This window comes from Dromaius novaehollandiae, chromosome 2, assembly GCF_036370855.1.
Source record: "Dromaius novaehollandiae isolate bDroNov1 chromosome 2, bDroNov1.hap1, whole genome shotgun sequence".
In the NCBI taxonomy this organism is placed as follows: domain Eukaryota; kingdom Metazoa; phylum Chordata; class Aves; order Casuariiformes; family Dromaiidae; genus Dromaius; species Dromaius novaehollandiae.
This window is the reverse complement of record NC_088099.1, coordinates 56,904,003-57,048,181: the sequence shown is the minus strand read 5'-3', so window position 1 is coordinate 57,048,181 and position 144,179 is coordinate 56,904,003. Positions and strand designations below refer to the sequence as shown.

Genomic DNA, 144,179 nt, shown 5'->3' with positions numbered 1-144,179 from the left:
TCCCAGGTGCCACATTTCACAGCATAGACGTGCCTGTAAAAAGTCTCCTGTAAATTTAGACCTTTGTGGTAAGAGAAATGAACTGTTCCATAAAGACTTCAGTAATCATAATAAAGAATCTCAGTGCATGAATCCACGAGTAGATTTAGCTAGAGGACTTTTATTGCACACTCTAAACTTTGAGTTTCTGTTGGGGGCAAGAGATTGGTTGTTGCCTTTTCTTCTTTAGACTCCATTTTTAAGAGAAATACAATGCTCTTGAGGTTCATGACACTACTGTCGTCTTTGAGATTAAAATCTTAAGTGACCTTGTAAAATCTCTCATCAGGAAGTCCAAAAGACAGTTAACATTTACTTTAAAGTTATGTTTAATGTTTAATGTTATGTCATTAGTATTCTGTACTCATTTTTGTGCTTGTAGATTTTCATTTTCCAACATGGACAGAAAGCCCTGGAGGAAAAACATAGCTTAAGATCTGTTTTTCAAAGTGGCTCATTTACCTTTATGTGGCCAATACTTCACTAAGCTTTCTTTCCATAGACACTTGCCTACTTCTAAATTTTATGCAAACAATTTGTTGAAATTCTTGAATATAGTCACCTCTTAAAATTAATACAGAAGTAATGTTTCCCTTTCTAGAATGAACAGGAGTTAGTGAAACAGTAGCTAGTAGTGGTGATGGGTTGAACATGGTTCCAGAACATACAAAATCTTGCAAAATGGTACAGTTGTGATTTCTGGATCTCTGTGCATCCATGAGCAGCTAAAATCACATCCATTGAAATAAGCTGAAAAAGGGAGTGATTTTTTCCCATTTTCAAGGGAAAATTACCACTTCACTAACACGTTAATGAACAGACACAGAAGGCAATTCCTTTCCTACTGTTTAGAAAGATCTGCTGTCTGGAAAAATATTTTTTTGTGTTGTTTTGAGAGTAGGTTGACTTTTTTTTTTTTTTTTAAGGAAAAGTTAATCATGACAGGCCATTGGCACCAGCAGAGATTTGGACCAACACTAGTGACAGTAAAATATAAAGTTTTTATTTGTTTTTATAACATGTATTTGGCACCAAAAGGTTTTTCTTGCACAAAATGGTGTTACTTGCACAGGTAGGATTTTGTTTCCTTTCTCCACGGGCCTATAATGTAATTACACACCTTTTATTTTTTTCTTAAAAAGCATATAATGACTAGTGTTCTGAATCAAGAAATTAATATCACATGCTTAAATTTAACACTAATTGAAGGCAGTCGGTCTTGAGTTACATAGTAATACATTTCCTATGTTTCAAACACGCAAATGGATCAGCGTTTCTGATGCCCTGCATTACTACTGTAGTGAAATTTAATATTGTAAAATAAATCCATCCAAAATAATCTTACCATTGAATTATTTTGTTCTCTCACTGGATACTGCAAATCCAGTTACGTCAGGTTGGCTTTCTTCTGAGTACTGCAAACTGGACGTAACATGAAAAAAACTTCACATGCAAACTGTCTTACAATATAGAATTTACAGGGTTTCTATAAACATGGTGTTTTAATGAGTTAATTTTTGATTTTAAAGATATAATGCACTGTGTAGTAGAGTGCTTTACTAAATGTGAGTGCTTACAGGACATTAATGTAACTTTTACTAGTGCATACTGACTTGCTCTAGGAGCTCATTGTCCCTTGGAAAGTTTTTAGATGTATTCTGAGGTGATTCTCTGGTCTTTTGTCCTTCATTTAGATACAATACTTCAGAGTACTTCTCTACCTTTTAGTTATTTCTCTCGTTTGAGACTGTCATCTTAGTGGCATTATCTAACTGCACTACGAAAGACTAAATCAGATGCCCTGTAAATTAGACTTGGATATTCCTGTGTTTGGCTGTGTACTCATTATCATCAGCATTTAGGAGTTTTAGAAAAGTACTTACTGGGACCATATAAGTAGGCTGTTCCTGCTGCAGCGTATTTTCAGAAACTGGTTCAAGAGTAAGTAGTTTCTAAAGAATTCTGTCCTGGCTAAGCATAAGGGCCTTAACTATATGGTGCCATTTCTCAGTTTTAGGGCTTATTAGTCACGTTCAAACACTGTCCCCTCTGGTCCCAAAGGTAGAAAAATTAAGCCTTTAATCAGTGTTTTTACCATCCCTTACAAAGGCAGATGCTGATTATCTGCCTCAGGGAATCCTGTTCTTCTAATCATTCAGAATGCAATAGGCTTGTCAAGTAACCTTTGTGTATCTGTAGGATTAGGTTATTTAACTCAGTCTGGTTGATACAAACCAGTTTAAATGAATGCAACTTCATCTTGTAGAGAAAACCTGACTTTTTTAGGGAAGGATGCATCTCATGCTACTTTATATAATTAATTCATCTTTTTGTCTCAAAGTGTAATTGGTGTAGCCATGTGTTATGCTTAGCTTTCTTGCTTAGAAGAATAACTTCTCTGCATGGGTACATCCCTCATATATTGAAAGAATTCATGGCCTCCAAGAAATACCACTTTAGTGATCGAGGAGGGGTAGGAAGATTTTGGAATAACCAGCAAGGTTAGATTGGCCTGTGCAGGAGACTACAAGAATGATGAAAGAGATTTTACTTACTATATTTCCACGTGAAGATACCACTTAACTGGAGCTGTTTGGGAGCACTGACAGTGACTGCACATCATGCTTAGATAAATATTTAACCAAATTAGACTTTTCATGCACTGTGTATTTAGAGGCTGTCGGGGACATGGCTCGAAAAAGTGCTTTAAAAGGATAACTTTTAAACCTGCTCCTGTCCCCTTTTTGTGTTTGATTTTTAGGTATTTACAAATTTGTGGGGGTGGAGAAAGACACAAATCTGTTACTTTATGAAAGGATGAGATAACAAATCAGAGGAAAAGAATAATGGATGATACTTACAGGAGGAAAAGGTTATAGAATTTTCCTTTACATTGTGGCCCTCTTAACTTAATATCTGTAACAGGTTTGTAGACACAGTTGTGGCTGTCCTGGATCTTCTAAAAAAAATCAAATATCAAAGCTGCAGGGAAAAATTTTTTTCTTGTACGCAATTGCGGCTTAATCAGTGGTTACTATAGTAATGCCATCCAGATTTGCATATCAAAAGAAAGTCATCTGTTCTCAAATTTGACAAAATACTAATTTGGTTAAAACAGTATTTTTCACAGTAACTTCACCAATAAACCAGTAAGTTTGGGTCATTTGTAGCTATTGGCTTTATACAATGTTAGGTTCAATCTACAGGTACTTAGTATCTGGCTTTTGCTCTTGTAAACAGTATTAGCTTTCCCTCAGCCTCTGCTCTGTTTTATTGTTGAGCTTTTGAGTTAGACAGGTTGCTGACTTAGGCAGCTTATGAAAATGAGCATCAGGCCTTTTTTTGCAGTTATGTGCCAGTGTGAAGAAAGTGGGTATTTTGGAGAAGACTTAGTTTTTTTTTTTAATCTTGGTACATCACCATTCATAATTAAAAGTATAATAAAGCTAATATTTTCTGAGGAAGATGCAGTCAAGGAGTAGTAATTATCATTAATAGATCAACTTCAAAGCTCTGCTACATTAGAAGGAAACTTTTTTTAGTTTGAATTAGACTATTAAATGTTTCTTTACCTGATGGTTTTCTTCCAAAGGGATCACCCAGGACATCTACTCCATTTGGTACAGCGCATGGCAGAGAGAAAAGAGTGTCTAATGATGTGGAAAACTATTACAGACCTTCAATGCTTGAGGACCCATGGGCTGGCCTAGAGCCAGTTTCTGTTACAGACATAAACCAACAATACAGCAGTGAGCAAACAACATATACTGGTAAAAAAGGGAGGTATTTCAGTTAACACTTTTTAAGGCCAAATAACTCCATCTTGTCAGGAAAACTTTGGGACAAAATCTTTACACTTACACAAGCTGAACAGTATCAAGACCTTAGTTAATGCTTTTCTTTGATCAAATGTCCACCCTTTTATCCAACTTTTTTTTTTTTTTAACTGCATTGAATATTTTTATGGATGGGGAGGGAAAAGGAGTGGTAGGATAACTTACATTTCTGGCTACGTGGAAGTGCCTACCAGCTTTGAAGAACAAAGTGTTCTTTAATCACCAGCGACTGATTTGTGACTGTTAAAACAGGTTTTCATATATTTACCTCTTCCATGCCAGATTGTTAGCATTTTATTGTTAACTTCTTTAGGAAATGGTATTTTTTTATGTTTCAACATTTTTAGAATGAAATAACTTGGAAATACAATAAAGTTTTGTAAATCCTTGTTTTGTAATGTATAAAGATTATTTTAGGACTTTTGTTAAGGTGTACTTATTAAGAGAAATAGTACTAGTGAAATTAGGTGACTTCTGTAAATGTGTTTGTATGCTGTAGTTAACCTCTGATTTTTGTGTACAGTATTTTTTGTTAATTCTAGTGTAAAACAAGTGAAACATGACTTTAAGCCATCTCAGGAAACAAATGTATTGTCTTGGAAAGTTTAATTTGTTAAACCAGCTCTTGAATCGTAAGCATAATTCTGTAATTATTGACTTTTGTATTTTAAAAAATTCATATTTGGAACAGAATTAGACATTTCTTGATCGGAGTAAACAAGTCTGTTTAGCAACAATTTAAGTTTAACCAACACATAGAACATCAGATTTAAATAAATGCAACTGTACTTTCTGGATCTAACTTTTAGAATAGCATAGAATGAATCAAACTTTGTTAAACAGTTGATGTTGGTACATACATAGCATCTTACTTTTATTGATTTGTATCAAGAGTTTTCAATTTTGCTTTTAGTTTTTACCTGTGAGTAACATCTTTGCCTGGAGGAGTCTTGTTTTGTGTATATGTGTACGCACGAGCATGCTGTTTTTTTCATACTGAAGAGGAAAACAACAGGTTTTTCTTTTAGGGCTTATCTATATACATGTGAGATCCATTCTTACACCCACTAGTGGACACTTTAATCTAGAATAAATTAGAAATAGTTCCAACTGTAGGCATAGTCTTAATATGCTGTGTTAAGCCTGCAGTGGATACCTACTTTTTTCTGAAAGTACCGGTATTTTTTGATCTTAGATTTTGCACAGGAGATCAAGGGTGAAAGCTTACTTAAAAAAAAAAAATCCTAAAAACATTAATTCAGTTTTCAAACATACGTGTTTTCTCTTCAGCTTGTTCTGCGTTTCACAGAAAAAATATCTTTTGTGGTCCTAAACTATGGTTAGATAGAAAAGCACAGGGAATCATATTCAACTGTTTTTAGTAACTTGTCTTTTGCTGAGATACACTAGCCCTGTACTTATTCCAAGTCTGTTTCAGGATAAATGTATTAGCTTAATACTGCCTTCAGGAACAACTTTAAACTGAAAGGAGGAATAACTTGCTGAAGTTTGCTAGCTGAGTCTCTTGTACTTTTATGACCGTAATCTAAAGTTTGTCACTCATGTCATCCCTCAGTTGACTTTGTTTTAATACTATATACAAGCTATCTGCTCAGAGAAGTGAAACATAAATGACTTCATATTTTCAAGCTTTTTGGTACTACCTGCTTGATATCAAGAATGCTTAAATCTTCATCCCAGAACGAAAACTGGCAGCTATCAGTATTGCTATTTATCTCTAGCACATACCAGCAAAACTGAGATAACTTGACAGCAAATCGTAGATAGTCTAGAACTGATAAAGCAATTAAACATGTCATCAAGAAAAGTGAAGTATGAAGTCCCCCCTCCCCCCTTTTTCTTTTTTAACTTGGCAGGTGCTGTAAAGCTCACAAAAAGTTACAGGGTGCTTGGCTGAGTCATCTCTTTGTTACTGTTTCTTTTGTAATTTAATGCAGTTTACTTTTTTCGTTTGGTGATCTTGGGGAAACAGATCTATTGGTATCTGCAGTTATTTAAGAGACTAAAGCTATAACATGTTCCCAGTTAGACATGAGAAGAAACTGGGTTTGGAAAGGAGAAAGGAAAAAAGAAAAGGATTCATGACAGAAGAGAGACTGTTAGAGGTGGGACTGCTTATGCAATAGCCAATATCAGCTGCCCTTGCACAGTGCAAAGATGCATTTTTCCACTTTGGCTTTCCAGTTGACCCAGGGATCAAAGCCAACCACCTCTGGTAATAACTGATAACTCCTGGAACCGGGTGTCAAACATCAACGATGGTAAATGTTCCAGAAAGAATTGAGGAAATAATCTTGAAGCACTGTTTAATCAATGCAGGCCTTCCACAATGCCATCTGTTAAGTTGCTGCTCCTGGGTCATATCCTGAAGTGCACAACACTTATAAGTACATCATACTGCTAAAGACTCCAATAATTTGGTCAAGAATCAGCAAGAAATTAAAATATAGATGTAATAAGCTTACTAAACTCACCATAACGCACCAAAAACTTAAAAATAATTCATCTTTTTTACTTCTAGGAGAAATTCTACAATTGCAGTAAGCTGGTCAAAATTTCAAAAATGTCATTGTTGAATAGCTGTAAAATGCATGAACACATGTTCATAACTATAAATATAATGTACTTAAAGCCAATTTAAGCTTTGCCTTTTTTGCTATAATATCCAGGAAGCTTGAGCACTCACTCCTCACTGTTTGGTTTTTGTCCTTTTTCCCATATGGCAAACATTCTTTTCCCACATGTTTCTAATGGAGATAGGATATATCACTTCCTCATTTGTTTATGAAGTCTTTTTGTAACAACAGTGTGGATCTGGGAATAGTATTTAATAGTATAAAGTACAGTAAAAATGTATCCTTTCTTCATAAGCCCATGAAACAAAATGGTGCCTGTCTTGTTAATGAGTGGATTCTTCTTTACTGAACAGTAAGAATATGGGCATTATTCTTTCTCAGCAGACATCTTTGATTTTAAGGTAAGTCAATTAACTCTGCTTTTCAGATGTTTGGATTGGTACACTTTTTGTCTGTTCTGTTTTGTATACATTCTAATTTTGTTCATCAAGACTTTCTTCTCATTCACGTATTGTAAAGGATTTGCATAACTTGTGACTAACTCTTTCTAGCAAAAAAATTAATTTCTTGACTTTAAGTGATTAACCGTGAACTGCATTGTTACTACATTGTGCTCATATCACAGTAAGATAACTTACATCAGCTGAGTACAATTCTGTGTAATATGGCACACTCCAGGTAGGAAGCTATCCGAAGTTGTGTGCTGTAATATTTCAGAGAGAGTTCAGATTTGGGTTTTCACTGTTACTTTATAATATGGAATATTCATTCTTTAGCCTTTTAACTTTGGACACATTATTTCACGTTGAAACTGTAAAATGAAGAATTTAGAATATTAGAACTTCAATAATAGGATTTTTTTTTTTTGAAATAAACAATAAGGCATTGAGATTTAGCATTTTTCTTATGTCAAAACTGGGAACACTTTGCAGAGGAAATGCTCCTGGGAAACAAAATGAATAACTACTTTTGTGGTCAGGTTGTTTTTCTCTTCATGTAAGGTATCTTTATGTACTTTCACTCTGTTTACATCAATGCATTGATTAGACTTCTAGAGGAAACATTTGAAACATGCGTTATATGGATAGTGTACAAGTATCTGTCCTTTAGGAGCTCCCTCCTAAAGAAAAAGTTTTATAGTTTTATTTCTTAAAGAAAAAGAAAGTTCTGTTTGGGTTTCACTGAGTTACACCTATGAGTAATCTTACTGACACCACGGGCTATATACTCATGCAGTTAAGATACGTAAGTATCCAGGATTTAAGTTTGAACATTGTATCATCCACTTGTCTTTCAATGTTCTTCACCAACTCTGCAATAAACTATTATTGAGCAATTTTTCTGACTTCAAATTCATGCACTTGCTTTTATGCATGAGGCAAGACTGTCTTGAACTGAATTGAACTTTTTTAAACAATGTTTCCCTAAATCTACAAGAGTAAAGAGTTTGTTTTCCTTTCCCTAAATTTTGGTACTTGCCTTCTTGCAAACTTCCTTTTATCAGGGGCGAAAAGAGAGGATTGGTTCCCCTGCTTGCTGAAGAATCTCATAATGATTTTGATATCTTTAGTCATTCACAAGCTTGGATCGTAATTCTCATAGGTTAACTTTTATATTATTTGTCAAGGCTCAGACAAGTACTTCTCACCACAAATAGAGGAGGGAAATCACGAAGTTATATTAACACTTAACGTTAGTATAGTTCCAGCATTCGGCTGTTAGTTCACAATCAGTTTTTTGCCTACACTAACTTTTGCTTTCAGTTGAATGTCTTTAGTATGCACAAAGAACTGAATCAATTTCATTATCTGACCTTTTCACAAAAATGTGTGCTTTGCTGATTTAGAGTTTAAGAGCATTTTCTCAACCTGGAGTTCTAGTATTACCTACGCTAAACTTTCTCCTTAAAGCATTTTAGAGTTGGTTAGAAGAGCTTTATCTCATCCTCATTACTTCTTACATGGCACTAGGAAACCTTTGAGTACCAGGCTAGAAACAGTTGGGCAGATGCTCAATGCCAGGACAGAGTCAGCAAAATACCATTCTTCTCCAAGACATTACAACAAATTTCTTGCCGCTTAGGTGCATTTGGGTCCAGAAGGTATTTTAACCCAAACAATAATCATCTGTTCTGTTCCATCAATTCGACTGGATTATAAATTTTACCAGCTAATTCACCACCTAATTTACTAATTTTTAGATAAATTTATCATGTAATTTGTAGTTTAACCCCTAGACTGCAGGCACATTTTATTCATCTGCAGTAAAATCACTGGTGAATTCCAATGCCTTTCATTCACTGATCTTCATTATGCATTCCTTTCTGAACTATAAATGTAAGCATTTGTATACAAGAAAGTAACTTGTGCAGCTGATGTTTAAAAAAAGGGGGAACAACAATGTGCCAGTACAGTCTGAGTGGATTTCTTAATAATGCTAACACTATTGCTATTAAATAGGAGCTTCTCCAGCCCCCTTTAACAGGAAAAGAATTAGGCCAGTGCTGATCATGTTGAAAAAAACGCCATCCCACTCCCCAACAAAAGAGGAAAGGGTATTTCTCAGAAGTAATTTCACAACCAAAAGAAGTATTCTTACGCAGCTACAAAACGAAGAGAACTGATTCATTCTTATTTTTCTGCTGGAAGAGCGCTCTTGTTACTAATAGCTTCAGGGCTGCTCATGCTATCTCCTTCAGTTAAAGCCATCAAATCACCATTTAATCTGTTTTCTGACACATGCCAAGTTTGTTTTATATAGAATATTGTATCATACTTAATTTCACAAAACTAAGCTGTAATAGGCACAGGGTGTGGAAAGCTTTTGACACCAGAATTGTTATGTATTTCTTACCTGTTTATAGTATTCTTGCATTCAGATTTCAAATATCAACATTTTTACATTTTTTGATACGGAACTTAAAAATTAAACCTTTCAAGATCCAGCAGGGAAGTAATTTTTGAGTGTTTAAATTAAAATCAATTCCCAAAATTGCTTAATTCTCAGTATTAAGTTTTTCCAGTTAACAACAGCAAGCTTGTGGAAGATGTATTAAATTTATACAAAACTAAGAAAAAAACTGTAGAGGTTTGATTTCATTCAGATATTAGTCTTAATTCAAGTAACAGTGGCAGTTGCATAATTCAGTTCAGAAGAATTTGAGCCTACTTCATTCCTTGCTTGGAAGAGCTTCCATTTTCCAAAATACACTAATATAACTCACGAAGGTGTGCCAGGTTAGAACTTTTGAAGTTGAAATACTTGCTTGAACATTACCGTATGCACAGTATGTGATGGAATATATGAGGAGGGATGTCATTTTGGTTTAGTTTAACCTTATTAACCATATTAACCCATTTCCCCCTCTCATTTTTTCTAAGCCTGCAGTGAGCCACAGCATTATTGGGGTCAAGGATAAAAGGATCAACATTTTTCTTTTATCTATTCTTTAGTGACAGTGTCTTAGGAGGCAAAGAGTTCAACATCATTTCAAGCTGAAATTTTTAGCATGATTATTTTAAGAGAGGTTGCATTTATTAAAAAACCCTGCCTCTATTACCCTACTTTTATGGGCAGCTGAGATCGTGCTGCTCGATGCTATATTAAAATACATTTACCCTTTCTGGTAGCCATATGTATTTTGCCCCAGTCTAATTGCTGTGTAGTCAAGATGATAGTTAAAAAGCTGTTAGCATAGATTCAACAAGTATTTGCTTTGGGTTTAAATCTTTGTAGTTTTCATGGGGAAATTCCTAGAGTACAAACTGCTGAACATGATGTTGATACTATTAGTATAAATACTAGAAAAAGGGAAGAACAAAAGCTTTTTCACAGTGATGCAAATCGTTTCTTTTTCAAGCATCACACTTAAGCTAAGTAATGCTGAAGCAACGGAAGAGGAATTAAGCTAATTGACAACTTCTGTGGCTGACTACACTGCATAAACCACAAATAACACAGAGCAAACATGAAATTTAGAAAGACTGATTGCCAACTGGGGAGTAGTATCAGCAGTAATTGGATTATAAACAGTAGTTGCACAGCACTTTGAAAATCAAACCACTACCTCCTGTGGCTTAATGAAGATTTTTAGATCAGTGTAAAATAAGGCTTTGAGTTACAGTCCCTTAACAAAAAGATGGGATTTAGGATGTTACAATTCCTACAGTTGAGTATGCAGAAGAGAATACGTATTTTCATCACTCCTCTGTGAACTCTACCATCTTCTCATAAGTCTCATTACATGAGTTTTAAAGCTAAGATAGATTTTGCATTTGAAGACCTCCATGGACAGGAAGGGAGAATTAACACCTGCAGATGGGCCAGGTGTACAGCTTGGGTTGGTAACTGCAGGAAGGTATCAAGAATCCATCTATTGATTCCTTGCAATTCTACTTTCCGACAGCTACTTCCCTTCTCTGTAAATTTTTAATAGTCTTCTGGTTGCTACAGCAATTCAGTGACACTACTAGGAAAATAACTTAGTTGTTCATTTCCAGATGTTAAGAAAGCAATATGTGCACTGTACAACAGGTTGAGAAACTCTGCTGTACCTGTTTTCAAATGAATGAACTGCCAAATTGTAGCTTTTAAATCTGAAGACAGCTTATACCATGAACAATACTCCTGTACTTGGAATACCTTCTTAATTAAAGTCCAGGTATGTAGAAAGCTTTGAAAAGAACCTTCAAATTGATGATTTCAGGATTTCTATTATGTTTGGTTATATTTTCTGACAGCATTTTATTTCCTCTTAGAATAATCACTGGATGTTTTATACAGCAACTTTTCTGTAGTATATCATCCTCACTCCTGTGAGGTGGGGAAGAAATAGCATGTATACTTTGCAAATGTGGAACTGGCGACATCCATGGTTTAATTTCTCTCTGCTGTCAGATGGCCCTAGTAAGCATGTGGCAGAACTCTGTTTTCATTAGTCAAATCTCTATCATTTATCTTCCTACGGTTTGAAGGTACTAGATTCTAGTACATGAATAAGCAGATCGGCAAGCTTTTGTGTACCTTTATATTTTAATCAAACAATTTGAAAGGACTTACTAAATATGGGTTGTTCTGTGGGGTTTTTTTTGGGGGGGGCGGGGGGGATTGACCCCCCGACTTTCCCCAGAGAAAATACTTACCTTACTCAGTCTTGCCTTTTCCCTTCTGCTGAGTCTTCTGTTGTCTTTTCTCCTCCGTGTTTTTCTCAGAACTGTCTGTGCACCAACTGTTTCGTAAGGTTTATTTCCATGAAAAACATATGGAGAAAAGTCTGCCTTTCCTACTTCTTTCCGTGGAATAGGCTTGATCCACCTTTCAACACTCTGCTAGTGGTAACTGTCTACTGAAGTGTTTGGTGGAATCAGTACTACTCAACCAGCCAGCATACCCAGTCCACTACAGAGTCTGTTGGTTTATGGTGCTGGAGATGGTGGAACTATGTCAACAGTAAAACACACACAAATGCCCCCAATTCCTCTACATGACCATTTGGTTGCTTGGTGGAGTTTGTTGTCAGATGCACAGTGGAAACTGCAAGGTAGGCATGCTTCTACTCTATTTGCCATCCTTTTCTCTCTAGATCAAGAGTAAGTACTCTTTTGAACATGCAGACAAGTGGTGTCAAATCTGTACTAAACATTGCAAAAAATAAAGGCAAAGTCATGCTGTGGGAAGACAGCAGAAAAAGTGTATATTAAAAAAGGGCATGGAAAAGCAGTGATGTCTTCATTCTATTTCTTCCTGTTAGCTTCATGACATACCTGTCTTAAATACTCTATTTTCAGTCAGCATATCCTCGTAGACATTAGACTAAGCATAGGGGTGGGGGGGAGGCAGAGAGAGAGGACTTTCACTACCTTGTGGAAGTGCAAGATCAGGTGGCATCCTTTCAGCAGCCATGAAACATTATTGCTTTTTAAGCCATGAATTACAAGAAAGCAGATGTGCATTTCAGAGAGAAGTGACTTTCATGAGCAACAAAAATAAAAAGTCTGTGTGCATAGGGATCTTTTTCTATTCAGTATATTTAATCATTTACCATCAGTTAAAGTTTAGCTTTGATCCAACTCCAATTACTTTAATGCTAAGGTCTACTTTGGAAGCTTTTAAACTGCCAGAAGATCTACTACAGAGCAACTTTTCTCAGTCTTGTAAACTTTCCAATAAGGAGAAGGAAAGAGGAACTTTCAGGTTTCGTTCTAGCCATATTGATGTAGCATAGAGAAAAACAGCAGAAACATCTAATCAAAGTCTTTGCTTTACTAATGCTTAGAATGTTGCTGTGCAGAATCCAAAATCTAAATCCAATTCCTGGTGTTACTTACGTACCTGGGAAGAGCATCAGCACAGCAGACCTCTCTCTCTCTCTCTCCCTCTCCCTCTCCCTCCCTCTCCCCCCTCTCTCTCCCCCCCCTCTCTCCCCCCTCCCTCTCTCCCCCTCCCTCTCTCCCCCTCCCTCTCTCCCCCTCCCTCTCTCCCCCTCCCTCTCTCCCCCTCCCTCTCTCTCCCCCTCCCTCTCTCCCCCTCCCTCTCTCCCCCTCCCTCTCTCCCCCTCCCTCTCTCTCCCCCTCCCTCTCTCCCCCTCCCTCTCTCCCCCTCCCTCTCTCCCCCTCCCTCTCTCCCCCCCCCTCTCCCCCCTCTCTCTACCCCCTCTCTCTACCCCCTCTCTCTACCCCCCTCTCTCTCCCCCCCTCTCTCTCTCCCCCCCTCTCTCTCCCCCTCTCTCTCTCCCCCTCTCTCTCTCCCCCTCTCTCTCTCTCCCCCTCTCTCTCTCTCCCCCTCTCTCTCTCTCCCCCTCTCTCTCTCCCCCTCTCTCTCTCCCCCTCTCTCTCTCTCCCCCTCTCTCTCTCTCCCCCTCTCTCTCTCTCCCCCTCTCTCTCTCTCCCCCTCTCTCTCTCTCCCCCCCCCCCCAACACCTCTTCGCCGGGAGGTTCTCCATTCATAGGGTCAAAACCTTCAAAATAATACTGTTTCTCTTGAACTTCATCATGAGCATTTTTTCAGTTGTTTGTGATTGCAGAACACTGGCACAGAATGTGTGTGGGAGTCTCGAATGTGCTGCACTTCTTCCCTTAAATGACTCAAAAGAGTAGAAATCTCAAGAAAAACACTAAGCCCTGCATTCACTTTTTTAATTCTGTTTATTTATGGGCTCTGCAACATTCCTTGTTGCTGAAGCCTGCATTAAGTGCCTTTGCTCCAGACTCCGTTTGTACCCACTGCTTTCATATTCTTTCTGACTTTGGTTGTTGCTACATTTGAACCAGATACCTCTCTGTCTTACTCCACTTCTTATGCTACTTCTGCTTTTATGTGGCTTAAGCCATCCATAAGGTATCTTCCTCAGAGCCATCTCTATCACTGGAAGATTTCACCATCCTGAACTGATTATCACTGTCCTTGTAGTTCAGCTGACAAAGCAGCTCTTGCAAGTGCTTAAAATTCAAAAGTTAGAGCTTGAACAGTTAAATGTTTTTCAGGCTAAACTTGCTGATTTCTGAAACAAGAAAAGCTCACTGAAGTGGGCTTTTCCAACAAGAAATGACAGGACAGGTACTGTCAGTAACCTCACATAGCAGTAATAATGTTATTGTTACAACTTTAACAGCAAAGTGATTTGCAAAATGTATCTCCATCTACAAGGGACCTGCATCTTCCTCCTTTCTTTTTCCTTCACGTTCTTTTCAGACTTCTGCTTTGTTACCTTTGTCTTGAGGACACATCCCATTGGATCTTTCTTTCTCCCTTTCAAACAAATTCCAAATTCTAAACATCTGGCAAAGAGGTAAGGAAAAAAAATAACTTTGTAAGTTCCAAGCGAAATCCGTACACACTGAGTCCCAAGGAGTGGGTGAAATGAATAGCTTCAGTTATTCTAGTTTATTAACAGGTATGAGATATAGATCTTTTCAGTAAAATGTATATTCCATAAAAGAAAACAGTATGTAAGAAATTTTTTTCCTAGTAAGCTGTATATAGATTTCCTCAAATCCCAAATCTCACTGTCTTTCAGTCAGTGCTAGAGAGAAGTGTATTTCTTGATGTCCTGCACAATGTTCGGTGTAAACCTCACCTGGCAACTTCCACATCAAATCGGCAACTTCCGCTTAAACCAGAACATACCAGAAAATCATTAGAAAGTTATTCAATATTCAGACATTTCAGATGGCAGACATTTCACCATCTATCTGTTGAAGTTGATCCCAAGCTTAATCACTGTTGCTTAAAAATCTGCTTTCTATCTAGACTGGCTTTATCTACCATTAGCTTCCAAACACTGGATTACATTTTACATTTTTATGCTCTGAAGAGTCATATATCAAATCCCTGTTCAAAGTGGGTGATCAAACCACATTTGAACTTCTCTAACAATCTAAATACAGCCATTAAAACCACATGAGGGCATTTTTTTTCTATGACTGGGATTGTTTCCATATCTGTTTTCTGAAGCTTTTCTAATGTTTTAAACTAATGATATCATTAAAATTATATACTAAAGTCCTGCTCTCACTAATATTCCTCTGCGTATGTATCTAAAGGTCATATTAACCATTAGTTTCAGCATCACACTGAAAGGCAACAATCCGTCCTTTTCACTGTCACTTTGTTCCATTTTTTGTGTCTTCTTGTTTTGTAAATGTGACTAACATCATTCATCTTACACGTGATCTTAATTTCACTATATTAAAATACTAAGGTGCATACCCAGTGTTCCGCTGTGCTGCCTATTTGGTCCCTTGTCTCTTAGTGTAATGAACAGCACCTAAAATAAAAGCTTCTGAAATATCTCAAATCTGAGCATAATAACCCTCCTTAATTTTAGACACTAGCTACCATATCTCTGGTGTCTTTATGTCTTGAAAAGCAGCTTCTGCAATAGTTGTCTCACAGGCATAAAGAGTTAAAACAGTTAACGACTTTTTCTTGAAATTATCCTTTCCTCTCAGTTCATTGACAAGACAGAGACCAGGTCAGTCGAGTTCTAGTTCTGTGCAGGTTACATAGACACAGAAATCTGCTTGTTTTCACTTTGTTCTTCCTTCTTTTAAATTTGTAAGAATAAAAAAGTCCAGCAGGGCCAGAGCAGTAACCATCTAGTTGAGTACTAGTCTCCCGCAGTGGCAGCGGCAGATGCTCCTTAAGCAGAGCATACAATCCTGGCCACTTTCGGTTGTCCCTTTGTACTCCCAGGCATCTGCTATTATATTGAGGATGCTGAAGTGTATATGTCTGTCTAATCCTTCTTAATATCCTTTTGTAGACCTGCTGACTATGAATTTGTCAATCCTTCTTTGAACCTATTGATAGTACTTTTCCTTTTAGACTATACTAGTATACTCAATTTGCTTCTCTTATAAAATACAAGAGCAAAATTGCCCAAGCTTTGTATACTTAAATGAACTAAATAGGTAAATAAAACTGAGACATAATATATGTCTACAGTATGAAGACCACTCAACTAGAGTTGCTACCTGAAAATAAAAAAAGAAAATCTGATTCAAGAACAAATGTGGTATTTCAATAGAAGTCTCAATTTCTCTATCTTTTGAGTGTCTGCTGGAGGTGCAAACAACCTCTTTTTAGCTTATTTAGTAATCAGTGCTCATCTCTCCAATTATTTTGCCACTTAGCTGCTCCAGGCAGGCCAACGTGAAAGATCTGCATAGATAAGAAAAAAATCACAGTTCTAGCAATAGCCCTGGATAGAAATTCACCTTATAAATGTTAACCTAACTTTTAATATGAAGTTATCGAGCACATTAATTACACTTAATTAAGCATGACATCAACTTTCCAAGAGGATAATACTATTTCACTCTCTCATTTTACCGATGGGGAAATTAAAGCATTGGAAGGGAAGGTGTCTTGGTTAAATCTTACTGCTATTTAATGACAGAAGAGAATCCAGTGGGGTTTTTTTTGGCATCTTCTATTCCAACAAAAGCTGGTTTATCAGTAAAACAAAGTTTTCAGAGCAAGTTTTAAATGTATTGCTTTCCTGGGAGGAAAGGATGCCACCAAAGAGCGAGCTGCACTTTTCAATACGTACTCACTGTAAGTGGTAGCTGTTTAATTCTGTGAACATCTCTCTGTGCTATAACTATTCATTAAAATGTTCTAGATTCTGATTTAAGCCTTCAAAGTTACTTTCAGTTGTTTTCCTAGGCACCTTCCAAATTTGATGTAAAGAATACAAATACATTCAGAAACATTACTTTTAACAAAGTAGATCCACTTCCTAGCTTGCTAGTATACAAGGACTTGGAACAATTGAGAATCCCCATGATTTCATCAATAGTCCACATGTTTGTGTGGTTCACTGGTTCAAGGAGAGCTGCATTTCAAGTCTTATGTGACCAAAATAAGTATGCCTGTATATAAAAATATATTTAATAAAAAGTAGCTTTACCAGAAAAGCAAATTTCTACTCAAAAGGGAAATTTGGTCACTGATGTATTAAATGGAAATCCCTACTGAAGTTAACAGGGGTTTTGATTACATCCTTTATCTGACTTAAAATCTGCAATGACAGCAGGAACAATTTCAAACTAATATAATATAACAGTCTAATTAAGTTTTCATGTACTGCACTATAGAAGTTAAGGCTGCAGTCTCAAAAAATAGACAGGAATACTTGTACTATTGAATTTCATTGCATATGGAAGTGATTTAGGCTATAATCAACAAAAATATAGCCATTTTCAGTGGAAGATTCTCAAGCAGTTATCAGAGAGTAAGCCAGTCATTACCTCTAGTTAGCTATTAATTTAAGGAGGCTTTCTCCCCTCCCTCCCCCCGCTTTTTATGACCAGTACCTTAATAACTGATAGATTCATAGTCTGGCCAAGCAGCTGCACGCTTGTCTCCCCGACACAAATATGGGCCTGCTTTACATTAATAAGAAAGCAAAACGTGACAGTATTCCAAAATGCACTGCAATAAAATTTCTGCACTTCATTTTACAAAACAGAAAAATAAAGCACAATTTCACTTACAGAGTTGAGGTTGCAGATCTTCAGGTTTGATGTTCTTGGTTATTTGTTTTTCATCTTGTACACCTGAACACACATTTCACAAATTTATGAGAAACAAATGTGGAATTTCACAAGGAAAACTTCATTTTTTTAAGACAGGAACTTTACTCTAAGCTGTTTAATCTCCTTCTAGAGCCTACGACTATTGACATAATTATTATGAGCTTTTTCATGCATTTTATTTTTTAAAAGGTACCGAAAATCAAGCCTGAAAGTGTTACTGCATCATTAGTATAGTTCAAGTTCTGGAAGTACAGAATTTAATACTGCAACAGCCTGTAATATATTGCATGATGTAAAAAATGTTTCACGAAACACAGGGTAGTACGACTGTTAGAAACCTAATTTCTTGCTTTTTGTGACTAACTGCAGAGCTTTTAATGTCAACTAGGCAGATTTTTTCTTCCCCCTTATGAACATTGTTAGAACTACTTTGAAGAAAAATAGTGACTGACAGCTCTTCCAGTACACGTTGAAGCACACACCTTAGAAAAATCCTAGTAATAAGAAATCTAATCCAAGTTGTTGAGTGTGATTATGTGCTTATTAATTTAATAATGTTGGTGTCCAGGGGAATAATTGCTCTTAATGTGAGACTTAGATGTGTCCTTTCCTGTCCTGTGAAGTCCTCCAGCAGAATCACACAACTTGTCGAAGCATCATGCAAACAGTTGATATTTTGTTGGAACATAAATTGAATAAGTGTCCTATTAAACTCTAGTCTACCAGCAGTAAAACGCATGGCTTTGTGTTGTTCGTGTGGATTCTGTCATATTAAATTGTTTTGTCAGTGCATTATATAGGAAGTTAGTCATTTATCAGTTTTTCCAATAGCTGGAGCCTTTTTCAATATTGATCTCACTTTAAAATACAACTATAAATGGATTTTGTCAAATTGAATTAGTGTCAGTGAAACATCTTAGCTTAACACTATATTCTGAGTATGAAATTTGGACCTTTTACTGTTATCTGCAGCCTCTCTTGTTGGGAAGTTTTAGAATTTTTGATTCCTGTACACTTGTACAATTGTGCACTAAATTGTATAGATGTAGGGATTTATCTAACAAGCAGTAAAGAATCCCATTCTTGATCACTACTTTTGTCTTCCTAATGTATCACTTCTGTGGAAACAATCACCTCATTTAAAGTTATTTACACTACCAGCTTTCTTATTTTGTTCTGGACTATATAGTGACTGTATTTCTGTTGGATGTTGTTTACCCCCCTTCTGCTCTTGCCAACACATAGATGTCATAGTGATGAAAATACTTAGACAAACATATTTTAATCAAGATAGGAGGATATGTTATATTGGGACTATATCTTAAGTGATCACATGTTTTTAGACTTCATGGAAATACAGATTCAAGTGGAACAAACATTTTAGGTAGTTATGCCAGTTTCACCAAATGATTTTGTTGAAAATTAATTTTTCTTTAAAATTGTGACATCTTCTAATTTAAACGTTTTGATTTTTTGATTGATTGTTTCAAAGAAAATAGCATATGCTTTTAAATAAACATTGCTTCAAAACAGTAATCAAAAAGAATCAGTTATTTGCCAGCCTACTAATTACTTCCTGTTACAAGATATGGCTTTTCTTAATTTTTTCAGATAAATTGTATACACATGAATTCATATTTAAATGAATTCTGTGAAATTATAATTTCATATAAATTGCATACATGAGTGCATATTGTAAGCACACTATAATAAGACAGTTAAAAATTAATTTCCTGTCATGGACTTCACATCAGGATATCCTTTCTGCATTTCACGTTTGTCCTCTACGCAAAGACAAGAACACCTTATTTTCATCATACTGTATCTAGCCATATATCTACAGTTTAAAGAAACCCAGAGAGCACTAGATTTCAAATCTGAGAAATTAGAAAGAGGCTACAAAGGAGAGATAATATTTGCTATTCACAACAAATGACACGTGCTTCAATAAATCATGCAAAAGGTTTATGTGAATATCAAAAATGGATTTGCGTTCTTAAGGTTAAGACTTGAATGTTGCATGTAGAGCAAAAAAGACTCCAAAAACCAAAAGTCTCGCATGAGATCAGTTGAAAGCAAAAGCCATCTTCTGTTTACTTATTTAAAAAATTCGAAATTGGGCTGCATTTCTGATACAAAAAGTCTGCAAAATTCTATGGGATTTTTTTGTTAATGTTCCCAAAAGGCAATATTGTAATTGCAAGTACAGTTTTGGAAATAAAAATCATTACTACTACCTGCATGTCTTCTTTCACTATCTTGCATAATTGTATGTGCCTGCTTGGAAGTTTCAGAGCAGGATCTGCAATCCAGAAGATTACTAGATACTTCTAATATACTAGATACTTCTAGTATACTGGAAGTAGTATTACTAGATACTTCTAGTATACTAGATACTAGATGCTTTTAGATACTAGAAGCAATCTGTAGAGGAAAATATACACAGTTTTTAATTATGTCTGTCAGTTTTAAAGTAATACTTTCCTGATGTGGAATCACCGGACCATCTGCAGATAAGTTCTTATTGTTATTATTTATTACCCCCTTCTCATACACATCATTAATAGATTTCTGTTCATTTACCATCTTGTCTGTAGTTCTTAGTCTGTGCTCATTCCTTTTTTTTTTTTTTTTTTTTTTTTTTTTTTTTTGAAAATAATGAACAGTATTCACAAAATAGATATTAAAATCAATGGTTACAGACGATCTTTGTTCTGCAGTAGCAGTGCAGCAAACAGGAAGGAGCTGGCACGGCCAGATGTGCCTGCTGCCTGCTCACCCGATCAGGTGCTGGAGTGAGGACAAGTGCTCCCGCCTGGAGGCGACCCAGGAGAGGAAATCGTCTCTTCTGCAATTTCATTTTCTCTATTGCAGCTCCTCTGAACCAAGAGAACGATTTTCACCAGAACCCCTGAAAATAAGACCAGAGTGATCCAGACATCACTTACTGCAGAGATTTTCCCTTGTCTACTTAGAGCAGCAAGCAGACTAGACAAAACTAGCTTTAAAGCGGCATTTTTCCACAGTGTGGGTGCCTTTAGCAGAATTATTTGAAACATTCAGGTTGGGTTAGGGATAACTACTGATCCAACAGGTTATATTCTAATAACTAAATACTGACATAGGTTAAGCTCAGTGTTCGAGCGAAACCTGAGTGTATTCATTGTGCATAGTTAAGTAGTATTTTCACTGTCAGAAGACATAAGTGTTTTGTTCTTTTTGGGGTGATTAGGTTACAAGACTGGTCAGTGATAATTTTGGTGGTTGTTTTTGTGCATTGCACACAGCATCCTTTGTCTCCCAATGGTAATGTTTTTATTTTAAACTCTCGGTGGGATTGAAGGGGGAAGGCCAGTCACTCTTTTATAACTTCCACGTATTTCGCACCAGTGGGTCACCTGCAAGGCAAAAGTCCCAATCTCTCAATCACATATCGTGGTAAAGCTCATAAAGAAGTTAACTGAAGGAAGTAACCTGAGCATAGGTACATGTTAACTATGAGAGGAACCCAAATGTGGGCTGAGGAAAAAAAAATCCACCTTTTTAAGTGAAAGGTCCAATTCATACTGTTATTAATGCAAGCCTGGAGCTAGAAGTTCAGCATTTTTCTGATGATTTTTGGTGCTTACCAGCATTTTTGAGGAATTCAGGCAATGCTTTTATTCTAACACTAGTCCTGCGAAACAGACTATAACTATTTTTTCATCTTTTGGCAAGCAACAAGGCAAAGAAAGGCTAAGCAACTTGTCCAGAACAGGAAACAATCTCGTCTAACCTAAGCATTGATTTCCTGTCTGCTGTTATTGGAACAACAAGCAACACCCATTGGTCTGACAAGGGGAACTGAGGAATAGCGAATGCCGAAGAATCCAAACACCATCTTTTTAGAAGGAATAATAAAAGCAACATAAAAAAATAGCATTGTTGGTAATGTTGACTTTGAAGTTGCAACACAGAAATATCTGCTACTTTACAACATAATCCAAACATCATTAGCATGGGAACATCAACATGCTGAGGGACTTGGTGCTTCCTTTGATTTTTTGGTGAACAGGACCTCCAGTGTATCTCATCTTGGACCTTACGATTTAGAGACAAGCATCAGTGCAGTATGGCAAAAGCTGGGACATCTGCAACTTCTTATCTCTGCGTTCAGGGTTTAACCCAGGCAAAACAAACATGAGACACCCATGCTTGGTTCCTTACTTTGCCATAGATTTCCTGTGTGACCTCAGACAAGCCTCTTTCTCGCAGCTTCCTATATGAAAAATAACAGCACTCTTCTAACCTCCTGCAAAGGTAATGTGAAAAGAAAGGTCACGGTATGTTTATACGCTATGCTGATGAGAGGCAGGTATTCCCATATTACACAGCAGTGAAGAATGATATATTCTGGCTTGCTGCCTCGTTTCACCCATTCCAGATGACCAGCAGGTTGCAGGAAATGATCATCTTGTTTGACCAGTTACACTGCTTCGATTATTCTAGGAGGCAAAAGATGCTTCCAACTGGGAATGAACTGATAAACACCTGGAACTTGGACCACAATACTTCACACATTAGGACTCCAAAAGGAAACTGAGGGGGGGGAAAAAATTGCAATTTAATGGGACACCACAGTCCCATGACTTCCTGAGACCTCTAATGCAGTGGTACACTGTCTCCTCCCTGTACCCTCACTCACATAACTGGAGCAGTTAAAACAACATAAGCCTTGTATTGGCAGGTAGCAAACATCAAAGCCCTGCTGTTACACCCAGAAGTATCTAAACCTCAATAAACTAACAAGATGCAGAGGAGGTAGCATCTATGCTGGAATATGCCAGAAAGCATGCCTGTCACACTTGCACATATAATGAAAAAGCATTGCAAGACTTGTGACTTGCAGTAGAAAGTAGAAAAAAAGTGCAAGAGTTGTGCTTGGTCAAGTTTTGTCATTTTACTGTCACTTTCCCCCCTCTCCCCCAGCGCTATGTTCAATGATGCTTACAGGATTAAATGCGCCAACACTTCTTGGCCCCATGACAGCCTCACGGCTTGCCACTGATGGGTCACAGCCAGCAGCAGGAGCTGCCTAAAGAGACTGAATTGCTGAGGATGGAAGAGAACAGGGAGGGTTTCTTTACATGCTGTTTTCACTTTGAGTAGTGAGATAGAAGTAGCACTGCTAAGAGAAATGTAAAGATAATGTCTGGCTGCTCAGGAAGACCATCTTTCAAATTCATTTCAAGTTCTCATCTAACTAATTGTCTTACACCGAAATACAAGATTTGCCTTTCTTCTCCCTACAAGACGGGATTTTTAAGGCAGGTTAGGGCTGAATCTGACAAGAAAGAAAACAATTAAGAAAATAGGAGAGATGTTCAAGTTGGATGAAGTCCCAGAGATGGTGCTTTGGCTGTGTAGGGGCCAAAGTGGGTCACAGTAAAAACAACATAGAAAAACATCTGGTAAATGATTTTAGCTTCCTTAAATTAAGAGCACAGGGTCTTTGGCTTCAGAAATGTGGAACTAAGATGCCCCCCTTGCATTTTACCTGAAAGATATTCTGAGCTTTTCAGTATTAAATACATCTCCCAGCTAGCAATAAAAGCAGATCTGTTAAGCCATGCCAGTGAGTGCATTGCCCAGTCAAGCTGAGTTCAGCAGGACAGATGAGATCCTTCACTTCTCTCATTCTTGTTGATTTGAACGTTGATCAAAGGAGAGAGTTTGCCATATGGCTCTACGACCTCTTATATACATTTTCTTTCCTATATCCTAGTACATCAAAGAATTTGAAACAATGGATGGAAAAAGTTGTCTGCAGTATTTCTAGAGCATCAACACATCTACTCACTTATCTTAGTGAAATGGAAAGGAATTAAACTTAAAAGAACAGATGTAGAGTGGCAGGAAACCTTACCACAGAGATCTGCCATTCGTAGTGATTTATTGAAGCCAAAGGCATTTTTTGGCACCAGTATTATTATTCTTCATTTACAGAAGCAGCCCAAGAGATGGCTTGACCAGTAAAATCTACAGTGTGTGAATTTTTGTCTCTTCCTTAAACAAACAAACAAACAAAAAACCTGTGTGGGAGCTGTTTTTCCGCCTGCTGTTAGGTTGCAGGCCACAATTCTTTGGAAGTAGATTAACTCCCCTGGGAAGTTCTAACATGAGCTATTAAAAGATCACTGGTGAGAGAAGACATGGGAGAAGCATGCTGTCCTAACCCCTGTAAGTTGTCCTGCATTTTGCCCTCATCAGCTGGACCCAAACGGGAGAGCTGCCAGGGGCAAGGGCACAGAGAGGGTCCTCGCAAGCCAAGAGGTGCAACACTTGGCAGTTCAGCAAACATGGGAAAGTTAAGTTAGGGAGGTATCTCAGCAATTTCTAAAGTCCAAAAGCTCCCAGAAGGATGATACTGGTAAGGAAGCTATCAAGGAAAACCAAAAAATAACCCCCAAACCAAAAAAAACCCACCGTCCTAAACCCACGGCCCACCTTGAAACTACTCCTGCAAAACCTTTTTGCAATTGGTGAAGATGAAGGAGAGAGAAGGTAAAGCAGCCTTGCTGGGCACAGAAGTGATGATTTCCCCCTTGCTCTCTGCTCAGGGACATCCCCTCCCTCCCCCAGTATATCAGGCTTCTCTCCAGCTCCTCACACAGCCCCTTCCCCTCCCAAACCCTCTCCCAAAATGGAGAAAGGATAACAGCATCGGCTCTTGGAAACTAACACCCAGAGAAACCTCCACAGCAGGGCAGGCACATTGGCATTTAAGCGGACGACAGTAAGCCCATACCACCACCACCTGGGGAAAAATAAAATCCACAGAAAACATGTAAAAGCCAGTATAAGTAGCATGTTCTGACATGGAGGAAAAAGCACTTCACATGTTTTACGGATTTGTAAAACAGTTCTAAAAGGTGTGTGGGAACGGGGCAAAAAAGGCCCCTTTCTGTAGCAGAGCCACACATGATGCACTCAGTTCTCACTCTCTCTAGCAAGCCACGCTGTATCTGAGCGCGCAGGCGAGCAGTATGGCAGACACAGACATCTGCAGAAGTCCAGTTCGACCCACAGAAACAATTAATACACCTCACTTACCTTCAGGGCAGAACGTAGCTTTCCGCTACTAAAGGTGCAGATCTCTGCTAGGTAGCGACTAGAAGCTCCCAGGCTGACTGCTGTAAAGCTCCCACTTCCATTTACAGTTTTCTGGCTAGTAATGTTTCTTTTACACTGTGTATTTTAAAATTGGGGAAAAAAAATCTTTACAAAGCCTCTTTGAAAGAAGTCCTATTAGAGAAGCATTCATCATGTTATGAGGATTTGCCACACCGATAGTACATCCAAAATACACACAGGAATTGTTTGAGCACAATCAAAGCCATTCTGTGAAAAATGATCAGAGGACTGCCTATTAGCAAGTGCTGTTATACCTGAAGAAAAGAAAACATTACAGTAGACTCAAACTCCCAAGCTCTCCTGGAGTTAAATCACACTAGCTGCAAGTTCCCAACATGGGCAATAAGAAAAAAAAAAAAAAAAAAAAAAACCCTGAAATAAGCAGCCAAAATGAGCAAGTGGCTTTTAAAAATAAAATCCTCAGGCTTCATGGAAGTGAATACAGTTGACCAAGAAAAGAAACAATTCTCCTCATTTATCAAATTCTCTCTCCGCTTATTTGTTGTGGCTGCCAAGAATCCTGAACTCTCACTTACACTCTTCCACGTAACGTGGGAGTTTGGTGAATACAATCCCTTTCTTCTGGATAGTTTGTCAAAAATGGAGCATAGACATTCCCTAGAAAGAGAGGCACCCTAATCCTGTTTGATCTAATTTAACAGAAGCAAAATTGCATTGTTCGTGGACGTTTCAAAGCTAACCCACAGTAACTCACAGCTCTAACGCTAAAGGGTTGGTTTCCTCTTTCGCCACTGTTCTCACAGACAGCCTAGCACCTTCGTTCTGTGTTGATACAGGGCTGCTGTACTGTAGTCTCCTTGATGTACTGCTATTTTTATTTGCAGCTGAGGATATCGATTCATGCACGGATTGAACTGGAATTATTTCCCTGCCTTGCTGACCCTACCCTTTTGCATAGCTTGGGGGCCAAGTGGCACTAACGGCTCAAAGAGCGAGACACAGCACAGCTCTCGAACCATTACATGCTCATACCCCAGCACAGCAGAATGAATTAGTGCCAACTGCAAGTTACGTTACTAGGTGCAATAGCAGTTTTGGGGAGAAAAGTGGAGCAGACAACTAGAAATTGTTGCACACATCTGCTATGTGTGCATCAACATCCTAGGTAATACAGCCTAAAACATTTATCCAAAAACAAACAAAGAAATCTAGACTTTCCTCGTAGCTGTTGCCAAAGTGTTTCTTCCAAAACAAGAAGATTCTTTGGGCTACAGCTGCGCATTTTGTCACCCGAATGCCAAAGAACAGCTACGTAACTGGTGCTGGCTTGCATAACTTCCTACTGCCCCTTCATCATTTACCTTCTAACTTAATCAGCAACAAATCCCCGAAGCGATGACAGCAGCGGTATTTCTGACTTGAGGTTTAATAGCACAGAGGATATGGCCAACAGCATGTTTTTGGATAATGTTTGTTGGAAGAGGTAATCTCTTTTGCTACATTAGCTGATACAGTCAGAAAAAAGCTGGCAAGCCTCTGGCATCTAAAGAGCAGTTGCTGGCAGTCACGTTTGATTTATGTTGCTTCAGCTGCAGCTTATGCACGTAGCCAGATACTGAAAATACTTGGCTCTTTGTTTTCCGAATTCCTATGCTTTAAAGGGGATGATGTGTGCGTTAAAGAGAGTGTTGGAGAACTGCATCTCTGCTTGGACAGCTCTACGGCAACACTGCTATCATACACACCCCACTGTCCTAAAAAGCTCAAGCGGTATGTGCCAGAAACAGCAGCAGCCTCTCACCAACTGAGGGGGCTGTCGCTCTTGCCCACACCCTCGCAGGCGGCCTCCCTTGCAGCACCGATGCTGCTAGCTCCTACGCTCTCCCTTGCTTCGAGCATCAACCAGAGGTCCTCTCAAGCACTGTAACAACAAGCGTTCCTACTGCTGCGTATCTGCGGTTTTCCTTTGGAAAAGTAGTGGAGCAGTAAATAATTCTTGAGCAACCTGCAAAATTTTAACGTACTGAAAGTTATGTTTATTTGGATATTGAAAAAAAAAAATTCCGTTCAACCCACAATCCTTTTGGAACGCCATTTGATATCCAGAGAGGGAAAACTATGATAAACTTTAAGTTTTCACAGTATTTTATTTACAGGCTGCACAATACATTTTATATACAAATGGCTTAAAATAACAAAGAGTAAGCAAGCTGAAGCATAACAGTTTGATTATTTTAAATTACGTTGTCTTCAAATAACTCCTGCAATAAAGTATTCTTCACCCTGATAAGCAAAAGTTAGTTTGACTTTAAGGTCAAGGTCATTTAATTTTTAAATACAGAATCAAATCAGTTTTCAGGTAATTCTTTTACTTAATGACACACCTCTGTGTATGAAGAACATTCCAAAACTATCAAGAAGTGAAATAGCCAATACTTCCCCATGTACAAAATGGTGAAATAGAGAACAGAATGGAGAAATGTATGTAACACACAAGTGTTTTATCAACTAAAAGAAGAACACAAGAAGTACATCTGAGATTTTCTCTATTACAAACAAAATTCATGGTCTGAGATCTAATTTGCCTGCAGAAAAGAGGTATCCTATGTTACTTCAATATTTTACTTCAGTTTTTACTGCACAATTGTCAATTCAACCGACCCAACTGCAACTTCATCAAAAGTGAAACTGGCTCCAGCCACAAGTACCAAGCAAAAGGAGAACACTCAAAACCTCAAGAACTTACATTACAGCACTTATCACCTCTGCTTATATAAAGCATCTTACACTACTGCGGTAAGAAGAAAATTTAATATAGACCATATTTTATGGAAAATAAGAAAATATAAAAGTTTGCCATTTTAAAATTATCTTTGAAGAAATTATATTAACATTTAAAGATACAGGTATTTTTTATACCCGCCTCCCACCGTTCCTTCTGTTCAAGGTAACAACAGCAATTAGTGATCCAGGATAAAAGCTCTTTCCTTTTCCTTTGGCTGAATTATAAGCATTATAATAGTTTAAGTGTTTTAAGTCATGGTCATACCAGTCCAGTTGTGTTCATTTTCTTCCTCTTGGTATGGCTAAAGACCACGTAATATAAATAATAAAATACTCACTACTCGATAGTCCATGATTACAGTATTTTGCTATGTTTAATTAGAAGTACAAACACACAACACTTACTTTTTGATGTAGTGTCCAGGTCTCTGTAGCACACTTTGGAATTGCTGCACAGACAGTGTAAAGCCAAAGGAATAGGGGGGAAAGAAACTAAAGCCACTGCTCCACAGAAATGTAATGCGCTGCTTAGGATGCCTGCTACTGGATCAAAAATGCAACAGCCACACGATGGAAAATGCCAGGCTAGCACAGATCCACTCTGCCGAGTGAAATTTGTTCAAAAGGGCAAAACTCTGAACTGACATAAGCACCTCATAATGCGATTTAATTCAAAAGACATTTTGGTAAGTAGCACACGGGTCCGGCACTAACAAACGCGGACCTACAGTCTAAGTCACTGCCAATGCACTGAGCCAGTGGGGGTCCGAATGGTCCCCGGGGAGCAGGTCCGAGCAGCTCCCGGGGCCCAGGAGTGAGCGTGCCGGGGTGCAGCCCCTGAGGGGCACCCTGCAGAGACAGGCAGAGACGCTGCCCGACGCAGCCCCCGCCTGCCCAGGAGGAAAGGCTGTCAGTGACAGAGCTGAGGAGATCCCCTTGGTCGCAGAGAAGGTCATCTCTTCAGAGTTACCGCATATGGAAAATTTAAGTCAACTTTCCCTCCAAATTATACCAACACTGTTGTCGCAGGCAAATAGTTTTCAAAGTCAAAGGCTAGTAGTAATCCTTAAACTAAATTTGGAAGAAAGTCTTTGTGCAATAGGCATCAGCAACAGCGTGTGAAAGTTTGTTTTTGACCCATCTGGAAGTCAACTGTCTACTCCATCTAATCCTTGCAGTTCTTCATAGTCGAGATTACTGCTGTTGGCTTTCTTCTAGTATCTGAAGACTATAATGTCAATGAAATGACACAACATCGCAGTTTTGTCAGTCAATAATAAAACTGCACTGTCTTTTCTTTCTTTTCTTTTCTTTTTTTTTTTAAAACATATTCAGAGGAGAAGACTGGCTTCTCTGCATGAAATGAGGTGACCTAAATGACTTGAAAATTTACCTCCAAAAGGGAAGCAGTAGAAGATATCGAATCTTCCTTATGTTTTGTATTGAAGGTCAAATCATTCAGTTCTCATTGTTCGGGATCTACTTTCTATCTGGACTTACCTGCTTTCTTTTTTTTTTTTTTTTTTTTTTTTAATGAAGTATCACCTGCATTTACCTTTGAAGTGCAGTAGAATAACACCAAACTGCATATTTTTAGTAATGACGACTGTCTAAGGGCTTTGAAAGTCTTCTGCTAGAATCTGAAAAACAATTTTTGTGTCCCTGAAACATTGTGGAATTTTATTTTTTCTAAGGTCCACAAACAAAAAGCCATAGCTGACACTGTCCATTCCTAAATGACACTAATGATATTGCCTTTATAATTATTTACCAGCAGAAAAGGTGTTCTTACTCAAGAAAAACTTTCCAGCACACTGTCATTCACATAAAGTTTTTGTTTTCTTAAATACAGGCTATTCAGGTCACAAGCTTTTGTTCTTGATTGATTTTATTTTCAGGTAGCAGGATTCTCTACTGCGCCTCGTGAGGGCAACCGTCAAATTTACAGGGACATCTTAAGCAACACGACTCTCCATTCCTCACTTGCTAGATGCTCGAACACTACCTAGTTAGCAAAGCGAGTTCTTCATATGCTACAATGTGGTAGTTAGCCATAAATGAGAACCAGGATTTTAAATCAAAACCAAAGAAAATCCCAACAACTTTGGCTTCTATTCTGAAAATCCAAAAAGTCACTGACAAGACTACATTTGTAATAGTGTAAGTAGAAATTTTACTTTTTAAAAAGTAATAATTAAACACTCAGTTACATAAGGTAACGATTTGTCAACTGGATAATCAGTTGGAAAATTGTTTCCAATATGGGCTTTAAAACATTCTTTTACTTACATGCAAAATATAACCATACCTCCTCTCTGCAGGAGAGAGACCACTTCTTGTCAAAGGAAAAAAACATGCTGGAAGTTATAATTAATACGAGGAGTGGTTCTTGGTAAGAGTTTTAAACTACAGTCATTTTATCTGCTGTTCAAAGAGACTCAGTTCCAAAATTAAAATGTTCTGTGGAATAGCAGATATAAAAATGATTAGTTGGCACAATCACAGTTTACAGAGAATTATAACAACTGCAAAACATTTTACTGTTGCTTTAAATACTGGTCATTTTTCCTTTGGTTACGTTCCATAACACAGTATTTGTGGTAAAAAGAAGACAGTGTCAGCTTTTCACACAAAGTAAAGTAACTACTGCTGTTGACATTTTAAGAGAAAACTTATTTCAACACTTGGTAAGGACATGTAAAGTATAGCTTATTTGGAACTAAAACAATTAATACAACTCCAAGAGGGAGCTGAGGGAAAAACTAGTCTCTTCATTCTTCTCCTCACTTTCATAGTTTCTTAGGAAGTTCGATTTGGAAATTGTCACTTCATCAAGACAAGATTAGGTCTCTAACTAACCGGCCCACCTGAAGTAAACAGCACAATGTTACGACCTATTTGAGTTGCCTATTATTATTTGAATTTTCATGTTAACTACCTAAATTCAGGTATTAATTTTCATATCAACCTATGAAGTACTTCCAAATTTTTGCAGACCTTAAGCTTACATGTTAAGGCACTTACCATTCAAGTAAAACAGTTTTTATATAAACAAGCCTGGGAGATGGAGAGAACATTTTACCAGAACATCCATTCTCTTTTTTTTCTTTTTGAAAGAAAAGGAAAATAACATTGACCAAATATTTATAAAATTTTGCATCAAGAGAAAGGTTGTGTTTTATTATCTGAAATGAGCACAAAGTACACCTTCCACAATAACACTGAAAGCAGTGCAAAGACTGACAGTGACCTTTGACTAAAGGTAGTTCTGTAAAAAGAAAAATACCAAATAAATCAGTGCCCTGCTTTGATTGTTGTAAAATTTTTTTTACATAAAAGTTGGTCCAAACTTACAAAAAAAGCACAAATGTGCATAGTTCAGAAGATCTGAAAGAGTGCCATAAAAAGCTGATGTCCCTAAATTTAGCATCCACTTAAAACTGCCAAAATACAAAATAAAATTCAGAACTAGAGTTTGTGAACATGTACAATCAATTTATCTAGTTTTCAGACAGCATGAGTTTTAAGCATTTTTAAATTTTCCTACTGTATGCAAGACCCTTTTCCACATAAAAATAAAGCTGTTGAATTAACATTATTCAAGTCTGTTGAAGTGCTGCTTTAAACTGCAGCTAGAAAACAAAAAGTTTTTCCAGATAAAAATGATGTGCCTGAGGAAAAACAGATACTCAATATGGTAATCCTCTGCCTCGCCCTCTCACTGCAGATGTGCTAACGTGTCCCCTGTATCCTTGGGAAAAGCCAGGTCCTTGGGCAGGAGAAGTCCAAGTTTGTCCATGCATGTGGCCGATACCACTAGGATTTTCCTGTAAATTACTTCCATAGCTATAGTTGTGCATCTTTGTGGGCAAAGAATGAGTACTCTCTGGCCCTGTGGAAGCGTCACCACTGTTTCCCAGGACTGGGATTGGGCCGTGGCTGTATTCAAACCTATGGTCTTTGTCTCCACTAAACAGCATGGGACCAGTGTTGAGGTAAATGTCTCCATAACCAGTTACTGAGCTGGGAAAGGATTCTGAAAAGGCAGACGGAGGAGGCGCACCACCAGAGTGAGATGAAGCAGTACTGTAGTTATCCAAAGGCTGAATATCTGAGTTTCCGAGGAAGCTCCTCCTTTCCAATGCTCCTGATGATCCACTTCCTATTCCATCGCTACTACCATAGTGGGCAGATGAGAAGGAAGATGATCCAAAGTTATCCTTGTAGTCTGGGCCTGTCACATAGGTGTCTCTAGCCTGATAATCCACACTCGTTTGTACCGGCTCCTCTGTTGTTGCCTGAGCTTGATGCTGAGCAAGCAGCTGGAGAAGAGCTGCTTTCACTCCTGCATGAGGATCTGTTCCTGAAGAGTTAGTTATAGGCAAATGCTGGTTCTCTGTCCGATAATCAAGGTCTTCATCAGTGAGAGGGGGAGGCTCTGGTGGCTCTGGGGGACGCTGGTCTGGAGGCAAGATGCGAGGGCGTTCTTGTTCGGGCGTTCGGTTCAGAAGCCTCATCTCAGACGGCCTAACCAAATCCTCTTGACCTACACAGACAAAAAAGAAAGGCTCTGGAATAAAAATCTGCGATAATGATACCAGAAAGGAAAGGACTCATTCTCCGCCATTACAGAGGTCTGTTGCTCAATTCTAATTAGCTAATTATTTCATCTTAGCGGTAGTTGGGCAAATTATTTTGGAGAAGGCAACAGCTTATTTGCCTCAGGAGAGTGATGCAAGCATCTCCTTCAAATAAAATGACTCAGCAATCAAAGCTGGAGAAAATGTTACAGTTCCTATAAAAAGATTACTAGAGTGACAGACACACTAGAAAGTTCAAAGAGGGAACAGAAAAGGTGTGGACAACAGCACCCACTTGGAAAAGTCTTGAGAAAGGGACAGAGGGCCACCCTACCAGGGAATGCCAAAAATTAAGGTTAAAAACAAAACAATCAAACAAAAACCCCACACCACACCCAAACACCACAACCCTCAAAAAAAATCCCAAAATACTTCAAAATATTTCTTTTAACAGCTACAAGCAATACAGAGCAATATATAAACTACAACATAATATGGCTGAAATAGCAAGCCAAGAAAATCAAAGGTCCAAACTTTGAGAAAACCAAAGAAGCCATTACTGTACCCAAAAGGAAATCTTCAACTATATGCTTTAGTAAGAGTTACAGTTAACCACTTACAGGATTTGACAGTAACAAATTGCTGTAGTCAGCATAAAAAGAGAAAAAATAAAATATCCCCGAAATGGGCTTTATCCAAAAGCAGAGTCAAAATTGGTAAATTCAATTGATGAACCTTCTAGAGAAATGAGGCTTTTCCAGCACCACCACCACCACTAAAGCAACAACAAAAACAACAATCCCAAACAAAAAACCCTTTTTCATCAGAAAAACTACAAGTACTTGTATCCCTCATACAGCAGGGGTTATCTTGTACTGTGTCTGCACTATACCCGTTATAATAAGACACAAATGCCAAGCAGGCATTTACACCCTACCAGAAATAAAACGCACAGTGGCTTGGACCTGAACAGAGTGATGGTTAAGTTTGAAAGTTATGCAGATGTGAAAGGCAACAAAAGAAGAATCAGTTTAACTATTACGTCCCCTATACTCACACGGACCCATATGGTTAGCATGTTAACTCTCTATCCCCAAACTGTTAAATCTCCACTGCTCGAGGTATTTGCTGGTGAGCAATAAAGGCTTTCAGTACCTGCAGATGTATATAGTGACTTGATCAGATGCGGGTAAATGGGGGCCGGAGATTCCACGTCGTCCCGGCTGACGGACGCAGGAGTGGTGGGCTCTGGAGGCTGCCTGAGTTGCAATGACATTTCGTTTCCTGATCCATTCTCCTTCTCCTCCAACACAAAATCTTTCTGTTTTGTTTGCTGAGCCTTTATTAACTGAGACAACAGAACAGCAAACGCACTCTGTACGGCTGCCTGGGCAGCATCAGTCTCAACTTTAGACTGACTCAGCTGAGTGGGTGGTACAGGAGGCTGCGTGACGGTCGGCTGTTTTAGAGGCTCCTGTTCTGGCGGCGGTGGTGGAGGCGGCGGCGGCTGCTGCTGCTGTTCTGACTGTTTTTCACCTGCTGACAAAATTCCAGCAGGAAGATTTATTTTATTTAGTTGCTGCTGAGTCTCTGGGTTTACCTTAATATTCAACACTTGGGCAAACTGTGCCAAATTAACACTTGTTTTAGACTGTAGCAGGTTTAGCAGGATTGCCACTTCATTCTGGTTTAACTGCTGTCCAGTGCTTGTTTTTGCTAAAGACAAAAAAGGTTTTTTTTAAGTATTATTTAGAACTGTCATATTTCAGAAACTCAAAATTAAGACTAATCTAGCATGGCTGACATAACCGGCAAAGCGTGGCTTTGGACAACATTGAAATGGAATGTTTTTACAGATTAATTGCCTTTGGGGGTGTATCTATAGGAAATGGAAAAGTAAGATCCAATACAAAGAAAATGACTTACAAGCGGTGCGCACACACACCTGGACAGATGAGAAACATCAAGCCAGAGCTCAGTTTTCCACAATACATCTAAGCTGGGGCTTAAGGCCACCTGCTTTAGGCAGCTCTAAGATTGGAATTCCTCACAAAATTTCCTATCTCGGACATATCGCATCTCTCTGTTAACATGTGGCCATCTGCAAAACACATTTCCAGTTATATTCCGGCCCAGTCGAACTCAGCATCTGGTTTCTAACACCTGCTCAACTGACCAGGCTCTAGGTGACCCAGAAGTTAGTGGCACAAATGCAAAAGAGTTGAAAAAGGTAACAAGTACTGAGTCTGGAGGACAAGAAGTCAACCATCAAGTAGCAGGAAAATGCAGGTTCGTGATCATACACAATTTCTTTAAAGAAAGGGAGTTTATTTGCCACAAAGAAGAGGAGATGATGGTGAGGAAGAAGAATATGAATAAGGAAGTCAGAATATCAAAGTGGTTTTTTTTATTATCAAACACGCATTGTGTTAGTTTATTTTAAAAGAAGAGAAGCAGCATGGATTTTAACATGCTCCACGAGTGGGTGACTTGGAGAAGAAAGGAAAATTAAAAAGCAAGTGAGTGCAACTGTGCTGGCAGAGCTCTGAACTTCTGAAAGCCTGATCCATATGAGTACATTCTGTCCTCTTCTACCCTGCCTTTCTGCTAGTATATCAATATATTCATTCATGCCAGATTCAAAGTCAAGTCTGAAAAAATGGTCACGCAGAAAATATCTGCTGTGTTACTGTTCTGAATATTGTTCTGAATATCTGAATACTGTTCTGAATACTGAAAATTCAACAAGAAAAAAAATCTTATGGCATTCAAATTTCAATTACACTTCTGCCAAATAAGAAAAAATAGTAAAATAAACCAATGTAATTAAAACAGAAAAAATAACAGAAACCTTGTATTTGGCAATACAGAAAAAATATAATTTCTAATATTTTATATTGCTGACTTTTAATCAGGTTTACAGTTGACTGTGTGACACCTATTGATGGTATGCCCAAAGTACAAGGAAGATAAAGATAAAGAATTCTCTCAGACTCTCAAAGTGAAAATTTAGCAGAAAAAGCCAAGATTTTTTTTTTTTTTTTTTTTAATCTACCTACTCCAAATTCTTTGATTAGTTTCATGACCATTCTGGAAGCAAACTGTATTCTGAGAAGCCTGGCAGTTTCTACCACAACAGAATTATTGAGCTCTACATAGCTCCTTATAAAACACAATATGATTATTATAATTGTAATTACAATTATTATAAAATACAATAACCAGAGGTCTCATTCATGGATCAGAACATTAGCAATTGGTCCAAGGCATTTTTAACCCCAAATTTTTGTTTTGGCTCAGAAACAAATGCAATGATTTTGATCAAAGCATGCACTTGTGCACTGACTTCTTTAGTGTGCATAATGAAGGATTTTAAATAAAGTATATTCAGGATTTCATGAAGTGCTTTGCTTAATACAGGAAACACCTCTATGCTAACTTGTCTGAACTCCACTGTAAATTGAAGTTCCTCCTTTTCTACCTGGATTATTTTTCCATGTACATATGTGCAATATATGTCTGGATGATTCATTCTCTATTTGGTTAGTTTGTTATGCCTGGATAGTATTAATGATTAATAAGGTTAGTAGTCTGTTAACAGGCCACCTGTTATAAAAGCACCAAGAAAATAACTGCTACCCTTCAGAGGTAAACTTCTATACAGTTTTCCATATAGAAGTTTCTCTAAGCTTCTATACAGTTTTCATTTGTGGGGGAAAATAATTCCAAGGGCTACCAAAAGCAATGTCTGAAAATGCTGCCAAAACTTTAGCGTAAATGTAAGGAGTGCCAGAGGCCCACAGCTGGGTTATAGTGAGAAACAGGAGGAAGAGGAGCAAGAGGTAATAAACTTCAGTGATCAGAAGAACATACTTTTACATCTTTGCACAGTGTTATTTGGAGCTCTGGTCTATTATTAAATGAAGAGTTGATACAAGGTGGTTAGTATCGAAGAATTTGCATGCCCAGAGAACTCATTCATTGTCTTTAGCTGGGCTCCTGAATCAGTGCCATTGGATTTAATGTCACTTTGCACAACCAAAAATGGTCTAAATTAAACTTATGAGGTATCCATTTGATGTTGTTACCCTGTACGCTCTACATACTAATGAGGAACAGTATAAATATGCTTCAGACTGCAAGTTAAAAAAACATGCCTGTTGAGAATACTCAGCAGTTTGGTGATGCCTGCATAAGAAAATGGCTACTTTACTCTTCATGTTGTATTTGTAAAATTGGTCTCCAAGCAAGACACTTGGGTTAAGTTTATGCTTAGCTGTGCAAGCTATAGAGGCAGCTACTTCTTGTTATAGCAGTATTTTTTAAGTTACAAGTTCAGCCCCAACAACTTGGCGAGCTGAAGACTAACACAACATGCTGCAGGCATCTATTTTATTTGGAGCAATGTTTGCTTTAAAAGCTGCTTTCTGGTCAATTTATCATTACCAATAAAATTCCTTCAGTCTATGGAGACTGAGATGACCTCGGTTAGAACAGCGGCTGACTTGTACAATTACAGAAAAACCGTAAATGAGAGGGAATAAAATTCCTTGAAAATACACAGCAAGGTAGTTAAGAGCTTTGACACTGTCCAGATCAAAAAATTAAGTAAAACTTAAAAGTAATTCCTGGTTTCCAAAAGCAAAGGCAAATCTTCTGAAACAAAGATTTTTTTTTTTTTTAACTTACAATATTGTTTCTCCCTCAAGAATCCAGAAGATGTCAGTACTCTGAAAATAACATCTAAAATTTCTAGATGTGCAATCCAAGTAGTAGATAATTATAAAAACCAAAAATATTACTGACCAAGTGCTACACTAGAGTTGCCCTGAGTTTTGAGTTGGGAAGAAGTTTGCATGCCTTGTGGGGTGTTGGTTCTGCTCTCATCCATGCCTAGAGACAGATCCTTCCTAGGGACTTTAGTTGCTGCTGTGTCATCAGTCATGCCCATCTGCTTCTGTCTTCTGCGTTTCTTACTCCACAGCTCATGGCAATCCTGCCACAAAGGAAGGCTGCAAAGAATGATTAGAGATTATTAGTTTGACCAGGGAAATTTATTTATGGTTTTTAACCACAGTAAAATAAATGCTGAAATTATACATAACATAAGGTTTGTAAAGGTGCGCCTACTGGAACTTGGAAATGCATCAAAAAATACCCAAGGCCAGAACAATCACACGAATGCTTTTCTAGGAGAAATCTCTTTGCCTGTTTCACAAGAACAAGGTCCCTCTGGCAGATAAAAGGAACATATATCTTGAAATGATAATCAATGTTACCTTCTTGCAACTTGCATTCTTATTTACAAAAGAGGAAATTGTGTAGCTTAAGGCTTCAAAACAACTTGTAATCCAACAAACAAAAGCTGCATGCTTGCCAGAAAACAGAACAGCCAAAGTTGCTATTTAAGCAAATGAAGAACAAGCTGCTGCATTAAGACCTCATGCATGATAGTATGATAATGTGAGGCCCAGAAACCAGTAATGAACTGGGCTTCATCTTCTGGCATTGACTGAAGCCCAAAGCCCAAATATATTATGTGACCTCATGTTGCTGAGATCTGAGACAGCTCATTTTTTCAATACTGTGAGAGCAAGCCATTAAAATAGATGATCAGAGGATCTTAAATAGACCCAATGCTTCCTGACTTCCAAGTCGCTGCTGATGTGTTCCAGCAGTTAAGTTCAACACTGACCCAGAAACAACTCAAACTTCCATGCATCTTTTTTTTTAATGCAACCAGGCTGAAAAACATAGGTCACGGTACAGCATTAATATCCTACAGTCCTTGCAATCAGCACTGTCACTTTCCTTAAAGGAACAGCTATATTTCTTTCCTGAAAGCAGGACAATATTCTTCCAAGAGAACAATCAACTTCTGAAATAGACACACTTTAAAGCCCCTGAAAACTAAATTTCTTCCCCTTCACTTACTCTACATTGCATATAAGCAGTATGCTGTATTAGTGATTCTGAGATTTCAATGAATAGCCTACTATTTAGATTGCTGATTAGTGATATTCAGCCAGTGATAACATATAGTGATACCAGGCAATGAAAAGTACCCTCTGGCAATGAAATCTCAGGCAATGAAAAAACCCTCTTAATCTTGTGTATTAGGACCATTAGGAAAAACCTTCTGTAACAGGTAAGTCCCAAGAGCTTTTAATAAAATTCTCAGATAAAACTCAAATAATTTTCCCTGTAGGTAACTAATTAAGAAGTCATCAGTTGTTTCATTCACCTTTACAGGATGCCTTGCAGGTCCAATTTATTCAAAGAATATTAAGTGTTCTATGTCTTGATAATCATATTGAGGGAAAATTAAACCTACAGATTCTGTAATGCTTATTTGTTTGTTTCTCAGGGCCTGTTTAAACACGATTTGCCCAGATTAAACTATTTAGCCACTGCAAACACCCTACGGCACATTGCAGTACACTGCACCTTAGAAAAAAACAAAAAATAAATTATCTTTTTCAACATGAGACACATTCATATACAGGATTTTTTTTCTTAAATGGTACCACAGCAAGGTCACTAATTCTGGTAAAAATAAATCCCAAGATAAATCCCAACTAGTCTCAGACAGACCCTCACAACCATTGCTATCATGATCCAAGAGCCACTGAACTGCATGATGCTTTCAGTGGAGAACTGTCATTATCCAATTAAATGCATTAACATTTTTGTTTTGCCACAAGCTACTTTAACTGAAACACAGTGAGTTTAATGAAATCAACATAGGTTCCCATTTTGTAGAGGTAAGTACCAACATTACCAAAGGAATTACTTACTCTGGGGGAGGCATTTTAGATGGTTCCACATCTCGCAAAAACTCACACTGAAGAGCTTGTTCAGCTGTGCACCGCTTGCTGGGATCCAAAGCAAGCATATAATCGAACAGATCTAGTGCAGCTGGTGGGATACTGCAAGAATAACAGAATTGGGAAAAGTGTCACATCTGTATTTTGGGTCACACACTTCCATACAAAGTTTTAATACATACCTCACCCACCTCCAAACTGGTGACTGAAAAATCACTCCTCAGATAGCCTGTATCTTAACAAAACCCACACAGCTTGAACTGGGTAGTAGGTGGGAATATGATAAAGCTGAGATAAACTTCACCTTTTATTACCTGTGCAAGCATTTTTGGAGGATGAGGGGAGTGGGGGGGAGGGGGGATGAGATCTTCCTGGGCAATCCTTATGAAAACATGATAGTAAACAATTGTTTAGCTTTGTTTTTATGTATGGTTTACTTGTTTAAAGCATCATCCTTAACAAAAAAAAAAAGAAAAGAAAAGAAAAAAAACAAAAAAACACCTTTTAAACCAAGACTATATTGTTACTGTATAGTATGGAATTTAGCAGAGAGGGAATTAAATTTTGATTGGTCTATAGATAATACTTCTATTGCTTTAGAAACATAAGGCCAATTAGTACAGACAGGATGATACATTTTCCTAAACCACAAAGTAGCTGAAGAAGGGGAAAAATCATTTTAAATAAACTTACAGCTGCTTTCCATAATTTTCATGTTTGATACTTGCACAAAACTAGTCCATTGGCACCTTTTTAGAATATATGGCGCAGATAACTCTTCTTTTGTGTTGAACGAATTTATGACCAAAAAGACTGTAATGTTTACCAGATTACATATTTAATTGGAGCCAGTTGTCCTAATAAAAAGCAATTAAGTAATCCAAGCTGGTTTTTGGACAAGGACAAAAAGCAGGTGTACCCGTCATGGAAAGCAAATGTTTGTTTAGGTGAAAGCTGACAGGTGACTGAAGTTTTAGGGCTTTCTTCCCCCTTCTTGAAGCTCCCATTAAATAGGGATTAATTAGAGCTCTGTGGGTAACATGGGAAAGGTAAGGACTTTAAGTCATTTTTCTTTACACTCAAACTAGATTCAGTCAGCCTCTAGAAAACAGCGAAAATCATAAGTGTTCCCGGAAAATTGAATGCTATTATAGTTGGCTAAACTAATTCTTCATCCTTACAAAGCAAACTCTTCTCTCAGTTTTCGACGATACTGCTTCTTTGGTTTCATTGTGTTGAAATAAGCTAATTTTATAACATCAGGCCACACTGCTGGACAGGGACTCCCGCAAATTCGGCTGTACCAAAAAGAGGGGAAAAAAGGATATGAGATCCAAAAACACAAGCGAGCACAGCTGTCATTTTAATTCTAACAGATACAGTGAATACAAAAACAAACGACAGTTTTCATGTTCAGGCTAATTTAGCTAAAATTTCTCTACAGTTCATTGAATAATCATGAATTGTGCAGGAAAGATCACCATTCTTCACAGACCAAACTTCCTTTTAGAAGTCCACTGTGTGTGTCTCTTTCTCCCCCTGCCTAGAGGAAGGCCTCTGCAATAACAAAAAAAATGACTGGATTTATAAAAATGGAAAACTTAACCAACTAGATCTGGACAGTACTCTAGACATTTGACTTGGAGAATTGCATATGCCAGGTTTAGAGCTCTGACTTACTTTTATGCTGTTAGCTCCCATGTCAAAGACAGACATATGCCAAATGCCTGAAGAGCACTTTTCACTGACAACTTTAAGAATAAAGAAAATTTAGCTGCCACAGAAGATGTACTGGGCAGGGGGGCAGAATCTCAATATGGCTTAAGGGTAGAAGTAAGATCTGACCATTAGCAAACTTGTATATTTTTACTTCAGTGATAAGTTCTATGTCCCAGGCCCAATCCATCTCCACAAATGGAGTTGCCTTAACCTCAGTCCTCTCATTTCCCTCCCAGCTGTTTTGCCCAACCCAGGATAGTTAGAATGGGTTGACCAACAGCACACCTCTGAGAAGAGCAGGCGCTGGAGTTCACCATACTACGTAAGGTTTAAGACTCTATGATTCAGCCAGTCATGAAGGCACCAGCTTGCAAATACAGTTCACCTCCTCCGTTAATTTCATTTAAATGGTTAGTGCAAGACACTTTATCATCTGTTAGTTATCTTCCTAACACTATGGAGACCAATCTACTTTTATGCTTGTTAGGGTATGTAACTTTTAGGAAGGGGGAAAAAAATAGCTTTTCCTACCAGAATTTAATTGCACTCCATCTTTGAACTTTAAAGTTAGGAAAGGATAAATGCAAAATTGTTGACTGTAACACAATGGCAGTAGAGATGCCAATAAAATAGAATTGATGTACTAAAAATCCAAAAACGCACAGTATCAACAAAGAGGATAAATCAGGTAGAAAGCTGCCAGTCTCCTTCCAGCAGGAGAAGGAAATCTCAAAATTTTAGTTTGCAGTACCAGACTTGCAATGCAAACACAGAAGACCCCAAATGACTAAACTCCTAAGTGCTTCAATGCCATCTAATGGTCAAAAGTAGAAAAACCTCAACACATAACACAAGTTTTATTCTTTTATAGAGAATGACCACAAATATGCTTTGCACCTCCTGAAAAACTTTGTTTTTCCAGACCAGCTAATAATACATTACATAGGAATATACTATTGTTTTAACTGTGTTAAAAACTATCTCAATATTTAGATTTAAATAATAAAATGAATAAAAAGGATTAGTAATTTTGACCATTTACTCTTCAGAGTCTGTAAATACTGTGGGACTCACCCTCTTCTCCCCTTGTTCTAGGAAGAGGACCTCTCCCCACTTACAAGGTCAATTATGATATCAGAATCAATAGCAAAATTTTTGCTTGCTGAATAAAGGAAAAAAAAAAAGGCTCTGGTTCCACTGAGTAATATAAGTATCATCCTAAGATTTACTGGGTTGAGGAAGGAAAGTTTACCTCCATAGAGTGCCTGGCAGTTTGTAAGGGAAGAGAAATATTCCCACCAAAAATAAAGCCCAGGTGCATGTATGTGAAAGAGTAGCAGCAAGAGCTGAAGGCCAGCAGCATGCAAAAAAACTATTCCTCCCAAACACCTACTTGTCTTTATTATTCTCCATATTCTCCTTTTGATTTGCTGCAAGGAAGCTGTTGTAACACCTTCTTAAAAAAGAATGGGCGTTTTGACTGCCCTGCTTTACAACTTCAGTAAAAGGCAACTCCAACTGCACTACAAAAACCTCGCTGTTCCACTGTACCTTGTTATGGCCACAGAAAACTTACAAAAAATCTTCCCCGCGTCTGATCAAAAGTCTCTTACTTTACATGCCCCTGAAAATCACTATCATCCTCACTTTGGGTAACAAATAACTGAGTGTTGCTAAATATTAGCAGGGCATTATCTCCGATTTAAATACTTATGGGGGGGGGGGGAGGGAAAAAGGTAGTTTATGAGGCACCTACCAGTTGGTAGTGCCTGCAAGTTACCTTATAAGTTCCAGTTGAGCAAGTTCTTGATTTGCTTGAAATATTGGCTTTTTTGTAAAAAGTTCACCCAGGATGCAGCTGTAAAACAGTTTTGCATAATTCCATCATTATGGCTTCAACACAGATTGACAGAAACATCTAAGATTTATTTTTAGCGTGTTGTTATGCTTGTTACACTTCTATACGAAATTCTTACCCACAGCTCCAGACATCAATAGCCGGCGTGTATCTTTCTTCTCCAAGCAGAAGTTCAGGAGGCCGATACCATAATGTAATAACTTTGTTGGTATATGGTCGGCTGTTGGGGGGAGGAAAAAAAAAAAAAAAAAAAGGACTATCATTTTACTATGATCTCACTGTTGAAAGATATTTTGAGGGCTTTACTTCTGTGGCGCTGTTTAAGAACATTACAATCTTCCATTCCCTTTTCCTAATTTGAGTCCTGCAATTGTACAAAAACAAAACACAACTGTCTGCCCAAGACGGTTCAAAAGACAGCCTGAAATAGACCTCGAAGATATAAATAATCACAGAGCCATCTTAATGCTCTGTGAAGCCTGTATGTTGATTATCATTTAAATACCAATACTATTCATTCGTTACACTGCTAATCAATTCAACAGAAGAACCTGATTGGGTAAAACCAGTAATTTCTCAGCACCTATTGATTACTAGAATAATAAACCCAGGATCTCTACAGGCATGTAAAAAAAGAGGAAAAAGTCACTCTCCTCTTGTAAGCAGGAACAAAAGAGACAGAGCCCGTCTCTTGAATTCCACTCTTCAACAACTTTGATTTCAAAGATTGAACACTTCCAATAGCTTCCTATATTTCAACATCTTTAAGTCTCTAACTGGAAGTTCTGGTAGCTGTGAATGATCCTTTCAATCTCAACACCAAAGCAGAGATTCCCCTATCTTAGGCAAAACTCTCATGGACAGGCCAAGAAACACCATCAACAGTTCAGGATGGAAGCCATAAAACAGACACTAGTTTATCTCTTCTTTCCAAACAGGATGTCTTAAAAGTGATCCAAAAACTCTTTCCGTTTTAATAATTCACTCTTATCAGTACAAAGTAAGTCCAAATAGAAAGCAAAGTAACCTGGAATGTGGTATTTGAATAATCTTAGCATAAAAGCCTAACAGGCTCTTACAATGTACTCAGTGTTATCATTTCCAAAAAAGCATTCAGGTCTTTTTTCAGGAAGAAACTCCCCAGTTCATTTTTGAAAATGTAGTATGCTTTTGGAAACAATCCCATCATTTACCATATTTCTGAAGCACACATTCCTCTACGAAATGTTTACATGGTATGGACTTTCTCTACAGGTACACCAACGGTATATATACTAGTTTGCAGTGCATTTTGTTTGAACAGATGTTTTCTTACACAATCTGTCATATCCCTTACTCCAAATGTACTAATTCCAAGGAATACTATTTAAAGGAGCACAACTATAAACAACTGGAACTTACTTTGCATTAAAACTTTATTTCCTACCCATTATGCTTGTACTAAATTCTGTACCCTTTTGAACAATATGCAGTTCTGAACAACAGTGAAACAAATGTAAAATACATAAACAGCAGCTATTACACAGTTGTTGGCGTACATTAAATTGTATCTGTAACTGCAGGTCGGAAGCTATTCAAAAGGAAACTGCATGACAAAGAAATTGTCAAAATCTACTAATCAGGTTCTAATTATCATCCCAAGTTCAACAAGCAGTTCTATTAGCCAGCGTAAGTACAGTTTAATCTTTGTTTCATTGATGTATAAATGGGGTAACCATATTGCTATTTTTATATATAGTAAAATCTGTTATTTACACTATAAAGACACTGAACTTTAAATCTTTCAACTTTTAAAGAACACTTACTTTTACAAACAAAATTGAAATAAATAAATGAATAAATAAGAACAGCCACAGTAAACCAAAGCAAAAAAGGGTCAGTTTGGTGCACGTTAAAATAGTGAGGTAGGATTGCATCCATCCATCTTACTACAAATATCTCTATAGAGAAACTGCATTGCCCACCAGCTGCTTAAGATGATCTTATCCTGCTACTATACTCAACAGTTTCTGTAAGTGTACTTAGGCATATGTTCCTGAAATAACAGCACAGAGGATGATGAAACTGCCATCACCATCAACAAGCTCAAAGCTCTGTGAGAAGACAATATACTCATAAACCCAACGTTGAGAGTACTGTTTTCCAATTCAGGCCCGCAGAAATCAAAATATTCTATGTATAATATTCTCTGTATGCAACCGCCTGACGTATGTATTAGCATAATAAATATACAGCCTGAACTTTGAAAATTCAGCTCTGTATATTACCACTTACACAAGCGACAAATATAAGACATTACAATGAACATTTAAGAAGTTCTTAATCATATCAACTATGCACCTGTTTCTTAATTACAAATATACTGAAGCCAATAACAACAGAAGCACAAGTCACAAGAAGTTTCAGAATTTTTTTTTATTTAAACTCATATCTGTTTCCAGTAAATTCAGCATGACTGACTGTCTAAAGAATAAAATCAATCTCTTCAAATTTAAGGTTAAATCTTACACAAAATTAATGCCTTTTAAAAAGAGATTGTACACTGATTCTTGTCAATATTAATCCCAGAAGCGTAAGAATTTCACTTTCCTCTTCCTAAATAAACCTTTCCCAGGTATAACAACAAAAAATACATGTTTTAGGTTTACAGGACCAGAAACTAATACTAAGTATAAACCTACATCCTAATGCAGCCTACTCAGAACTGCAACCTCTCATTTCCAATCTATTCATGTCTCTTCTCTAAAATTATTTATCCAGAGCACTTGGAAAGGCAATATATTTACACAAAGAGAAATTTGTGTCTTCATGCAGTACAAGGCATACACACTTCTTTCATTCTCTTAAGCAATCATGTATGTTGCAGTATCATATCTCCTCTTAAAAAAAAAAAAGCCGTCTTCTCTGGCCTTCGTAATACTCAGAATTACGTAAGAAATCAAGCTTCTAAACGTGTTTTCACATTATGGTATCATCTTACCTTTCTTCTGAGTTGTACAGCCGAGCAAGCCCAAAATCTGCAAGCTTAATCTGCCCTCTGGTGGAAAAAGCAGAGAGTCATTCAGTGGTTAATCCTGTTAGATTTCCTCCCCAAAACGAGGTTAAATTTCAGATTTTCAGACAGCTGCAACTGAACACTAACTCACATCAATGAGGAGAAAATATCTTACAATCTGTGCCTCTCTCCAGTTAACAAACACGCTAACTGACTTAATATTAAAGAAAGGTAAGCAAAATAAAAAAAATATTCAAATGGCATCTATATCACAGGATGTTAATTGCAATTCTGGGTGTATACTGTAAAGCATCCAAATCAGCAACACTGCAGTAAAAATCTGAGGGAAGAACCTGCCATTTTCTCATGCCTAGTAGATGAAATAATGCCAGCATAAGCACTTGTACAGCAAATGACAATCAGCAGTCATGCTTCCTTGTAAGAAGCTGTCAATGTCCTATTTTGCTCTTGAAAAACTGTAAATTTGGCCTTTAAATCAGGGTGACTGACCAGGTAAGTGCTTCTTTTTTTTGCAACCGTGGCCAACTTGTGAATGACACCGCTCCCAAGCCCTTCTTTAGCTTTCCTACAGTTGAGGAGGGGAAGAATGGAAGAAACACACAGAGCTCTTGCCTGGCCTCTTCCATAGCTGAAAGGCACTGCACAAAACACATACTATTGAACATGCCCCCACCATCCGTAAAGTTTGGATATTTTATACAGAAAGCTATCTGCACATTTCTAACACATGAAATGAATGTGGAAGTGGGTTTTGTTGTTGTTGTTGTTGTTGTTGTTGCTTTGTTAAGTTCTGAGCTTTTAAAACTCCTGTTAATTTCAAATAATGCAAGTTCAGGTTAGTTCATCAAATTAGGGTAAGACTTGCTGTTGTGTGTAAGAATTACTATTTTGTGATATAAAAACATACAGATTAGAGTTTCCATTGCATTTTCCCCTCAGATATGTGCTCAGAATTGCTATTACATTTCATAGAGATTTCCCAGAAGCAAAGAAGGTATCCCTCAAGCTCATAAGCTTGTTCCTCAGATAATGTATTTCTGGATTACCAATGAATTTCTGACCAAAGATATTTAAATTGCATAGCTAAAAAACAGATAATCCATGTGTTTGGCTTTAGGCTGTAACTGATAATGGGATTTAAGAGGCATTGGTTTAAAATTATTCAGACCAATTTTTTCTTCCTCCAATGGAAACCTCTAAGGATGCTCTGAAAGTATCCTGGGGAAAGCACTGTGTATCCTGAAGTGGGGAGATCATGGTACAACAGAAAATACTGCCTCTATTGTAATGAGCTCTTCTCTACCATCAAGTTATATCTCAGCTCCTGAGCTCCCAAAAGTGCACAGCATCAGCATCAACACTGAAGATTAGGCCATAAGTTAAAAAAAAAAAAAAAAAACAAAAAAACAAAAAACAAAAAACAAAACAAAACAAAACCAAAAAAAACGGGTAGAGCATGGGCAAGGTGAGAGATGTGGAGACACATACACGTCTGCAAGGGTCGGTGTCTCAGAAACTGGGAGGACTACCATGGGATCCAGAACTGAAGACAGTCTAACATTAGATCATTGTAAAAAAACAGGAGGAAGAAAGGAAAAACTGAAGTAGGGCAAAACTGGGGACAAAACTGGGCCCTGCTAAGTGATACCGATGATCCATCTTGTCCGGTATTCTGTTTCCAACAGCAGCAGGTGCAGATTAACAGGGAGAACATATGAATCTGCCCACTTAAGGCTCATCTTCCTTGTGCTTGACCGCTACCTGCAATCTTTGGATTAGGGGTGCTAGAGCACGTATCCCTATCTATTCCCTTTAGTATCTGTTAATGATGCTGTTCATTAACTTGTCTTGTCCCTTTTTGAATCTCCTGACACTGTCTGCCTTGACAGACTCCTGTGACAACAAATCCTAGAAGCCACCTGGTCTCTTAGGGTACTCTTATCTGTTTTAAACCTATCTCTTACCAGTCTCTACAATTGCTCCCTGATTTTAGAACTGCTGGATTTGGTGAATAACATTTCTGCACTAAAGCTATCCACAATCTTCATGATTTTGTAAGCCCCAATCATACCTCCTCTCCAAAATGAGGAAGAGCCCCTGCTTTTTTCTTGTGTCTCCTTCCATCCCCTCAGCTGTCCTTCTCTGCATTGCTCTAGTTCTACTTTGTCTACTTTGAAATACAGGGATCAGAACTGTACACAGAATTCAAGATACAGACACAAAACTTTACACAGTAGCAAAATTCTGTCTGCTTTGTTCTCAATGTCCTTCCTGATGGTGAACAGCAGTTTGGGGGATTTTTTTGCTGTCATTACGCACAGAACAAAAGTGTGTTTATCAATTTGGTTTGTAAACACGACTAGTTAAAAGAGTAAGAAATATTCTTAGCCTCATTTGATTGTTGGCTATAATTGCAAGCCAAAATTAATAGAATTTAGTTTGAACACGTCTGGTCAAATATTCTTTTAAAGCATTATGCAGACTGATGGCGATCTCAGAATTATGTTGTAAAGAACCAGCTTATCAATACTTCATTTTGAAATGAGATAGCAAAAAGAACACACATGAACACTTATTTCCTAAAATTCTGTTTTAATATATTTGTACTCAGATTTTTTTTAGTGTAACCTAATGCATTTCAGTTTTAATCCTGCTATTCCAACACAGATGAAGTTTAACAAATAATTGCAGGATCCAATGTTAAACTGTAAAATCAGATTAATATTTTACAATTGGTTTTAAAGAAACTAGGCAATCAAAAAAAAAAAGGGGGGGGGGGGGTTGCCAGTGACCTAAAGCAGCAGGTGAACTCTGAGGATTAAATGAAAGATTTAAGATGTTCTTAACATACAACTTTTTACATACATGAAATAATATTCATACCTATTATTTAGTAGAATATTTGAACATTTGATATCTCTGTGCAAAAAGTTCTTCTTATGGCAATAGGCCAAGCCCTCCATCAGCTGTCTCATAAATGATTTTATATGATTTTCATTAAAATGAACCAAACCAGATTCCAGCAGTCCCATCAAGTCATGGTCCATATATTCAAATACCAGATAAAAAGCACCTAAGAAAAGAAGCAGTAAGGGAAAGAGAGAGAAAGAGACTGGTTAAATGCAGTCCAAAGTGCTGCTGCTCTCTACTTTTGAAAGCAGGAAGTATTTTTCATGCATAATTATTTACATTTTTGCAGTATTTATTGCTACATTCCATTTCCAATAACAAAAATGAACTATAGTGCTATAAAATGTTTTCCTAATATAGTTTTTCCATGTAAACAATTATTCTAGGTTACAAATATTTGAGAAAACAAAATTCCACCACACAGTGCTTCAATCTAGGTAGACATGTACTCTCCATGTGCCTCTCCATCAAAATACCATTTTATTTAAGGAAAATTCAACTGGGTTAGTATTTCCTACCTAAAGTTTGTGGAAAAATCTAGAAACAAAATATACACAGCACTAGTTCATCTGTCATGATTTTTTGATTTTAAGCTTCCACTGCGAAACTGGGTCAGAAATAAGTTTGCCCTTCTCAGACTAGAAGCACCTATAAGGCGAGACAAAATGAGAACGCAGAGCTAACCTACTAGTCAGCAGCAACAGCTTTGCAAAGACAAGTCCATGTGCCAAGTTGCCACATACCTGTATTAAGCATAACAGAATCTGGTCTTATCTTGTTTTAGTGTGCTATTCCACAAACAAACCAACTGAAACCAAGACTCTGATATAAGTAAGTGTACTTAAAGAGGAAAAGTGCCGAGTACTTCAGAAGCAGCAATAACTAATCTCCAACAGAAACAGCTGCCCCCCCCCCAAGCACAATTCACTTTTTAGTGCTTAATTCTTCACCTTCTTCTTAAACTATGAGGCAAAGAAGCCAGTGCGGACCCTGCAGAAACCACATGCAGGGGGTCTGTCTACCTTCCATTTTCAAAAGCCTTCTCAAAAACAATTGCAAAGGCTTCCTTCTAGAAAATACAAATAGCTTCTGCCCAACAAGAACTTCTTACAGGCTCTAGTTCTTCTATCATAACAGCTCCAATTCAGGAGCCGGTGAAAGTCTTGCAGCAACAACTGGCAGTCAGCCTGCCAAAACGTACACATACACCGCCAAATTCTAACGCACTAACTTGACTTTTGCATAGTAGCTGAAAAGTGAGTAGTGCCAAATTGCCAAGTTTAAACTGTGTCCTCTAGTATTTAAGCAAATAAAGAAAATTACTCATATAGTGACTGTTAAATTTGAGACAATTGGTCAGCCAACAGCAACTGAACTACAAGCTGCCAGATAAAACACTTGGGGTTTGTGAGTTTTAATGCAGCTCCTTTTTTCCCTGCTGTATGTTACGTGGAGCAAGCAAAATAACCATTGGTGTGCATGGAGAAGGTGGAGCAGCATGTAAATTGCCCAGGTATAACCCAATCCTGATGCTTCCAGAAACGAAAAGAAGGAAGTGTTGAGAACTGTAGAGAACCAAAAGTTTGCCGTGTTGTACTATCTGCATAATGGGGTTGCACCAGTTCAGGATGGTAAAAGCACAGAGTTTCCTAGTCATGGCCTTTGGAAACAAGATAACTAGCTATTTGGTGTTAGGGCTATTTCATTGTCACTTGCCAAAGTACGAACCAAACCTTTTAAAATCCCTTCAAACACAACACCTGATCTAAATGCTGCAGTGCCAGACGTCCCTTTCTGTGGACAGCTCAACCAAACTGAATACCAATGATCTTGAGATCCTTCTCCTCTGGAACACAAGTGAAGTTCAACTATCATGCCAGCAGGCCACACTCTGGGTGCACGCAGCGAGGAGAAAGGCTGGGAAGGGTCAATGGGATTTCGGACCTGTTTGTTAGAACAGCTGAACCCAGACTTCCCTTTTATATGCAAAACAAGCTCCATGCCTTGAGCAATTTCCTGCTCGGGGGATTTTTCACCACTGTTCATAACCAACCACTACAGTTGGTACCCTCATACGAGAAGGAAAGCTGACAGCAATGGAGACGATTCATAAAATAAAACAGAGTAATACCCAGGTGACAACATCCAATTATTTATATTCTCCCCCACTCTCATTACAAAACATACACTAGAGCAGCAAGTATAAATGCCAAATGCTTCTTCTGTACCAGAGCAAAGGCAAACGCACAGTTCCATTAGACTTGTGCATTATTGCCTACATATTATACAATTTTGGAGGTGAAGGCTTTTTTTTCTTCTTTTAAACAAATTGTCAAAGCTGAGTCTTCATCCTTGCTTATGAGGAACTATTAAAACTAGCCTACTAGCCTTGACAGTCTAACCATTACGAATTTGATTTTTAGTATTACTTAAGCTATATGTGAATGTAAACATAGCTTCAGAAAAGGTATTAAGCAAACTGAAGTGAAACCTGTTGGTTTATTTTTGAATGAATGAATGAGGCCATCTTCTGATGGAAATCTGCAGTTTCAGTCAACGTAAGTTACCTTATTCCATCTGATCATTTCAAATCGCCATTAGCTTTCATTAGATCAGGGGATCTGAACCTTCCTAATATGGAAGGAAACTATAGATACTTGGGAAGAATAAAACAGAAGACTTCACAAACTATGCACAGGCAGAAGCCTGCTTATCAAAGCCCAGTTCTGAGTTCAGGTTTACCTTGAACTCATCACTTTTTAGTTTAATCTAAACAAATGCCAACAAATATTCATTTCTTCGAAAGGAAAAAGATAACAGACAAAAAAAATAATTATTTTCTTTATGAGGCCAAGATGCTTAATAACTTGGAGAATATGTTTTAAAATGACCCATGGTTCCATGCTAGCTTTTCCCAATATCCACATTTCTGAAAGGAGTGTCACAGAAACACCGAAAGCAGTATTACCATAAAATGCATGCAATTCAAATGAACTCAGAATTACTTATTTGATTTCTATCTTACTCATCTTACTGCTGCTATGTTAAAGACCTGCACTGCTTGATTAATAAGTACCTGTGGGGAAGGAGGCAGCCTAGAGTCCATTTCCATACGCAAGAGAGCACTGATAAGGGGGTTATGTCTTTGCCCAATTTTCTTTGCTAATACCACGTAGCTCATCTCTGTTCCTTCATCTACTGAGATAATAAGATTCCTCAATGTCACTGCATGTTGATGGAGCAGCAGCTGGAGCAGTTGAACAGCAGTAATATTGCCTAGTTTTGAATATGGGATAAGAGATAGCAGCTGAATCTATTAGGGAGGTACACAATAAATAAAGGAGACTCACGTGGCGGGCAGCAATTCTAGCCTTACCCCTTTTGTTTTCATTTACAAAAATTCATCCTTTGAACCATTTTGGCAGTCTATAAGGGTCAAAAAGTGAGAGAGTGGTTTAGAATAATTAAAGGATGAGCACATTCCCGTCTCCAGCTCACACATTTCCAGTCATAGAACTCTAACACTAGTGAAGTCACTGCAACACCAAATGAGTGGGCATAATGCTGTAAAGCCACGCATACAAAATGGGTACATCCACAAAACATGGTACAGACAATCTGCAATATACAAAGGATCTTCCAAGGGGCTGAAAAACCTGACAAAACATACTTCACATTTTTGTGATGTGGACAGGTTCTGCAGTTTTTTGTAGTGTCATCAAATCACACAGAAGAGCCAGCAAAGCAGGACACCAAGTTATGCATTTGTTCCCAAAGCAAGATACAAATGCTTGGGGTTGGAGGGTAGGAGAGGATCCAAGAGCTTAAACAGATGACAGTTTAAGTCAATACTTTCCAAATGTAACTTCATAAATTGTTTTTGCCTTCTCAAAATACCTGGTTAAATGCAGATCAGAGCAACTGGTTGACCAGAGAGACCATATTATCTGCAAACCTTAATCTGATCTTTGCATATATGCATTACAGTATCTCGAAATACAAAAGAGCTTAAAAAACCCCCCAAGGATCCTTGCCTCATTCGATGCACAGTATGTACAGCACTGAGTTGTTGAACAGCTGCTCAGTATTTTGTTCTATCCTCACCATTCAGAATGGAGCCCTATGCCTTACTTATTGCTATCTTTTAAAATCCTGTTTGGGTGATACAAGTGTCAATTTCCCCTTAATTTTTTTTTTAAGTAACATTTGCCACTGTAATATACAATGTTTCAAGCAATTTGTCTTTGCAATGTTAAGTGTGACATTATTATAGCCATCTTACAGAAGAGTGGTTACAGCAATGAAAGACAATGTTCAGATCCTCCAATAATTTAAGTTCCACCTGAGATGCTTAGTGTCTGATTTTTCAAATAATTTCACGATTTTAAACTCCATGCATTAATGCAAGTCTTACAAATATCAACTGCAGTAAGGGGCTCAGAACCTTAGCACACTGAAATGCAGCTCTAAGTCAGACATCCTGAAAACTGATGATCATGATTAACAAGCATCTCAGTAGCATCTGGCTAAAGTGGCTTCCCCAGCATTAAAGAACATATATATATTTAGTAGAGACGAGGAAGAAAATCTAGGCCCCCAAATTAGCATGCTGGTATCTTTTCTACCTTTTGCTGGAATCTCCTGCCTCACTCATTCAATACTTTCTAGCTCTGCACTAAATCACCTTCCTTCTTCCCACAATAAGTTAAGGTATGCCTACCAAATGAAGCAAAGTCCGGCAGAGAAACCCATATTTGCTCAGATTGTGTTTGCTCAGAGTGTGTTACAAATACATAAAGGGGCAGGTGAAAGATCAGCCACTGGGTTCTGGCATTTCTGATAACTAAGCATTTGACTTTGTAACCTTAACATCCATAACATAGTCATGGCTACAATATGTTTTTATTAAAACAAATGAACACACACACAACTTTGAGTCACCAGCCCAACAGCTGTGCTGGAACATCTAGAACCACAGCATTGAAAGGTTTCTCTCTACTACACAAAACACACTAAAGCACATGGCACTATGGCAGTGGGTTTCACAAATCTTTGATCGTCTACTGGGATTCCACTGCAGGCTCGGAGCAGTAAAAATTTTCCGACAGGCTACCGAGATATGACCCCATATTCTTGATGTCTTTTAGTCCCTTCCCTGTCCCGGCTTCTTCCTGGTTTCTGCTTCCTCATACCAATATCCTTCTCCATTCGAGAAAAAACATAAAACACATCCACCACACTCCCTGTGTTAATACCCGTTTTTGCCCTGCACGTCAACTCTCCCTCTCTCTCTATCCCTCCCTGCAGACCCCTTTTTCAATTTTAATGCAGTCACCCCAATTCCTCTTACAGAGTTCTTAAGATTTTCATTTTGCTAGTAAGTCTCCTCAGTTTCTTCTATGCAATATGTAGATAATTTCTTTTGCTTAACTGATTAGAAATAATTGCATTATATCTACTCTTCTACATCCTCAACTTTTCTCTTCCAGGACTCATGGCATACTGTCTTCCATGACGAAGTTTTCAAACACAGAATTCTAACAAACTCATAGCTTTAAAATTAAAAAGAGATTAACCAGCAATTCCTTAAGATTACTATGCTTTTGGGAAAACAGCTATTTTCTTCCTAATCAGCTCTAACAAACCTATTTTCTAATTTGAGAAACATCAAGACAAGACTCAGCCTCCAAATTAATCGCCTTAAGATCAAAGAAAGCAACAGTGCCATAATCATTTTTCATTGTAGCTACCGTAAGACAGAACAAATCTTGTTTAAGCCAAAAACTTCTCCTTTCTTTACATTTTCACTCAGCAGTAACACTGTCATCAAGGAAAATTTAAATGCCTCATTGCAAGTTCAATTGCATTCTCCTCTTGAAACAAATCCAATCCAAATTGCATGCACATAGATACTCATGTTCTGAAAAAGGTGTACCAGCCCAAGGGCATACTGAAACCCTCAAAGTAAATACTGTCCTTGTTCCATGAAATAGTACTGAAAAATGGAAAAGGAGGAGAGGGAAAAAACAACAACAAAAAAGACTTAAAGCAGAAGAAAAGCAAGCCAACAAGTCAGAAATCTTTGTTTAATAAACATGGATTTTTCCCTCATATTGTCCTAACATGGATCAAGTCAGGCAGTCACACAACTAGGCCTGCACTCATTCCAAACCAGAGTCCTGTAAAACACACAGAAAAGGTCAAGTACCATGCAATCAATCACACTATTCCTGATAATTTAGCTATAGTGAGAAGACTATTTACGTAAGTAGAGTCTACCAACTGTTTTCGGAACAGCAAGGCAAGCTGTATATTTATTAGAGTTTTCTGAAGTTCGGAACAGTCTGGTTCTGTAAGTGCTAGTTATAACAGAGACCAAGTGCTAACAGGCTGCTTTGCAGGCAACAGGATCTGAGAAGAGGGGACAGGGACAACTGGAAGTGGAGACTGCTTGAGCTGAAAGAGAAAGCAGCATGGAAACAGAGGACTTTGCACATCTAAAAAATATTATGCCAGCAAACCTATGGAAACACAGTGACAAATCCTTAAATTTAGCAATAAAAAAGATGCAAAATCCTGCATTCACCACAAGATGCTCTCCATCTTATAAAAGAACCACCACATCAAAATGTGGAGCCTCAAGCTAAGCATGATCCATCAGCTAAAGAAAAAGCATCACTTGCTATCTTGCCCAAGGACAGAGGTCTACGAGAAGGACCATCCTTTCTTCCAGAGCTCTCTCTTTATGCATTACATTATCAAGAGAGAGTTTCCACAGGTGGGTCAGTCAGCACTCACCTAATTTCAAAGAAGAAATCACAAACAAGAAAATAAAATGAAAAACATGATTATCTACCCAGATCCTTACTCCAGCTGCATCTGTTCTGTCATTCATTCCAACTATAAGTGCCATAGGAAATAAAAATGCTGATCTTTTCTTTTTTCCTCCTGAATGACTCCAAGCAGTGTGGATTCACTGAATTTTGCATTTCCTAGTAGACTTCTCAGGAAACCTGGATAAAGCCAGCTGCAATAGGAATAGAGAAGGAACCCTGGAGTGAAGCACTGACAACAGCATGATTGCCGCCACGGACTCCTTCGAAACCGCAAATTTTCAGACAGACTAAGAACTCTTTGATGGCTGTGGGAGAGTAACTAGCTAGTTGCACAACTATGCGCCACAGAGTCAGAGTCCTCGTGACAAGCGTACTACTGTACTGTCAGAATAGAGACTGACTTCATGCCTAAAAGGTTTTCTTTATTTTTGTTCTGCGAGTCAATTCAAAACTGAATCTACCTAAAGCAAATGTGGATCTTAAAATGAATTATAAACACATAAAAAAATCCCACAATCCAAAGAAAATCCACTCACACACACACATATTTAATTGTGATGTTAACCAGATCTTTCTTATTAAGTCTCCCATGCAGAGTTTTACATTCTCCCTTGGGTTAGCTGTTGAGAAGGAGTAAGCTGAAAGGAGTAAGACAAGTCAGTCAAGTACACCTACTGGTTTTATGTTCACAGCAGTGAAAGATATGTCAGGCACCAGTTTGGTTTTGTAGCAGTAATAAGCTAAGGACATAAAAGCAGGTCAAATCCCAAGTCTCCCTGTGTTTAGTAAAAAGAGATGATGGCAGTTCCACAGCTAGGCTGCTAAGCACTTGCCAACAGCTAGTAGCTATTAAATGGGCAACCGAGATCAAAGGAGCATCTCAAGCACCCAGAGAACAAGAAACAAAGTGATAAAAAACAAAAAGAGAGAGAGAAAGAAAACTGGCTTCTCACAATGAAAAACCCAAGACAGATACGTGACAGACAGAACAAACCAGAGCTGACAAAAGCACATGGGAATAAGGCACGCCTTTTTTCTTATGATTTTCTCTGTAACTGATAAAATGGCTTACCTTTGCTTACGAGGTGGATAAATTTGAATAGATCTAGTAAATAGCCCTTTGTTTTAAATTCCTTTCTGCTTTAAACCAAATCTTGTTTTCTTTAAGTACTGCTGTACTGCTAATCTCGCACAAAATTCCCAGACAAAAAATGCCATGAAGAGAAGGTGGCTTCCGCAAAGTACAGTCTTTCCTACACCAGACTCCACTACCCAGCTACTGAAGTTCATGAATGTGAACACCAATTAATTTGCACTACCATCAAGCAAACAAAAAGGAAAAGCAAAGGAAAGATTGCTGACAGCAGGCTTGGTGACAAGTACTAATTGTGTCCACTACAGTCAAACACAGACACCCACAATCGTTCCTGCACCAGCTCACAGAGATAAAACATTTTAAATAAAAATGTTGAGAGTTCTGAGATTTTAGAAGACATTGGGTGACGATAGCTCTCTGTGGCTAGCAAGTCAAATGAGGATTTATGTCCTGAGAGAAGCAGAGCAAGTTTTAATAGTATGTTCAAAAGAATTTTTTCCCCATTGACTGTTACGCAGATACATACACAAAACAGAATACAAAGTATGAGTCATTCATTCCCATCCCTAAGCTTATATGTTCATCTATCTTCCTTTGAAAGACAGGGAGGGGGAAAAGCCTACCTTCAGCTAACTGCTAGAGTAACATAATGGAGACTTTCCCTCCCACTTTCTGAAGCGCAGGCTTTACCGAGGAGATCCTGCCTTAGAATCAAGGTGTTAAAATACCAATTCGTGAAAGCAGAAAAAGGCAGCACGTGCCTTTATCCAACCTTATCATTAAGCATGGTCTCATACATACTGAGCACTGCAAAAGTAAAAAATTCAGATCTTTGGTATAGCAGACCATGTATAACATATTTAGCTGTGTGTGCACCACATCTACGCAAACAATTGTGCTGCCTGCAACATGGAAATACTCTTACATTTGTAACTCACTGCTTTGGTGTGTTGCATATGTTCTTCTAATGGTTGGCCTAGAAAGAATAAATCTGATCTTTTCTATTGGTGTAATTAGTATTTTTGAGCTTACATCCAAAATGGTCAGGGCAAAACACAGAAATACTTCTCTTCCATTTTCTTTAAAGTACTGTTAAAAATACTGAGATAAGTCAGACACTCAAAAGTGAGGAAGACACTAGATTATGTAATTAAAAAACATGTAATACAGCTCAGGGTATGGGGACAAAGTGGTACAGCAAGCCACTGTTGGTTTGTGTACCAATGTTACCATCTTAAAAAGCATCTTTAAAACAAGTACTACACAGAATGTTCCCAACATTTACTTGACTATCAGAATATTAAATTTGCTGCATTTTAAACCATTAAGATACCATCAATAAAACCTCAGAGCAAATGAGTAGATGAGTAATCGGTCTGGGTATGACAGGCAACCTTAGACACAAAATTAACTTTACCTGTATTAGCTAGAGGAACATACATGGGAAGAAGTGTTCTCACACCTGACTTTTACATACGGGATTTCAGCAGGGTTTTTAAGAGCTATATTCCAAAGTGAAATTAAGCATATAGCATAAATTAAGCAAAAACATATTCATGAGACAGCAAAACACTATGCTTTTACTGAAAACTCTGCTTGAATAAGACATACCACTATCACTTTTGTAGTTTTTCCTTCTTGACCGAAGCCTCTTACTATTGATCTTGCAATAGTTTACCATGAAAATGACTAAATTTACACAAGGAAGAATGCAAGTGGGAGACTACAAATCGGCCACAACTTCTTATCTAAAAATGCCCACCTTATAACGAGCTACTCTTGTTGGAGAAATACAGAATGCAGTAGCTGGGGGGGGGGAGGGGGGGGGGAAACCTGTCTTCTTGCAGCCAAACCACAATAGCACAGGCTTATTGCCTTGCTATTGTTTTCAAGAGACTACCAGAAACTAATTTTATTCTAGCATCTTCAGAGAAGTCCCCTCCCTTGCAAGGGTTACTAAGGACATATTTAATAAGCTGTTAAATACAAACATGAAAAAAAACTGAAAGCAATATCAAAAGCACAGAGTTGGACAAAAAGCACATTACATTTCAAAGTAATGAGACACACAGTTTGTAATACACCCCCCAAAAAACCTTTCAGTTCAATTCTAGACATGACAGCAAACAGAAAGGGAGAAAATTAATAAGACACTAAGTATTAACTCAAGGTTCAATGTGATCTCACTAGCCAGGCAGCTTAGGCCTAATGAAAACTCAGTACAAAGTGCGTGCTGACCACTGAACCTGCACATATGTAGAGAAACTGTTTTGACAGATGTTTCCTACTCTAAATGAACACAAAACAAAGCTCCCCCCCCCAGCATGTCAGCGCTGTATACCCTTCAGTGTTTTATTTTCTAAAGATGCTAGAAAAGGCATCCAATTCCTGCCTAATTTTGACTTCCATCTTCTGACTCACAGTGTCAGCTGATGCTTCCACCGACTATGCAGTACACACGCTGTTTTCTATCCACGTTTTTGCTGGGCAATCCCTATAGTAACTCCGGAAAGGGGAACAGGGAAGCAGCAGCAGAGCGAACACATTCCAAACACGCTCCTCAGCCAAACCACACATCCAATTGCCCACAGGACACCAAAATACCGCAAAATTATAGGTTTATAAGACTTGTACTTAAAAGGCAACAGCTCCCAAAGACAAAGTGACCGCTCAAATATCAAAAGAAGCAAGCAGCAACACTGCATAACTTCCATTCTGTTTGTTTGATATTCTAGGCTAAGGAAGCTCCTGTAACTCAAACAAGCCAGAGTTAACACTGAAGGAACAAAAAAAGAGTAGAAGTCTACTGTCCTTCTATTTGGGGGGGGGGGAGATGCAGGGAAATTTTGGAGGATAACAAAAACAAATCTTGCTTTCATTCATCCTTCTAGCCTTCAGGCCACACATAACCAATTCCGAAAAACCGAAACACAATTCAAACAAAAACAAGGCCTGTAATGAAAAATGTCTCTTCAAATGATAAGATAAAAGATTACAAGGGAAGTAAAAGGCTAAAAAACCTGCAGTGTAAGATCCTCCCTCCCTAATCCATATGTGACAAGGAGTCAAACATCTGCTCTTCTCCAACAAAACTGGAATGAAGAAATAGAAAGAAACCTTTTACTCCACAGAATGTTCATAAAAAAAAGTGTTTCTATGAGCAAAAGGCATTACTGAGTTAAGTAAAGGACTTTAAACAGTAACCAAGTCCCATTATAACCTCTTGTTAAAGGTCACAATTTGCGAATGTATTTTTAACGAAACTTCATTCAGGCCTTGCATAGCAGACCACTGCTACAAAGAACTATCCCCCATGGTAGTGTACATACCTTTGTCCTTCTTGAAGTCCAAAGCATCTTCCTTATCTGTCACTATTTCCTTCATATTGATAATGCTTTGGTGATTAAGCTGTCGAAGAATCTTAATCTCCCGAATAGCTGTGATTGGAAACCCTTCCTTTTCATTATCCAGACGTACTTTCTTTAGTGCCACCATTTCTCCTAAGAGGAAATGTAAATACAAAGCATTAAGACTAGTAAACAAACCATGGGGTTTTTTTTAACCCCCCCGCCCCCTTCACTCTTAGTCTATTTCTGAATAGAAGTAATACAATAAAATTTTAACATTTTGGTGCTTGCATCAATGCTCTGCTGAAGGGAAATAAAACTAGGCCAATTTTGGGAAACAGTCGCACGGAGAAGTGAAACTATATATGAGAGTTTTCAGCTAACGACTATTAAGCCCCTCTTCCTCCTTAACTGCATCACTTACCTGTGATCTGATCTGCCACACCAGGTCTGTCAATAAACCCAAATGTACAACTGCTTCTGAACAGTAGCTACATCTGCTATAGATTTCTCATTACTATATCATCACAGGTCAGAATGCAGAAAAAGATTCTTCTCAGCTTCCTATCCTTCAGTGAGGAATGTGTATTTTGTGAAGACCAGAAAGGTTATCGACTATTAACTGTACTTCTTAGGTACAGGCTATCTAACAAATCCATTTAAACCCAAGGTCTTCCCCTGCAAGCACTGAAAGTCAGAAGAATTTAAATGTTGTTAATGTTTTAATAAAAGCTTCATTTTAATGAAGTACTTGCAGAAGTGTAGGAAACTCCTCTTTTGGTCTACATGTCTCCCATACGGCTCTTAGAAGGGAAAAGCACATCTTTGCCTCAGAACTTCCAAAAGTCCTGCACAGACTTGCAAGAATAAGGTTTGCCAATGTACGTTTGTACAGACAAAACATGTTAAAGAACAGTTGCAGGTAGGTATCCTTTCTTTCAAGTGGCTATGAGTACATTCACATTACAAGCAACTCCAAACAATACTGCTCACAAAACACCAGAATGAAAAAGGGTACCAGAGTTCCTGACTGAGTAACAGTTAAGGACTGCTCTCTCAAGGGCTTGATGAGAAAGCATGAGAAAAGCTCCACAGGTTATCTTGGGAATGGAGATGATCTACAAGGAGGTCACCAACACCAGTACAAAGTCACAACCACCTTTGCTATCTCGTAACTGACTCAATTAGGAGTTAGCCTCTAAAAGAGTCTCTTGTTCATTTAACCAATTCCCCAAATAAGGCAAAAAGCCTTCCAGAATGCTCAATCTTTTGTTGACGAAAAGAGTACACCTCATATCCAGAGGAACAAGTACAGACTACTTTAAATACAAGAACAAAATTTCAGAAATAGGTTGCTAAGACAAAAAAATGCAAAAACTGATTTCTTGTCTCAGAATATTTCTGACAAAACGATGGTCCCCTAAAATAAGAGACCTCTGCTATAATAGTTCCTGAGAAAGTAACTACCTCTGGAAACTGTATTCATGAGAAATGAAGGAGGGAAAAGGCAGCCATCAGTTCAAATCACTTAGTTATCCAGAGCATGTGAACTGGTTTAGATCCTGTTGAGCAATGATCTTTGATACAGGAAAAGACTTGACAAGCTATTCAGAAAGTTATTCATTGCTCTAAGATGGCAGAACGTCACACATTTCTCATTCACTAGCAAGTTCAGGGAAGAAGCAGCAACCAAAACAGAGTGGATAGAAAGACAGTCCTCTTCAGCTACAGCCTCATGTGGAAGGAGCAGACACGTTCAAGTAACATACCTCCTTGTGTACAACATAAGCCTGTCCGTGAAGACAGGCAGAACTCTAGGACTTTTACCAAAAAGCACAGGTGATGCCAGTACCTAAAACCCTTTGGCAAAGCTGAGATCAAGAAGACTGCTGCTGACATTTTGGGACTTACCGCACAGATTAGTCTGAGCACAAAAGCCATAGAGGAAAGGCATATCCTTAACCTTCCTGACTGGACGAGTAAGCAGGGAGTGAGTGGTGTCTCAGGCCTATCTTCCTAAGGCCTGACTCAAACAGCAGGAGGTACAGTGCTGAAGAACGCTGGCCAAATGAGAGCACTGTATCTTTCAAAAGTTTCTCTTGCCAACAGAAAGACTAAGATACCAATAGCACCAGGACCGCTTAGGCTTTGGAAGAGACATGGTTTGTCTCCTTCTCCAAGTCACTGGAAAGACCTTCCAGAGGGTTTCCCTCTAAATGCAATGCCTGGATGGCACAAGCCCTGAAGGCATGATTTCCCTTAAAGGGAAGATCTTAGGCTGTAGGCTGACTCTCCTTGGTAAGGTGCAAGACTACAATTATGAGCAACTCCATAATCCAACAGTTGTTAGGAAGGTATGAGCACCTATACTGATTAAGTATGAACCATAACCTGCACTCCTGGTCCCATCTGACTCTACTAATAAAGCCTCAAAATTATTATGAAATCCTGAGGCAGGGAGCTGAAAAAAATGACAATTTTGTCAAAACATTTAGGTATGTATCTGGCCAGAAATGCTAGACAGTGATACGAGACAGACTCAAGATACGAGACAGACAACTAAAGAATTCTCAAATTCATCAGTATACTTATAACTCCTGCCAGCAGAAGTGTCACTGCCATATTTAACTCTGTTCCATATACACTGTGAGGAAAGATTTTCTTCATTTGTTTTATTGCCCGCTTGGCTGGATAAAGCTAGATTCTGCAAAATGGCAGCAGTATGATATACTCATGATGGAGGATATCTAAAAACTTTACATCAATTCTCCTTCAGTGAGAAGTTTAATGAAAGCACAGATATCTTTCTTAGCTCTAAAAAGGACTTATCTTAAAGTAGCATATATCATACATATACAATATATTGCACTGCAGTACGCCACACAGATTCAGCTGGAAACCAATGCTGAAGCAACAGAACAAGGGTCAGCTGGGATAATAAACTGTGACATCCCTAGAAGAAAGTAACGTAAATACACTAACACGTAGAGGTAAGCATTCAAGTTTACAGGGCTGTTACCAGGAGGAAATTTATGGAGAGGGTTCAAAGGCAATAAGCACACATAGCCAAGTCCTTCCCTTATGCCAGTGTTGGTCAAAAATAGATGGCTACCGTTGGAACTCAGGACGCTAAGATGTTGTTTTTGAGCTCCTGTAAGATTTAGGAGCTTTTATGGTGATCTGTCAGACAAAGCATAGCAAATTACCCATAAACCAGACATGACAAAAAGCAAAGGCTGCAATAAGAAGGAAGGAGGGAAGAAAAACCTAATGCTGCAGCTTATGTCTCTTTCAAATCAGCATGTCTTACTGATGTAGTGAGACCAGTTCTTAACCTCAGGTATGATCTGAGAGGCATTATCTTCTAAAAGATGACGTAGCAAACTATAAGGAAAACTGGGAACAACATAGGATTTAAAGAAATCTTTTGAATGTATAAAAGAACTATTGTGCGGTTTTCTAGGCACTCTTAACAACTGCTCCAGAGAAGGCAATGGTGCAGATACTAGAGAACCTGCTTCCGCTATAACATCAGAGGCTGCAAAAATGAGAAAAGCAGACTCTGACATGTCCTTCATTTTGAGCAGGCTACCTGTGCAAGAAGCAACTGCTGCAAGCACAGCAGACGTTCAAATGCTTTGACAAGGTTCATCAGTAGCTGTTACAGCCAAAGAGTCTCAAGATAGATGCCATTACATAGAAACGCGAATTCTCCTCCTCTAGTGTTGGAAGTACTAAGAACAGACCACAGATCTGAACAAACTCCATTCTCAAAAGCCACATTTGTAAGGTGTGGTTTTAGAGACCAGTCCAGAGCTGACACAACAGCTTTGCCTTCCCTCTTCAGTCCAATTGCTTTGAAAGCCCAATGCCGAGCCTGTTACAAGACAGCTCAAAGGGCACAATGGCACTTTTAGCACAAGATCCGAATCCCAAGCTAAAGGAACATTTGCTGTTCTGTATAGACCCCTTCAATACAGAGAGCAACAACTTCTACTGGAGGATAAGAAATGACTGCCACACACAAATACCATCACAGCTTACCAAGGAGGCCAACGTGGTTATGGAGGCATTAGAAAGTTGAACACACAAAGAACAGAATTGCAGGAGGGCAGAAAGAAGCTCCTGACAATGACTTGCAATGGCTCCAAGGTAAGAAGTAAAAATAAAATCTGTGACAGTTCTACTTAAGGTAAGAATTAAAGTTTGTGAACTCAGACAAGAAGAGGTAAAGAACTCGGAAAAAAGTAAAATCACAGCGCTCACTCTTCTGGAGATCAGAGAGCTGAAGCTGGTATGTGATCCTATGTGCTTCAGGTACTGCTAAAGCAGAAAATCATCCAGTACTCAAGGTATGCACAAATAAGCCAGAAGGGCAAGTAGTCACAGAGAGAACTACTAACTGAACATAAAATGATCAAGCCAAGGACAGCATATAACAAAAATCCATTTCAATGTATTTTCTATTCAGAAGCAGTGACAACGTTCTTATATACCGTAGTGGTGAATGCTTGCTCATTTGAGCAACAGTTTAACATAACATGGAATTTAAAAATATCACTGTTGTAAAGTTAGTTACATGATACACTGCAAGAAAAAACCTGACATCCAACTTTTCAGGGCCTCGTGGTACAGAGGGACATTCTCTCCCAGCTATCAGCTAGTGACTGTCAGAGTACGAAGAAGAAAAGCAGCTAAGTCTGGTGAAGAGCTTCTTTCATCCTTGCATCCCTTTACAAACTTCACTGATCTGTATCACCCTGTCGAGGGTGCCATTTTGTTTCCACACAGCTTTCCCCCCCACACACCTTCACTACTTTTGTTGTGCGCAGAACATCAAAGCTTAAAAACAAAAAAGAAAAAAAGGAGAAATTGCTCAGGACTATTCAACTTAAGCTTCCAGTCACAACTTTACGGGTAAATGATCTTCCAAGGCAGCAAAAGATAACTTCTGATTCAGACAAATACTACATTTAGAAAAAAAAAAAACACTTTCCAAACATTAGGGGGCAGAATACCACAAATTTTACTCACTATACAAAAAAATAAACAACTGTTGATTTTTCGAATTGCAGTATTACATTTATACTTCTGAACTTACCTGTGTCTTTATCTCTGGCTTTATAAACTTGCCCATAAGTGCCTTCACCAATAATCCCAATGATGTCAAATTTATCCACACAGCGCTTTCCCCAGTCTATTTCTTTTTCTTTCGTTTCACCATGTCGTGGTCCACATATTCTAGAAAACAATAAGCATATCTAAGAACATAGCCTTCAAGAAGGAAAAAAAACTTATTCCTCTAAACTTTGAAAATTTGTAAAAAATGAAGTCCTTTTCATGTCACAGCTTCTTCAAACATAAAAGGGTTTTAAAAACTTAAATAAAAGAGCTTTCAAAATTCAATTTGTTAGTGTTTGGTTTAGACAAAAATAATTCACTTTTTGTAAAATCTTGTAAATCAGTTGTCTTTGCCATGCAAATGTTGTAGTTCTGTTGTTACAAAACAAAGGAACTATAAACACTACAGAAGTGAAATATATTTTAAATAGCTTGCACTGGATTTTACAGCAAAGCCATGGATGGCCCAAGCAAGTTTTGACACTTGATATCCAAGATGGAATTGTATAATTTAATAACTGACTATTCTGCCTACTACTTCTATTCATCTGCTTATCACTGTGCAGCACAGAACTGAAAACAAACAACAACAAACCCCAAAGCAACATAAGCAGAGATATAAACAAGGGATGAGATTTTACCAGGGTTTGCACAAGTGATATAAATAAGAAAGAATTATCAATCCCCCAACCTCTAGCACTGCTAATAAACCTAAGGACAGTTTTAACACTGAAGAAAGCTAAAAACTGAGGCAGACATTATTAGATAACAAGCTTAATACATTAAGTGGCAATAAACCATGCACTTTGACTCACACCTCACGAACATTAAGTAACAAAAAAGTATAAACATTTTCAACAGAACACATTTGAAAGAAACTATTATTTTTACTGGAGCAATACCCTTAAAAATAAAAAAAAGTCTAGTAAACATACTTTGGTCTCCTCTTGCTGTGTAACTGAACTGTTGGTTTCTTTTCTTCAGGACTTTTGGATAAGTCAACTGCTCCAGGCAACTCAGGTGGGAGCGGCAAGTCTGCAAGCAGATGGCGAAGTTTCTTCTCTGCTTCTTTAACTGACTTCACTGAAAGATTCTCTCGTAAACTATTAAAAAACCCACAGATTTACTAGTATGTTGAACACAGTACAATGGTATTAAAATACATACATGAAAACCTATAGGAATTACTGTTTTCCTTAGTATACTCTAGGTTTGTTCATGCATAAACAACTGAAACTTCTGCTCCTAGAATTTGCAGGACTTTCATTTATGCTTTACAAATAGCTGGCAAACAGAGCTCTGACAGATGCACAGCTAACTATTGAAATTCTACAGAATTGTGAAATCAGATTTTAAGACCTCTCTCTTCTGGTGAAAGCTGAAGTCCGATGACACAGCAAGTCTTACCAGCCAGAGCAACAAAGCACATGTGGGTTCCACGCCAGATTTCTTCTGCATACAACTTTTTTCTTCAAGCACAGAGCCTAGATTATCAAGAATATCTAGGGCCCTGCTGCTGCTAGGTACCAGAAGAGCAGAGGTGGAATCTGTATTCTGACCAACTTCCCACACAAGAGAAGATTATCCTAATCCAATGCACTATAATGTTGCTCTCCAAAGATAACTAGCTTCGTGGTCACAAAAACTGCAGGTCGTTATGAGGTAACCCACACTATGTCATTCACAGACTCCAACAATCTCATATATTCACTGAAACACTTCAGATTCAATACTTTTAGTGATCAACATGTAAATCAAGTGGGGGGAAAAAAAAGTCAGGCGAAAAATTGATTCCATTTTTTTCTGCCACAGTTACTGATATCTTTGGCTGTCAGTACCTGTTGGCTAATTATGACTGATTATAAAAAATGATCAATCTCTGTCCCAAGAATCCCCTAAACATATGTACAGCAATGTATTTCCATAACAATTATTATAAACAATAATTCCAGAGATGCTCTTCCTATTCTAATGGGGAAATTCTGCAAATATCATACTGCTTGCAGTATGATCTTTTAAACATGTGGTTCCATTTTACCAGAAGTTCCTTTAGTTTAACTAGCTTTTTGCAGTATCCGATATCCAACAATTCTAAAACCATGACTATCTCTGAACTATATACAACTATGTAACTGTTTCCGCAGCACAGGACTCTGACAGTATTCTCTCTTTAAATTTCAAACTTTGTCACTGCGTGGAGAAAATTTTCTGTCATGCTTTGAGAGAATATTTTCCAAGATTGCTGCATTTGCAAAATGCAGCATTCTACTGTCATCTTCCTCCTCTGGGAACCTTTTATGGAGTTTTTTCTGCAACTTCATATCTACTTAGAAAGAACTCACTATAGTGCATCATGAAGAATGCACATATTTTTTCTTACATTTATTGCAATTAATAATCTACAGATATTTAAGTAAAGCATTCCAGTGTTTCCAGTGGCCTGTATCTATGTTTCATCAGGAAAACATAACACTTGAATGTCTTCTAGCATTTCTCAAGTTGCCACTGCCTGAATTCAAAGAGGAACTTCAAGGAAGCATATACTGTCCTTGTCACAGATATAATGGTTGGTGTGCTTTAAAAAAAAGCAAACCACCTTTAACAAAGCAAGTATTCATCATGATGAAGAAAAATTTTTAATTTTGAAGTTCGAATACCTTCTTTGGTCTAGCAATTCTGCACCCTAGCTTTCAGTATTAGTGAGTACAACATACAAGAGGTTCTGAAGCAGGTTTCAAAACAAGTACATGAAAACAGAGGCAGCCAAGAAAAGCCTTTTTGCAGCTCTGTTAACTCACACCCAGCTGACCACCAAAACAGTTTCCCCTTTCAGCTAACCTATGCAGTGGTTTTGCAACACTGCTGCTCCGACAGGCAGTTTATTTATGGGTTTATCAGATTCCTACTGAACTTCACAACTGACAGTATATTAGGAGCCAGCCAGTTCTGCAGAGCATTGAGCTTTCCTTGTTGGCACAATTTTCCCGTAGTAACTGTGAGTCCAAAGTAAACGTCGCTGCTGTCCCCCTTCCCCCCAAAAACAGATCATTTTTCTTTGATGACTTAAGGTTTATCGTAGCTTATAATCATAACCATTCTGATCCAAAGTCTAGAACATCGTACAGGCAAAACAAAGCAAAGCACTAATGACATTCTATACTCCTGCCATTAATCCTTCCAAAGCAGCTGTTTACAGTCATTAAGCTTCCCTGTCCCCCCCCACCTATTTTTTTTTTTGCAAAGGAGAACGAGCTTGAATACTGATCTACCTGTTTTAACTACAGTTACACTACACAAATAAACTATATAAACTTATATGTGTAGTTTAACAGTAGTTAAAACTGTTGTTAGATTTAAAAAAACCCTAATAATTAGAAGCAAACAGACATTTTTAAGAAGAAATCTCATTTCACACTACCACAACACTGCAAAGCCAGCCATGATACATGGTCTATATATGACTACCTAGCTTTTAGGCAGAACAGTGAATCTTGCTTTCAAATAATAGTGTCAGAAATCCCATTTATCTATAGAAGATGGTTTTGTAATGAATGCATCTGTACATCCACCGCACAGATGTAATTCTGAACACCTGGAATGATGTTTGCAAGAGGCAAGAAACAGTTTCTCTTTTACTACTAGAAAAACAAATTGTCTAATACCTTGTTAGGTTGTATTTACCCATCAAACCCTCTGCATCCTAATGTTTAACTCTCTGCATTAAGCTGCTAGTAAATACAAAGAGAAGCATTTACACTTTCAAAGAGCAGGAGATGAGAAACTAGTTTCATAGATATGAAATATGAAATAAAGTATTTCATAAGGTTTTGAATTTCTCTTTTAAAGCTTCAGTTTTTACACAGCTATATCACACTATGAGTTACTACTTCAGTGCTGAGAAACTTTTTTACATGTTGTGAGATGAGGATCTCTCATATACATGACACACACATAATATGAGTAATACCAAGAGCAACTTTTCTAAACATCAATACCAAAACCAAAAGACAAATGGTAAATTACAGCTCAATTGCCTAACTTTCCAATAAAAATAATAGCAAACCTTCTCCATTAGGACTACAAAGAGCCTTAATGCAGTCTAAACTCAGATGACACTTGGAATACAGATATGAATTTCTTCACTACAGACAAATTTTTAGGCTGTAAAAGTGGAAGATGAGTGACAAGCCATGAACCTCACTTCCATTATATATACACATTCAAAATAATACTGATCTCTGAAGTTACACTAAAATAATGCACAGCTATAAAAACAATTGCCATCCAAAGGGAAGAAAATCCTTGCCTGAAATCCTAATTAGAGAAAGTTTTTTCAGATATGGCTATTGAATTCATCTTATTTCTCACAAGCATGTACATTTGCACTTAACTTGAAATCTCGAATTTTGTGTGTGCAGCATTCCCAAAGTTATCATGTACCTGCAATTTTAAATCAACTCTTCAGTCTAATTGTAATGAAAGATTCCTGCTAGAATAAATCCTTTTTTCAACAAATTTTTCAATAAGTTATTTTCATTTTAACATTACACTCCTTCAATTCACTAATAATGAGCATCTTAAACAACTAAAGAGCACGAACAATCTACCTAATGCATCAGTCTGATCCAGCAAATGGGACTACATGCATCTGTTCTCTAAAGAAAGAAAGAAAGAAACAAACAAACAAACAACAAACAATCCCCCAAAACAAACCTATGTCACAACTCACCTATCAGTGTCTTTATCTTCAGGCAGTGTGGGAGGCAAAGGCAAAGGTGGCAGTGTGGAGGTTGGTAGTGCAACATTTCGATCCTTCTCCTTGGTTACTACGTTTGGTGCGCTCGGTTTGCTTTTCTCTTTTACAGTGGTCGATGGCTGTTTTACAACAGCTAATTTATTCTCTTTTACTGCTGTAGCTTTCTGCTTGGTAATTTTCTCTGCAATTAAATTATTCTCCCCTTTTGTTTCTGGAAGAGAGACCTTTGCTTTCACCTTATCATTTTTCAAATTTGCACCACTTGTAGGAGAAGGCGTATGCTCAATTTTTATTTTCTTCAGGTCCTTCACATTGTTCACTTGCGGCGCACTTACAGCAGTGTCAGTGTTTCCCTTAGTAGGTGTAGAAGTGTTTGAAGCTTTTGCACTGGCTTTGGCTGCCTCAGCAGCTCTTGCTTTTTTATTTTTGTTCAACTCAGCAGCCAGGCTGCTCTTCAGAGTCAGCGTACTCGGAGAAATACTTGAATGACGACTTCTGGATCTAGATAACCTGTGTCTGCTACGAGACCTCGAGTGCCTTGATGAATACGGACTTCTGCTTCGAGATTTTGCTGACCTCCTGATTCAAAAGAGTAAAGATTTATAGCCAGTTAAAAATAGTCTAGTTTCTTTCTCAGTGTATCTGCTTTTCTGGCAAAGGTTTTTTTTTTTTTTTTTAAACCGACCACCATCACCACACATATAGAATGAACAGAAGTCCATGAAATCAGAAAGATGAGGCCTAAAAATCAATCAATCAATCTATGGAGTTAAATTAAGATTCCACACACCTGAACAGGTTGTTAGAAAATGTTAAAGCTTTCTTAGATGTGAAAGTTTCTCCCATTAAAGAGCTGCAAAATACAGGAGAGAAGTGTTCCTTTTTCCTCACTACATGCCAGAAATACTTTTCTACTTTAAGGAATATCTGATGCTAAGCAACTTACAGAACCTCCTTTAATATATGCAACATTGATCTGTTAAAATTTAGAAATATTAAGTTGCCTACACAACCAAAATTCAGCAACAAAATGAAAATGTTCCAATGTGACAAAAAAACCTATTTACAATACTGAAGCAATAAGTACAGAAGCTTCTTAAGTTTTACTTTACAATTATCATTAGTTACCTGAGAAATAATACTGAATATTAAAAGCAACAGTGATAAACCTTAGCTTTCATTTTTCAAAATTTAACTGTACTCTTTTTTCATCTAAAAGAGTTCTCTGCACTTACTTTTATATCTACTGATAAGAAAACATAATCCACAAGTAGCACTCCACTACATTTGCATTAGAAGATGGATTAATAGAAAGGAAAAAAACAATTTATCTAAGCTGTCTACAGAATCCTACACAGTAGGAAAACAGCCTGGAACAAAGGGAGAGGGGAGAGAATCTTAACAGTGACAAAAAGCAAACTTTAACTGATTAAAAATACCATTAATACGAACTAATTTCTGTTCAATTTTTCAGAGGAATATCCTAATTTGCTGAGCAGTTTTGATGTAGTTCTTCATTAATAGCAAGTCAGAAGAAACTATAATTGAGATGAAGGGCAGGAAAAGCCCCAACTATCAGAGGAGAACAAATAGCCTAATTCACTATCATGCATAACCATATGAAATAATGATTTGTTTAAATCCATGTTGCTATATTAAAAATAGCAAGAATATTTACTAGATTTATAAGTATTATCTTGATTCAAGTGTGGTGAAAATCTGTTTTCTTGAGAAAAACCTATTTTTTCTTTTCTTGTCAATTGCAGGGGAAAAAAAAGTGACCTCAGCATAAAAAAAAGGTCAAACCACTAGCTGGACAACAAAAAAGAAAAAAAGACCCCAAGCAATTGGGAAAATAACATTTTCCCAAGATATAGGAACTTCAATGTTCACAAGATAGCACTAAGGTACAAAAACTGCCAAAAGTTTAAAGAAAAAAAAAAAGCCAACTACAATGATCTCTGTCAGGACTATCCACCATTATGTCACACTTAATGTTAGCAACAATTGAATTAATACAATTCTAACCATCAACATAAGAAATTACATTTCAGTTCTTTGACTGAATAACTATCTGTTCATACACTATAAAAAAATAAAACGTTTCTACTTTGGTGCACTATTTGCCAATTTCCAAGTTTAGAACTTTTTCTCCTGCATCCTAAAAAGTATTTTATTTTGCTCTAAAAAAAGTTAAGTCAAATTGAGATTATGTAGGACTGATTCAAAACAGTATGTGGGTGTGCATACCATATACTATACCATAAGTTTCAAAATACTATAAATAAAACTGAAATTGATCCAAATAGCTATAGAGACACCTAGAAGAAAAAAAACCCGTAAACCTCACACCAGGATAAATACTGGAAACTGATGCTCTAACACAGTTAAATTCTATGCCAGGAAGCAGGTTTTATAGAATTTTCTGGCAGAGCAGCATAACAAAGTCAGAAGATTAAAAAGAAAAGTTGCACAATTCTGTTTTTTTTTTAAACTTTCAACCAAAATAAAAGTTTTAGTTCAAAATTTAAAAAAAGAAAAAGAAAAAAGAATAAAGGGCTTGGTACAGGTTTTAGTGAAAGAATGGACTAGATAGCATTTAGATTCTGGATAACTGGACATTATGCTTTTGTTTTGTTCCTAATTCTAAATATTTAGTCAGTATTTAGGCCTTGTTAAGTAAATGACACCTCTATAAAGACAAACTTATGTCCCTGTCCATCAAAAGCCAAATAAAATATTGGCATGAAAAATTCCCTTGAAAATTTATTTCTACACCCTTATGAAACATATCACTTTTCTCACTGTTATTTTGGAAATCCAAACATTAAATCCCACATTTTCAACTTTCTTAGAAAAGTTTCAGAGGCTTAGCTAAACTGGAATAAAAGGCATACAAGCTTCCATAATACAGAGTTTTGATGGGGTAGTAGGAAGAAAGGGGAGGGCTGAGATCACCCCGATTATATATAAACTATAAATGCTAGACCAGAGCTCTCTTTGCACTGTCATCCTACTTTCTGAGAGGAATTATTATCTCAAGCAGAGATATATTGCTTACAGATCTGTACTGGGTGTAAAGTTGGTATAATTGTATTTCTCCAGCAGCAAGTAAAAGCTGATAAGCCCTGTTAGTCCCAAACAGACTTCTACAAACGGTGCATCGTTTGTGAGCATATCACCGAGTTGTCTTTGAAAACATCTGCTTGCATATTTTGATGTTGTGGATGAGCTATTTTAAACTGAAACAGTAAGCTGTCGAACAGAACCTCCATCTCAATGGCATCATTGCAACATGTCTTATCTATATTACATTTTTAAACTTAGAACATGCCCTAGAGGTTTCAAAAACAGGTTTATTTCATTTAGAAATCTGCTTTTCGAAAAGCTGCCTAATATAAAGAAAACTCATATATGTCACATACAGAAACAAGGGCATAATTCCACATTCACTTGAGAAGAACTGCAGCAGCTTAAAATACTACTGTCAGCTGAGACATGATGTCTGATCATGTGACTGATTATTTAAGATTTGATTTTATGTAAGCAAAAAGTATGCTTCATTAGATAACGTATGCCTGTGCTAATAAGACAGATTTTCCACAGGCATCCCAAAGACCCTTGCAAGAATCCATGCCATACTCTGCCCACAAGGCTAGGTGCAGGAGAGCTCCAGAAAACACATTAGTATCTGCAGCTGAACAGACAGATGCTGAATTTTACGTAAAAGGTGGTTTTGTCAAAATGCTAGTTATTCAAGTTACGATAATAAAAAAACAGTGTTTTCAGCAGTCTAACAGTCTTCTACTCTTTCAAATACTTAATTTTTACTTTCTGCTACCAGTGCTAGTTCAAAAGTCAAGAGAGAAACTTCCAGGCTAGACAAAACTTTCGTACAAGTACCCCTCTATAACAATGGCACAAAACCAAAGCTACTGCTATTTGTAAGCTTTCCTACAGCAGCGTGTGCTCTTGAATTCACATCAGACAGGGGAAATTTTGCCCTATATGTAAAGCCAGTCAAGTAACACTGTTCAGAGTTAACGCTCATTTGAAATAAAAGATGAAGCCACAACAGCACAGAAACGAGCTCACAGAACAGCCTATGTCTGCCAAGACAACAGGACACTAACTCTGAAAAAAATATTCTGAAAAATACCAGGACAAACATCTGAAATAGGCAATACTCTCTAAATTCTCCAACAGATTTCTATCAAACATATGTGCATGTGTTTACATGTGCACATACTACTTATTAGTTTACCTGACATTTATTTGCCCCCAACTATTTTGTCTTTAGTTAGGATAATTGGCTTTTAATACAGTAAATAAGACCGTAACAAAAGAATAGATACAAACACAAAGTTCTGTTGCAAACAGTACGTAAATAGAACAAAAATAAACAAACAACCCAAGTTTTTGTGCCCAAGTCTTAAGGGATTAGGGGGCATACTAAACGTAAAGGGCCGCATCCAAATCTCCCAAACAAAAGCGTTTGTGATAACTTCTGGAGATGCACGTGGGAACACAGAACCAAGAAGTCACTGTTTCAGATAAGTCTCTTCCAATGCTTCTTCCTATTTGCATCCAAAAATTCTGCCTCATTCACCAGCACCTCCTGCCATGCTTAGCTGTCAGCTGTCTTCTATGAGCACCATGACCGAAAAGTATTCTGCACTGCTATACTATTCACACAGGTTTGTATCTCTACATAGAGCATAATTTCCAAACTTCAGGAAATTTATAAAACCACTTCTGAACCATGAACAGATTTCAATATGTGTTATATGTGGAGAAAAACAAACAAACATAAGAAAACTGATTTGCCTAAAAAGCATAAGTATCAATAGGATTAGTCTGCATTAGAACTGAGTTCTGCTAACATAAAACCGCACTTTTTTCTTTCCTGGAGACAGCAACAAAAGAGACTAGAAGTACAACTAGATTAGCTGAAAAGAAACCTGAAATAATTACATAATATTTCATCTAGCTATTAAATGAAACCAGAAAAGAAAGTTTAAGACATTAACTACAAAACATATGAGAAGCAGATTAAAGAAACTGATAAAGGAAGAAAGCACTAGGAACAAGTAATTCATTCCGAAGTCAAATCTCAGCATTTCCCTCCCCCCATTTTTAGAACAACAAAAAGCAGGCAGATTTTTTTTTAAATAAAGAAAATTTTCATTGTTTTAGGTTGCAAAGTTTTTTCTTTATAATAATTTTTGCCTAACATGCTAGATTTCATAAAACAGACTACTATTCATTTTTCTCCACTTAATTTATGCAATGTTCTTACTCACTGAATAAAAGCCTACTCTAAGATACATTCTATCAGTTACAAGCTTCAAAAGTGTCACAAAAAGTTCCTCCTTCTCTCCATGCAACATTTTATTATATTTCATTTGTTAATGTATCAATTGTATCAATCAGTAGATTCTGTAATGAATTTAACAGTAAATGCCTATTACTATAACATCACTTACATTCTGAAGCACAGAATGAAAGAATTCCAAAAAGTAACTTTAGAGCACTGTATCTTACTATCTTGATATTTGAAAGTATAGAGAAAGGAAAAATAACCTTGTTAAACACGGATTTCCAGGAACACAGGTCTCAGCGTAAATGATTTTTCTTGCCACGCTATTCTGCCTGCTTTTCTTTCCTGTTTCCCCCATACACACTTTTAAAAAAAAGCAAATCAGAACAGTCATGCGTTACCTTCTCCTGTTTGTAAATTTGAAAACCTCTTTTCTTCTTAACTGCTTTAAGAGCAAGCTAAATCCAAAGTGCTAGCTGGCAGTTACGTGCGTTACCTAAGCGCAAACCATATTATGCTCAGAACATATCAGGGTCTAAAGAGCTCAGCGATGGAAGTGATTTGTCCTACTTCTACGTACTTTTAGACAAGACAGAGCACAAAGGAATTCATCAGAGTAAGAATGGAAAAAGAAGGAACCGAAAAAAAACAAAAGGAGGTTAAAACACACGCTATAGCCCAACACTGCCATTGGTAGTTACCAGTGAATGCTGTAATACTGGGTAAGCACTGCCATCTTGCAGTGCATGGTAAGGTCATAGCATATTTGAAAAGGCAGACCTAAATTTAATCAATTGGCTTTACCACAGATCTTCCAAGACATTTATAATCACTCAGTAACTGAAACCTTGACAAGACATTCTAGTTCATAATCGTAGTATAGTTTTTCCATGATGCACTAGCAGGCAAACGTACAATTCACTCCTTTAATCCACAACGGTAAGCGTTCTCTCACTTGATACCTTGTTAATTTATTTATTTTCTCTAGCCCCTAGTTCAGGGCTATATTCTAAGCAGTTGTGCAAGAAACCACCTATTTAGCTGCTTTGTGCATGAGGACTACATAACTTGTTTTACTGATTCAAAACATAAATCTTTAAAAGGTCCTCTAATACCCAATACTGTAGAAATACTGAGGAGTTATAAACATTAATTTTACTTGTCTCTTACGTCTACTTTATAACCCTGTATTCTTAACTGAGAACTCTGCCTAAGAATGATCAACCAGCAAGAACAGAAGTCAACTCAAATTCTGTGTTCTAAATACATTTAAGATTTTATTTTTAAATGAAGTGCCTTCCCACAATAAGGAAAGAAAAAGGGAAGAGGAAAGGGAAAGCCATGTCACAGTGGTTGGGCAAAAGGCAAAGTTCACTACCAACTAGCAAAACAAATTTCAATGAATTCAGAATACATACTAGAGCAAGAGCTTCAATATACACTGGATTTGTTTCTCAGTGATGAAAATGTATATTTTCACTTATAAAAATTTGCAAAACACAGTTTTACTAAACAAGAATAAAAGCTTTCTATAGAAAGTCTCTTTTCATCAAACAGAAAGAAAAAAAAGTCTCAAAAATCTCCCCTACCACTTTAAATCCAGAAGCGGAATTACTGGTCTCATCCCTATTTTTGTATCAGTGTATGAAGCCATAGCTTCTCCCACAAAGCCAGCATTTACTACTTGAATACATATTTTAACATTTTCCCTATGCTTACTTTGGTTTCACAACTGATATGTATTTCACAGAGCTGCACTGCTGTGGGCCAACTACAGCTACAGAATGAGATAGCTCTATAGCACCAATAAGAAAAGAAATCTCATATTTTTCCTAGAAACAACATCCACACATACAGTAGTACTATGCTAACAGTGCTCCACCTACTTACTTTTATCTAACCATATGGGTAGGTGTATCCGAGTTTAGAAAAATGTGATTACTTGCATATACAGCTAACTGAATTAAATGTGCAATCACAGAGCATATGACCAGACTGAATTTATGAGAAACAACTCTCTTCCTACAATTTCATCCTAAGCTAGTTTCCGAAGCAAGACTATGCCTGCTCATTTTGTCAGTCACGCTTAGACATCTATATCTTTCTCTGTGTGTGTGTGTGTGTGTGTGTGTGTGTGTGTGTGTGCATGCGCATGCATTTGTATCTACATATATTTTAAGCTTCATGAGCTTTTTTAAAATCCAGTCAGTTTATGGGTAGAGAAATAAGTACCTCATACTTTTTTGGTATTTTTGGCATTATGGTATTTTGGTATTATGGAAGAATTTCCATTTTGAAAATGTGCATCTGCTACTTTAGAACAACTGTGTTACTACTCACAAGAAAATACGAGTCACAATGTTCATCATAGACAGTACAGTCAGTTCTCATTCATAAAGTAATATTTAAACTGATTCTTAAAACGAAGGATTACAACTTCACCAGCAGCCAATGGAAAAGCTTTGTCCAATGAGTGGGAACAGCTTAAACAATCAGTTTTCACAAAAAATAGATGGCCATGGCTATCACAAAGGCAAAGGCAAGTAGTTTACCATTCAAGGATAACTTTCCAAGCACAAAATACATCTAGTGCCTTTGCTTCTATTCAGAACCTATCGCCAGGCAACACCACTGAAGGTCACTAATCAGAGGCACTATCGCGATTCAGAGCTCCAATTTGCATCGGTTTCACTTTGTTACTGCTGCTTGAGAAAAAAACAGATTCAAATGAGTGAAGCTGACTTACACTTGTTTCTCTTCTACTGTTTACTAGAAGCTTCTCACTGAGCAGTTCAGAGACCTAGATGAAAAAAGATCAGAATTCTAGACACATGGGTTTTCCAAGCTCGCTAAGACCCCTTCATTCTCATTTTCTACATACCAAAATAACTAGATAATTAATATATAATTACTGGAGATTCATATATGAAATACAGAATGAAAACAGCAGACAGACTTGCAGCCAGTGAACAGCTAGTAATATACAAAGTTCTTACTGTCTTGACACCATTATACCTGGATACGAGCCCGGAATTAAGTCTTTAAATCATCTAGATCAAGACAACAGGTGCTGCAAGAAGCTGTTGCCTTATGAAACCATTATATTCTATCAAGTCTAAGGCTGCTATACTATTACCTAAATTGCACAGCAAAAAATTTCAATTTTTGTGGTACACCACCACTGAGTCAAGCAACAAATAAACAATTGCAACACAATTTTGAACAACTAAAACAATCATACAATAATCTTCCATTTTTAAGCTATTTTCTCTCAAACACCACAAAAAACAATTAATGCATAATAGCTATACAGGAGTAAAAAAACAAAACCAAAAAACTTGCATTTCTTCACAATAGGCAAATATTAAGAATAACAAAGTTTGTCTTCACAGTTTTGATTTCCTTCTTTTCTGTAAAAAGAGACTTGCAGGACGATCAGACAAATGATCAAAATACCTGATTCAATTTTGAAATTAACGACACATTAGGACAGACTGACCTTGATTTCTACAGCAACCTCTTGTTTCACTCAGCCGTTCTCATCTCCCTCCAGTGAACCTGACAATCTGCACTAGTTAACAAAATAATTTATCTATATCCAGTAAGAGACTGGATGCAAATTACAGTTTAACTGGAGGAAGGAAGGACTGAAGTCACAAAGCTAACTCCTGGAAACAGATCTGCAACTCAAGAAAGGTTTAGACACTTATGACAAAAAAGGATTACAAAAAATAAATAAAGCTTCAAATCACAGCCCCACTACTGACAGGAAAGAAAACACTTCCTGCACTTTGTTCTGTAGCTAGCCACTACAAAATCCTCTGCACCTTCTGCTACAGCACTATTACTCACTGTTTAAGATAGGATCCTAGACTAACTGGACCACCAGTCTGACTAACATGGCTACTCTTAAGTGCAAACCTCACATATGTAATTTTGCTTGTCATTGTTAGCATTCCTATTCCAAGACAAAAGGTTTCTACAGAAGACATTCTGGAAATCAGATTATTTTGTCAAAATATTCCCATAACATTCCTGCTATTCTACTAGTCAAATCATCTTGAGAAAAGGACCCTTGGTCACTTGTAACAGGCTCTCATGGAACAACGACAACAAAAAAAGTGCCTTTTTTCAGACCACTCATAGTATTTTCTGCTTGAAACATTCTATTGTTTACAAAATAATTCCATACAACTGTACCTCAAAACAATCACCATTTTTTGCAAAGGCACCTTTGTTCTATCTCTCTGAACAAAGTAAGACGCAGTTTTGTTACTTCACTCTTTCAACAGCGTTTGATGCGCACCCAGAACAGCAGACCTTACTGACAGTCAGTGAAGCACAGAAACAGCTTCAACACTCTCACTGCATGACACCACAAATGGTAACTGATGCAAAATTAGAAACACCAGACAACAGTTCTCATACAACCTACCAGGTAATACCATTTAAATAAATTCTTGGCAATGGAATGGCAAAGCACCTTACACATTTAAAATCTAAGTTCACAAGTAACCCTGTAAACAATGAGGCAACAGTCAGATTCCAACAAGGGGAAACAGAAAGTTATAAACACAAATTGACCAAATACAGCAAAGCCACTAAAATATTTTACCTTTAAAATCTCAAAGTGCTTTAATTCTGCACCACTGTTTGTGTCTGATTATAGAGACACAGTCCATGTTATTTGTTTTCTCTATATAAAAAAGTCACAGCAACGCTGAACTTTACATTCTGAGTTCCCATTAACAGTAACAAAACTCTTTGCAAGCACGTGGCAAATACAACATGTGTAGTACATGCTATCATACCCTCTACTGGGAAAAGAGATTGAATATGCTTTTACAGGTTGGGTAAAGCATGAAGGTAATTTAAAAAAACTTGACATAAGCTCTTTTTCCTAATGAAATAGAAAGTCTAAATCTTTCTTTAGACCTCTGAAGAACAAGAAACACTAGTAATGTGAACTGCCTCTCAGTTTGGTTCCTCTTTAGATTAGAAGGGATTAAACCAAGCACAAAAGTGTTCAACATGCACCCTTTTCCACAGGGTTATGTAAAAACGTCCCTGGGAATCTCCACATTTTATAAACAAAAACTTTAAAACCAAAGTCAGTCCTTCAAAAGCCCTTGCCATCCAGGAGTCACCTTCCATTCAAGGTAACGTGCTCGTCTGAAAACGTTTCCATACTGTTTAATGCTTTTAAAAACATTTTTTGGAGCTACAGAGTCTCTCAGGGATGGAAATAGCTGCAGAAGAGCCTTGTCTCTCCCCTTCTCCCAGGCAGGACAGGAAGACCTCTGTATGTGTCCCGGCCCCCTTCACGCTCCCCCCCACCCCTCTGCTCTCTGGCTGTGAGAGGGCAAGACAGAGAGCTTTCCTTGTTGCTCCATGAGAGTCTCTCCTCCAGCCCAGCCCGGGGCTCCCCCTTGCCCTTCTCCTCACTGAGCCCCCCGCCCACCTCCACATCCCACACTCACCGGATGACGGGGCTGTAGGGGCTCCGTGACCGGCGCCAGCTGCTGTAGGGGCTGGGCGACACATCCCCGCCGCGCTCGTAGGAGCTGTGCCGGCTATAGCTGGGGGAGCGGCGGCGGCTGTAGGGGCTGAGGGGCGAGCGGCCGCCCACAGGGCTCAGTGACTTGCGGCTCCGCTGGCTCTGCGAGGAGCGGTGCAGCGGCGGGCTGTCGTCCCGGCCAGGGCTGGACGAGGAGCGCTGCCGCCGGTAGGCCTTGGGCTCAGGCTTGTCATCTCGGTAGGCCTTCGGCGGGTCCTTGTAGGCAGAGGGCGGCTCCTTGGCAGCTTTAGTCCGGCTGCGGTGCGCTTTGCTCTCCCGCTCTTTCCTGCCGCTGCCCGGGGAGGTGAGGGAGCCCTTCCTGCGGCTGTCGCTGCCGCCACTGCTGCTCTTGAGTCCCTCCCGGTCCTGGACCCCGGTGTGGTTGTGGCGGCTGCGGGACTTGGAGGAGGACGAGGAGGCCTCGGCGCACCCCCGGCCCGCCGCCCCCTCCTGCTGCGGCTTCTCCTCCCCGCGCCGGCGGTGCTCGCGGTGCCGCTCCTTGGAGCGGCCGCTGCTGCCGCGGTGCTCCCGGCGAGAGCGGCTGCTCCGCTCCGACTCACCCCGCTGGCGCTGGCTCCCGCCGCCGCCCGAGGAGGAGGCCGGGCTGCCGCCGCCGCTGCCCGCGCCGCCGGTGCCGGCCGCGCCGCCGCCCACCAGCCCTTCGGACTGGGAGCTCACGTCGTCGTACTCCTCCACCAGGGTGCTCAGCCCCCCGCTACCGCGCCGCTTCTCCGCCTCCTGGGTCCCGCCGCCGCCGCCGCCCCCGCGGCCCCGCCGCCGCTTGTGCCGGGAGCCCGAGCGCCGCTTGCCCCGCGGCCGCTTCCGCTCCCCCCCTTCCCCGCAGCAGGAGGAGGCGCCGGTGGCCGCCAGGAAGAGCAGGGACTGCGGCGGCAGCGGCGGCTGCAGGAGCGGCGGCTGCAGGAGCGGCGGCTGCAGGAGCGGGAAGAGCAGCGGGTGAGGGGCCGGCGGCGGGGGGGGAGGCTGCGGCTGGGCCGCGAAGCGCTTCCGTCTCCGGTGATGCAGCCGCTTCTTGTCGGCCGCCGCCGCCTCCACGGCCGAGCTGCTGCTGCTCCCGCCGCCGCCGCTCGCCCAGCCCCGGCTTCCCCCGCTCCCGCCAGCCGCCGCCTCCGAGGTGCTCGGCATCGAGATCACTCAGGGCCCAGGACAAGGACGCGGCCTAGGGAATCCGCCGCCGCCGCCGCCTTCAGGGCGATGCCGGCGCCATGGAGACACGGCGCCGCGCCGCCACACCGGGCCCCGCCGGCCGCGGGGTCTCGCTCGCTCGCTCCCCTCGCTCGCTCCGCCGGCGCCCGCCCGGCCGCGCCGCCTCACATGGGGCCGCGCCGCCCGCGCTCGGACCGGGGCCGCCGCCGCGGGAGAAGGGGCTCGCCGGGGCCGGGCCGCGGCGGCGGAGCGGCCGGACGGCGGGAGTCTGGCGCGGCCTCCCGCAATACGGAAGTGCCTACTGGCGGCGGCCTGCTCACTCCATCCCGCGCCGCGGCGGCCTCGTCGTGCGCCGGGTGGCGGCGCCGCCGCGCGGGGGAGGCGGCGACGGGAGCGGGGCGGCCGCCGGGCGCGGGCCGCGAGGCCGCCGCCTCCGCCTCCTCCTCCCGCAGCCGGGCCCCGGCCGGGCGGCGGAGTCTGGCCGTGTCAGGCCGCCTGCTGGCGAGGCGGCGCGCGGCCCTCCGCTCGCCCCCAGTCCCCTTACCCTGCCTGGCGGGGCCCCGCGGCCCGGTCCCGCGTCACCGGCCGCCGGGAGCGCTCGCGCGGCCTCCGCGCTTCCTGCGGCTGACACACGCATACACACACACCGGGGACACGGCCCGGCGGCGCGGGGCGCATGCGCGGGGCCGGCGGCGAGGGGGAGCCGCGCCTTCGCCAATCCCGCTCGGGGCCGGCGCTCGCGGAGCCGGGAGAGCGGCCCAAGTCTCGCGAGAGGTCCGCGCCGCTCCTCCCCTCCCCCCACCCCCACTCCCCGCGTCGCGTCACGTCTCGCGGTAATGGCGGTGCGTGCGCCCCACGGCGGGAGGAGGGAAGGGGGAAAGGGCGCAGTTCCTGGCGCTGAGGTCAAAGGTCGCGCGGCACTTCCGCTGGCGGCGTTGCCAGGGTGACGCGGCGCGGCCCTCCGCCTTCCCCGAGTCCCCTCACCCCGCCGCGGCCTCCCCCTAAGTCGCGGGAGTCGTGGCGGGTTAGCGCAGCGCCCCCTGCGAAGCGGAGTTCTCCTTCGCAGTGCTCCCCTCAGGCGGGCACAGTAACGCCGGAACCGAGGGGCCGAACGGGAGAATTCAGTTTAAAATTCAGGATGCTCAAGGCAGTCTCAGAGTTCAGCCCCACACCTGCCCCGCTAAGGGCGTATGCACCGTCTCTGTGGGTTTTTTGGTTTGTAGTATGTAATAATAATGGTATGCCAAAGCCATGGAAAATGCAAGTTGCCTAAAGAGACTATAGTAACACATCAGAGAAACGGGCATCGCTCAAGCTTTCCCACCTTCCCCAAATGGCAGTATTACCATCCTAGGCAGTTTTCATGGCTGAAAAAAGTTAAAAGTTAAAAAGTTAAAAGACTAAAAGGTGTCAGTATAAAGCTCCAAGAATCACCACTCTTTGGAAAACCTCTGAGCGAACGGTTGTGGATGGAATACCAATTTTGCAGGGGAATGTATTTATATAAAGAAGACAAAAACAGTCTAGGAGTTTTGTGCATATTTCTACACTGAAAGACATAAAACATATTACCCGAGAAAAACCAAAGTTCAGTAGAGGAGAGCTATTGAGGTCTCTTTTAAAGTGAATCGTACTATATGATAAAGCTTATTTCAGCTACAAAAAGACTCCCCCCACATGTAACAAGAAGCAGCTCTAAACTTTCTACTAGCTAGCTCAATCATAAATTCTGTCCAAATAAAAATTTTCATATAAAGAATGTCATTTAATAACCAAGTTTTAATCCAATCTGGGAGCAAATGTATTTCCTCTAAACAAGGGCAGCACAAGCAAAAATCCAGCTAACTGGTCCCTGGCCTTAGAGAAAACTCTGTAGTCACATAGCTGCTTCACCTTACATGCACCTTACATGCCACCAGACGGTGACAGCAGAAAGAGTACAGATCTCCAGGGAACAAGGTTAAAATCCAGGGCCCAGGTACAACTGCAGCAAGCAGAAATGCACATGCAGCCTTGAGGTCTACAGATGTGGAAGTGATCTATACACGTTTCAAGAAGATCCAAAGAAACTGATGACTGATGCAAGGATGGTGGGGCCACTAAAATGCCTTTTATATGTTTCTCCATGTAGTCAAATTGACTGTTAACCTGATATTGAAATTATTCCACTAAGATACTGCAACTTAAGCAATGGTTTGACTGAAAATTACAAATGTAATTAATGTATAGGCTAACAACCTACCAGAATGTACAGAATGACTAAGTGAGAGAGGAAGGAACAGTTACAGGCTTTCGAGTTCTTCCCTCAGATATTTAGAGTCTGAAAATGAAATAAAAAACAGCCAAACAAAAGAAAACTTTCAGGTGGTGGACTAAATATCTTTTGTCTTAGATGAGGCAGCAGGTTAGAGACAAGCTTTAGCGATGCATGCAAGAAGACGTTAACATACTGCAACGAAATGTTTCTTTCCTGTTAGCAAATTGCTTGGTCATTGCTACTGTTTGTGACCAGCAAAGTTGCTAAAGGCTTTCTGAAAGTGAGTTTGTGTTGGAGTATTTTGTTCTCTCAGCAATTCAGTTAAGAGTAGCAATAAGAGGAGACCTAATAAAATACTTGTGAGATACAAAGTTTGCTAAAGTTGTCCTGTGTGCAACCTTTTCATCATGCTTAGCCTCTGTATGAAAGCCTGCTTTGGTAGGAATTGCCCTAGCCATGTAAAGATGTTTCCAGGCTGCAAACACACGATTAGAGTTGATTCCCTGGGATATGCTCTTCTATAGATCTTGTGACTGTGTAGCACGACCACATTGCCTTTTCTAGAGGGAAAGAAAAATGCCTTTTGTTTGGTGTGCAGAACTGTTTAAAGAGAATGCAGGAATATAGGACTAGGGGGGTTGGGGGAAGAAGGCCACTGCAATATCTGTTTGAAGTTGTGCGCAGGGTCGAAGAATGTCAAAACCTAGTTGCTGACAAAGTGTGTGATGAACCATTATTATTTTTTCACTATAGAAACCAGTGCACTACTGTTACACAAACCTGCCGTAAGTCTAAGTGAATTTAAGTGGTGGTGCATCATGTTACTAAAGCAATTCAGAGTAGGTGAAAAGCAGTCAGGCCCAGGAAATACAATAAGAGGCATAAAGCAGATTTAAGATTATCATCTCTATGTTCTTTGTTTTACTTTAAAAGTCTATATACTGCAGAGACTCTCGTATGAGCCATTCTCCTTTCTCTGCATGTCATTTGTTCCACAAAGCGACACCAATAATTCTGCATCAAAACTAAGGACTTGAATAATGACAAATCAGGTAAAACCAGTCTCCTACACATCTAAAATGAAGATCTTTTTTTTCTTTAGCAAGATCATGGGATTGATGCATTTTGTTCATTTACAGTACTCATATAGAGTGGCCTAGTCACACTAGGGGAAAGTGATGCCCTTCACCCTTCCTGCTTTAACTGATACACTAAGTACTATTAGTTCCCTATGAGCGCAATCATCAAAGCAAATCCAGAGAATTCATCATGATCATGATTTAAACTGTTTTCACAAGTGAGTACTGAACTAAAGACAGATTTTTATAAGGTGAAAGCCTATTTCTACATGGGCAATCATCTTCTCTAGTGTGACAACTGAAAGCAAGAATAGAATAGAATAGAGTTCACTGTCTACTGTTGGCTGAAACACTTGGGAAATTCCATAATAATAAAGCTTTGGGTTGAGATCAAGCACATGCTTAACAGGGAAACAAAAGATCCTCATTTTAGAAACCCAACAAGGTATCCATCTGTCCCATATTTTTGCTGGGAAAAGACAGTAAACCCATGCAGATAAAAGCAATTTTACTTAGCCTTTCCGCTGCCCCCCCCCCCAACATTTTTAAGGCAGCTGTCTGCAGCAACTCAGTTAATTAAAGCCTACTTTTTCCCTGTTTCAGCACACTACAGTCTCTCCTATGGCTCAGCCAACACCTCGAACTGTAGTGCAAGCTACCCCTTGGAGGTTCGCTTTGTGTGCTTCCTTGAATTTGGAAAACATACAGAGAAGTCCAAAATGCAAGCAAATCCATGCAAGTATCAGCCTACAAGTAAACCTTTCCAATCAGCAGTATTGGGCTTGGCTCCTCCTTGCAACAGTGCAGAGGCTAGCAGAGACGCTGGGGAACTACTTAAATCCTTAGGCTAGAATAGCCTTAAATCCAATCTTGGCATGTTGCTCTTTCTTTACACCATGGAGCAGAACAGCACTGTGGCCTAACCCAGCCTTCAGGGTAGGGCTATCCTGCACTTTGCCCACCTTGTGCTTGGCATTGGCTTTGAGAGTGGAGAACAGCCACGCAAGGCATTAAAGATTCAGTCAAACCAATTATGTCTGCTGCAATAATGAATGCATACAATGTTTTTGTAATTCTTAATATTATGCAGGAGAGTTTTGCCAGGGTAAATGATTTTTCACCTACTATTCTGACTTGCTTAAGTGAGCATAGTCACTGGAGGGGAAAAAAAAAAAGCACAATACAATCAAGGCAGGGTAACCAGGCAAACTAAAAGAGAGCTCTGGAAAGCAGTTTACAAAAGTCCAGGAAAATTCGCTTGGACCTAGTTTTATGTAGGTCCTTATTATTAACTGGTAAGTATGTGAACTCTACCTGGGTTAGAGCCTTAGATGAAAACACTCCTACTGCAAGGTATGCTTAACTGAACACTAAAGCAATTTCATTACTTCCTGAAAAATAAACATTTTTCTGATGTTTTACACTATTGAAACTAGTTTAAATTTTGCATATTTCTATTTTTCCTCCAACCTGCTCAAATGCTGATTTCAGACTCCAATGAAGTCTCAAGTTTTCTCTTTTTTCTGCCCTCTTTACCTTTCACTTTCTCACGATTTTATTGGCTTTCACAGCAGCTTGAGCTGCCTCTCTGCTGCCTATACTTCAATGCTTGTTCTGCTTGGCACCGCTTCTCGACTGATTTTGTTTTGTTAGGTATATCTAACATACCACCCTGAATGTCATCCTAAGTGCTTTAAGAAGAATTTGATGTCTTTCCTTATAGACTTAATAGTCTTCTGGTCACCTTGCAGTCTAATTGTTGTTAGCTAGCCAACTACGTACTGTAAAATACATGACTAAAAAAACCAAAAAAACCAAAAAACCACAAACCTCTTTTCCACTATTGTACTTCAACTCCTTGAATCCCTCCAATGGATTCCTCCCTTTTCCCAGACCTAAGCAGCAGCATCCCTCCTTCAGTACATCATCAACTTCCAGCAAGCCTTCTTTTACAACTCTGCTATTTTACTCCACCCTTTATCTCTCTGTTCTGATTCACATTTCGTACAAAGACTATAATCAAAGCATTCATTACATGATTCTCTAATTATACACATGCATGCACACACACACTTTCATTCATGTTTTCTCTTAAAACCTATGCCTTGTTGAGAACACCTTCATTCATTTTTCTCTTCTTTAATAATCTCCCATAGCCTGGTGAAGGAAAGATCCTCCCATACTGGCCTGCCTGCTGGGTGATGTTAGAAATTTGGAAGGTAGTCACTACTGAATCACAAAGCGACGCAAGATTTGTAAAACTCAACCTGCATTTAAGGACAATGGGTGAAGCCATTTCAGGAGAGAAGGTTACTGGCCAAGAAGGATTACTGTGACCTAGCCCATGGTGCATTTATTTTTCTTTGAACTGCGTTTACTCATGAACATGCTGTGCATCACAAAACTTCGACGTAGCACAGGGGTCAGTAGCAGCATACCTCATATCCTCCTCGCTGTCCAAAGTGGAACGCTTCTCAGATTTAGTCTGTGTACATCGTCACATAGCTTTCTTTTTCCATAACATCAGCTTTGCTGATACCCTTTGCTGCTTATTGCATACGTGAATATTCAACAGCTATGAAGGGGTTCTCCAGCATGTGTTGTGTGGCACACAGAAGCACACTCACTGAAATAGATACACATCAGGCTTCTGGGATTAAAAACAAAAAAATAAAAAACCCAAACAACCAACTCCCAACCAAACACAGAAAACCCTTCAGTCTAGAAACAGCTCTAGACACCATGGATAGTTACACAGGATGGGCTTGGCCAATTCAATACAGGCTGCAATTTCCAGTTTACTCCCAGGCATTCCCTAACATGTCTGGAGCAAAAATATATTATTTGGAAGAGCTGTGTGATTAACAGTAGAGTTCTGGAGTCTTTGCATGTGGAACGAGCCTCATGGCTCGTAAGAGGAGTGCCTTCACTAGAAGCCAGGCTTCTAATGATGGCAAGTTTTCTCTGCCTGCAAGTTGGTTACTCCAGATTGTAGAGGGATTTGCCAACAGCAGTCATCTCAGTGTTGGCAGCTCTCAGGCTAACGGTGGCGGAGGCTCTGGATTCAGCAGGGAAAAGCTACAGAAATCCATAGCGTCCTGGCATTACAAAGCGTTATCTGAAACAGATGCCTTTCAGAGAACTGAATTCTTCAGAAGCACTGAAGCCATTGATGGCACTGTGCCGATTGCTTGCTTCCCCAAGAGCCAGAAGATGTAAGATACATGACAACTTGTTTCCACAGGACTTCATGGGGAAGAGTGCATAGGAGGGAAAGGAGCACAAAAATAAAATTAAAAGATATATTTTGGCAATTTCCTGTAATGTTGTGAGAATCAGTGTTCTGAAGAGGTCCACAGCTGGTTAGTCTGAAACAAGCTGAAACCTCATGCCTTAGGAACTACGTCTTTGCAGATATCTGCTATTTTGCAAGGTGCTGTCTTATGCACAATGGATGAAAACAGTGGTAAACACTACAGAAAAACACACTTGGAAAGCTGAGGCCCAAAATGGCACCACCTCTGAAAGTATTTGGATGCCAACTCTGGAAAAAGGGGCCAGTAGAAGAGAACTTCCCTAGCAGCTAGGGAGGGAACTTAGGCTAAACCTTACATAATTTTAAAATTACATATACATACTTTTAAACAAACACCTTAACTCATGCTCTGTTTTTACCCAAGTACTTTGTTAGATCTGGAAAAGCACACTAAGTCTGCCCAAGGTCTTTGTTCCAAGTGACTGTCCGCCTTCTTTAATATGATATTGTTAATACAAACTGATACTGACCTGTTCATGGACTAAGAAGGAGACTTTGCTACGTACTTCACAGGCAATGTTGCCACTTCTTTTTTGTTAAGGTTTTTGATGCATTTTCTTCCTTCCTTTTTTAAAGTCTCCATATCCTGTCTTTGTCACCATGATGTGTAAAGTCCCTAGCAGCAGCATCCTCATGCAGGACAGACTGGCAATCCCCCAAGAGAAAGATAGTTAAGAAAAGTTTTCAGCAGTTTGGGAATCTTTATTTTTGAGCAGAATTCCTCAGGGCTTGTTTGCTGACCTGCTAGATTTGTGTTGCATTTTTTGTTTGTTTATTTGTTTTTCCTCCAGAGCAGCAAGGATTATCCAGAGTTCTTTCTAGTTTTGTTTCCAGTCTTCTAGTGTCAACTTGCTTCATTTCTTAGATAAATATAGTTCCCCCTCCACACACACAGAACTAGAAATTAAAATTTCTGTAGTGTCTGTAATATCTGACCTGAATTCAGTCAGACCATCATCCTACAGAGCTTGGATCTTTTTTTTTGGCTAAGCATAGAAGATTTAGAAGACATCTTATTTTTACTCTCTGAAGTACTCCATGCATTCACATTTCTTGTAACCATTTTACAAAAATAGTCTGAGGTCTAAATGCATTGTCTTTCTCTGTTAATACCTCTGCCTTTTCTTGACTGCAGCTGTATCTTTGTTTTGTCCTGAGACTGTCTAGTGATTGAAGTACAATAATTCAAGTTTCCCAAGGCACTGTGGAAAAGCTAGCTAGATTAAATACTTTAGTGATTTTTCTTTCCAACCAGAATAAATGTTTCTGTGAACTCAGCTGTTAGAAAAGACAGAGAAGGATAAAAACTTGTATGTTCGTTGATCATGAGACAACGGGATTTAACAGTGATAATGGCCAAATACAGCCCATAATCTATAAAAGAGTTTTGAGAAAAATTAATGCCATCTTTAGGGCACTGAAAAATCGTTGAGTCTGTATCAGTTCTGGTCATTCTTACTCAGAGAAAGATTAAGTCAAATCACAACAGGTGTAGAATAGGCTACAAGGGTATCAGTGGCACGGAGATCGTATTTTTAGGAGGACATGAGCAGAGCGTGGTTAGTCTTGCATAACAAAGACTAGCAGGAAATCTCATTGTTCTGTAAAATTAGCTTGAGGGTAGAAAAGGAGATAAACACCTCGAAAGAAGAACTATTTGCACTAAAAGACTGAGTTAGTGCAAGTAGCTATAAACAAACCGTCCATAAACACAGGCTGGAAAAGCACGTTGCTTTCTCATTAAAAGAATGAGATTTTGGAGTCATCTGCTAGTAGAAGGAACCAAATTGTGGAACCCAGCAAGGCATGGAGCTTGATCAGTCTATCAAAGGGATTTCATCATTCATGAAAGACTGATGTGGCTGCCTGCAATAGTGGAAGCCTGAGCTTTGTGAAAAATAAGATCCTTTCCGATTCTACGTCATCATAACTAATGAATTTCTGTAAGGGTTTTGCCTCTTCTAATTTTGTATGGTAGTGAATTTTCCACACTGGAAATGTGGCAAATCCCACACATTAGAATGGTGCTCAGATCTTCTGCTTGAGAGAATAACTCAAGTAGGAGCCTGAATCATGCTACTTGAGAGATATAAACTTCACTGCTCTGGAATGGTCATTATTAGCCAGGAAGACTTATCTTCATCCTTTAGCACCAAGAAGAAAAAAATGTTCTTAATCTAAAATTGCCAGCAAATTACCCTGCTTGAATATTAGGAGAAGAAGAAACAAGATCTCCTAAGACTTTTCCTACAGAATATGCATCTCTCTATCATCTTGTCTTCTCTTTTAAATAGTCCTTTCAAAACAAATGAAAAAAATTATCTTCCATGCCTCTAGTCTTCTCTTTCCCTTCTTTGGGCTTTGTTGCTAACTGACACCAGTGTGAATAGAGCTTTCTAGATTTTCAGCTTCTGAAATATCCCTGCCAAGACAGACTCCTTGCCTCCTGATGGGAGAAACTTGCATAGTCACTGCATAGTCCCAGCTCCTTTGGGAAAACAATCTATTTATTCTTCCTAAAGCTGTCAGGATAGAACTTCATCTGTTGCTGAAGTGGTCTTAGCTTTGGGTGAAAAGATCTATGCTGCCCTGCTTCCACCCAGCCTCAGACTGCAGAGCCCTTTTCAATTTTTTTTTTTTTTTTAAATCTCCTTTGTCCACAAATACTGAGAACAAACATGTTGTTTCTTAGCGCAGCATGCATTTCCTTTGCTGGCGGAACTCTGCCCAAATGTGCTCAGATCTTGAGTAACGCAAGCGTGTTGGAACCAGTGGAGGGAGCAGCAAACCGCTTGCAACTTCACATGAAGGCCTGCTTCGGATTTGCCACCCAATGCCTGGCCACTATCGTGAAAAGGGCAGCAATGAGTTTTAAGCTACTAGATAGTTTCCTGTATGAATGCTTTGGCAAACCAGTTTGCAGAAAAGTTTCCCTAGAGGTCAGCATAGCAAAGAACATGAAGCTAGGAGACAGACTGCATCAATACAAGCACTTCAGTTGCAAAATCTTTGTTCATCCTCCAAGCACCCCTGTGGGGATGGTCTCTGATCAGTAGATCAGAGCTATTGGATAGTAGATCAGAGCTATAGTTGGGAGCTATTGGAATAGCTCCTAATTCTGAAAGTAAACCAATACCGTTCATGCCATTCTCCCTCCAGACTTAGGAGTGAAATGTAACTTTTTGAACAACTTGGTACTTCCTGGGAAGGTGATACGATGATCCTATAATTGAAGTATGAAATTCTGCGTCAGAAGCTAAGGGGGTTAACTTTCCAGAGGTGCTGAATATAGAGATCTATAAATGAAGAGAGTCATAGAATTATTTCTAGCTTTTGCATGCAGCTTCCCATGTGATGTGCGACAGGTCATCTCGCTAATTTGTCTCAGTTTTTCCAAAAGTAATTGAGAACAGCCTACATTTTCATATGACCAAAATTTTTTTTTTTTTTTTTTTTAATGTCCAAGCTTACAGGAGCCCTCAGAGGATAGGTGAATGAAATACTTTATGGATTAAAAATATGGACTTTTGCAGACACCATTTATCCAAGTTGCATTTCAAAGGCAGCCTGGAATCCAAGTCTGCAGCCAGAAGTGCAGCTCCAGTGAAAAGTTTTGACCACATTAGTCATGAATGAATTCAGAGCCACTTCTAGGACCCTCACATCTATTTAGCACTCACTGAATGCTTAGAATAATCACAGTTTACTCATCAAGAGGATAAAGATGCACAATAAGTTACAATAAAAAAAAAGAAAAGCAGGACATTAAGATAAAAGGTGTTTTTAGTTTCTCTTTTGCACACATCATGTCCCAAGAACCATTCTGCAGTGACTATAAACAGAAACTATGAGATAGTTCAGGAGAAACCTATTTTGTAAACTAGTGGAAATGAATCCCATGCTACACATCCTCAGAAAGGGTTAATGTAACGTGCTCTAAATACACTCCAGTCAGCCATGTATAACTTCCCCATGTGAACAAGTTCTCCAGAAGTCATTTTACATTGCTGTTCAACTTATCAGTCATCCAGATTCCTAGTTTCCACTTATATACAGTCACGTAAATTCAAAAGGCTTTTGTTACTTTGGAGTTATATCAGTGCGAATGAGAAGAGACCCTAATTTCCAGCTATATTTCTGTTCAGATGTGCGCTGAGAGAGTGAGTACTGTCTCATGCTCACAGAATAAAACCTACCCTGCAGAGTCCTGTGCCTTATTCCCAGGGTCCTAAGAGATCAATGATCTGACTTAAATCAGTTTCTTCTGTTCTAAAAAAGTACTCGCTGCAGTTTACCCACTTGCATTGTACAGTCACAGCTGATCTTCTATCTGAGAATTTTTACAGACATTACACTTTGAGATATTGTGAAAACACCAAATAGTTTACTCATGAAAACTTCCTTATCTCAGGCCACTGCTACAACATCCTTATCCATAATGTTACAGTGCTTCCTTTCTCTGAAAGCCTGGAATAAGTTAATACTACCTGGCCCTTGATAATGGCCTCTCCTTTCTGTGAAGCACATCAGCGTACTCTCGAACGCCAATTGACCAAACTTCAACCATCTCATTCCAGAAATGGACAAACAGGAGGCAAATAGTGAAAATAATGAATGATGAAATGACCCTGAACTGTAGTGCAATAGAAAAGCCAAGTCAGCCTCCCCCGTGAAGAGAGAAATCACACAAAAAGTTTCCTCTAACTTCCACTCTTCCTACTTGCTCAAATTGAAGATAATTTTTCATTTGTTCCCTGAAAAGCTCTGACCACATGTAGCAGTAGCATGTTTGCTTCTCTGTTCTTGCAGCTGGCATCCTTTCAACATTAGCTGGAAAATGTCTTATTTTATAGTTACACATTGTTATTGTTTCACATTTCTCTGTATTCCACTTCTGCAGTTGCAAAGAGCCTGGATGATAAATTGCCATTACACAAATAAACATGGTCTTTGGACACAGCCACTTTAAACCAAGACTACTAATTTTGCTTATTTGTATGTGTACCAGTACAAACTAATGCTTTGTTTCAAATACAAAATTAGAATTCTTCAGGAAAACTGGAACTGTGCAAGACATTTGATTTCTGCAGAAGAGTCATATCAATCAAGCTTGTGCCCAGAGAGACAGGTGTAGGGCTTTTCCGACTCTTCAGTTTTTGGACCTTTCCATAGAAGATTTAACCTCCAAAAGGTTATACTATCCTTAGCTACTTTTCACAGGCTCTTAGAAGTAGTTCGCAGATCAGAGATTAAAAGCCATCGAACTAGCATTTAAATGCGTGTCTCTGCCTCTGAACTCCTAAGATCCAGAAAGCAATCATTGTATCTCAGTGAAGGCAGGAGAGGCCCAAACCCACTCTGATTAGTGATAACATGACTAATCCAATCATTGGTCAGATCTAAGATCACAGGAAAATTTATGCAGGTCTTTCTTAAGTCCTGTCACTTTATGAAGGCAACAGTTGTAAATGTTTCAAAAGTATATGCATCATTTCAAGTCTCCTAAAAGACCTGAAAAGTCTTTTGCTCTGTTGACTTTCCTTCCCATTTCTGAGGGATGCCTGTTTTTTATTGTAACAAGGACACTGGATTTGCTACCTGGTGCTACCACAACATCTCTCTGTGGCCATAGAGCTCAGAAGTGAGCGACCTGGGGTAAATCAGAAATCTTCAGCAGAGTCTGTAGAGTTACCTGCTGCAACTAAAACCAGCATCCAGGCCACTATACCTTGAAATATCATAGACTGATAACCATAATAAGCTTCAAGGTAAACTCCGCTCTCTGCTGTTACAAATAATTTCCACAGAATAAATTCAGAGTCGTTACACAGATCTCAGCATTGCTCCTCCAGACACAGGCTGGGAAAAGGGAAGCAGCCAACTCAAGGAGCGTCATTAAGCTCTACATTCAAGTAAACAGCACCTGCCTTGAAATCCAAGCCAGACTACTGTTAACACTGCCTGGTGCGATCCATCTTTCTGAGCCATGTGGCAAGTGCAGGAGATGCTACTTTAAGCATCCAGAGAAAGTGAGAATGAAAGTAACTGGCAGAGAAAACTACCTTCATGATTTCTTCTTACTGCTTTTTTCCTGATTTTGTCAAAAAAAATAACTACAACCAACTGCGATAAGCATTTCTGAGTGGAAGAGGGATAGTCTAGTTCTAATATGAAAGAGGTAAATACTTGTGGGTTTTTTAAATCTCCCTTTACATCCAAAAAGATCAAGGTCTTAGCATCAGAAATGATATGCAACTATCCCAACCTTTTCTGCTGCACTCCCTAGTCACAAGACTACTCTTATGATGAGAGGCTTGTTAATGATAACAAGCTTGTAGCAAGTAGCTTGTTCTAAACATGGTTTCTTCCATCTGCTGATATTTCAGCAAGCAGCATCACCCCAAGGGCCCATAGCATTGTCCCATTTCAAATTGAGTATTACCCTGGTGACAACCACAGTTGTTCCTGAAGGAGGAAGCAATATGCGGGGATCTGTTTCTGATGCAACAAAAGCAACTGGCATTAGAACAGGTAGGTGTCTGTGAACCACTGTCCTTAGTGTAGGAGCATCTGGGCTAGTCATTAACAACCACATTGTAGATGCTACTACGCCAAGGGATAAGGATGTTTGTCATTTAGAAAGTTTTGGTAAGTCAGTGAAGAGTATCCTTGCTGCATTATGGGTTTAAACAGTGCTGCAACACAGAAGCACTTGCACTTTCCATTACCTCCTTTAGTTTCCTCCTATGTGAAAAATTGCTCCTCACCTAACAGCACATGGGCAGGCAAATTCTGCAAGCTTTCTTCATATGATTAGATGCAGCATAAGTCTGTCACAAGCAGCTAAGAGTAGCTAGCACCTACCTCCTCAAGTCAGTTCTTCTGACACTCACCAGCATTATACAGCCTACAGCCAACTGCTATCCATAGAAATGGTAGATTATTTTTAACTGCTCTTTTGACACTTCCCTAGGCTATTTCAGTAAGCATTTTGGCAGTTATCAGATGAAACAGAAGGATTACTGTTTTAGGATCATTCTTTAGAGATGACTAATATTTAACACATTAGTCTGGCAGCATTTCAGCCAACAGATCCCCTAGTTTGTTGCTTTGGGGGAAAAAAAAAAAACTATCTCACAGGTTTTTCTTCACAAAACAAGAGAAAGACAAAAATAACTGTAACAGAAACATACTAGAAAAGTTCAACTCAGGTGAAGACAAACAATTCATTATCTTTAGGACAGTAGTCAGTGTCCGGAAGGCAATACTATTAACCCCCTGGACATGGCTGTGCCTCCGCTCTCAGCCAGGACATCTGAGAGGCTCTGGCCCCATCCCACTGGGAGATTCCCCACCTCCTACCTGGGATATTGACAACCAGCAGACTGTCCTAAAGTCAGTCAAGAACAAGAAGAAGGTAAAAAACAGATAATTTCCAGCCTTCTCATGAGAAACATAGGAAAAAGAGCAAGCCTTTGCTACCTTGCAATCCCAGCTCTTTCTGAAGAGCTTCAGCAGAAAGAAGACATGACTGTTTTCACAGCAGCTGTGGTCTGCTGATGAGATTTCTGCTCCTAACCTTCCCCCTCCTCTTTGCTCTGTGCCTCACAGCAGGCAGCATTAACAACATCAGCAGCTCACAGGCCACAATCGTTTATCCCCTGCCCTGCTTTCAGGGAGAAATGAGATCTGTGTGAAGAGGAAGGCAGAGGAGTGGAGAAAACATAGGTGCTACTACAGCTTCCCCACAGCTGGTGTAAATATAGACTGTGCATTTTTTTACTACTGCCTTGCCTGCTACTCCTATAGTAAGGAAACATCTGAAAATCAGTACTGATGTTGCCAGGAGGAGGTAAAAAAGAGAGGGCATATATCTGGTTTGCAGCCTTATCCTGTGCTTACTTTGTGCTGCCTTGTACTTGTAGACCAATGCCCCACTTTGAGCCTTGTAGGGCTGAATCACAGCCATCAGCCCCTGTGGGCCTCTTCAGTGGTTTCTCCCATCTGTTGAGCAAAGGAGATGATCCCACCTTGCTTTTGGCTGCAGGAACACTTCAGTGTTTTGTTCCTATCGCTAGTGCACACAGCTTTGGTTCCCACTCTTTGTCTTAGTTCCTAACTCATTGAAAAGACTCCCTGATCTTTTGCCCGGGTGCTGTGCACTTCCCGATTTCTTCATTTTCCCGGGTGCTTTTCTCAGGTAGACCTTGAACTTGATACAGCCCCTGTTCTCTTCTTGATTTCTCCAAGTCTCCGTTCACCCTGACGTAGAGATGTCTCTGGTTCTAAACCTACTTCTGGCGTAACCAGTTGCCCATTGGTCCTGGCTGAGACCGAACGAGCACAGCTCTAACTCAACCGCTAACACCCCGTGCTCCCACAGCTGCTAATAGCTGGCAGCTTCCCAAGCAGATGGCTCCCCTATCCCCTCCTTGCCCTTAACATGGTAAAATCCAAATAAAAATGGATATGGAGAAAAAAATGTGATCACTACCAAGCTCAGCAGGTGAAGAAAGGTGTATTTTTAAATCCATATCCTAATGTGTCTTTCCCCCCCTTTGCAATGTAAGATACTGGTTCCTCAAGAATCTGTAAATAACCTTCCCTCCCACCCCAAATGATTTCCTCCAAATAGGAGGGAAGCAGATGAGGAACCTTTTTTAAAATTGGAGAGAATAATCTGGGCACAGAGAAGGGACAGACCTTAGGGTGGATAACAGCTGGTAAGGAATTTTAATGTGAAGTGGTGAAATTCTTCCTTTGCTGCCTCTCTTTCTATTCAGTGCTTGCATGTATCATGAAGGAAGGTCTAGGAGCTAGCTACTGGATTACCAATGACTAATTGCTCCTGAGGGACCTTAAACATCTCCTTGAGGATGAACTCTTCTAAAAAGCCACTTTGTATGTTACATTTTGCAGATCATTTCTGTATATTCAGGTCACCCACAACCTAAAGCCAGAAGTACTTTGTAAGCAGCTTTTGAAATAAATGCAGTTGTCTTTACTCCCAAGGAGTGAATCAAGCTGGGTCTTAGATTAACCCTACAATCTAGCTCAGATGCTGCAAGGTTGCAGACAAGTAGCCTGTGAATGAGATCAAATCCTTGACATACAGTTAGAGGCAAATGAGGAGAAAATAGCATTAATGTTTATGGAAATAACAAGCTGGCCATGGGAAGCAACTATAGATTAAGGTAGATGTGATCACCTTACCCAGAAGAACTGTTTTTAGTAGAAGTAAGGCACAAGTTAGCGCTATGGCACAAAGCCCAGGCAAAGCTGAAATAAATGGTAGCCTGTACCAGTCACCCACAATCCAGATGAACTGGAACAGGTTCAGCAAAGGGAAATGAGGATGATCAGGGGAGCAGAGGAGCTTCCAAAGGGTTCTCACCTTCCTGAAGCCTGTGCTGGCAGCAAAAGAGAAAACCACTCTTTAAGATGAAAGGGTGTTTCTTCTTCAAATACTATTTTTTATAGCTGTTCTGTGATTCAGCTTTGGTTTTCAGTGGTGAAGGGGGCAGGCACCACCATTACGATTGATCCGCACATGCGTGCCTGTTAAGCGTATGTAATTTGTTTCAAATTCTCGAAGAGGTAAAGATTTCTATGCTGGTGAAAGTGACTCACACAAGAAGGCTGAGGACTTTTCCCAAGGCCACACAGTGACAGGCACCCCACCAAAGAAAGAAAAGTGATATCTAGGCTTCTCCCAGAGTGATTAGAGAGTTACAGGGGTGACCAGAATGTCTACAGCTACGGTTAACTCAGGAAAAAAAAAATCACAAGGGAATCTGAAACTCCTCTCTAGGAGAATTAAGAATGAGATGATATTGGATACAGACTGGCAATATACCTGCTGTCTGCACCTTTTCCGCATCTGAAGTACCCAGAGTTGGTCACTGCTGGGCATGGCTAGCCAAACTGGCAAACCTTGCAAGTGGGTGACTCTGGCTGTTTCCATGTCCTTGCTTCTGTCCCAGCTGGAGAAAGGCAGTCCCTCCGCTTGCAGGACTTGCATGTCAGGACGTAGCAATATCCTCTTGTTGAATGCTAAACTACTGCCTATGCTTCCTCCTCTAGCAAGCCCCTCCTGATGAGTTGCTTTACCACTGTGCTCCTCTAAGAGACATTGGTATCTCTCTCATTTTCAAATTAGCCACATATACCTGATGTCTTGATGGCCATTAAACTTACCAGGCACTTCACATTGCCATTGCTTTAACAGTCTCAGATAATCACTGCTATTCTCTCCAGATGGAGGCCCTTGGCTACAATATTCAGTTTGTTAATTAAAGGCAACACGACTTTGGTATTACAGCTTTGATGGTTCAAAGAGGCAGCTCAGGGATGCTAATGGCCAGCAGGGGGCTGCGTGCGACAGGATTCTCGTGCAGTTTCAGGGAGCAGCTGTACCTGCAACCAGGAAAGTCAGCACCTTCTTTTCCTGCAAACGCTGCTAATAAATAATATGCTGTGATGCAAAACTCTCATGTGAAAGACTAAGCTGGCAAAAAAGGGCAGAGGGAAAAAGACAGAAAGCAGGGAATATACCATTAATGACAGTGCTTTGAAACATTCAGGTGTCCTATGCTGGTTCCCTTATTTTTCCATGGTGCTGATAATAGATGGGGCATAACACAAAAATTCAAGGTCTTGAAACTGTCTTCTCAGAGCTCTGTTTTTTATGCATGTGTTCAGTAGTGGTACTGAAAGGAACCAAGATTAGGTTACTGAGTATAAGGTTGCATCCTAGATGTGTGCTATAATATTTGAACTGTTCCAAATCATCTATCCATGGACACATAAACATGTCCCCACAATTATCTCAGTAGATCAATAAACACACCTTACTTGGCAGAGACAGCATCAGCACCGTGCTTTAATAGCAATCAACAGATTTTGTTCCCACCTCTGGCAGGCCCCTTGGTTTTCCTGTCTCAGTTACCTTCATCCATAAATGTTAAGACGGGTGACTATCCTCAGAGTATACCTTCAAATGAGTTGTGTATTGTCAGATTATTATGAGAAATGACCAACTTTTTCTTGAAATATCAGGGATTAAGGAAAATTAAGTTTGCAATTGATATCAAACCACTTAGGAAGTGAGATTGCTGAAACGACAGTTTCCAGCATAAGACAAACAAAAATGACTGACGCAATTACTGTAACAGACTATCTGCTACAGGCTTGTTTTTTCCAAGAAAATTTCCGAAGTGGTTTCCTGTAGCAATAACTTCAGTAGAACATTATTAAACATGTGTCCTCCTCCTTGCCTCTGTTTAGCTAAGTGCAAAGGAAACAGTGGAGTGATGAAGTATTTTCCAATATTTGGACATTTTAAGAGCCCTCTGGAGCCTGCTTACCTTTAGCATGTAGTTTCAGGTTTTAAGCTATTCTTCCCTCCGTTCCTTACTTTGCAATACCATGTTGTATTAATAAAGCAGAAAATGGGCATAAAACCAAGTGATGTCCTGAATATTGTAGGACAGTTTTACACACAGTGGAGCAGGGACCCAAACAGGGTTTAGTACTGCAAAACAGAAGTTCACAGTAAGGGCCTGAAATGCCACCAGCCTCACTTCTTTCATTCTTCTCACATTTATTTTACATTATTCAGCCCCAGAGCTTCCACAGTCCCTCAGAAATGTACATCATTCCAGCAATGATCTTTGCTTTATGTGCCTAAGTTATGCCTGCGTATACAGGAGCCTACAGCAAAAGCGTGGGTACACAGCTGCTTGATAGGAACTACAGAACTGGCAACTTCCATCACAAGACAAAATCTGTGATCTTGGCAAAAAAGCCATCCCTGGTTTGAATAGCAGAGTGATAGCTAACCACCTCAAGCAACTGTGGGAAGTGCAAGGGGAAGGAGAACAAAAATCGTGCGAGGAGCAGCACAACACAGTTACCTATTTTCAAAGAGACTCCAGTGTTTCCATTCTGTTGGGATACTGACAGATCCTCAAATTTTAACATTTCAGCCAGTCCATCTGTTGGGAATGTCCTTGCAAAATCTGAAAATCTTAACTGATTGCCATGGTTTGTAATCTAATGACTCAGGTTTTAAGATACTTCCATCTCAATTACTTTTTGGCACATTTAGTACACAGCCTTACCAGACCAGTGCATCATCAGAGTAAAACAGGACTGCTCAGCCTAACACTTACTGGTCAGTGGATCAGTTTCCTAAATTCTGCCTCTGTTGTTTGCATCTCTAAGACACAGAATATTCACTTGTGTCTCTAAAACTGTCCCACTGAGATCCATAAACAACTGACATTGTGTATTAAATGCCCTAGTAGTTAAATATTGGTGAGCGCAGTGTTAATCAAGAGGATGGGGGAAACAAACTTTTCAACAACTTAAGCTTTGATATTTTTCCATACCACATGGAAAAAATAAGGGTGTGTGGGGGGGGGGGGGGGGGGGGGGGGGAGGACCTCAGCACACACAAACCAAAACTATATCTTCTGAATATTTCCCCAAAATAGGATTGTACTGGTGGTTAGATCCACCCAGGATCTCCTTGAAAATGAGGAGAGTCTGCCCAGGCTCTCAAGTGATATCCATTTCAGTATTTTGCCAAAGAAGCCTCAGCCCCAAATATTCCAGTCTGGTCAATGTATTCAGATCAAAGATTAGCTTGCACTCCAGGACTAGCAACACTGGCACCTCTTCTCCATTCAGCATTAGTAACAAACTGAAGCTCTCACAAAAACATGCAACAAGAGGTTAAAGTTTTTTTCATGAGTCATCACTTAAAATCATACCCAGTCATCTGTTTAAGTTAAAGTGTTCCTGAGATTGAAAAGCCACTTTATTTGCACCAGAATTCTTACCTGAGTTTTAACAACCATCTAAAGTCCTTAAGTCAAACTGCATTCCCACACACACCCCTGTTCCCAATCCCAAAATAAAAATCGCTCTTCAGAATGCCTCAGTGACAGTAGCTTAGGTTTCATTAGAACTGATAGGATGAACAAAATTCAACTGCATTTCTTCTTTTAGGCAGATAGAGGGATTTTACATCCAGTCAAAAATCTGGTTCCTGGCATTTCAGTCATTAGATGGATTTATGAAATCAACAGCTGGAAGAGAGCTTTTCTGTCATTAGAGAATCCTTTACATGTATTTGGCAACCGTGGTGTCAGACATTAGTAATGGCAAAAAGTCTCCCCTATTCAATTCTCAGTTGTTATAGGCTGTCTTGTCTTCTGATGCAGTTTTGTGTACAGCTAGGTATTACATGCAGTCATGTAACACCAGCTGTGTATCTCCTGCTCCAGCTTTTGCATTAGACTGTTACCACACAGAGACCATCCACCCTCTCAGACTCTGGAAGCAAAGCTCATTGCAAAGCTTCCTGTTCCAAAAACGAACCCAAGATTTTCAGCCAGCTTATTTCACATGCTAACAGATAAAATATTTGGTTTCTAAAGATGCATATAATGAGCATAAGGCTCAAATATGGAGTGCATTTTATTGCATTATGATTGCCACTGGAATTGCCAGAGAGTTAGTTCTGCATGCTGCTCTGATGTTAACAACATCTGTATGAGTGGGAAAGCACTTCCTGCACACCAGGAGGCTGGTGTGCATAGTCAAACTGTTGAACACTACTGTTTTTAAGTTATGCTCATTAGGAGGCTACAGAAGCTACCAGGTAGACCACAGATTTTTTTAGCTGGCTTCTTCAAAAAGTTGATTTGAGTTTTTAAAGCTTTGGATAAAAAGGAATTAAGTACTAGTTGCATACATAATGGAAGACTGAACTTTATAGCTTGTTACAAAATTGAGGCATCTCTCTTGGGTCCAAAGTCTTCCAACACAATGCGTTTCACAAACGGTGGCAAGAACACTACCAGCCTGTTAGCCTAACTTGGAGTGAAATCCCATGGAGTGCTTTGATCCTGCCAATACAAGGAAATATACTTGACTTCTTGGAGGAGAAACAGGAGAGGAAAGGTGTTTGCAGGCACAGAAGCACTTCAGGCAGATTGATCTAGGAGTTTCAGACACAGAAGCACACTAACTGGTGGACTTCCTTATGATGCAAATTTGGATCACTCAGTTTGGATGACTCTTTCTGAAGATGTATCAAAATCCTATAGAAGCAGTTCAAGCTATTTTCTCTGCAGGCTGAGGAAGAACACTTAAGTTTTCCCTGAGTGTGCTAAAAGAAGATACAATTGGGATGCAATATTTTTTTTTTAAACTTATAAAGGTTCTCTCTTTAAAAAGATCTCACTTTCCATTCTTGTGGAAAAGTGTACTTCTGGAACAAGCTTACTGCAATTCATTTGCCTGTTTTCTGATACTCCTTGTTACAGTAAGTAGGGAATGAATTAGTACAGGACTAAGTGTGGCAGTTGCATAGTCTAAGTAAAACACACTTTGTAAAAGCTGAGATTAAGTTAAATCTACAGTTCTGTTCATATACACTAAAAAAACTTCTGGAATATTTGGAATTTTTAACTCCATGGTTAAATGGTGTCAGCTATAGCATAGTATCAGTAATATGGTTATCAATTAACACTGCACAAGTTTTTTTTTTTTTTTTTAAAAATGGAAGTTTATTTGTCTTTCAATGGCTCAAATTGCAAATAAAAGGACAGGTTAGGCATCAGCCAAGACCAGTTTCATGTGTCTGGTGGCTTCATAACACCTCAATTCCCAGTATACAGGTTCCAAAGCAAAGTCACAATGTTAGTGGTTAGACTCCCTGGCTAAATAGACCAAAATGAATACACAGTAAGATGAAGACTGGCTTATTTGCCATAGTTACATGAGTAACTTCAATTCTGCACTTGGCAGTCTACTAAATGCACATACAAAATTCCTATTGATAAATATTTAACATGACAAATATAACTTCTAAGAGTTGAGTCCCTAAAATGTCTGTTAGCTTGAAAGTTAAATATTTGTTACCTAGTTTGCTTGAGCACATTTCAAACTGTCAGTTATAGGCTTACACATGTATAAAAAGTATAACAGTTTGTGGCATTGATCTAGCCTGTCTTACCCCAAAGAAGTCCAAAACCCTCAAACATTCTGGCATATTTTTAGTTAAGATGCAGCATACTAACCGTGTGCTAGTATTCTTGCTGTTCTGAAGCAACTGAGGCAGTACATTTTGTCTGGGGATTTTGGATGCACATGGTAAATGTTTCTGTATTGCAAAGCATATTTGATTGTTTAATATCAACATTAACTAGAAAAAGTAGCTACAATGTTCCCCATTTTAAATCAACATAAACTAGACTAAACAGTACAAAACCTGCAAAGAGCTTCAGCATAACACACCGTGGTTCCCATAGCTGAGTATTAGGAACACAAAAGAAATTAACTGATGACACCTGAATTTCCCAGACAACATCTTAACTCAAAACACATTAGCGCTACTGAATCAGCTCCACTCCACCCAAATCCAGGGAGTTAAAACCCAAGGAACACCTAGACAAGAACTACTTGCAAAAGGGAAGTTTCAAGGTATCAGCACATTAAGATTTAAACATCCATTCCAGGCTTAAACTGTGCCATATGCTTATGACTCCAATCTTATATGTATTCTGACCTTTTAGTTTTAAGATACCATATTGTTTACTAAGATACAGATGACAGATTATGCTCTGTATTATTCACAAAACCAGAGTATGGCACACATTTAAAGAACAGACACTGCTAGCAGACAGCTAGTTAGCAAAATCATTCACATAACTGCACTCTACCAAGAGGGCAGTCTCGTACTGATGTACAGGGACAGTCTCCATGCAACAAGTTGAAAATACACCCTTGACTAAGCAACCTGCTATGTTTAGGTTTTAAAATTAAGGCATATTCAAATGTTTCAATGTAACAGATTACTTCACTCTTCTAGGTTAATCAGATAATGCGGAACCACATATGATTTCTCCCAACATAACTTTTCGCGTATACATTATTCTTTTCTAATTTGCATAACTCCATGGCAAAACAACTGCATACTGCTTTGTTAGGTATCATGTTCACAACTGTAATTTTCAAGGCAGCAGAAGACAAGATGAATTGACAATTATCAATGATAGAAAACATATGCTTTACAAGATCCACAAAGAAATACTTCCCCCCTCTATTAAAGAAAAGAATGCCTATGAAACACTACATTCAGAAGAAATGTGATAGGGTAGGCAATTATGAAATGGACTGAACTTTGCTTCTCTTGAAGCCACATCAATTTTTTTCAGTGAATTTGACTTTCAGTGCAGATCCAATTCATGCTCTTAGTGGTACATTACAATTTCCAACATGTTAGAGTAATTTCAGTCACTTGAGCCTTCAATGGCATGCTTATAAATTATGTTTTTTATTAGTATGGTCAGGGTAGGAAAGGAATTCAGGGTTTTGATTATAAAATGCAACATCTTTCTCTGATTCTCTTAGCTAGGCTTTTTCTTTTCTTCTTCCCATTCTTCTCTTTGCTGTCTTCCATTTTTCTGGCTCTAATTTCTCTCATTAAATCGAAAAACACCTAAAAAACAAAAAGATGCAAGACTGTAAATGCCAAAACACTCACAGGCACTTAAATTAATTTAAGCTATCACTGATGATACTCATTTCAGCTGGTTAAAATAAACTCACTTATACATAGCAAATTTGAACAAAGGAATATTAATCCAATAAATCTTTCACTGATTTTGAAGGCCAAGTCTATATGATGCAGAACTGCTTATTTTATGGTACCATAAAGTTCTCCAGTCTTCTGATATTTGCTTATGAATCCTGTCAGACACAGTTTTGCACACAGCTTTAAGCAGAGGAGTTATATTACTGTCCTTTTTTTTTTTTAAAAAAAACTGCATTATCTACTTCTTACTAAGGGCACTCAAGGAAATAAGTTTATATTTCAAGTATTTTCAGTGTTTAATTGTATAGGCTGAAAAAGTGTAACTTCCAATTCTAGAAGCATAGTACCTGCCACTGCTCTGTTAATAAGTGTTTCATAGTCTGTATACCCCATGATGCAAGTCTAAACACAAAGTGACTAGGAGATATCAGCATTTCCTTTGTACCAAAGTTAGCAATCATATGATTACATTAACTAGTTTTTAGACTAAGTAATATCAACAGCCACATTACAGTCTCAAAGTGGATATAAACTTCATATTCATCATCAAGTGGTTCAGTAGGAAACAAAAGTTTGAGACACATCAATGACTTGCCGAAGAGAGATCCTATTGTCAATTAAGGCTTTAGGATTGGACTGCATCCAGTTACTTTATTCATTAGAAAAGCAGACTGTTGAGCAAATCAGTTGAGCAATTCTGAGACTTCTCTCTCTCAGGAAGATGTTATCTAGATTTGTATTTTGGGGGACTTGATCTATTTCTGTGAAACATGGACAGTGCAGAGGGGCTGAAAAACTCATTTTCTACATAGTATAGCAGATTTTTTTTTATTTGCAGTGACTCTAATCTCATATTGATTGCAGCACAAGCATGAACCCTCATTACAGTGGCTGAAGAAAATCAATGTAACTAAACATTTCTGTCAACAAATAAGATTGCCTTTAGATTTCTAAATGTGGATTAAGTTACTTAATTGTATTTAAATCTGTGATGATGGTGTAATGAAACTGTCAACTTGCTTAAGCATTGATACAGTACTAAGCTATCTGGGATACTTAATTTACTGAGAAGGTACTCAGTTTCTCTCACCTTTACCAAACTGAGTGGAGGTCAACCACATTTTCCCCAAGTGAGCAAGCCACTATTTTGAAATTTGGAAAAGTCAGATTTCTTAGAGAATAGTAACTTCAATTCATGTAATAAGCCCCATAATTTCAGATGCTCCAAGGAAACATGCAAATAAGAACACCTGGTATTTACTATTGCCAACAATACCTCCTTTATGGCCTCATTATATGATACATGCTAATCACCTTGTGATCTGGATCCATAATACCACCAGCAACAAAAAAGAAACTTGGAACTAGATTAAATTGCAAGTTAATTTGAATAGAGTGCTACAATAGCCTGCTACATGTGCACAAGAGTTGTTGAAACTATAGTGCTATTAAAAATGTATATTGTTTTCCCAGGTGGTAAAGGATGGTGAAGTAGATTTTGAAGAGTTTCTAAATAGCTGTAATAGATAGATGCTAACTGCAATTCATGTACCCAAACTTTAAGATATACTATTTTTTAAAATAATAATAATAATAAAAAACCAGAGCTGAATTCAACAATGAGGATGAGTTCTGCTGTATTTAGCCGACCTAATATTCCATCCAGAGCAGCATGAAGTTCTTATTGTTCAATTGAACAATCCATTTTGTCAGGAAGGCAACTGACAGCATACAAGAGTCAGATTTTAGATATTCCAAAACAGCCAAACTCCCATTATAGCTCTCATGTTGCAACTGACAGCTCATATGCAAGACTTCGCATTAGAAAATTTTTTAAGTGTATGATCAAACCTGTCAATAGGTCTGAAAGCAAAGGTTAGCATGTTAAACTGCTTATTTCTTTGGCCATCCTTCTATTACTTTTGTAATCTACAGGGCTGAGAGATGGTTCTGAATTCTGTATTCCAAGAAGTCCTGTCTTTTAGAGCTATAACTGAAATTCTTACAGCTAATCAATAGTTTATCTTCTTGGAGACAAAGATGCTCCATCTGCTATATCTCACAACCTTCTGAACCAGATTCTCTCTATCCCTTAAAACTCATGACACTCTCCTAGGCTGTTGAAAGCTTAACAAGGTTCGTCCATTCCTCATTGAATTAACATATAACCAGGCATCTGTGCTACAGAGGGTTCCAATCCCACCCCCACATACTTTTGTAGTTTTATTCTGGCTGAGGACCAGCTAGTATTCTTTGCTGTTCAGAAGCAGCTTGCTTTCTAGTTATAGAAAACATAACAAGAAGTCTAGGCAAAAATAGCTGCCTCAAGAAATTTCTAATGAAATGTAACGCCTTGCCTAATAACCTACTCTCGGCAATTTAGGGTGGGATAAACTTGTTATACCTAACATTTTCACTGTTCTACATGAAATGACCTAGCCATATGCTCACCACAAGCTAAGGGAGAAAAGTATTCAATTTGAATTTCACAAACAATACTAAAAATAACTACAACATATAAAGTATGAATCCATGGAGGAGGGGTATGAAGTAAAAGCTGATGGATAGATTCTTTACTAAGAGGAGGCCAGTTATTACCTTGTCAACATTAGCTCGTGTTTTTGCAGAAGTTTCCACATAGTTAACATTCCACTGATCAGCTCTGTTTTTTGCTTCTTCTACAGAAACTTGCCTTTTATCTTCCAGATCTGATTTGTTACCAACTAGCAAAAAAGGGACATTCTCATCTTCTTTTACTCTTAAAATCTGCTCCCTGGAGAGAAAAAGAAAGGGAAAAAAAGAATTAAGTATTGCATGGAGTACTATTCTTGGAACACAAAGAGAAGAACTCCTCAGAATAAACACTCTTCCATCTTACAGTGAAAACCCACTTATTCCTTTTACGAAGCTTACATAAGTGAAATCTCAAACCTCATGACACTATATAGAATGAAGACCAAGACAGACAACCAGTCTTCCAGGAAGGAAGGGATGAATCAGTAAGAGATTAACACAGTAGAACAGGATTGTTTTAGGTGACGATTTAAAGTAATCTTTTCACTAAAGGTGTATTTTTAGATTATTTCCCGTTGTCTTTATATTACTATTTGTAATTGCAATTGTTGACCTAACCGGCAAACTTTTAACACTGAGTGTAGAAGTGTTTACAGTGAGCTTTAAACTCAATGTTTTTTTTTCTCCTAATAAAACGCACAAGCCATTTCTTAAAGCTGACAAAAATTATCTACTTAAGTAGCAATCTAATACAGCACACCAAGAGAAAAATCTCTTCCTTTCAGGAATCTTTCAAAAGTCAATTATATTCAGTCTCTGCAGAGATCTTGGTTCAGTTATAAGCCCATGTAGGGATGCAAGTTGCATGCACATCAACATTTGAAAGACAGATCCTTCCACTGATTACTGAACTGCTAGGATGAAGGGTTTAAAGTTGTAAATAAAACCAAGTACTACAAATACCTTGGTACAAAAAGTCTAAGATTAAAAAAAGTTTTCATCTAATTAGAAATATATTCAAAGCAATTTGCTCCAGGTGCTATTTCACAGGTTAGAGAAGTACAACACAATCCTTCATATGATGCAAGAACTAAAAACAACTCTGGAGGAAATGCAGTATTGTATCTACATTACACATAACCACACAGTCTATAAGCAATTTTTATTACGTCTTTTACTTTGGATAGCACTACGCCTACTCACAAATACTGCTTCTTTCACTGTAGCACAAGTGCCAAGCAGCACTGATTTACAAAGTGCAGCAGCTTTCCAAACGTTGCTAAGTATCTGCTCTGAGGCAATAGGCTTTTTGGCATTTAGAAACACGGCAAAGATACCTGAACCAGTACACAGACAGTGAAGGCATAGTGAGGCACTTATTCAAAACTTCCTGTGACTACAGTAAGAATTGTTGTTGTCTAATCTGGCTATCATAAGGATGTTAAAAAACAAAACAAAACAAAAGCAAAACACCTTTTATCCCATTATAATTAGAATAACTAACTTGCTTTATAACTTACCTGAAGTCTGCAGTAGCTGCGAAGGACTCCAGCTCTGTAATAGAGAAGACACAAAGAAAGCCTTCTCCACTTCGGAAGTAGTTATCTCTAATTGCAGCATAGTCCTCCTGCCCTGCTGTGTCCAATATATCAATTTGTACTTCTTCCCCATCCAGAACTACTTTTTTCCTGTAGCTGTCTGCTTTGGTGGGCTCATAATCTTCTACAAACTAGAAACAAAACCTTTATTGTATAAAAGCATGCCTGCACACCAAAATTAGGAAAAGAAATACAGATGCAAATGCTATTATTTGCATATAGGGATATAACAACATCTTATATGATTACACAGTAAGAAATAAGTAAGCATATGTATTTAGGCTATGTGATTCAAAAATGGTTATTTCCATAGTCAAAGCAGGTTCTCCACAGCCCAAACAATTTAGGGGTTTTCGCTTTTTTTTGCTTTCTTCAGCCATTACGAGGAAACTTTGCAAGTTACTTGGGCAACTGCAAATCACCAATGGTTGTGCACTAAGACTCTGCTTCTGGTCAAACACAAAATCTGTCTGGGCTCCATTACGCTATCAGGCAGTCCTGACTTAATATATTTAATAATTTTTTAAAGGACCCTGAAGTGATAACTTGTATCTTTTAGTCAAAAAGGATGCCTTTCACCAGCAAAAGAGTGAAAAGATATCCTGGGACAAAAAGAAAATGATTTCCTTTCCTCTTCACAACAGCATAAAAATGAAAAAAATCTGTCATCATTTCAGGAATATGCAACTCACCTACAAGAAAAGGCTTTGAGCTACAGTACCTAAATAAATTCCAACAGCTCCAGTGAACAATGACAAAATATACTGATAGTATGACTGAGCAATTGCTAAAAATCTCTGCTAATTGCTTAGAAATCTGAAAAATGCCAAATTACACCTTCACAGATGTCTTCAGAGGACAAATCAAAAAAAATCTCAAAAACACCTTTTGTTCAATTTAATGGCCAACCTTCATACCATGTCACATACATTCAGATTCTTTCAGAAAATAACTGTACCAATGAATGCTTAAAAAAACACTATGCAGCAGACATGAGAGAATTTCTAGTCCAAATTCTTACCTCATCATACATAAACTGCAGTGTTAAAGCAGATTTTCCGACACCACCACTTCCCACCATGATGACTTTGTGTAAAGCCAATGAATTCTGTCCTTTAGGCTTATTTGCTGCCATCTTCGGATTGCAGAAACTTCACAGGTGTAAAATGAGAAAATCTAGAAGAAAAATACTGCTCCATTAGTCTTCTTTTCCCTCTTCCATATGCACTCTTTAAAATGGATTCAGTTTAAATCCCTACATATCTAAGGACTTATATTTCAGTCCTGCTATTTTCAGTGAAAGCTATCTGCTTCTTAGCTAGAAACCACTCCACAAATTATACTGAGCTCATTATCTTTTTTTGTGGCACGAGCAAGGAGAGCCTTCACCATTTGGAAAGGGCACAAGTGGGTGTGCAGCATCCGACAGTGACTCGAGGAAGTGAGTTACATTTTGGTATGTAATGTTTTCTTTTTGAGACACAGAGTTTGTCAAGAATTCTTGTTAGTTTACTAAGCAAGACCTGAAGAAGAAAACCACAGTGAGTCAACACCATACAAGAAACCATGAGATTTGACAGCTGCAGGGGAAGGAAAACAGATATTTGAAGGAATTTCCAGTTTAAACAGCAGGCACGAAGAGACAACAAAAACAGCAACGAGGATTGGTTAGTGTACTTTTTCAATAGCATGAAAACCAGGCAAACGTGTCATTTAAATCCTAAAAATAATCTGGTTGCAGTGAGTCAATCAGAAAACTGAAAGAATAATCTAGTTCAGGCAGAGTGGAAAGATTCAACTTGCCTTTGTAGACTACAAACGTTGTTATTCTGTACATTTGGAATAGATGTCTCAGTCCTGCAACTGTTTGCCCACAGGCAAATCTCTGCACCTCACTTATATCAAAGGACTCTATGACAGTTAATTCACATACAATCTAATGTGCATGTGCACATGTGCAAAAAATCATGCTATGGTTTTAGCAGAGCTCCGACAATTATCCTTCTACTCCTTCCTTCCATTCCCTACCCACCCCACCTGTCATATTACTGTACATGTTGAAGTCAGAACAGGTTAGTCTATAAACAGTTAGCACAGTTCTTAAAACATGGGAAAGTCACAATAAAGATTTAAAAGAAAATACTATCTTCCTAAGGTTCAAGACTAAAATAAGCACTGATGTCCAAAAAGTGCAATGACTTCCACGTTAGAGGATGTAAAACACAAGAGACGCTCATATTAGCAACTGAAAACCAAATGTAACTTAAATTTTGGTAATTAGAAAGCTCACCAACACCACATTCAGATGACAATATAATTCAGTTATATACAGAAGTATCAGATAATACAGTGTAGTAACAGGATGCCATTACCTTTGCTCAGCACGTGATTATTTGACAATCTCATAAAAAAATTACACCCTCTAGCATAACAAATCACCCACAGTGTGCAGTTCAAACAATTTGGATGTGAAGCACAACAATTTTCTTAAAATTCATATCAGACTCCCTAGTTGAGGACATGCACTGAGTTTTGTTAGCAGCCGAGACAGTTAAGTAAGTGTAAAAGCATGCCAACTGAAGCCTCATTAGCAATTAAGCCAATCTTTCCTGGGGGCAGGGACAGGAGGAAGAAGCCTATGGGAAGAGCTTTCTCTGGAGTGCATCAGGAACACTATTCATTATGCTGTTAAAGAATTCTGAAAATCTAATTGAAAATTAAGTGGCTTAAATTGGTTCTCCCGGAAAGGTTATCTAAGTGAACCAAGCACAAGTAAGCTGGTGCACTAATTATAGACATGCAGCAGAGAAATATAGCTAACTATAGCTAATAATTCTTTTTAAAACTTTAAAAAGGAGATAGATAAGTAGCATAAGAACAAGAAATATTTCACTTTTGGCCGTCGTGGCCTAAATAAACATTGCTTTCTTTTCACTCAAGAGGCAGTATGAGAACATGAGAATAGCTCCAAGCTACGTACATTTTCAACCTACCACACTGCATTTTGAACTACTCCACATTGTTTTTGCCATCACACTTTTTCCTTAGAAGGAAAAATGTACCGTGAATGTCAGATTAACCTGCTTTCTAATACGTATTTCAGGCAGGTAATATAAGGAAACATTCCTCTGAATTCCAGTTCTCAACTGGCAGCAGCTCAGTTTGACAAGTCTTGATTACAATACATACCCTCAGAAGCACAGAAACTGAAGCACTAATATACTCGGATATGCCCTGTACTAACCTCACTAAGCAGAAAAACATAATACTTTTCTACAAACACTTCAGTACTGATGTACGTCCAAACAAATTTAGCAGGACCTCTAACGGATGAGTTTGTGCAAAATCAGTACTACAATCTGTGAAAAATTTCAAACACATAGTAGTCACTATTTACTGTAATATTAATTGTGAATTAACCTAAAATCTTTTGAGATTAACCAACATGAAAATGTGTTACCAGAAGCTCCAAGTCAACTACGAGAATCCCAGTGCAGCAAAGTGGTTTGCAAAGCTGCCACTTTTTGTACTTTCTGCAACAGTCAACACTTCTACTTGTGAAAACCTGTAACAATGATGTCTAAGCAGAAAGATCCTTATAAATACACAAGTTAGTGAAGCTACTCCTTTTCACTGTATATTCTCTAACCAGAAAGATTTTCTGACACCTGAGCATTTTCAGAAGCCTTGAAAATGTCTTTTCAAAGAAGCATAAGAGATTGAGTCAAAGAAACTCAGAATTAAAAAAAACTGACCCAACCAGTCCAAGCGGTACCCTGAATCATCCAGTCCTCAATAACTGTTAGTGAACAACATTCCAGCAAGATACTGAAGACAGCAAAACTCCATGCTACCACATACTTCAAATCTTAAAGATTAGCTTGTCATAAATACTCTGTCATTTTGTAGAGGGAAGTGAGGTCAGTTTGCTCTTAAGTTCTTCACGATCCAGGGAAGAGATATAATGCTGGCAAAATTCAGGGCTGCTGAATAGTAGACAATGTGAAAAGAGAGAGAGAGAGAAATAAGTTACAAACTAAGCAAGTACAGTCTGAAACTGTGTAAATGACACGCCTTCCAGAGAAACTGCTTTGAAGCAGGCATCCCAGCAGAGAGAAGAGATTTTTAAAGAGATAAGGTTTAAATTACTGCTACACACTTCTACCTGTTTGAGTCAGCTTTTAAAAGTGAAGTGGAACATAGATTCAAATTTTAATAGTAAGGTACCTGACATGGCATTTTGTACAGAGTAACTTTTTCTACCCTTAAAATTGATGTAGCTTGACTTACTTTCATAAGTGTTCATAAAAAGCATTAATTTTGGCCATAGCTACAGTTTCTTTACTTGTCCTACCTTATAATTACGACAAAATAGACAGGCAAGAACCCTGTCGTACGTAGCTCAAAGAAAGAATACTTTCATATTACGTGTACTTTTTTTTTTTTTAATCTTTACAGTGTAAAATTGTTTGGGGGTTGGAAGATAAACACAGGCTCATCCTACATAGAGTTCTGCATCACCCTACTGCAGAGAAACACTCACATGCAGCCAGCAGGGTGTTGTCAATAGCTGTATTATCCATTTATGCAGGTCAGGTTTTTACCACACCCATCAGTAATCCCCACCCCAGCAATAAAGCTGACAACATACACCAGTTTATTTTTAAACAACTCTGTGTAGTCCAACAAGTCGGGAAGGATGTGAAAGCCTAACTGGCTCAATAATATACGCCATACCTTCACTCAGAAGAGCAAGAAGATTGTCTAACCACCACGCTATGGATTGCGCCTCACTTCCGCTGCAGATAAACTTCAATGAAACTGCCCTTTTCCAACAACGTTAGAGCAAATAAGGGTACAAACAAACAAATCTCAGTGGCTGCTGAGCCAAAGTAAGCAGCTCTCACCAAAGCTCGTACAGCTGCTCATTACCTGCTCGCAGATAACCACCCCCACAATTCTGTGCTTCATTTGATGGCAGGTTTCCAGCTGGAACCAGGATCATTTTTGTAGAGCCAGGTTAGGGAATGTTTAGATTAAATCAGAAGAACTGCAGGAGAGGCAATTATAACTCATGTTAGCAACAGCAATGGCACCTTGTCCAACAGTGTAGTAATCTGGTCCAAGGAAAGAACAGTAGGTAGGAAAATAACTTTTAAGATCATTTTGTGTAGCACTGGACACTTTTGGTTGGAGGTGTAAAACTGTTGCCTATCCAGTGACTGGCTTTCCTCTGTAGCAATACTAACTTTTCCAGCATCTCACACCTTACAGAGCAGGCCCTGTGTGCAAGAAATACAACGTTATCTGTATTCCCCAATGGATTCAACATTCAGTTCCAGGAACCAGAGGGGTGAGGTGGACAGGCTTCCTGTAGCGAAAGGAGCTTGGGCAACAAAGCTACGGAGCATCATGTTAACTTTTTGCATGAAGTCTTGGAACTTCAAATGGTTATCCAGATCCACGGGAGCAGGTAAGCTGATCAGGTACCAGCATGAAAAGAGGCTTTCATCTCTAGGGACAATGTTTTCAGGCAAGATATGTTTGCATATATATGGTAGGGAAGAAGAAATTGAAGTAGGAATCTTTGATCTCCCTGCTACATTAGTCTTTATTTTGTCCTCCCATCTACTTCTTCAGCCTACTAAATTGAGAGACCTAAAAAAAAAAAAAGTACGTTTATGGATGAGAAGACCTTATATGCTTTTTTCACCCCTCACTCATCTTGCTCATCTGGTCAAATTCAGAAGAATTCTCTTAATAAAGCCTCTTAACACATCCCATTTCTCAAATATTATTTGGAAATGACTCGTTCTTACAGAATAACCTCTTCTAAAACAATTAATCGAAGCATGCTTTGTTACAGATTTGTGCCAGTTGTCCTTTACATCCCTCTGCAATACACTAATACATGTTTACACTCAAATTAAAAGGGCGCAACATGACCAGCACAAAATTATCTTGTATATTAACCCCAAACAGGGCTGAGAAACATTGAGCTCACATTGCTTCCTCTCCTTTGGAGGGAGCACTGACACAGATTTGTCCCTCTTTAGTGAGAAGCTGATTTTCAGGAAACTTGTGGGAACAATCATATCTAAGACACCTAACCCCCTGTACCTCAAAACATACCTGAAAACCAGCCAACAGCAAAAATTAAGGGAGAACAGAGCATGTGACAGACAGACTCATTTTCTTAGGGAATCTGGCCAAAAGAGGCCAAGAAGCTACTCTGTCCATTTTGATCCTCTGGAGTCTTGCAAAGGAAACGTCACTGAGAGCAACCCAGGGAAGGAAAAGCGTTACACTGTGAAGCCACATCATTACAGGCACAAATTCAGTTGGCATCTTCTGCAGCGCTATACGTAAAGCTGAATGCAGGCTTTGTGAAAACGCAGGTGTCCTTAACAGGAGACCTCTGACTTGTTGCAGGGGTTTGATTGAAGGGGACTAGTTAAACATAGCTTTATGTTTAAAGACAGGTGGTTCAGTTAGTATAATAGATTCTAGTTAATAAGCAGAGATAGCAGTGCCTTTCTTCAGTTACAAAACAGTTTCTTACATTTGCATTTTTACAACCTTCATAAAAATATGACATCAAAATTGAATCCTGGTTGTTTTGCTTTCTTCCCCTTAACAGAAGATTACATAAAGTTTGTATGACTGTCATATTAACCTCATTATCCACTCACTTCTATGATGAACAACTTTCTTCCCTGAGGACTGTTTCATATAAAGAGCATCCATTAGAACTGATAGATCATACTTCCAGCACCTGCTTTTATTCTGTTCTTTAAATCAGTGAGAGTAAATTTGATAAATTTGGAGGAATACAAATGATTTAATTGAAATATATGAGCTAACCACACAAAATTAGGAATAGCACATAGTATGGTTTGACCAAAATACTTCCAGAAAGGCAAACGGTTGAATCAATCACCATATGATAATTAAAGAAAATTCAGTAGTAGTTTCAAAAAAAAAAAAAAAAAAAGCTTAAGCAATCATTTTTATTATGGAAACTAGCATCTGCACTATTCTGCACCTTATGTTTAGCATAATCTCCCAACTCCAGAAACATTAGCTACATTTTTTTAATCTTATTCTGACGTGAAAATTTATTGTAATGATTTAACAGTAACTCCATTTTCTAAAGTGATTTTGAATAGTCTCCAATGTTTCTTAGCTCCTGTAAAGCAATTCACAATTTTGTTGTGTCTCTTGGCCTGTGAGTTTCAAGTTTAGCACTCTCAGGAAAAGTGCAGGAATAAGTAAAAAAAAAAAAAAAAAAAAAAAAAAGGAAAAGAAAAAGTGGTTCAATACATTTTATGTCCCCAGAGACCATCAAGGAATATAGTCTTATCTATTATTAAAAGATCACAATTTTATCCAGCTACTTCATTTTTATTGAGTCTAGAGGTTTGGTTAAAGATAGCAAAACTGCTTGAGAATATATTGTTTGAAAATGATCAGCACAGAGTAGCATACTACATGCAGAGTATCAGGAAGACACCTCAGGAATGACTCAGATCTTCCTGCAAAAAAGTGCTCCTGGAAATGAAGGGAGGCAACTCCATGCAAGCAGAGCCTAGCTAGTCATCCCTCCCCACTGCTGATTCCAATTACAATATTCAAACCAGATCAGCAGAAACACCCATGACCCAGAAATAGACAGGATACATGAGGACATAGGATGGGATACATGATGCCAGTTGTTTTACGAACTGGAGAGTAAGGAAGCTTTTTCTGTTAGATCAGCATTATTTTAATAAGTGACATTCCACATCTCAAATTTGACTTGTGTTTTTTATTGGAATAAAAAAGCAATAACTGTCATAGATTAATATCGGTATTGTATTAAGGTAAAACAAATATTTCAAAAATTAAATAATCATTACAAATTTTAAATAGTAGCCTAAAGAAAGAGGAAATCAAACCCAAATTTTTATGCAAATTATCTTAAAACTTACTAATCTCATTAGACAATGAAATAGGCCTTCTGAACCTCAACCTCGGAACAACACTTTCGCAATACGGCCTTTCCTTTCTCCTGAAAATAACCCTTTGATGTTTAACTGGGAACCAGGATTTATAGCTTCCCATGACTCTAACAAACAGTTATCAAACCACAGTCAAGGTCTAACAGGAACTCTTTCCAAAGTCTCCTAAGGGGCGCTTGTATCTCCCATATGGCAAAATAAATTTACTGAGGTGACTACCCATCTACTAAAACAAAGCAGAGGGCAGAGAAATGACCTGAGTTCAATCTCTCATCAGCAGCAAATCTCCTCATGTAGCAGAGCACTGTATTTTTCAGCTTCTCGAGATAGGTACTGTGAACTGCAACCTTACCTAGGCACTGAAACAGGAAGAGTCAACTAGTGAACTCTTCAAGTAACTAAGGTCACATCCTTCCTATAAGTTACATCACACTGCTATAAAGAACAGTGGTCACCACATTCCAGCAGCTCTATCACTCTTAACATCACATCACAAGAATAAAGATCTCTCCAGCAAGTCACTAAACCATTAACAAACAGTAGACAAGTTTGCAGACTTGCAGTTTTCCCAAGGTTCAACACCACCTTACTGCCAGTTTCTTGGTTTAGCCAGGAATTAAACAGCAGCTTAAGTGAAAATAGGTATGTATTCCATATATTTTAAGTCACCATTTCAGCATTTTGTTACTAAAAAGCCTCTTTTGCATACTGTAGGAGCAAGAGGACTTCTGGGAAGACACTTCAAAGAAATTTCTCTAAACCCATATGGAACGGCACAAAAAAAAACTTGACAAACTGAACAGCAGATACATTCTTGAACAAAATCAAAGTCTGAAGATTTTAAATCCTGCAGTGTACTGGAAAGAAAATGAACAAGCTCCATCATTGTCCACAGAAAGAGCTGACAAAATGCATGACACTCAAGCCTGTGTGTTTGCAAGGCTGATATAAACTAAGCCTTTTCACAATCTGACTGATATTCCCATAACCTTCCTTCTGGCAGCACTGGCATTTGCAACAGCTAGGTAGAAAATCAGTTCAGAAATTGCTCTGGCCAAAAATTAACCTGTATTGGTTTCTGCACAGATCAGCTACCTGAACAAGCTTGCTGGCACAGACTGACCAGAAAAACATAGCTGAGTATGGGGAAAGCATGACTGCAGCAGCACCAGCATACAAATGCTGTGGAAACATAATGCAAACATGAGACTATTTTCCTTTTGTCCAACTATAATTTAGCTGAACACTCTCCACTTTTGATAAGTTATGTGGTGGTTTTAAGAGATATCTGGAAGGCATCTAGATACCTGCAATGCTTTATCTGCACTGATCCAGAGAAATAAGCAGGAAAAGAAGCAGGCTAAAGCACAGTACCTAAGCTAACAACAAGACCAAGTTTATTTTCATAGTTCGAATGATTGAAGTTATGCCATGAAGTAGTTTTTGTAATATACACATTTATACAAAAGTCCAGAATACTGCTTCCGCTTCCTCAAACTCATGACATGACCGGCACCCTATGTCACTTGTATATTAACCACCAGGGAACTTAGCTTTTTGACAGTGATAACATTAAAGTGTCGCTTTAATGCCAAACATGTATGTCATGCCTTCTCTGAGACTACAGATGTACATGCCTAGACTGTTAACAGACTATACTCATTTTGTACTGATATAACATTATGTACCATGAGGAGAGAATTAACAATAACGGCAGCCATGGTAGAAGAAAGACCAACCATGCCCCTAGACTGTCAAAGTTATCCACTCTAGAGACTTACAGGTTCATCTAGGAAAGATTCAGAGGCAAGAAAGCCAAACAGGTACTGTGGTACTATAGCGGATTTTCTAGTATAAGCAGAATTAAGGAAGAAGAACAGGCTAAAACAGAAGAGGGTACCTTCTGTGAAGAGGCTCCCATACTAAATATCCTTTATCAAGTTCCTTGAGAAAAGTTATTACATTCATGGGAGATGCTATGTAAAGCCACTACTAACTGAATTATATTTAGCATTTGGTATAGGACAAAGACAGTTTTTTGGGTTTTGTTTTTTTAACATAAAATGCAAGTGACAAGGCATAGCCTAAGAGGATGAATTTTAGTTAAACAAAATCAACAACGCAGAGCCATAGGTTAGTGCTATTCCACTACAGTAAGAACTGAAGGAAGCACTTTAAGGACACAGTTAAAGTTGTGTCACCTAAGACATCCTAGCCACAGCCATTTTCACCCTGCATTTCAAGTGCACGAAAGCACGTTAGGAAGCTAACATTCCTAATCGTGACAAGTCAGGCATCACTCACACTTGCCTAGAGCTGCTGTTTCCAGCTACTCTGAAAAGCAACAAAAATGGAGCTCCCTGGAAGGCACTGTTCCAGGACTTGCAGCATGAGCCTTACCATTTCACCCTCAAAAGCAGTTCAAGAGCTCTGCTTTCAAAAGTTGCTCAGAGCATATTCAGTGTCTTGAAAAAAGCTTTTTTGTCAACCATATTTCAAAAGAAATCTCAGCCACATCAGTGTGTCCTTTTTGCCCCAGTACGCCTAGAGTTACTTCAACATTCACTAAACAAAATTAAGGAAGATTTAAATGCAAGAGTGTCAGCATAGTTTGACAGAATAGTCTTTAAAGTCTGAAGGCGGCTTCCAAAAGACATGTTGGAAAAATCTAAATTTGCCAGAAACAAGTCCATAAATTAGGTTTTCCTTGAACATAAATACCTCATTTATTGTCAACAACCCCGTACTCTTAAGTCAGAAGTTCAGTATGTCAGATATGTATTTTCTAGCAAAAAAGCAAGCATTCATAGATTCACTTTAAGGCCAGAAAAGAAAATTAAGATCCATGCTCTGTAACTGTGCAACTCCAGCTGAATAGTTTTGCTGCTCTACAGACAGGACAGTTAATTTGCTACAGAGAGAACTAGAAACAATAGTATCTGCAAAACCTAGTTCCCACTAGGGTCTTCACAGGCTGCACTAAGCACTGTTAAGCAGTCTATAGTAGGGAAGCCATCCGTGGTTAGAAACAGCCTGGTTTTGTTGTATACATCTCACTCCACTGTGAGACAAATTCTGATGTTGATAGCTTAGAGAATTTATCCTGCTCAAAACAACTTATTTTGCCTCATTAGCCAGTCATATAGTATTAGAGTGAAAAATCACATGGAAATCATGGAAAATCACCCTGAAATTCTTTCAAAGCATTAGTACAGACAGAATGAACACAGAAGCCTTGTTTGAGTAACACTCCTATGAAATTCTTCACATAGAAAAAGTTTAAGCTTTTCAAATAAAGGGGTTTTGAGGCAGGCATTGCTGCCTTCTGGGTGGTGAGAGCCTAGCTGGATGAAGTTTCAACAGCAGCAGAGCAGCAATACCAAATACACTGTTCTTCACATTTTATTAATTGGCTTCTGGCAGTGAAGGATTCAGGGAACGAGTGCTCCAGCAGGCGCAAACACATTTATATCAAAGGCCTCAGCGCAAATGGTGCTAGCACACAGGTCCAGACATAGGCAATAGACATTAAGAAGCAGGTACCACCAAATTCTCTGTCTCCTCTTCAAATACAGGCAAGTGCTCTCTCCCTACAACAGGCAGAATGCATCAATACACCAGCTGAATGGAACCTAATAGAATAGGAGCATGTTGGATTTGGCATTTCAAAAAAAATTTATTTTATTCTCCTGGGGAATCATCCAGCTATAGCAAATAAACTTCATTAGTGAGATCTGACTTGGCAAAATAAGTTATTTCAATCATTTTATGCCTTTGCCATCTGTTTTACCATCCAATTACACATTGTAAGCACTCTTTTGTAGTATCATTGTAAAAGTATTACTTTTGCAGCCATATTTTCTTCTGGTGAATTCCCCCTTCCAGTTTATACACTACACAGTACAAATCGCTTCCTAAAATCCTATTGATTTTTCTGTTTTATTCATGGGAAGAAGATTTCATTATGGGTGACTCACTGAATGAGCCTGGTTTGCAAATACACCAGGACTTGCAATTAACCTTTGGAGCAGGTGATTCAAGGACACAAACTGTTATAGAGATGATGTTAATGATGGTAATACAACATTTGTGAAACTGGAACACTGCTCAGTCTGATCTCTCCCCATTTTTAGAGGTTGTTCATTTTAAGACTACTGAATCTATCAACTGAAAATTCAGAACAGTCCATTTAGTAGACCTGAAAGACTCAATTAATTGCCTTTTAGTTCAACGTATGGTAAACGATAGAGCTTAATGGCTACTTACATACTATGGGCATAAAACATGCAGTGGCTAGAAATCGACAGCATTTGATCCAGGATCTTTGTACTAAATTTTTAATATTCAAGTCAATTAATCAACTTCCATATTCAGTGTCAGGGCACAGTGTTTTTGATCTTGCCCTACTTAAAAGAATGATTATTAGATTTTTCTTACAGAGCCACAGAAGATATTTCCAAGCTGAATGTTCTGAGAACACACAGAAATAATTTTAAAAGTATGCTTTTTGTTCTTACTCGAATTCTTATCGATAATTCAGAAAATTGAAGAATCGTTAAATGACCTACAAAAATAACATTGTGCAAGTTCTAAGTGTTAACAGAACAAGCTATCTAAAAATGTTCTTCACAATTCCAGCAAGGTATGCAATCACGCATCAATTTCTGAACCCAGAAGCAGGCAGGATTTTCATCTTAGACCATCTGGGCAATCAACAGGAACAGTTACCAAAAGCTCCAGGTAAGTAACAGAAAAATTAGTTTGTTAATCACACTCCAAATGAAAGGAATCTTAGATAAGCCACTAGTAAGGATGGTACACTACTGCGCATCACTAGATGGGCCTGAAGCCCTATCAATTTAGATGCTTTTATGCATACACATATAAGGCAACATGAGAGCCACAAAGGCATTTCAACAGTGGTCACAGACCACATCCAGTTTCTTTTAAAGGTCAGCCCCTCCAGGGAAGAACTACTATAGAAGTCTGTCTTTGGGGAAATCTGGTATCTTTATCAACATTTTAAACTGATTTAATCCTACACAGGTTGCAACACTAAACGCTAGCAAGTGTGAGCTGTATTCCTTTCTGAATACATAACTTTTTAATTCCATTAAGAAGTACGTGTGACCTCATCCCTTTTTGATGTTGTATGGTGTAATATGGGATTTCCTCTGGCCTACAAGACCTTCACTACTGCTGGACTTGCAAAAACATTTTACTTCCAGCCTATCACTTGCATGTTTTCAATTCAGCAGCAGTATTTCTAATATTACCAGTTCTGCACAATGCCAGAAGCTAATTCTACAGCTACCCCCTCCCCTCCAGAGGGATTTTTTTCTTTAATTTTTTTTTCTTTCCTTAATAAATATATAGGCTGAGTGCCTGCATAAAATCTGGAAAAGTTAGTTTTGTTAAAACACATTTATATTGTTCACTGATAATGGTCAGTGGGAAAGACCTCAGTCTGTTGAGAAATAGAAATGATGAAAATCTCTGTCAAACCACTAACAAATTCAAAAGTAACTATGCCAGCCTGACTGGTTTAGTTATGACCATTTCAGTGTTGTGTTGTACTGTATTTCACTGTTTATATTTAAAACAGAAATCCCATATTTGGCTGCAAAATTCTTTCTGCTTCAGTTTCTCCTCCAAGAATTAGATTTTTTCCCCAAATCTAAAAGAAGTCTTACCTAAAATTGTAGTAAAACCCATTAGAAATATTACAATATAAAACTTTGCTCCTCAAGCAATGGGTAGTTTTCTTCAATTTTTCCACACTATAGGTAAGATCACTAAGTTGTTTTTGCAATGCTCTTTGAAATATCCCAGCCTGAAGAAACTCAATTACATTGTGTGTGTTATTCACATGATCTCAGTTCTTTGTTAGATTTGTTGGATTATTTAATTTCTCTATCCCTTCAAAAAGCAAGAGCTATTAAGCTCAAGCTTTGCAAGAGACAGAGTACCACAGACATAGGCTAACCTTTAATCTTAAGTAAAATAGAAGGTCTTCTACTAGAAAATTTCAACATGTGCCAAATCAACAGTTTTCCAAAGAGATTACTTTTTCCAATAAGTTCTAAAAGAAAAACTTTAAAGAAACATCAAAGAGATTTCTCAAAAAATAATAAAAAGACCCCAAACTCCCCCCCCCCCCCCAAACCAGGACCTCCTAAGATTTTTGAATAATTCCACCAAACATTTCACAGCCTACTCTATAGCAGCTGGGAGCAGAGGAGTTGAGAAACATAAGCATTTTGGTGAGCAGCTGCTCTACAAAACCATGTTTTTAATTGTAAATCCATCAGTAAAATTAATGTAACTATATGCCCACTCAGAGTTACTGGCTGCAAGGGAGCCAGCTGCATGGAAATATACAGAGGCTTTCGTAAGGTATTTTGTGGATCTGCTTCTGGCCTCCTGAAGAACATCTACAGATTATAACCTCCTTCGTCTGAGCACAAGAAATATCAGCTAGCAATAGCTGCAATGGGATTCTTTAACAATCCATAGAGACATTCAAGGTACAACATATACCGCTTAAAAGTTAATTTTTCCCTCACAGCAGAAGGGTAAAAAGCAGAGATCATGTCTTAGGATCCAAGTTATTATCCAAAACAACATTTAAGCAAAAGCACTGAAACATTACCTAGATGAAGATTTAGAACTTAATCAACTCCTCTAAGGGCAAAAGGCACCAACAGCTTCCGCTCAACTTTTGCTATGTAATCACAGCAGACACACAAGTTCTTCCCAGAAGGAAGGCTGCACTTGGAAAAATCATTTGGTTAATTTCACCCTTTTTAATAGTTCTGAAATAAGTACATCTGTATTCTTGTAAAAAAATGAATTACTCAGAAAATGGCTCCCCATGTGTCCACGTCCCTATGTTGCACTATAGTTAAAACAAAATTAGTACTCTGGCAAGCCAAAGTAATAGCTCATACTAGCACAGTTTCCTTAAACTCAGCTATTATTGTTCTTATTGCAGTCTCTATTTAACAGAAGAAAACAATCAAATAGCAGCACTTTATGCATCTCAGCAAGTTACAGTGTTCCTATTGCTGTGCTGCATGGGGTTGCACTGAGTAATTCCATGATGAAAGTTACAAGTAGCCACCTTTTCTTCCTTATAGCACTAGCTGTTAATAATCTCTTAGGAGGTGAACCTGCTTAACAGACAGCAGGTTATGACATTTAGCCCAATGGATCTGCTCTTTAAATTCTGAAATGTATTCCAGAATGTATAAAGGAGGAGTCTGGACTCTAATATTCTCTTTTGGGGTTAAGTTTTGCTGTTTTATTATATACCTTACTTCTGGCTCGTATTAATGAGCTGGAATCTCACAGGCATCATGCCCGAGCAGTTCAACAGCAGGCAAAAAACTCCAAAACTTGAAGCATCAAGGAAAGATGATTTAACAAATCAGGTAGCTGTACAGGCCAGTCCTGTATCACTGAATTCACAATGTGAACAGTGCCACTGTAAAAAAGATATCAAATTATAGTCTTAAAAATCACTGATAACTTTGAGCATGTAAATGTGTAACCATGAACAACAGTCAGAGGACTCAAGCTGCATTAATGTCCACTGTGCTATTGACCATGACCCTGCTGGACCACTCACTGAAGAATTATAATAAACTCTTAACTGGGATCTTGTTAAATAAAAATTTTGACCTTACAGAAACCAGGTGTTAAAGTATGCAACTTAAAAGTTTTATTTCTTTAAACAAAAAAGTTCTGAAGATTTGATTGAAATTTTATTTGCATGTTGTACTGCCAAGGTGGAATTAGTTTAGATGGTTAAGTGTGTAAAAACTTTGTATTTTAGTAGTGTCACACCAAAATAGTCTTCCACACAATAATTGCTTTCATGCAGTATCTGATTTTGCTCTTACTTTGTTCTCCGTGGGTAAGCATGAGCTTCTATCAGCCTTGCTTTCAGAAGGGTTTTTGGGTCAGTCTACTTAAACAGCTTCCATGGCATGACCTCACCTGTCAAGGGTGTGATTTGTGACTGTCACAGCATGCCTGCAGAAGTCTGTCACATTAACACTGTTATCCTGTCCATATAATTTATTTCATTCGGAGGTCTGAAATAAATTCCACTGGGAAAGTCTTGCTGAAATGAACTACTTCCATACTAAAAGCCCTTTCAGGAAACAGCACAGGTTTCCAACAGAACTATACTGTAACAGCCTTGAAATGAAAGACTAGCCTTACCCTATGCTATCTGATGGGCTTCAGTGGGACAAAGTACAGCAAAGTAAAGGACTCTAAAACACACAGCTGCCTTTCAGTGTTCTTAATAAAAGTTTCATGTTTGGAAGATTTCCACGTTTATTGTACTTTGTTTAATGTTGACTGAAACATTTTTGCCTGTCTGAACGTGGGTGCTATATATAAGCATCCTCAGACTGCTGGAGACAAGGACCAGAGTTAAAGATCGAGTCTAACAGTGACACAGAACAGGATAAGTTAGAATTTCAGAAAACGAAACGGGTACCAAGCTGACCCCTAATATGCACAGGTACCAGGCTCTTCTGCAAAAGTCACATTTTCTGTAGTTCACAGAAATACTTGCTTGGTCATACATTGTATTTACATGCCATTTTTAAATGCAACCTTGTGGGCCACTGCACCAGACACTCTCACAGTGTTGCATCAAATCACCTAATAAGCTTACTGTTTGAGAGAAAAAAATACAATACATTAAATGAACTGCATGGGTAGGAACTCAATGCACATGGTAATTGCTTGAACTAAGGAGCCAATATCACAAAATAAGCATCATCAATTCCACTGAAGTAATGATTGCAGAGTTACTATGCAACCAGCCTTCTTTATATCTCGTTTGTGCTACCCTCTTCGCATTCTTGGCTCCTCTCCACGTTACCATTATAAACAGATTAAGGCATAGCTTGTTTTGAGTTCTCTTCAGTGTCAGTCTTTTTCATTATACTTTATGTCGTCTTAACGTCTCCCCACATGTCACAAGCTTGGATACTTCAGTATTACCAATCCATTTCCCCAAAGAGGTCAGCAATTTGGACAGACACAAAACCAACCCTAAATGAAACATTAGCAATAAAGATTAAGCCACCCTCTATGCAAAAGCAATCAATCCTCTCATCTGACTGTTGCAAGACAACATTAGCTAGCTTGTACTACATTTCCTTTCAACTTCCTACTCAGTAAATCCAGAAAGCATACAACATTCTTCAGACCCTTCAGTGGATTTGTAGTAGTTATACCAGCTGTTCTGTCTTCTTGGTTCTTCACATTAATTCTTGGTAAGGTAGGAAGGGGACCTACAACAGTTGCCCCGTAATTGTGCATGTGATGTGGGCAGGCTATAAAACATTCACAAGAATTTATACATTCACCAGAATGCTGTCACTAGCATACAAAACTAGCTTGTTCAGTTAAAACAGATTTCAATTTAGATGCAAAATAATTTCAATAGCTTGGAGCCATTGAAAGTTTACTGGAAGTTGGCTGTAAAAGCTCTCAAGAGGGGTGGGGAGCTCCCCATCTAGAACGCTCCAGACGTGTTATGAGTGACTTATTCCTATATCTTATTGCGCTTGCTAGGTTGGCAAAACAAACAAATTAATCAAAGTTACAAGGTTTTTCTCACATAATTATTTCTTCCTCAGCAGTGAAGCTGCAGGAGAAATAATACTGTTGGCAATTGGCTGAAATGCAGTTGCCTAAACAACTTTTTACCTAACGAGATGCTGCACCTGTATTATACTTTGATCTAGGACACTGCAATACACCAGTATGACTTAACTGAGGTTAAAGACAAAACTGTTCTTATGGAAGCAAAGCTGAATATGAAGCAGAGATTCCCCCCTTCCCTTAAATACAGGCTACTACTTCTATGATTATACAAAGAGCTTATGCCCACAGATGACAAATTACAATACATGCACAGGTAGCATGCACAGACATTTAGTTTTCTCTTTGATGGTTAAAACTCCTCTCCTTAAAGTTTTTGAGCTAAAAAGACAGTATCTGAACATTGCCAAAGTGCAGGCAATTCTTAAAATACTGACTTACTCACCCTAAAATGATAATTTTCCCCTTCCTCAAATTCAGAAGAACATGACAAAGGGAAGACTGAGATCAGGGAATTTGTAATAGAAAAGGAATATGTTCACTATTTTAGTATTACAGCTTACATAACCCCACAGCTGACTTCTCATGCAGGGAGACTGATTGCTTTGAGCAACAGTACTTCACTTTCATTCATCCAGAGAAGAAAATAGGTGAGGGTAACTAACTTCTACAATTTGGAGGTTACTGCAGAAAATATGTTTGACAAGCTGTCTCACAAGCATAGACTAAAGGGTTTAAATATACATTAAGGATTTACATATCACATAATTCCTCTTCATTCTTTTAAGAATGCTCACAATTTTCCAAGATTTAAATGCTGAGGCACCTATCAGATGAATAAGTACGCTAAAAAGAAGAAACAGGATTTTTAATTAAGAATCCAGCTACAATCACTATTAATTATACTGATAACTGAGAGAATGCAAGTATCATCTTCTCCCAGTCTATGCAGCTCCTCTCTCAGCAGCTCCTCTCTTTTCAGCTTAACTTTCCTGGAACAAAACAAAGAATCACTGCTAGATTTCTTCACAGACCTCTCGATGATCTATCTCTAAATATTGAGATGCTGGCAGAGCTGTGTATCCCTCCTGCTTGGGAAAGTGTAATGGTTTGTACTGCAGAAGGCAAAGCCTCTTTCCAATGGAGAGTAACTGTAAAACTTGAAACAACATGTTACAGTCATTTTCAGTCTGCAAATAAACATTTTGACAGTCTTTCTACCAGGATAGTCCAGTGATGCTACATTTCATTTTTCTTTTGACTCTTCGCTTTATTTTTAAATGAAAAGGACACTCGCATCAGGTTTAACAAAAACATTAAGTGGCCACCAGGGATTCAAGCAGGCGCGTAGATCATACAGAAAACCCCCTCTCTCCAAGCGGCTCTGGGGACGCGTACGTCCCATTTAACTCATTTTCGAAGGGGCTCAGGTGAGAGAAGCAGGGCTGAAGCCACCAGATCCCATTTAAAAAAGCCAAAAGCAAACGCGAAATGACTTGGCTAACCAAACGCCCTTACGAGTGCCCCCACTCAGGAGGCTCAAGGCAGCGCTGCCTTTTGTTGCGGGCAAACACCAGCCACCGCCAGCCGCACCTTCACCGGGCACTACACACACACACACACACACACGGTCTTCCCCAACCGCCCCGCCCCGGCCGCGGCCCTTTGTCGGGGCCGCGGCGGCTGTGCGGCCCCCGGGCAGGTAGCGCCGCTGCTCGCCGCCACTCGCCACGCCCGAGCGCACGGCGGCGCGGCCGCGCCGCCTCTGCCGCCGCAACAGGAGCCGGCCGCGGCCCCCGCAATCTTCAGGGAGCGGGAAGCGCTGGGCCGCGCCCGACGCTCCCCACACGCCGCCGCGGGCCGGGCCGGGCCGGGCCCCTGCGGGCGGTGCAAACCGCCGCGCCGGCACCCCGGGGGCAGCACCCTCCCCCCAAACCGCTCCCTCCGCGCCCCTGCGGGAAGCGGGGCCGTGCGGGTCCCGGTCCCGGTCCCGGCCCCGGCTCCCCCCAACCAGGCGGCGGCGGCAGCCCCCTCCTCCCCGCGCCGCCCCGGACTCACCGGCGGCGGCGGGGCGACCTCCGCTGCCCGCCGGAGGAGCGAGTGGGGAGGGCGGGGCGGGCGCGGGGAGAGCCCTGGTGCCGCCTGGCACCGCCCCCGCGCGCACAGCCGGCGGCGCGCGCGGCCCGCGCTGCGCCGGAGGGAGGGAGGGAGGGAGGGAGGGGCGCGGGGGGGGGGAGGCGGGGAAGCCGGCGGCAGCCGCAGAGGCAGGGAGCGCCCGCCCGGCGCTGGCCCCGCCCACCGCGCCGCGGGAGCGCGCGCGCGAGCAAAGGGTGGCTAGAACGCGCGGGGCGGGGGGGCGCGCGGGGAGGGAAGGCAGTTAGAAGCGGAGACACTGGCTCGCGCGCGCGCAGCGGGGCAGGGACAAGGCCACCGGGGCGCACGGGTGGAACCCGCTTCCGGAAAGAGGCGGGGCAGGCGGGAGGCAGGTGCTTCCGGCAGCCGGCGCGCGGGGTGATGGCACTGCCGCCGGGTCGGGTGGTGCCTCGGGGCCCCGCCCACGCGAGGCGGGAGGGGCGGGACCCGGGGAAGGGGGGTGGGCTGTTGGTAGCCGTTAGGGGAAGGGCGGCCAGGGCGGGGTTGGCTAGCGGCCGCGGGCGGAAAGTTGCCATTTGCGCGCGTTACCGCCTTCGCGCTGCGCGCATCCCGCACAACGAGCCTACCTACAGGGTAATAAAACCAGTTTGAAGACTGCCCCTGGCAGCAATTTCCTTCCAAAGCTGGATAGAGGATCCCAGGCTCTGTCAACCCGGTTTGCGGAATGGGTCCCATTTCCCTCCGTGGTATGTTCACTCTGGAGCCTAATGGTGTCTAAGTGCCTGCTTCTCCATTTTTTCAGCCCCGTCTTTGAGCGTTTTGGGACAATGAGACACTCGTCATAGTTTCATGTCCGCTACTCATTCCCCCAGCTAATCCTTGATCTAGCAAATAGATGAGGCATGTTCTCCAATGGTAAGGAGATAAGTTGCTGACATCTGTTGCTGGATTTATAAACACTATTATTTTTAGTGGGGAAAGCAGAACATGAGCTTTCCTCAAGGGACAAGTACAAGCTGAGGAAACATTTAATATACTGAGTTTAAGAAGAATTATCATTGGCAGAAGGGAACATGAAGCAATGAGATCGTTACATATTTTATGGTCATGGACCAACCCATGCGTGGAGGGTTTTATAGATGTCAAACAACACAGGGAGATAAGAGAGAAGAGTTTCCACTTTAACAGCAATAATTCAAATAATAATAACCACAACAACTCCTTAATAACTGTATCTTTCACTATTCAACCACGGAGTCAAATGGGAGCTTTGTGTAAACAGAGAATGATTTAAACTCGTAATATAAATGGTAGACCTAAACATCATGCAGAAATTGACTACTCAGTATGTATCTTTGTTTTATCAAGCTGCAACCGATCAGACATTTGCCTCACTCAAGATGCCTTTGGCAATCAGTGCTTAGCTAGCTGAGTGTTTTTTCAAAAAGTCAGTGAGAACAAGGGGAGAATGTGAGTAGGGGCTACACAAGCTGTTCGGACTGCTGCCCCCCCCCCCCCCAATGATTTGGTTTAATATTTTCCATGTTTGGAATTTCCAGTTTTTAAAATCTCAGCTGGAAATCTTATAGCACTACATTAGCGTAATGCAGCCATTGTATTCTGATTGCAAAGCAGGTGCACTTTAAAATTTTCCCTGTTGTTCTCCATGCTCAGTTTTCTGCTGCTTATGACATCTTAGAGATTTAGTCAGTCTTTAGTCCATCTCCTCTAGGATTTAGTTTCTTTGGCCTCACATTTCAGTATGAGCTAATTTTTGCATACTCCGGAGAGTTTGGGAAACTCATCTCAGTAAAGGAAGAATCCAAATGCAGCTCTTTCCAATTAAATTTCCAGAATATGTTTATTCACACAAAATGGGATGCTTGGATCCTGTAAAATGGGAGGAAAAAAAGAAATCTGACAGCACCAAGTCAACAGAAAGGCCAAAAAGAAACACAAACCATTCTGGATATTTCAACATAGGGGAAAATTGACATACTGGCTATGTTTGGTCTTTTAATAAAACCATAAAAATGTGGGGAGGGTAGGAGCATGACCCTGCGTACATATAGATCGAGGGGTCTTCAAGGAATCCTGGCCCAAGTTCTGTAGCTCTTTGGCTGTCTGTGTAGTCTATTACTTTTTAATACGTATTCCAGAACCCTTCAGTTGAAAGAGTGGCTGAGTCATAGTTAAGGTGCCAGTAATACTGTGGTCTGCAGCTATTCAGTACCTCCCCATGTGGAGGGAAGCCAAGACTGGGATGTTAGTTTTGCCTCCACCGATTATTCCCTATCTTCAACATCTGCGTTCAATCAGCCACATGCCCTGAAATCATGCAGTTTAGAGATCCTTAGTTGCTGAAAAGGCATTGCTAGTGCTTGAAAACAACCACATGCAGTCACTGTTATTCTCCCTTTCTTGGTCCCTTCGTCTTTTCTTGCCCAGTAATCACAGCCCTTCACTCCACACTGTGTGGAAGGCGATGGAGGCTCTGCTTCTGAAGGCAATCAAGTCTTTGTATTGATTTTAATAGGAGTTTGGATCATGCCTAACAGGTATCAGATACACTCTTTTGGTCATCCGTGTGTGTTTCGGTTCATATCAGGCATGTGCCTTTGAAACTAATCTCTTGTCTGGCGTGACTTACTCTGCTTTGCTTTGCATTGTGGAACGGGCTTATAACGTGCCAACTGGATTTGTTTAGGGTGGGAGGCAAAGATGCACTGCAGGAGCGCACCTCACGCACTTCCACTGCCAATGGGTGTTCTGTCCACAGGGCCACACGAGAGCTAGTCCAAAATAACCATCCCCCTGTAATACACAGTGCGGCTGTCAGGTCCTTGGTAGCAACTGTTTTGCTCTGAAGATCTGCTCCTTTAGCACCATGCTGCTTGCTAATGTAGACATAGCCTTTGTCCTTTTGATCTGCCTCTGTCATTTTATTTTGAATTTTTGTCCTGTGTCCTGCATATTATAATTCAATAAAAAACAATTTATACCATACCCCTCATCCTCCATTTCTGACTCCCCCCGGCACCTTGTCTAAACCGGAAGGAAAAAATCAGCTCTTTAACCCAAGACCAATAAAAATATTTCCATGAAAATGCACTGCTAGGAAGCAACCATATTGAGAGCATCTCCATAGCACCCATGACAGTCTGGGACATTTCTCTGGTTCTTCAGTTTGAGAGAGCAGTTGGAGTGCCAGAGGGGAGTAGGTTTTGCAACTATTCTGCTGACCACATAGCAACTTAGGGTTGGGCAGCCCAAGGCAACACTGGGTTTGACTTGCTCACTGCTCTCTGGTATTTAGATGCTACAGCAGGAACCTAAAACCATAAAGATGGAGCAGTAGACATCTGCAGTATAGCCCTATGGATGTATGTGATTACTGTCCTTTTTTCTGTGTTAGCATATGTACCAGTACAACTCTGTACATAAAATACAGAGAAAAATTACAAGGAGTCATTAAGCAGAGATGTAATTAATTGTATGCTATGAGTATTTGCATTATGTACCATAATACGACTAAGGAAACAACTGAGATACTGGTAAGAACTTCAGTTACTTTAAAAAGTGGAGTATACAAAACACGTCCTAGTGTTTGGGCAAGACATTGCTGCCTGGCTTCCCTATCCAGTGAACAAGATTAAAAGCAAAAAAATGCTTATTCCCTTTACTTTAGCACACACTTTATAGCACACAGTATGTATCCAAAGCATGAAGAATTTAACACTGTAATTTTCTCTTAGTTTGTTGTTGACATGAATGAATGAATCATGTTGTTTGGAAAATGCCATCTTTACCACCTAATCACGCACAAAACACCTATTTTTCCTTCAAGATCTCAATAAATCTTCAAGGGTGAAAGAGACTTCATTTTCCTAAGGGACAAAATAGAAAGACAACAAAATCACTTGCTGGTTTTTGAGGGCACCCTCCTATTTTGGCGCAGAATCGATAACCCTGGCACCTGCTGTGTTGGTGGGTGGGCAGGCTTTTATGTTCTGAAGTACTGCTGAACCAAAATCAATACAGGGGAGGCAGGATTTCCTGGTATTATGCATAATGTTTTTCTCTTTTATGCTGGGTGCACAATTGTATTAGAATTTAGTAGACAACATTATGTTTCCAATGCATAGGAATGCATGAAACGTATTTGTGATTTAATGGAGTTTCTAAGCAGCAGGACTGAAGGAAAGAAACTACCAGGCTCAAAATCACCATGTATTCTGGAGAGTATTACCCACTGGCAAATGAAAAGAAATTTTCACCTGCCTTCATCTTCTACTAGCTTTGAAAAATAGTAAGTAATAACAAGTAAAGAGTATGGCAGACTATTGCCCGGGTAATTCTAAATGTATTCCTCTATCCCAACTGTGTAACTGTGTATGTGTGCATTAAGGGGTTGTCAGTTTTCAGTCACATACTAGAGGTACACAGCTGACATGCCCAAGTGCAGGCTTGGTACTTAGTCCCCTCTTTATGCAATGGAGAGTGATGGCTGTCTCAAGAGGGTGGCGCAGATGTCAGGCAGGTTGAGTCTTCCTCTGAATGGGCCCATTTCTCTCTGACAGCTACAAAGGGAATTTGACCTGACAAAGCTTATTTTGTGCTTGTTGTTAGGTAGAAAACTCCAGGCCTTGGTGGAGAACCTACTGGGCTGGGATTCAGAGAGTCTTAATTCTACTCTAACATTGTTACTAACCTACTCTGATCTTAGCCAACCACTGTCCTTCCATTTCCCATCTCAACTTTCATCTGCCTTTTATATTTAGAGCTTAAGCTCTTTGAGATAGGGATAGCCTTTTTCTATATTTTTACAGTACATACAGCCCAGAGAATATTTTTGTGATATGCACAGATTAACATCTGCTATTCTCAAGATAAAGCAATCAGATCAGATTCTGAACTCTGCAGATCAACACATACACGCACAAGGAGATTGGGGAGCTGCTTGCTTGATGCAAGGGTGTCTTAATATCACCTGACAGAGGAGCTTCCCGTCGTCTGTGACTGCCTCCAACACTGTCATGCACATACTCATAAGCTAGCAAACAGGTACATGCTCCCTAAAAAAATAGGATAGTGTGATTATTTTAATAACCTGCTGGATAATGAAATACTTGCATTTGCTTAGCATTTGCTAGCTGTCCAAATTACATGATTATCAGTAGTCCTTCTCAGCTGGTCATGGCTTTTGGCATTCCCAACTTCCTTACCAGTCTCAAACAGTCATTTTGAAAAGATAATCCAGCCCTGAAATGGTTTGTGCTTATAGAAAATGTTCAGAGAAGTGACTTGGATAATAATGAATCCAAGACTACTGATAAGTTTGCAGTCATTCATCTTGTCATTCCTCAGGGCTAGGAGAAATAACATCATTCTAGTAGCAATCTGGGATTCAAGGGTTACAGAACTGTTGGTTTGAGTGCGACCGCAAGGTGGGCAAGAGGGGGTTGGATACTGGTGGAGAGAGACGCTCAGGGTTCATAAGGGGTTAAACAGGAGGACTACACTAGAGGACTTACACTACAGACTGCACGGGGAACCCCAGGAACCGTGAGGAGGGGTTGCCGATGGGAAGGTCCTGGAGGTATGGGTCGGACGCACAGGCAGGATGCACGGGTTGGACGCACGGGAAGGACTGGACTCGTTGTTCGTAAGGGCCCCTTAAATCTCCTAGAACTGTTTCCTTATCTCAGCTGTGCTAACCTTGAGTAGCTACTGCCCAGGAAGCAGCTAGACGTTGCTGACCAAATGGAGTATGCCTGCCTGGCCCTGGTGGGAATTTGGTCAGAGTGTAGTTTCACACGCTGGGCCTGCTACCACGTACTGTGCCAGTCACTGGCTCCTCGCCAGATCTTCCGCAGGTGTTCTCACTACACTCCACCCCTGACTGAGAGGGACATGGTACCAGTGCCACCAGTGTGTGGACAAGGTTCAGACATGCCTTTAAGGTTTCAGCCTAACTAAACAGCTAAGATGTACAAGGAACTAAATCATAGTAAATATACATGTATATATACATACAGTAAATTATAACCTGTATGCACACAAAACTGATCAGCCCAGAAGACCAGGAGCATAATGCATTTTCCACATAGTCCTAAATTCGATGGCCATGATGACGGTCACTGCCAGGGGTTTTCCCATGCTGATTCTTTGGACTTTACATCATGTAGTACTTGAAGTAAGCTCTTTATCTTGTGGATGTTGGGTTTGATGCGTTCACCACAGTTCTGTCGGTATCCCAACTACCGTCAGGGTACAGGGATAGAATGGAGAGCAGAAATGTTGTGGCTTCGCTCAGCATATTCATCAGATCACGGTTCTCTGGGTGAGTCTCCTAGAGGGGACATTGGCTGGGACACTTTGCCCTTTGATTAATACCAGATGGGTGTCTCCTGGTCCATCAGCAATGATTTCCCCTTCCAACTGTTCAGATTTAGCCAGATCATGCACCCACACAACATGCCCTGTAGACCCAAAACGTTGTGGTTGCTGGCTGGGTGGCAAGGAATCTATTTCCTGGATAGTGGGGACCCCTATCCACTCACATATCCTTGTGCACATCGCAGGGATTGGGATCTGGTGTAATGGATCACAACTTTCACCCCCTGTAGGTAGTTCAGCTCAATGACTCCTGCCATGATGTCCACCCCCCCGGAGAGCTAAACTATTACAGGGCACCACGTGAACATAATACCCTTGAGGTATGGGGATGGCCAACCCCATGCTCACAAGATGAAGGCTCTCTGGTACCAGGGTTATTTCTTTGTGTGGCAGTCGCAGTCCCAGCCCTGCACTCCTGGGCATGGCTCGCCTAGGGAGGCAGGCTTGGGGGGTGCAGCTGTTGCACTCTAAGCATATGCAGCTGCTCCATGGATTCCCTTTGGAAATGAGCATATGGGGTAGAGCCACGCAGTGGGTGGTCACCGAGGCAGGCAGTCACCTGACGAATGTTTCTGCTCCAACCCATGAGGGTACCAGTAGGGGACAGTTTGCACAGCTGCTCTTTGAGCAGCCCATTCTTCATTCGCTCTATCAGTCCTGCCCTTCGTGGATGGTAGGGTACGTGATATGTCCAGGCTATTCCTCGCTCTCTGGCCCAATTTTGAATGTCGTTCCCTGTGAAATGAGTGCCCAGATCACTCTGGACTTCCACAAGGAAACCACATAACCACATAACCACAAGTTTTCTGATGCCTTAATGGTATGAGCCTAGGTAGCTGCAGCGCAGGCGGGGGTGCACAAGAGACCAGAGCAGGTACCTACAGTGGTCAGGACATATCTGTGCTGCTGACTCTCTGGTAAGGGTCCAATATAACCAGTTTGCCACATCTTCCCACGCTTTTGCCCTCTGCGGATATAATGCTTTTTGGTCCACAGCTGCTGTGGAGCTAAGGAGGTACAACAGGGGCAGCGCAGCCTGGCCTGTTTTTGTGCTGCTGGCAGCTGCCCCTCTGTGCATGCTGCTAGTGGGTCACTGGGTGTTACGGGTGCCCCTGTGCTCCCCAAGCTGCTCGCCACGCTCCCCCGGCCCCAGGGGCTGTGTGCGCTGCCCCGGCTGCAGCTGCAGCATTGCTCGAGCAGCTCTGCGCTGGGCTTGCTGGCCACCTCCTGCCATGGCACGCCGGCTCGCAGCAGGTCTCGCAGCATAGTGCCGCGGCTCACTCCTTTTTTCTTTTTCATGTTTACCCTCCTGCTTCCTGACTTCCTATCTCTGCTAAGAGAGGATGCCTCTGCTAACTGAGATAGCAGCACTGCGACTTCCCCCACCGTACCTGCCCCACCTCGATAGTAGATAGCACCATCGCTCTAAGATTGGGGGAAGGGGGCAGTTTGCCACATCTTAATCCATATGATTTGGCTTATGGGGACCTGATCTGGGCCGGTAAAGTCGGGGGAGTATATTCTGTCCAACATCTCTAGTTGCCACAGCTGGTTAATCCCTGCTGTGATAGTAGCCCACTCAGTGAGCCCATCATCACTGTCTGCAGGAGTCGGCCAGGTTAACTGCACCATGTGCATCAGCCCCTCCATTAAGGAGGGGAGAACATTTCGGTTTTGTTGCTGCGGGGTGCAGAGGGTGTTGAGCAGCCTGGGATCCTGGGGCAGAGCCCCCATCCTACCGATCTCCTCTCTAGTAAAATGAACAGCACCTGCCCCATCGTCCCACAGCCTTAACCGCCTCTCTAACAACCCTTCATGGAGCTGCTGCCTGTAGTGTCCCTGCATATCCTGCAGCTCTGATGCTTTAAAATCACAAATAGTTGTGATCCCTTGCAGATGGGCTTCATTTGGTCCAGAAAGCTGCTGCTCTACCACTGAGCAGCAGCCACCTCCTCCTACTCGATGTCTGACTCTGGGGGGCTCGCCAGGGTCCCAGACGTTTCCACCCCAAGTTTCCAGATCCCAATCTGCTTTTCACACCAGTGCCCACACCGCCAGGGGATGGACCTCTCGCCACCCCCTCGTTGCTGCTGGTGGTTTGCAATGAGGGCGGCCATAACAGCACATTGGTGCTCCAGCTTCTTGGCTCGATCTGCAGTTGCAATCACAACCTCCTGGGTCATTTGTCAAATCTCCTTAGCGGCTTTGAGATCACTTTCCAACTGCCTAATTTGCTGGCGCTGTGTCAACAGCACTTCATCCTGGGTGCAGAGCGCAGTCAGTACAATCCACCCCAGATCCCCCGCTGCCTTTCGCACCGGCAGCCCTGCTTTTTCCGTCTGGAGCTTGGAAACCAGTTCCACGAGCCACTCTGGGGATACCCCCACCTCTCTCTCTAGCTCCAGCCATGCTGTGGGGGCAATCCACCCCACCAGCATGCAAACCATGGGTGCCCACCGACCCGTAGTGGGCCACCCAGGAACGTGGCTCATTCTCTCCCCCTTGTCCTTTCGCCCCCAAAGAGGAATCTCCACACCGGCATCCCACCAACTACACCAAATGTGACTGCAAGGTGGGCAGGAGAGGGTCGGATGCTGGCGGAGAGAGGCACTCAAGGTTCATAAGGGGTTAAACAGGATAGGTTTTATAAAGGACTTACACTACAGACTGCATGGGGAGCCCTGGGCACTGCGAGAAGGGGTTGCCGATGGGAGGCTCCTGGAGGCACGGGTTGGAGGCACGGGCAGGACGCACGGGCAGGACGCATGGGTTGGACGCACGGGAGGGACTGGACTTGTTCGTAAGGGCCCCTTAAATCTCCTAGAACTGTTTCTTTATCTCAGCTGTGCTAACCTTGAGTAGCTACTGCCCAGGAAGCAGCTAGACGTTGCTGACCAAATGGAGTATGCCTGCCTGGCCCTGGTGGGAATTTGGTCAGAGTGTAGTTTCACACGCTGGGCCTGCTACCACGTACTGTGCCAGTCACTGGCTCCTCGCCAGATCTTCCGCAGGTGTTCTCACTACAATGAGAAATCAGAATAGACAGAAACACTATTAGAAACATAATTAAGAAAATACTGAGTTTCTAAAAATATATAGGCATTAAAATGTATAACTCAGTGTTTATTGCACATATTTATAACAAGACTTCACAGTTTCATTAGGCTGGTTTTACAACATAAGATATGAAAAGCTATATCAAAATCTTTAACATAATAGAATTATGTAAAATATGTAGCTTCTGTGGACTACATATCCTCAAGGTGTTGGTGTAATGTCTTTACCCGGCATTTACTGGGACTGAACTCTCATCGTATTGTTTTTCCTGAATAATGTGTCTTTCCCACATACTATTTTACTGAAACTGGTATTTGCCACCAAGTGCTGTTGCCCTTTTTGTCAGCATATTATATAATTCAGATCCTGGTATAGATTCAATCAGAACACTTAAGCCTAACAGTCATCTCCAAACCAATACTGGTTCAAAATAGCTTGAAGTAGACTTACAGGCCTTTCACTTTTCTGCCATGCAAATAACACAAAAATATCATAAAAATGATTTTTCTAACCTTAAAGTTGCCTATATTAATATTTCACTCATCTTTTCCTTTTTATATCTTTTCTGCCTTCCATATCCTTCCTTTTTCTTGCTCCCATTTTTCGTAATTTTTTTTTCTTGTTTTTACATGTCTTTTTATGACCTTTCCTCTTGTGTTTCTTCAGTCTCTTTCCTTCTTTCTTCGAAGGTTTCCTCCTTGTATGTTTTCTAATGGGGCATACATTACGGTGGTTGCACTGCAGTTTGGTCTCCTATGTGGTTAGCTTTGAAACACATTGAGAAATACTGATGGAAAGCTTTTTCCAAGCACTGTTACTCTGTCTTTCTCCATCCCACCTCTGCTCTTCTATCTCAGTTACCTCCTCAATAGTTTTCATGATTTCCTCCAGTCTTAGCTCCCATTCTTTCCCCTCCCCCTTCTCCATCTAACTAACATTTTCAATGGGGACTTTCGACATATCATGTTTATTACCAATTCTGCCATATTCTGTAGATTATGTGCCCACTACATTCACTGTATCTCTATCTGTAGTCTTGAAAGAGAGCTGGAACAGCTCATAAGTGAACGATTCCATTGGCTTCAACTGACTGGGGTTACTAAAGAACATGAATGAGTGTGCAACATCTGGTTTTAGTTATAAAATGATCAGAAGGGTCTTAGAAAGATGAGAGGTATGCGACGAGCAAAGAAGTTTCATTTATGAGTCATTCCTAGGGCATCTAAACCTTGTAATTGGAAAATGTGTATATATGAAGATTGCCTCCCATGTTTACTCGTGAGGTTGCTTAAATCATGGTCTCATATCCCTGCCACCTTGGAAAAAAGACTCAGACAATGAGTATTTGGAGATTATAATACTAAAATCATGCAGAAGTCAAAATCTTAGTCATATCTTGACTATGCTCAGAGGAAAAGATAGGCACTGTCAACATCAATATATTTCTACATCCATGACCATTTGTTACAAACCTATTTTTTCGATGTCTTTCTACAGCCTTTGGCATTGAAGGACCTTGATCACATTCAGTGAAAGTGCCGGAAACAGTCAAATCTTGTCAGTGTTAAGTGCCTCAGACTACAGTGCCAGAAGTCCTATTCAGTAAGTTGTTAACTAAACCTGATTTAGTCTATATGGCTATAGTGAAATAAAATGAAGACACCAACATTCTGATGTTACTCTCTCTCAGGGACAAAATATTTATACTCTATAACTGTGGAGATGATGTAGAGAGTGAAGGAAAGATGAAAAAACATACTGTAGTATTTATGTGCTGTAAAGCCACAAACTCTAAATCGTATCAGACCAGGCTATGATCTTGGTAGTTCTTAAAAGCTAAGCAGCATTGGGTTTAGCTAACCTGACATGGAAGAGCAGCCAGGATAGATAAAAGAATAGTTTGAATGCCTCACCATTTTTGATAAACACTGATTCGTGCTCCGGTTACACGTTCATTTTATAGTCATGAAATTCTATCACTTCTGATCACTCCAAAATCCCATGGCACTTTCTGAAAGAAGATGCTAGTACCTCTGATCTGAACAAGTATCAGTTCAGATAATCACAGTGACACCTCTTACACATCTTGTAGCTTTAACTGGAACCACTGGTTTTCACTGACTTCACCAGACCCCATCTCTTTGTTTAGAGTTTCTGTGGACTGTTACGTAGGTGCTGTTTTCTCTGATCCACTGTTCAGCTGAAGGCTTCTGGAAAGATGCAATTCCAGAAAAGTGCTGGAAGCAAGCTAGTGAAGATTTTACTACTGATCTAGTTTGATTTTTATTCTTTAGATAAAAACATTCAAGACTGGGTGTAAGACTAATAGAAAAAGCAAAAAAAAAGAAAAAGAAAAAAAAGAAAAAAAAAAGAAAAGAAACAAACAAAAAATCCATTAATTGCACTAATTGTTGCACTGAATATAGATCTTATTCCTGGAATCTCTTCCAAACTGCTATTGTTAAAAGTATAACCCATATGAGAAGTTTTCTCTTGTTCTGTACTAAGTTTAGAATATCTTTACTGAAGCCAGTAGTTTACTTGAATACATGCAAGAATATTAATGGAAAGTATATTGATACTTTCTCAGAAGAAAAAACACACTATTCAGTGGAATGGAAAATCATCAGAAATGGAAGAACTATGAAATTACTGAAAATGTTTTTGCATATGATTCATGATGTTCCCATGGCATGCCTTGTCCAGCATATTATTGAGTCAAGAATTTTGCAAGATTCAGAAAAGTATGACAAAAATAAAGAGTGGTAATAATAATCAACTTCTTAAATGGGCCTTAGAAAGACAAACCAGTTTTAAAGGGATAAGATAACCTCCAATTATTTGAGAGCAAGAGAAGATTTTCTCTGGAGATAACTTACTTTGCAATTGTGCATGTCAAAGTTTCTTTCAGAAGCAGTTTTTGCTGAATGCAGTAAGAGAGATACCTAAAGCAGGTGGACATGCAGGATTCATAAGGGTAATTCCTATTATGTTATACACTGATAATAATGCTGGGCCAGTTGCTTTTTTTTTTCCTTTTAATGAGTTGACCCAGTTAAATCATTTGTGTATCTAATATGCATGAGATGCTATAATTGGACCATTTTTAATTATTCAACATTCTTAACTCTTCTCTTGAGTGTGGTAATTTGATAAGACAGTTCTGAACACTGGAACAACACCTTGATCCAAGGAGTTTTCTGCCAATACTTAAGTTGTTGTTTCTCATGTATAATCTTAGTCAATATTATCATTTTATGCTGATATGAAGGTTACTATTTGTCTTGGAATATTTGTTTTCTTATGAAAAACTGGCGCTATTCCTGTTCAGGCAAGTATTATTTAAATTCATCTACCTAAAAAGAGTAATAAACATTCAAGCACAATGGAAAAGATTATTTTGTATTGAAGAAGAAAAGAGAATTTTAGGCTTATGAGCCATGCTGGGGGGAGAGTCTTTAACCATTAAGTCCTTTGCTTATTTGCACAGCTACCGTGCAGACAAAGTAAGCAGTGGTATCTTTCCTCACATTATGTTGGAAGCATTCTCTTCAAGAGGGTAAGGAAATAATTCACTTCTCTGCCTATTCAGGACTTGATGAAGCCACTAGAGTGAGCATCAAGTTCACAGTGACTCCAATAAGCTCTGGATCAGGGTAAACATTTATGAAGATTACCACTAAAATAGTAAATATTGAGAAGTTGTGGTACATATTTGCACATACCTATTCACATAACATAGACTGAGGTAACTGACTTATTTTACATAGGCCATAACACATGTTCTTGCCTAGCAGAAAGCATTCCAATACATTGTTCAAGCAAACCTGAGCTAAAATGCCTTTCTAGAGACACTGAATACAAAAATTTTGAAATGGTGCACCAAGTCATATGTAAAGATTGTCATTTTACCTGAAGTCAATTCTACTTTCAGTTTTAAAAATAATTGAATATTTAAGAGCATAAACCAAGCTAATCGGCTTAGGTGGGTGAGATTTAACACAAGTGTTCAATTACATCATCAATTTACTTGATCAACTTTTACCTCCTTTGTAAAAGCTAAAGTGCAGAAGTTAAGTAAGACATCAGCTGCATTGACTTTCCCTAAGTTATATGCTTGACACCTGTCTGTTTGGAGACAAGTACCCGCTCTTTTGCAAGTACCTTGCTCTTCTGGGATTCCTAGGTTCATGCATAACTTCTTATGTAATCTCAGTGAGGCCACCAGACTATTCACTTCCTACTCAGGTGTTTCTATGCAACCCCAGGTTGACTGCCTTGACATGATATGAGACTGTTTCAGGCATCACAGTATGACTGATGACAAAGCTGAAAACAGAAGAAGAAACTACATTGTAAGACAAGTCAAAACACTACCACACAGGGTTTATGTAGGGGACAGCTGCAGGCCTGGCGTTCCCCCAGTGATTAAGTTTCAAGCTAGTGGCTATGCACGAGGCCAAGATTAAACCTTGCCTCGCTGCTGCCATTGCGCACTGATCCCTCCTTATGGGGAGAGGTGACAGGAGGTAGCCACAAAAGGATGCACAGATCAACACAAGTGCTGTAAAAGGCTGTAGAAGCCTTTTTTTTCTTTCCTTCCCACCCTGAGCTAGGTTAAAAGCTTCCTTGTGGAGTGCTTCCCTGCTTTGCTGAGCAAATGCTATTAGCCATACCCCACTTTTCCCTCAGTGGAACTAAATATTTTCCTGAAGAAGGGGGTAGACATTGTGCCTTCTTCTGGGGACCATGGAAGTCCCCAGGAGACATATTTCCCCAAGGGAAATGTGGAAGAAGAGTCTGGGTGACAGGATAGCTTGCCGCTTCTAAAAATTAGCAGAGCAGAGAGGTTCTCATGTTTAGGCACTAACCCAGAGCCCAGTTCTGTGAGCTGAGAGCAAACCTGCTGGCCTGCTGGCACCTGTGGGGGCCCTGGTGCAGGTGCTACAAGTAGGAGCCCTGGTGTGCTGTGGCATAGGTGGAGATGGAGACACAGGAGGGGCAAGGGCTGCTGCCCTCCTGCAAACATCAGGACATGGGTGAGTGGCACCCCTGGGGGGCACCTCCCCCTCATAGGATGTTTGTGAGGGTGGGTTGGGGGTTACTGCTGCCCCTTCCTCCAGCTGGTTGAGGTGGGGGTGGTTGGGCTTCTAGGGGATCATGGGTTCTGCTCTTTGCCTGTTCCTGCTTTAGGTAGCTATAAGAAATTGGGCTGCCTGAAGCCTGTAGCAAGATCAAGGCCTTAGTATTTGTTAAAAATGCACACCTAAGCTTGTGCATAGGTGAAGAAAGCCTAGTGGTTTAACAAGCTGAAGATGTGGCCACATCTCTGTATTTAAAATGGAGACTACTTTCTTATACAAAGAGTCTTTCTGATTTTCCTCCTCCTTTTCTGTTAAAAAAATCTTGCAAAAATTAGATATTTGTATGCAAAATTCAACTAAAACATCTTTTTCCCTGTCACCTTTCTTGAAGCACAGCACCTATGATCTTAACAAGTTTTTTTATTTTTTCTTCCTCTAAGTTTTCTAGCTGCTAATGTAAATATGTGGCATTATATTTAGAATGCTCTGGCATATTTTTCAGGTGCTGTGAAAGTTATTTCTACAAATGCTTTAATGGAACAGTTGTATCTAAAATACCAACAAAAACCATGGACTGAAACTCTGAAACTTGTCCATTTTTGCATGGTAAGAATTGCAGATTAGGTTGGAGAAGGACATCTGGTGTAAGAGTAGATCACTGAGATGTTTCAAAGGTTGCTTGACTTAAGAGAAAGAAAGAAAAAAAAGCTAACCAAATAAAAAACTAACAAAAAACATGGTGCCTATTAAAGCCTGGCTTCTGGTTTTTCTTACAACAGTTGATGAAAAAGTTTCTTGCGTTATTTTAACTCTTCAAGGGTTAGTGCTGATATAGTCTGATACTTTGGACTATTTCTATTTGTTAACATTAGCATATTTGTAGTGTGTAGAGATGATGTCTTGCCCATAGAATCAGGGAAAAAAATCAGTTTTTCAGAAACTGGCCTGATATGTTTAAGATGCTGCTCAGAATCTCTTCTGCTGTGATTTACCTTAAGTCACTTCA

The 144,179-nt window shown here is 39.6% G+C and overlaps 4 protein-coding genes across 10 annotated transcripts in view; 2 read left to right on the top strand and 2 right to left on the bottom strand.

Annotated features, from left to right (window-relative positions):
- Window positions 1-6,532, top strand: part of MPLKIP (M-phase specific PLK1 interacting protein) — an 8,943-nt gene extending 2,411 nt beyond the window's left edge. The window contains exon 2 of the mRNA XM_026121395.2: window positions 3,632-6,532. Within this exon, the coding sequence (XP_025977180.1) occupies window positions 3,632-3,835 (204 nt within the window). The 3' untranslated portion in view covers window positions 3,836-6,532. The remainder of the gene's footprint in view (window positions 1-3,631) is intronic.
- Window positions 6,533-26,772: 20,240 nt separating this feature from the next.
- On the bottom strand, window positions 26,773-82,309 carry CDK13 (cyclin dependent kinase 13). Of its 6 annotated transcripts, XM_064506597.1 has the most exons (15): window positions 82,081-82,308; window positions 80,296-81,302; window positions 69,469-70,074; window positions 65,675-65,842; window positions 64,720-64,859; window positions 59,601-59,771; window positions 48,313-48,502; window positions 45,394-45,450; window positions 42,532-42,633; window positions 42,336-42,413; window positions 40,018-40,134; window positions 38,807-38,938; window positions 36,816-37,021; window positions 33,165-33,725; window positions 26,773-31,975 (listed from the first exon to the last, which is right to left on the bottom strand). In XM_064506597.1, exons 1-15 carry the CDS (start codon window positions 82,171-82,173, stop codon window positions 31,119-31,121), a joined length of 4,485 nt encoding a protein of 1,494 aa, XP_064362667.1. In that variant the 5' UTR covers window positions 82,174-82,308; the 3' UTR covers window positions 26,773-31,118. The 6 variants fall into 6 exon arrangements, with proteins under 6 accessions (XP_064362667.1, XP_064362668.1, XP_064362669.1 ...); XM_064506598.1 differs by having other exon boundaries at window positions 33,165-33,548; window positions 80,296-82,309; XM_064506599.1 differs by having other exon boundaries at window positions 33,165-33,545; window positions 80,296-82,309.
- A 22,203-nt stretch (window positions 82,310-104,512) lies between these two features.
- On the bottom strand, window positions 104,513-128,748 carry RALA (RAS like proto-oncogene A). 2 transcript variants are annotated; one of them, XM_064506595.1, is made up of 5 exons: window positions 128,598-128,748; window positions 109,931-110,085; window positions 108,832-109,040; window positions 107,396-107,570; window positions 104,513-104,701 (listed from the first exon to the last, which is right to left on the bottom strand). In XM_064506595.1, the coding sequence occupies exons 2-5, from the start codon at window positions 110,042-110,044 to the stop codon at window positions 104,579-104,581; spliced, it is 621 nt and encodes a 206-aa protein (XP_064362665.1). In that variant the 5' UTR covers window positions 110,045-110,085; window positions 128,598-128,748; the 3' UTR covers window positions 104,513-104,578. The 2 variants fall into 2 exon arrangements, with proteins under 2 accessions (XP_064362665.1, XP_025977203.1); XM_026121418.2 differs by lacking the exon at window positions 128,598-128,748 and adding an exon at window positions 112,665-112,895.
- Window positions 128,749-143,707: 14,959 nt separating this feature from the next.
- LOC135327501 (mediator of RNA polymerase II transcription subunit 1-like) overlaps window positions 143,708-144,179 on the top strand; it is a 13,040-nt gene continuing 12,568 nt past the window's right edge. Inside the window, exon 1 of the mRNA XM_064506591.1 lies at window positions 143,708-143,779. Within this exon, the coding sequence (XP_064362661.1) occupies window positions 143,708-143,779 (72 nt within the window). The remainder of the gene's footprint in view (window positions 143,780-144,179) is intronic.

Excerpts from the sequence above, each read along its gene's own strand:
- CDK13 (XM_026121443.2), bottom strand. The coding sequence starts at position 81,515 with ATGCCGAGCACCTCGGAGGCGGCGGCTGGCGGGAGCGGGGGAAGCCGG. Across the intron at positions 48,503-59,600 it reads GGACTTCAAGAAGGACAAAG|GTGCTTTTTATCTGGTATTT; the intron begins GTATGTACACTA and ends TTCTTTTCTTAG. Across the intron at positions 37,022-38,806 it reads TCTAAAATGCCTCCCCCAGA|CCTTCCTTTGTGGCAGGATT; the intron begins GTAAGTAATTCC and ends CATTCTTTGCAG.
- RALA (XM_064506595.1), bottom strand. The coding sequence starts at position 110,044 with ATGGCAGCAAATAAGCCTAAAGGACAGAATTCATTGGCTTTACACAAA. Across the intron at positions 107,571-108,831 it reads GCAGCTACTGCAGACTTCAG|GGAGCAGATTTTAAGAGTAA; the intron begins GTAAGTTATAAA and ends TTTTCTCTCCAG. Across the intron at positions 104,702-107,395 it reads CACGAGCTAATGTTGACAAG|GTGTTTTTCGATTTAATGAG; the intron begins GTAATAACTGGC and ends TTTGTTTTTTAG.